Source organism: Typopeltis vanoorti, chromosome 7 (genome assembly GCF_054136105.1).
Source record: "Typopeltis vanoorti isolate ZY-2024b chromosome 7, IOZ_Tvanoo_1.0, whole genome shotgun sequence".
Taxonomy (NCBI): domain Eukaryota; kingdom Metazoa; phylum Arthropoda; class Arachnida; order Uropygi; family Thelyphonidae; genus Typopeltis; species Typopeltis vanoorti.
Genome location: NC_143555.1, coordinates 39,658,844 through 39,803,022, shown reverse-complemented (window position 1 = coordinate 39,803,022; position 144,179 = coordinate 39,658,844). Strand labels below are relative to the sequence as shown.

Genomic DNA, 144,179 nt, shown 5'->3' with positions numbered 1-144,179 from the left:
GTTAGGTGATTTTGTGTCCTTGTTCTGCACTTAAACTACCAAATGCTTTAATCAGTAGTTTCCTAAACCCCTCATTTTCTCCATAAATTATTTTATATGACAGCACGAATTGTGACCATTGCAACGTAGGTAAATGCAAAATATCAAGAAATAATAACTTGCCAAAGACACACTGTATGTAACACTTGCATGCACAGCATGTTCAAATGACCTTTGGTACCTGCCATGGTACAGGTTAGCATTTTATCATTGGCAACGTCATGTATTCAGAAGTTTCTGGGTGATATCTGATGGCAGTGCATGCACGTTCCTGGACTTCACACATTCCCTACTTGTAAACAGTATGATATTAATTTCAAACTGTCTTACAAATAAAAATCGATAGGATTTAGGTGACATGCAACTGGTTCACTTTAATCCAACTTTCAAAGACCTTTGATTTCTTCCAGCCTCTTGGCTGAAGTGTAGTAAAGCTCTGTAATGCATGAACCAAGCTTTCTTTTTTACAGAAATGTCATCAAGCGCATGATAGAGATGTTTTCTACCAGTTTTTACAAGTCACTCTACATAAGTCCAGTGTAGGCTGACCATACGTACCGTTTTGAACGAGACAGTACAGTTTTTTTCGTATTTCCCGGTCGTCCCATCGTTTTAATGAAAATGTTATCATTTTTGTCCCATTTTTAATAAAAACTATAAATATAATTTAATATTGGTCAGTCATATATATTATTATTCATAACTTATAATCATATATCAATATCATGCATGCCAGTAATTTGTATAACCATGGAGTCGCATTGTTCGATACAAAATAACGATATCTACAGTGATTTATTCAGGAAAAAAAAAACATGTTGGCAACACTTTGCACGTCTCAGACACGGCGTCTGTTCTGCTGTAGTGTCAATTTTTGTTTTGCCTGTATTCTAACCGGTGGCTTTGTTATTCAATACAGGTGGTTTAAATTTCATGTTTCTTAATATAAATTAAATCCAACATCATTTCAAAGCCGAATACAGAAACTATAAAAGTTTATAAACGATTATAGGTTGTGAATAATAATATATGACTGACCAATATTAAACTATTCAAGATACCAAGTAATTTTATATAAACTTGGTTTTTAATCCTATTTCCCAAGTGAGCAAACAGACAATATAAACTTGGTTTTTAATCCTATTATATTTAAAGCCAAGTTTATATAGTCTGTTTGCTCACTTGGGAAATAGGATTAAAAACCAAGTTTATATAAAATTACTTGGTATCTTGAATACATAATATACCCAAGTTAAAAAACTTTCTACAAAAATATTAAACTATATTTGTAGTTATTATTAAAAACGGGACAAAAATGACATTTTCATTAAAACGACGGGACGGCCGGGAAATATGAAGAAAACGGTACGTATGGTAAGCCTAGTTATCGCTCATAACATCGTCAAGTTTGCGAGCAGCGTGCAATGACGAGAGGGCAACATACGCAAACGAATAGGCGTCCATGCGTGATATTATTGCAATATAACCAGTGGTGAGCAATAAGGGGCTCGCCCGAGCCCTTTGTTAAATTTTTCTCAAATTTGCGAGCCCCTTGTTCTTCTTGTTTACTTTTTTCAAAAAAAAATTGAAATATGTTAAACGACAAGCTCATACGGTAACCTATATATAACAAAGCGATTTTATTAAATGAAATATCATAGTTACTGTTACTACCATTTTACAAATAAGAATTCACTTTTGGTAATCGCATATAAATAAATAAGACTATAAAATAATTCCTCTTGATTGGTACCGTTGATTATCACTTGAAGTATAAACACAAGAGAAATATAACGTACTTCAATATTATTGTGTTTAGCTAATATTTATTTATTATTTATAGATTGTTTGTCATAAAAACGTCTATCGCAAACAAAATAAATTTATTTTGTTTATAAAAAATGCGGACTATTTCATATGTGCGATTATAAAAGATTTTATTTTTATTATATTTTGATAGTTAAAAAATGTTTTTCTTATGTAAGATAAATTAACACAGATGATTGTGTGCCAATATTTCATGTTTAGATCATGAAACATTTGTTTAAAAATGATAGCATTTACAGGTTGATTGTCCTGTCATACTTTTTGATTGGCATTAATACACAAGCTGTATTAATAAAAGTATTTGTGTGAAATACGGCTTTTTTTTTTGCTCGACGATGCGAGCCCTTTGTTAAAATTTCCATAGCTCACCACTGAATATTAAGGTGACCAATCGTCCTCCTTTAGGGAGGACAGTCCTTCTTTTGTAGGTTCTGTTCTTTCTCGAAAGGTGTCCTCCTTTTCGATATTTTAAAACTAATCTGTTAATCTCTGTATTCAGAGAAGCCGCGCCGAACTGTTACGCGTCATGTGACGGTACAGTTCGAAAAGACGCGATTATGAAACGCATGCGCAGGGCATAGGAGAACTTCACGTGTCTCGCACCATTGCGCACTTCACTTTGTTTACTTTATCTCTATATTATACTTCGTGTTTATTTCTAACGGAAATACGAAATTATTTCTTTCTCAGTGAATATTATACTCAGGTAAGTACAATTCACGTTTTATTAATTCATTAATTCAATTTTATACAACCCTGTTTTCAACACAAGTGTAAAATAATTTAAATATAGATTTAGTAAAGTTTTATCGCTTTTGTTATTAAAGTTTTAGTTTTAATTATTAATATTATTTATTCATAATGTGCTTGCATCGTTCGTGTGGCTCTATATTTTATTTTTAATTTCATTTAAGGGATGGAAAAATCAAGAAAGAGGAAATGTCATTTCAACGATCAATTGAAAAAGGAATTTCCACTCCTCATATCAAAGAGAGACAACATTGTTTTCTGCAATATTTGCAGAAGAGAATTTTGTATTGCAGTTGGAGGCAGAGCAGCTATAACGAAACACTTGAATACCAACAAACATAAGCAATCATTAGATGCATCAGCTTCCAGTAGTAAAGTAACCTATTTTTTTAAAACTTCTAATTATTCTGAAGATGAAAAACAGTTAGCTGTAATGGAGCGAATATTTGCATTTCATACCATAATTCACAATCAAAGTTTTCGGAGTATGGATTGTACAACTAAATTATTGAAAAACTTTCACAATGCTAAATTTTCATGTGCCAGGACAAAATGTGAGGCTATTATTAAATCAGTATTTAAAAATTACTGTGATAAAATACTTGCAGAAGACTTGAAAAATGCAGCATTTGTAACGGTTTTATCTGATGCATCAAATCATAATGAAACCAAATTGTATCCAATACTAGTAAGGTATTATAATGTTACCAAGAGTATTCAAGTAAAAATTTTAAATTTAAGAATCCATTGAGGGCGAAACTGCTGAAATTTTGTCAAACCACCTATGCCGAGTAATAAATGAAAACAATTTTAAATCTAAAGTTATTGCACTAACAGCTGATAATACAAACACAAATTTTGGTGGGCGAAGACGCAAAGGGGTGAATAATATCTATGTAAAATTACAAGATTTACTCCAAAAGAAAATACTATGAATAGGTTGTAATGCACATATTTTGTCAAATGCAATCAACACAGCGTCATGTACCATGCCAATTGATGTAGAAATAATAATAATAATATTTAGTCTTTTTACTGTTCGTGTGGCTACTTTAAAACAATTTTGTGAAGACGCAAATGTTGAATACAAAAAACTTTTAGGATATTCAAAAGTTAGATGGCTCACTCTAACACCTGCTATAGGGCGTGTTTTACAATTATTTGAGCCTCCCCGTTCATATTTTTTAAGTTTAGACAAATGTCCAAAAATTCTGGAATCTTTTTTCAATTATGAATTATCGGAGATATTAATGTATTTTGTACATAATCAGGTATCTATTTTCCACAAAACGATTCAAAAGATTGAAGGTGAACATATTTCAGCTACAGAAGTTAGTCTTATTTTGAACGATTTTGTCCTTCAATATAAATCACGATTTGAAGAAAAATTTATTCCTTTAATAATAAAAAGAAAATTGTCAAACTTAGAGGAATCAAATCCGGGCATAACGGAAAAGTTTACCAAAGAAGTGCAGAATTTTTACCAAACATGTTTCCAATATGTCGAAGAATGGTCTGAAACAAATATCACAGGAAATAACAGTTTTCAATGGTGTTTTTTGACTTCATCGCAAGTAAATTGGGCAGATATTGAAAATTGTGTTGAGTTTTTATCGAAAGAAATGCCTGATATTAAAATCGATGACAATTGTCTGTTTGAAGAAATTAGAAGACTGAATGTATATTTAAATTCTGATAAATTAGAACAATGGGAAAATCAACATGTTGAAATTGATAAAAGATGGGTGGAAATATTTAACCATTTCAAAAATGAACACATTCCATATGAAAATTTAGTTATTCTTGCTGAATTTACGTTGTGCTGCCCTGGAACTAATGCAGCAGTTGAAAGAGTTTTTTCAATTGGTAATGATTTTTGGACAAGTGAGAAATCAAGATTGAATGTTGATACTCTAGCTGCAGCACTTACCGTAAAATTCAGTATGAAGGATATTTCTCGCTCCGAAATTTCCAATATATTGTTAGAAAATGATATATGGACAAAAAATATTCATTCAATGGAAAAATACTCGTTTAATTAAATAATTAAAAGGGATGTAAGCATAATTAGTTTTTAAATTTTAAATTAATAAAATGTTTCATTTATTTACGTTGTACTTTTTTCTTAAATTTTTTCGTCCTCCTTTTTATTGTAAAAAAAATTGGTCACGTTATGAATATAACACCATTGTATTGATGCCAAAACAATACAGTGACAGAATTCCATGACAGTTCTGTCATGGAATTCATTTAACTACCATCCTAAGTTAGCAGTCGTATAATAACAGGCTGAGTGCCGGATCCGACCCGTAGTTTTTGCCGAACTCTCATCTATAGTGTAATAACTTGCCTAAAATATGCACATATGGGTTCTGTACTGATAATAACGAACGCTCAGCTGACACCAAAATATACATTATCTCGTGTAGTTTAGTCAGTATCCCTTCATTAAAAACAAATATTCCAATTTCTTCGCCTGTGAAAAAAACATTCTATTATCAGCTAGCAATTTCACACTCATACTTGTTATTGTAAGTCATTCAAGACACAAATATGCAAAATATTCTAGTTGAGAAACTTATGAGAAGCAGTGCGTGTATGTGTGTGTGTGTGGGGGGGGGGGATTTACATCTGTAATAATTCCGAGTACGAAACTGCAAGTTAGGATCGGAAATTTAATGTCTGCCGTTTTGAGCTTCGTATATTGAAATATCACGCACGTCTCGAAGAACTTGCAAGTTGCGCGGTCGCGGATTTCGAAGGACAGAATTCTAAAGTGGATCATGTTCTGTTAGCAAATAAGAACTAAATTGCAGTGTTTGTTGAATTATTTATGCCAAACCTGAGTAATTTTAAGTAATTTTTCTTGAACCAACAAAGACTAGCTTATCACGATAACTAATAATGATTTTCAAAATGGCGATTAAAAAAGTTACAATTTAAGACCGCGATAACTTTTTAAACTTACGAGGATATTAAATGTAAAATTTTCCTGTTACTACGATCTAACTAACATTAAATGAATACCTTAATCAGGGATGCCTGCAACTAATTTTACAATAATAATACTTTCACTGGAAAACGGGTTTATTTCTTATTATATATGGCTGCTTATCTCTCAAAAACAGATAGAAGAAATGACAAAAAAGGAAAGAGTACCAACTAGGAATCAAAGCAACTGGTTTTGTTCTTTTACAATGACTAACACTGAGCTCTCGTACTAAATCAGATGTGCACCCCCCCGCCTCAACTTGTGAGAATATATACACTAGTTGTTGTTGTTGTTTTTTTAATAAAGAATGCTTTATGACAAATAAAAATATTTTCTTAGCTGATTTAGTAACTTCAAAACTGAGATAGTCCACGAAGTGGATGAAACAAGAAAATATCTTCGAACCTGAAACTGTTCTGGACCAAATTAACATTTGTATAGCATATTATAACCGATAATTGACTAGAAAGATAGAACTTGTTCCAAAAATCAAATAACAAAACACATAAATACTACTGTTTGATTTAATTTAATGTTGTGAGGATGTTCACTGTATATTGTGTTCTGCATAGACAACATTTAGTTGCAAAAACACAAACTCCGTGATATTCTTTGCGAATGTGTATTCAGTCTGTATCTATAAATAGCCAAGGCTAAACCTTGCTTCAACGTTCGTCTGTTTGTAATGAAATCCGCGATGAGTCTTATGACTCCATGGAGGCACCTTACATAATAATCTACAACCAGGCTGCTTTTTACAAAATACGTTGGCTGTCAAAAGGAAATTGTTCGCAACGGTTGATTGGACGTTTTAATTCTGCAATAGAATTCCATCTTCAAATAAAACCGTTAGCAACAAATTTAAACATGGTTTACTTGGCTGATTATATATATATATATATATATATATATATATATATATATGTATTGTATTATTCGAAATTGAATTATTTCTGCCTTATAAGCACGTGGTATTGGATTCTCAGACTTCGCGGAACTACCCGCACGAATTGAATTATTTTTGCCTTTTGAACTTCATTAAACTTCAGATAATTATTTTGGGATTTCAGTGCTATATTTACTTGCCAATTTGACACGCCTATTAGTTATGGAGAACGATATAATTTTAAACGATGAGTTGCTATTAAAAAAAAAAACGACAGAAGACATTTATTTTCAAGATATTCTGAAGATTATACGAGCCCTCGTACAACCCTTTGATTGCGATATATCTAAAACTGAATTATTTTAGACGAAGAGTTGGAGGCTAAAAATGTATTTCTAACTAAATATATTTATTGTGCAATAAGGGAGGAATATTTTTATGAAGAGATCGGTAGCTAACCACCCACCGCGCGGTTAGCCTAGTGGCTTTGCGCTTCGCAACCATATGCCTGGGGAAGGAGTGTCCCAGGTTCGATTCCCGTTGTAGACGTGAGGAATTTGAGGATCTTCCTTAGGCATAGCCAAGTTAGCCGGTCTTGGGCGCGGTCAGTAGGGTTTTTTCCGCCAGTTTATCTGGCGTTTTTCATCCCGCAAACAGGCAAACCGACCCCGTGAACATACACCTCTACAGTCAAAAATATATCCCCCCCAGCGGCAGACCAGGCGACCGGTCGGTTGGGAGTAGTACTAACAAGTAGTCGCATCTAAGTAACACGCGGACCCTGCATAGGAAGCGGGAATAACGCGAAGCAGAAGAAGATCGGTAGCTAACCACCCCCTGCTAGACAAAATTTCTTTCTTCTCCCCCCCCCCCCCCCCCGGCTGGTGTTTGCAAATGTTTCACTTCCCTTATATATGCCAACGATGAAAGCGTAGCGCTCTCATTACAGTAATCTTTCCATATTAACATCATTACTAATAACTCATGAGTCTTTTTAAAAATAAAATAAAAAATCATAATCTGAAGGCATATGTCGACAAACTTGAAGTATTCAAATTACGCATGTAATTTGATAACTGATTATCAGGGACCAACCATACGGTAGCTGGAGTATTTATGCATAACATACATTATAAGTGCAGGACAGTGTTTCTCAACATTTTTTAGATCATGCCCTACCTCGACGTCTCAAAAGATCTTGATGTCCCCCCCCCCCCTCCCTCTAGTATAATAGTCAGCCAAGTTCTGAAAAAGTATAATATAAATAAATATGTACATTTTCTAATTGTCCCCCAAAATATTCAAATTTCCCCACGTTGAGAAACACTGGTGCAGGGTATGAGTACTATATAGTGAGTGATGAGGAAGGAACTACCCTCTCCCGCGCGCGGGTAGTTCCGTGAGGTCTTTGAGAATCCAACACCCTGAAAAACGGGGGAGTTGAATTTTCAAAGAGATTGTACTCTGTGTGTTCTGGGGTCGATTTGCTTGCTGGTGAGGGGAAACCGGAGGAAACCCTAACGTCCACTGCCTGAGATCGACTAATTCAGCACCGAGTGAAAGAGCGGAGGAAGAATTTCCTGTAAAACCTTTGGCTGGAATCGAACGGAGAAACTCCCACTCGGCGAACAAGCACGTGAATACAGTCATCCCTCGACTTACGTCCGTGATCCCATAAGGGAATAAATAACATTTTCGACTATACTTTCGAACAAGACGCAAGCGAGCGTAAAGTAAAAAAAGGTTTTTATTCGGCAAAAATGCAGTGGCAAAACAGCGCATTCAGCGACAACCTCAGTCGGCGCTTGGCTTGAACAGTTCCTCTGTTGATTTTGTACTTTGAAAAATATGTTATATTCAATGTGTATTTACCGTTAATTATTTCGCGATATTTTGTGCAACATGGTCCCTACACGCCTAATTAAAAAACCTAGTGAAGAATCACAGAAAAAGAGACGAGCAATCGATCCTGAAACGAAGTTGCAAGTTATAAAGCAACATGAAGCTGGTAAGCCAGTCAATGTGATCGCACATGACTTCGGAGGGTCTCATTCTACAGTGACTACCATTTTGAAAAATAAGGATAAAATCGTAGAAGCTGTGAAAGGATCTGCTTCCATTAAATCGGCGATAGTGACGAAGCAACGACAAGGTCCTATCTGTGATATGGAAAAGCTACTTGCATCATGGATAGAGGACCTGAACCAAAAGCGCATACCCCTTAGCACTGTGACCATAACCGCTAAGGCATGAAGTTTCTTCAACATGTTGAAGGAGAAAGCAGAACCAGAATATGACTACAAATCCAATTCTTCTTCCTGTTGGTTCATGAGATTCGAGCAGTGTTTTGCGCTGCGTAATGTGGAAATGTATGGGAAACTGCAAGTGCTGAGAAGGCTGCCAAGGAGTTTGTGAAAAATTGGATAAAATTATTTGCCACAGCAAATAATTAATATGGATGAGACGTCCTTGTTTCGGAAAAAATGCCCGAGCGGACATTCATCCACAAAAAGCTAAAATCTATGCCCGGTTTCAAAGATCTTAAAGACCATATTACGATTTTACGATTCTGTTAGGGGGTAATGTCATATGTATCTCTGGGATATATTATATTTTTATTTTGAACAAGCCCCATTTCAATTAAAACAACTCGTAATTTTTCATCAAAATTTCCCCATTTACCTAGATCTTCTAAATTTACAGACACTAACAATGTGTTAGTTTCGTGGTCAACTACAACTAAATCGTAACTATTTTTCACTTAAATCATGTTCAATTATCTTCTTCAATAGTTGCAATAGTACGTTCATGAAAACTGGATGATGTGCACGGTTCTTCGACTCTGATGTATCGAGTTGGTTACAATCTGCATCAGAATATTTTAATATTTTAACACATTTATTAAGAGCCCTAGTTTGTTTCTTAATATCTGCTTCTTTCGCATCATGACGCTTACGATTTTGTGCACCCGAATAACTTTTTTTTAATTTTTGATTCCATTTCTATTTTATACCCACAAGAAGTTATTACACAACACGACACAGAGACGAAATAATAGTCGGCATTGCGCTACTGTCAGTAGCCTACTGAGATGTGTACCATATGACTGGTTAACTAGCAACAAATGTTTTGTACGAAAATTCGTTTCTGCGCATGAAAACCGTTCACCGTTTCACTTTAGATAGATTGCAGTAGACACAACATTCTGCAGGCAAGCATTTAGCCTGCTCTAGCTGCAAAATTGTAAACAGCTGGCTGATCAAAGAGGCGGCAATATACTTTTTTTTTTTTTAATTTTTATTCGGCGTATCCGTTCTGATTTATTTTAATATTGATCATTCTAAGAATTTTTTGTTTTTATGATAAAAATTTTGTTTCTTAAAAATTAACTTATTAACCGTTCCCTGGTGGCGGCGTCCCCATGCATCGCATGTCCGCTTCCACCGGCCCTGTCTGTTTCTTCCAAAAATTTGCTGAATTGACTTTGCCCAAGAAACTGAATGACACACGACAGATTTCTAAGTTTCGTAATGTCGATATATACTGCATTCTTTTAGCAAAACCATAGCATAATAACTACACTGTTCATTAAAAATGTGCCATTCGGGGTCAACTTTTCTGTTCGTCACTGTTGTGACGTGATGGGTACCTACCGATATTTACAAAGAAAATAAAAATACTTTTGATTAAAAATGATCGTCCAGAAAATCTCACCTACTGAATTCTAATCTAAACAAGTCTGTGCCAATATTCGCCTACGCATACGCATGATAAGTGGGAACTAAGAAATCCGTTTTCACTCAAAACACCGTGAAGTTGGCAATGTGTCTACGAGCAGCGTGCGATGACGAGAGTGCAACATACGTAAACGAATGGCCGTCCATGCGTGACATTAAAATCATTGTATGGATGTAAAGACAACAATTCCACAGTTCTGTCATGAAATTCCTTTAACCACCATACTTGGTTCGCAGTCGTATAATAACTGGATCCGGCCCGTAGTTTGCCGAACTCTCATCTATAGTGTCTTGCCTAAAATATGCACAGATAGGTTCTGTACTGCTAATAATGAATACTCGGCTGACATCAAAAAATATCTCGTGTAGTTTAGTCAGCATCCTTCGTTAAAAGCAACTATTTCATTTTCTTCACCTGTGAAAAGACATTCTATTATCAGCTAGCAATTTCACACTCACGCTTGTTATTGTAAGTCATTCAAGACACAAATATGCAAAATATTCTAGTTTAGAAACAAGATTTTATTTTAGGATATCCTCATAAGCCTCTGAATGGGATACTACTTTTTTATTTTCCTCTGGGGTCATTAAGAGTCTCTTAAAAGATAACGAAGTTTAGTTATGATTTAATTAATAAGTGATAAGAACTATAATGCAAAAGATTTCGATTTTTAAATCCTCATATTTTAGCGCATATAAACTATATGTATCTGCTTCTCTCCTTTATATTTAGGAAAGAGACCAAGTTGTTTTGTTGGGTGAATAGCCACGTCTAGTCTGTTTATTGCCGTATTGAGTAGTCACTGAACACGTATAAGAAGAAAGGGGGGGAACTCAAATCCAAGCTGCTGTAATTCCAGATTTACCTTGAATATTAGTGATCATGTACTACATACAACGAATGAAATGCCTCCTCCATACATTTAAGTGTGTGTGTGTGGGGGGGGGAGGTTTATATTTGTAATAATTCCGAGTGCGAAACTGCAAGTTGGGATCGGAAATTTAATGTCTGCCGTCTTGATAATAACGTATAGTGAAATATCACGCACGTTTCCGAGAACTTGCAAGTAGCATGGCCGCGGATTTCAAAGGACAGATTTTTAAAGTGCTAAACTGCAGTGTTTGTTGAATTATTTATGCCAACCCTGAGCAACTTTATGGAATTTTTCTTGAACCAACAAAGACTAGCTTATCACGATAACTAATAATGATTTTCAAAATGGCGATTAAAAAAGTTACAATTTAAGACCGCGATAACTTTTTAAACTTACGAGGATATTAAATGTAAAATTTTCCTGTTACTACGATCTAACTAACATTAAATGAATACCTTAATCAGGGATGCCTGCAATTAATTTTAAAATAATAATACTTGCACTGGAAAACAGCTTTATTTCATATTATATATGTCTGCTTATCTCTCAAAAACAGATAGAAGAAATGCAAAAATTAAAAAAAAAATAGGAAAGATACCAACTAGTAGTCAAAGCAATTAGTTTTGTTTTTTTACAATGACCAACTTGACCTGTCGTACTAAATCAGATGTGCAACCCCCCCCCCCTCATTCGAGAATATATACACATAGTTTTTTATTTATTTTATTTTTTTTATAACGAATGCTTTATGCCAGATAAATAAAAAATCTTTTCTTAGCTGATTTAGTAACTTGAAAACTGAGATAGTCCGCCAAGTGGATGAAACAAGAAAATATCTTCGAACCTGAGATTGTTCTGTACCAAATTAACACGTGATCTAAAACATCTTTCAAGGACATAACTATACACTGTTCGATTTTTAATTTAGAGTTGCAAAAACACAAACTCCGTGATATTCTTTGCGAATGTGCATTCAGTCTGTATCTATAAATAGCCAATAACCTTGCTTAACGTTCGTCTGTTTGTAATGAAATCTACAAGCAGGCTGCTTTTTACTAAATACGTTTGCTGTCAAAACGAAATTGTTCGCAACGGCTGATTGGATAACAGAATTCCTTCTTCAAATAAAACCGTTGGCAACAAATTTAGTGGAATCAAAATTGGATGTGGTTTACTTGGCTGATTATAATATTAGTGTAAGTTGAATTATTGTTGTCTTTCGAACATCATTAAAGTTCAGATAATTATTCTGGGATTTCAGTCCTACATTTATATTCCAATTTGACACGCTTATTAGTTATGGAAAAAAATATAATTTTAAACGAGGATTTGCTAAAAAATAAAATAAAAAACGAGAAGACATTTTCAAGATATTCTGAAGATTAACATTCCTTTGATTGCGATATATCTAAACTTGAATTTATTTTAGACGGAGAATTGAAGGCTAATTCTGTATTCCAAATTAAATATATTCATTGTTGAATAAGGTAGAAATGTTTTTATTAAGGGATCGGTAGCTAACCATTCCCCCTCCCCTCTAGACAAATTTTCCTCTTCTTCCCCCAGCTGGTGTTTGCAAATGTTTTACTTTCCTTATATATGGTAGAAACGATCAAAGCTCTCGTTATAGCAATCTTGCCATATTAACATCATCCATCATTACTAATAACTCCTGGATATATAAGTATTTTTTTTAATGAAAAAAAAAAACACAGAATTGGAGTAAATACCTTACATTTCAGAAAAAGTGGGTAGTGAAGTAAAAAAACCGGTCCCAGCAAAAGGATTATGAATTGTGGGTGGGTTTGATCAGTATTCGACTATTTCAGTTTTTTGGAGTTTGTGTGGCGCATAGAATGATTGAGGTAGTGTTGTTCTGGATAATCTATGTAAGTACTTTACTTCAGAAAACTGTAGTTGTCACAAAAGCGATTTACTAAGCCTAATTTTTACTTCCCTTCACATACCATCGTTAGAGTCGCCATAGTTGGCTTATATATATTATAAATAACAGATTATTAACTATTGTAATGCCGTCATCACCATGAGCGAGGAGGAAGATGATGCTTATATTGAATCGCTCAACACAGGTGGGGGGGGGCGCCCAGCATTCTCAAAAAGATTGTAAGAAAGTTCGAACACGAGTGGCCCAGCATCCATACTTTCTACTCTTTGCTAGGAGAAGATGAGGTGGGCGAAGACACTGCCCAGATGGAGGAGAAGCTGGATTTGGTGATTTCCACTCCCCCCAGACTTTGAAGTGGTCCTTGCGCAAAACCACCGACGCAGAACCTCCCATGGATTCCGGTATGAAAAATTACACTCCCAGTTCCGATTCCTCGGCCTCCCCCCAAAGAGGGGATGCCACCGATCGTCCTCCGGGAAAAGAAAAAATGAACACCCTGAAAGTCCACCATGACAAACCTACAAATACAATACATACATGTCAGCTAACTAAGAACATGGATGATGGCATCTAAATCCATCCTGCTACCGTGATGGATTATAGAAAACTGACCGAAGCGTTAGATCCAAGTAATACTCAATACCACACTCTCTCGGCTAGGAGAGGAATCTGAAGGTGGCCCTCCGAGGTGTTACAGAGGACGTAACTACAGATAAAATAGAGGCCGACCTCCGCCAACAGGACCTGCCACCTATTAAGGTCAGTAGGATGACTAGAGCTGACAAAAACCCTATGCCTCTGGTTTTAGTGGAGATCCATAAAGCTTACAAAAATATTTATGACCTAAGATCAGTCTCTGGGCCTCTGAGGAAGAAAGCTTCAACTGGACAGTGGTGACAAAGATTTGGCCATGCTCAGAGACTCTGCAAATGTGCCAAGAGCCACCCCCCACTAACACCTGCACAAAGCCAAAAACCATCCTGGCTAGTTGTGCAAACTGTGGTGGCCCCTCACCCAGCTAACTATAAAGGATGTATTAAACACCCGAATAACAGATGTTCCGAAACAAACACAGAATCCTCCTCCTCTATCAGCTGACGAACATCTATAGCACCACAGTGTTAAACAATATGTGTCAGAAGTTCCACTGCCGAAGTTTGAGGCCCCCTAAGCGAACAAACTAGCAACGGCAAGCAAGGACCTATGCGAATGTGGCCAGTGCCATGTTCCCAGAATCAATGCTCACCCTAGTCAAACCTGACAACTGTCATTACTGCCTCCCTGGCAAATATGCTACATGATTTCAGCAGGTCCAATCCTTCACCACCTACTAAAAAAAATTCCTAGATGGAACACGATCAGTCCTCTCAGCACTTATTGATGAACACGAATAAACTAACTCCAGATTCTCTACAGATTGTGGTGTGGAATGCTAATGGCGTTCACAAGATTATGGAGCACCAAGAGTTCACTCAGAGACATCAGCCATACGTTGTTTTGATTTTTATAACGAAACACACCTGAGGCCATTGGACAGCCCCAAAATTGATGGATATCACCTCTACAGAACTGATAGGCTAAATTACAGATGTGGTGGTACTGCAATCTTCAATACCATACAGTAAACAACACCCCAACCACTAATCTCGAAGTTACTGGCGTGGAGGTTCTTACTAGCTCGGTTGCCATAGTGAAAATTTACGCTGCATACAACCCACCGCAAAAAACACTGCTGCACGCGGATCTGGATGCCATCCTAGATGTTAGAGAGCCATTATTATTGTTGGAGACTTAAACTCCAAACACCCGGCATGGAATTGTAGAACCACAAATAACAATGGACGCATCCTCGCCAACTACACAGGATTCAATTGAGCTGTCGTCGCAGGCCCTACTGAACCTACTCATCACTATATGAGTATAGTTAGATATAGTCATCCTACAAAATGTTAAATTTCAATATAATTTAAGAACATTAAATGAGCTGTCATCAGACCATGATCCAGTGCTATTACAGCCGGGAATGCAACACAACCTGTCTCTCCCCTCACACTCATTCATATCCTCGGAAATTAGCAAAAGCACTCTCAGAGTTCATTGGCCTTGTTCCTCCTATAAGGTCAAAGCAAGAAATTGAAACAGCAGTCAAAAATTTTACTCACCAAATTAATGCAGCCATAACGGCAGCTACCTCTTATACAACTCGCTCCACGACCAATCGGTTACCGGAGGATATTATGAACTTGATCAGAGATAAAAATAAAGCTAGAAAAAGCTTTCACAATACTCGCGCGCTACAAAACAAAAGAATCCTTAACAGATTAAATGGAGTTGTGAGAGATGCCCTGAAACCCACAGGGATCGGCTGTGGTAGGATAAGTTGGCTTCCTTCTCACCTGCGGATCACTCTATTTGGGAACTCTTGAGGAATCTCAGAAACAAAAACAAATCTCTTCTCCCTGTACAATCGGACCTGAGCCTTGTGCACAAGGATGCAGAGAAGGCAGAAACCATTGCAAAAAATTTAGAAGGGCAGCGTCAACCTGCTTATGAAAACTTCAATTTTAACCACTTGTATAAAATTCATCGTCATGTCAGATACGTACTAAAACTTCCTGATGCCTGTACTATCAAATCGTTCCTACTTCACCAGCAGAGATCTACGAGATCATTAAGAACGTTAACAACAAAAAAAGCTCCTGGTCCAGATGGTATCACCAATGAAGTTATTAAACTATTACCCTGCAGAGCCATTGTGCACCTTAACGCGATCATTAGATTCCGATATTTCCCTTCCCAGTGGAAAACTGCTTATAACCTGATTCATAAACTAGACAAAGACCCACATCTACCGCATAATTATCGTCCCATTAGCATGATTTCAAACCTGGGAAAGATTACCGAAAGGGTCATCCTCACCAGGCTCCAATCCACAGTAAATAAACTGAATATCCTTCCAAATGAACAATTCGATTCCGTCAACATCACAGCACCACTCAATAGATCCATAGACTAACTGAATATATTACCACAGGATAAAATTGGCATCAACTTACCAGAGCTGTCTTTCTGGACCAAGGCCTTCGATAATGTGTGGCGTTATGGTCTACTCCACAAGCTCATCTCCTTTCACATGCCGCTACAGTTGATCCAATCATACCCTAGCAACAGATTTATGCAGGTTTCTGGCTGGAGTTCCGCAAGGATCTTTACTGGCCCCAATTCTGTTTTCGATATTTATGGCAGATATTCTGCACAACCCAATGTCATCAATCTTGGCCCTCTACACTGATGACACAGCGATACTAACCAGATTTCTTTGCCCAAACCTAGTCACAAAAACTCCAAGAAAACCTACAAATATTAGAAAAACGGTTCTCCAATTGCAGATTACCAGTAAACCCCTTGAAGAGAATAGCCGTGATCTTCTCCAAAAGAACAATATCTCCTACAAGGGACATCTTCCTGTTTAACACCAAAATTCCTTGGAAAACAGAAGTCAGATACCTTGGTGTACTGCTGGACAAAAGACTAACCTTCAACCACCATATCAAGGACTCGTGTGTAAAAGCATCAAAAGCCATCGCCCAACTCTATCCCCTAATTAACAGAAATAGTAAATTACACACCAGAATCAAACTGCTCCTCTACAAACCCGTGATTCGTCCTATAATCGCATATGCTTCGCCAGCATGGAGGCATACCGCCGATCCTCAAACTACAGCAAGTGCAAAACAAGTGCCTTCGTATGATTCTGAACGTCCCATGGTTTGTCAGATGTTCAACTTCATCGGGACACTGACATCCCTTATATCTACTCTTTCCTTCAGTCTCTTGCAGCAAATTGACATTTATGACTTAAGGGGTGAAGCAAAAAGCTTTTCATATTCCCCGTTGTCTGTTACCGTCACAGTGAGGGAAAATATTATGAGCAGTTTGCTCGCCCAGAATGGGCATGGAGATTATACATCACTGAAGGAAAGTAAAATGACTTTTGGTCTTTTGTGTTTGAATGTATCCGTATGCTCGTTGGCTACAGCTTGCTGACCTAGATCATTGGAATGAGTGGACGTCTTTAGGAAGAACTTTGCAGCTAAAGTTTGTAGGAAGGAGAAGATATAAGGAATATTTGTATCTCGGTGATGATTTCTGATGAACCATGGGGCGTTTAGAATCATTCTCAAGCATTTGTTCTGAACCCGCTGCAATTTGATAATATTTGTAGTGGAGGTGTGGCTCCAGGCTGGAGAAGCATAAGTAACTATAGGACGAATCGTCAACTGGTATAAAAGCAGTTTGATTCTGATGTTTAGCTTGCTGCTTCTGTTTATTAGGGGGTAGATCTGAGCGATGGCTTTAGATGCCTTTGTATACATGTAGCCTTGATGTGTTGGTTGAAAGTTAATTTTTTGTCGAAGACGACACCTAAGTAACTTGTTTCCGTCTGCAAGGGAATTTTGGTGTTGAATAATAAGATGTTTCCTACAGGAGATATCGACCTTTTTGTGAAGAGAATAGCTGAACGTTTTAGGGGATTTACTTGCAGTCTCCATTTGGAGAACCAACTTTCTAATTTTAGAAGGTTTTCTTGAAGTTTTCTAGTAACGAAATCTGGTCGGAGAGATCTGACTAATAATGCTGTATCATCTGCATACAGGGCCATGGTGGATGTGAGGGATATCAGACATGTATACAGAGAACAGCAATGGAGCCAGTAGTGATCCCGGTGGCACTCCGGCCAAGATGGGTCGCTGAGACGAGGTGGTGCCTTTAATCGTGACTTGCATGGTTCTGTTTTGCAGATATGAACTAACTAAATGAGTCAATTTCATTGAGATACCAGCTGAGATAAATTTATGTAGCAATCCAAAGTGCCATATTTTGTCAAATGCTTTGGATAGGTCAAGGAAAACAGCTCCCGTGTATTGACGCCAGTTGTAGCTGGTAATAATGTATTCCACTATTCTGTGGATTTGGTGAGTAGTACTGTGGTATTGCCGAAAACCGAACTGCTCTTTAGGGAGGATGTTTAGATCATTTACTGAGGTTTGGAGTCGCGAGAGAATGACCTTCTCCGCAACTTTACCCAGTTTGGAGATAAGACTGCTTGGACGATAATTTTGCGGTAGGTCTGGGTCCTTGCCTGGCTTATGTATAGGGATTACATCGGCCAGTTTCCAGTGGGAAGGAAAATAGTGAAGACTTAGGATTGCATTTATAATTGTGGTCAGGTGCACTACTGCTTTTCGGGGAAGAAGTTTGATCACCCGATTAGTAATGCCGTCTAGCCCAGAAGCTTTTTTGTTCTTTAATTTTTTTAATAATATCATATATCTCATCAGTTGATGTTGGTGCAATATGGTCAGTGCTGGTGTTAGGAAGTTCGAGTGAGTGTCTGACCTTGCTGTGAATCTTATATATGTGGTCAAAGTCAAGTTTTTCATACGAAGGCCTGCATTGCTCCTCCAAATTGTTTGCTATAATTTCTGCTTTGTCTACATCTGTGTGAGCAAGGCCCTGGTCAGAGAATATTGAGGGAAGGGATCTGTCTTTCTTTCTGATATGAATGATCAATAGGTGAAATGGAGGCTAACTTTTCTTCCCATACTTGGTCTCTATGAGTTTTGAGTGCATCTCTTACGGCCCCATTTAATCTATTTAGAGCTGTTTTATCTTGTGGTGCACACGTGTTACGGAATCTTTTCCTAGCTCTGTTTTTGTCTCTGATCAAGTTCATGCTGTCTTCAGGCAGATTTGTAGGAGGTAGCTACCGTTATAGCAGAATTAATTTTGTGTGAGATTTGTAACTGCAGTTTCTACTTCTTCTTTTGTGCATATGTGAGGAACAGGTCCAATATAATCCTTGAGTGCTGTTGACAGTCTTTCCCATGCTATGTAGGAGTGAGGAGGAGACAGGTATTCTTGTTTTCCCAGGTGTAGTAGAAATGGGTTGTGATCGGATGATAGTTCATCCATAGATATGATGCTGTACATGATAGCTATATCCAGGATGTCAGCAGTGCCAAACGTACTGAGATGAGTTGGTTCGGTGGGGCCTGTCCCAACAGCATTGCTTGATCCTAAGTAATTAGAAAGGATGCAACCATTCTTGTTGGTGGTTGTGCAATTCCCCGACTATAATGGTGGGCTCTCTGATGCTTAAGATAGCATTTAGGTCAGAGTGTAGTAGAGATTTTTGGGGAGGGTTGTAAACCGAGTAGATTTCCAATCTGCCAGAGGAGCTGGTGACTATTTCCACGCCTGTGATCTCAAGGTTAGTTGCCGTCTTCATTAATTTTTAATGAAGATGGCAGTGCCACCGCCTCTGTAGAGTAATCTATCATTTCTGTATAGGCGATAACCCCTTATTTTAGGATTGTCTGAGGGTCTTAAATGAGTTTCACTGATTAATATAACATCTGGTTGATACCTATATATGAAATCTCGGAGTTCCAGAATTTTGTTTTTGAGGCCATTTGCATTCCAAGCAACGATCTGAAGAGATGCTGGAATGAGTTTGTTACTATTCATTTATGAGAGCTGTGAGGATGACCTGCGTTTCACGAAGAAATATTTTAGTGGAAGTTGTAGTAGGGTTTGACAGGCTGAAATCTTGTATCATGTTTGCTAGTGAGGCAGTAATAACAGCTGTTAGATTTTTAGGTGCTATTGGTTGATTTTGTTCTGGTATTGGTCTATTTGTACGGGTCACATCGGCATAACTTCTTGTTTGCTTTTGGGTGTCTCTATTTTTGAAGATCTCCGACTGTGGTCGCTGAGTCTCCGGTTTTGATGCCGGGGCCTCTGGTGTTCTTATACTGTAGGAGGAGGGCTGATTGACTGCCTCCATCCGTCTGTTCTTTGGGTGCTGAGTACATCCTTTGTAGTTCGCAGGATGAGGGCCACCGCAGTTGGTACACTTGGCCGAGGTGGTCCTCGACTTTGTGCAGGTATTGGTTGGGTGACTGTCCCCACATTTCAAACATCTACTGTATATTCTGCTGTACATAGATTCTGGGCATGGTCAAACTTCTGGCACCTGTGGCACTGCCCAGAAGATGATCTTTTCCGGAGTGGTTCTGGTGTGACGATGAGTCCACAGACTGTTTTTAAGTTGTAGATATTTTTGTACATTTTATGAATCTCTACTAGGACTAATGGCATGGGAGGCTTGTCTGTTGTGTACATTCTGCTGACCTTGACTGGAGGCAGATCCTGAGAATTAAGGTCAACAGCTATTTCTGCAGTGTCAATTTCTTCACAGACACCACGAAGGACCACTTTAAGTTTTTTTCCGAGCTGAGCTCAAAGGGATGATACTGGATGCCTCTGTCGTCCAGTTCTTTGGTCAACCTTCTATAATCTGTCACTGTTGCTGGCTGGATCTTTATGCCTTCATCCATGTTTTTGGCCTTAATGAAGCCAATGTGCAGATTGGACATTGTGGATCTTAAAGCTGCCCATTTCTGCTTTTCTCTAAGGATGATCGGAGGCACCTTTTTTAATAGCGGCGTCCGAACCCTGAGCATCCTGTTCCATTTCGTTGTCTTTGTGCGGTTCTTCTGTTGTTCTTCGCTTTTTGCGTTCGCTCACTTCTGCAAAGTCTGAAGGAGTAGAAGGCACCGATTCTAACTGATCTGCTGCGACAACGTCTGTGACACTTTCCGGGGGAAACGTGTCGTAAAGTTTCACTTTTCCCGGCCAGTTGTTGTTAAGTAGTTCACCTAGTCTTATAAATTCTTTATATACCTCCTCGAATATTGTCTCATTTAGTTGTTTTTCCATGACTATCAATGTGAAGTATCTAAAGTTGAAGGAAAAAGAAAAAAAAAAAAACCGCTTACCGTGACGTTGAAGCCTTACCGGCACTTATGCAGGACTCAGAATGTTTTTGGTAGGAGCACTGATATATAATGGCGTGGTGTTCAGGACACATTTACAACAAATATCACTTGCCGGTCATTCCACACAATCATCACAATTCATGACCACTCAGAATCCGCGTACAGGTCCTCTTGCAGCAACGTACACTCGGGTCTCTTTTTATGCGGTGTACGCCCACAGATACTAGACCTATCGACACTTCCGCGCATATCAACAGGAGAATCCATTCCGACAATAAATTTTGCAATTTATTGTCGGAATGGATTTATTAAATATTCCAGCGTTTCCCAAACATTTCCTACGACGGAAACACTTCACAAATATACTGAAATTTTCATAGAACACCTTGGTTATTTTGTAATGTATTCATTAATAATTAATTGTTAATTTAGGTGGTTTTTTATTATTAATTAAATTTGGTCTAATGGAGGAAAAAAAGCACCAAAGAAATTGCTTTTCTTCGGAAAAGAAAATTGCAATTTTAGATCGCTTAGCAAAAGAAGAGGGATCTACGGCATTGGTAAACGTTTTAATTTAGGCGAATCTACTATAAGAGCAATTAAAAAGAATGAAGTTGCAATAAGAAAATCTGTCATTTCTGCACAAAACAATGTGCCAAATTATCATTCTACTCAAGAAATGCTTTATTAGAAAACACGGAACGAGCGCTGGTAATTTGGATTGAAGAATTAACTCAAAGACGAGTTATTTAATTAAACAAAAATCTCTTCGGTTTTATGAACAGATGAAGCAATTGGAGCCGTCTACTTCCGCTTCCCAGGCTGATAAATAATTTTCGGCTAGCAAAGGATGGTAAACCGGGTTTTTAAAAAGGAATGAACCTCGTAACGTGAAGATTACAGGCGAGGTTGCAGCAGCCAAAAATTTCCAAGAGAAGTTAGCCAAAATTATTGAAGTTGGCGGATATGGTCCCGATCAAGTGTTTAACGCTGACGAAACAGGATAGTTTTGGAAGAAAATGCCTAGTCGAAGAACTTGCATCGCAAAGTCTGAGAAGAAAGCAAGGGGTTTAAAGCATAGGTTCACAAACTTTTTCGGGCTACCGCCCACTTTGCAAGACATAAATTTTGTAACGTCCCCATTATATAGAATTGGGTTTATTTTTGTACAAATCAATTAGAAAAGTGATTTTCTATATTTTATTTATATTTTGAAATGAAATATAACGAATATATTTGCTACTGTAAACATAACCTATTATACACACATAATACATGCTCTATTTTCTCATTGACATAGAAAATTGACATCTATTTCTATCTGACATGGTAAATTTTCAAATGATTAAATAATTGAAATAGAAAATTGATCGTGTAAGACGGCCATAAGATGAATTAAAATGCAATATTTAAATTTAAAATGATTATATAATCGCAAAATCACGAAAATAATCAATTTTTAAATATATATTATTAATTTCTTCTATAAAGAGCCACCGTCCCCCTAGACCGCTCCCAAATGCTTCTGATCCCACTATAGCCCCCCCCCCCCCCCCCCAGAAGGCTTCAACGCCCACTTTGGGAACCTATGGTTTAAAGCAAGCAAAGATCGAGTAACGTTGTTACTTTGTAGCAATGCATCAGGAGATCGAATGTTGAAACCCCTCCTAGTAAATCGATTTCTAAGACCACGTGCTCTAAAAGGCAAAGATCTAAAACAGCTGCCATTGGATGGCTAATACAAAGGCCTGGGTAACAACTGCTGTATTTACTGAATGGTTCAATAATTGCTTTGTACCAGAGGTGGAAACATACATGAAGCAAAAAGCTCTCGATTTTTAAATTTTATTAATTGTTGACAATGCACCAAGTCATCCGCATTTAGAACATCCAAATGTGCAGGTAGTGTTTTTTCCACCCAATACAACCAGCATTATTCAGCCATTACATCAAGGCAGAACTGCTACTTTTAAAAAAATATTACGTTAAGCACACTTTTCAATTTATATTGGATAAACTAGAAAATGAATCATTAACAGTAACTGACGTTTGGAAAAAAAATTATCTTTTTGGACTGCTTAAATCATGTTGCATCTGCTACGCTGAAATAAGACCACAAACTTTAAATGCTTGCTGGAAAGCAGCTTGGTCTGGATGTATTGCAAACAGTGCAACCATGCAAACATGTACATTATCAGCTGAAATCATTACTTTGGCATATGAAATTGGTGGAGAAGGTTTTGATACATTTAGCCAGAACGATGTAGACGAATTGCTTCGGATAATGCCTTAATCGATGATATTGGATATCGTCGAAGATCCAGAAAACAATAGTGAAGCGGGAAAAAAACCTGTCCTCCTCACTGCAAATAAAATTCAAAAAGGTCTTGAACTGTGCAAAAAATTGGAATATCATTTTCTTGTTAATGACACAAATTCTGAACGAGCCTTGAAATATCAACGTGAGCTGAAGAACTGTATGTCTGTATATCGCGAGCTGAATAAAAATTAGTGAAATCATCCTCGCAAAGTTTAATCACTGATTACATTGTCAGAAGCAAAAAATCATCACAGAACGAGGGTGAAGTTAATTTTCTTTGCGAAGAACCATTGTCTTTACCATACAGATCTGATGCACTGACTATCTCTTCTGTGATGAAAGTGCTTTTGCACCACTTCGCAAACGTTGCCGAATATTGTCTAATAGCGACGATAATTCTGATGACAAAATGTTACTTTTCAATAAAATTAAATGAATAAAGCTTTAAAACAAACTTAGGCAATCTTATTTTCCTGAATTTTCATAAACATTTTTTATGCGATTTTAGGTTTATTTTAATTCATTGCTTCGGTTTTAGAAAATTATTGAACGTAAGTTAGGCCTTCTTTGTGCGATTTTTTATATGCGGTTTTCTGTGGAACGTATCTATCGCATAAAAAGAGACCCGACTGTATTTCCTAAAAACGTCTACACATCCCAATCTAATGGTGCAACAAGCTGCTGACTATGATGAAACGGATCTCTACAAACACAAAAGACCCAAAACTGTTCTAATTTCAAGAAATCATCTATAATCCCCTTGCCCTCTCAGGGCGGGCATATTGCTCATAAACGTTTTCCTTCACTGTATCCATTTCAGACAGCGATGAATATGAAAAGCATCTTGCTTCATCCTTGGAGTCAGTAATAGTTGAAAAAAAAAAAAATCACAATCTGAAATCATTTGTGGACAAACTTGCAGTATTCAAATTACCCATGTAATTGTGGGTAACTGATTATCAGGGACCAACCATACAGTAGCTGGAGTATTTATGCATAACATACACTCTAAGTGTAGGGTAGTTCCTTCCTCGTCAGTGAGTGGCGAGGAAGGAACTACCCTCTCTCGCGCGCGGGTAGTTCCGCGAGGTCTTTGAGAATCCAACACCCCGAAAAACGGGGTGTTGAATTTTCAAAGAGTGTGCACCTGTCTGTATTTCGTGTGTTCTAGCGGTCGATTTGCCTGCTTGTGAGGGGAAACCGGAGCTCCCGGAGGAAACCCTCACGTCCACAGCCTGAGATCGACTAACTCAGCACCGAGTGAAATAGCGGAGGAAGAATTTCCTGAAAAACCTTCGCTGGAATCGAACGGAGATCCTCTCACTCGGCGAACAAGCACGTTACCATCGCGCTACTGTGGACCGGTGGCAGTAAACGTCTTTGTCAGGTTATGTATTACGCAACGTTACGGGAAACACATGCTCCCTAGCTCATGGAAGGATTAATACTTGGGGGGGGGGGGAATCCAGATATTACTTTCAACTGTACAATAATCCCAAACACATTTCCTGCCTTTTTAATAAAGAAATATTTGGAATTTCTAAAAATAAATAAGAAACAGATAATTTTAATACTTTACCCTTTTAATATTAGAATTGCACCATCCATAGCTATGACAGAGAGAATAAGTTTTGTGAAGTAAAAAAAAGCGCACTTTAAGTACTTAGCTTCCACTAAAAAAAAAAAAGGGCCTTATTAATAATTTAAAGGGAGGCAAATTGCATCGTTTTGATAGTGTACTGTTTGTAAAAAAATATCCTGTAAAATATTTCGCACGAAGGGCTAACCTCTCATAGGAATAATAGAAATCTGCATTGCCAAAAATTATTCTCTTTAAGTAACGGAAGAAATAAATGGTTGAGTCATGGATTTTAACGCTTAATAGATAAACTTTTGTTTGCATTAAATAGGAAAACATACTAATCATAATGATTGGAAGCTTGTTTGTTTTTGGAAATCTGTAGCCGAGCTTGATAACATAGTTGTCAGTATGATGGAAATTAACTCTCTTCCAATTGTGGCGCCATCTATGGACAAATCAGTTAACTTCTAAGAATTTTCTATATATTTATATTTATAGAAATGACATGTTCAAAACCAGCAGCGTTAAGCACTCTTCGTACTATATTTAAAATGTTCTCTATTCGAGTCCAACTTACACACATATTATATTTTTTAAAATACAAAAATGTGATATTTCAGCACTGGCAAAGGAGTAGTTGCAAATTCTATACTACTTGTACAAATAATAGGAATTTCAAAATACATCATAATAGATTCGTGTTGAATAAAACTAATTTGATCGATTTTGTATAATTTTATTTAGTGGCGCACTTCTTGCAGTGTTTTTATATAGACTTCAACGAAACAGAAAATGGATCTATTTTAGATCCATTTTCTGTGTTTTTATGTGGCAAAGGATACACACACACACACACACACACACACATATATACATATATATATATTAGTTATTGGGATTATTTAATGAGCACCTTGTCAGCATGCATCATGCTGTACAACAGAACAGCATTTTTTTCTGGTAAGAGTTAGATTTTTCTCTCAGAGAGCAGTGAGTGAGGGGTAGTCTGCTTGTTGAAGTAGCGAGTGCATCTAGTGTGACTGAGTCGAAGAGAAGGCATGACAGCTGGGTTGGGTAATGTATAGCTTCCCTCGATGGTTCCTGAGATTATAATAATAATAGTGAAAAAAATATGCGACTGTACAATTTTTTTTAAAATTATCGCTCCCTTAATCAGCATGTCCTATTTATTAAAACAGAAAAGAAGGCCCATCTTAATAACATGAGTCGGCTAGTGATGAAAATTTTCTCTTCTTGAAATAGCTATAAGGCAAAGGGTGAAATATGGTTCGCATACACACATCATGGACGAATGGCATCCCCAGGTGGGTTTCTGTTTCTTCCGAAAATTGGCAGAATTGACTTTGGTTTAAGACAACGAAATCGACACACGACAGATTTGCTAGGCTTCGTAATGTCGACGTACACTGTATTATTTAAATTTAGGGGCTATTAAATCCCACATTATTTAAAAGCCGAATAAGAAGCTCAAAGATAGAAATCAAAGAGTTTCATGCCGAATATAGCAAACTATAAAAGTTTTGGCGAATTGTAGCGTAAGCTAAAGCACATAGTTCAACACTAGGGCAACTCGTTGCAAAGGTGGGGAAAGTTCTGATCACTATTCTTAGTATTTCCCATAATGTAAAACACATCTCCTAGGAGATGTATGATGTCATATATTATGGTGGAAGGTCACTACCCAGACCAGTTTCGACCTTTATTGAGGTCTCATCAGTGAGTGGTAGACCAGGTAATACTGAGGTTATAGCGAAAAGAACTTATATACTTTGCTATACGACTTGGCAAAAAGGTGCACCCAAAATTACTTAAAATAAAGAGCCAATAGGCTTGCTACAATTCGCCGAAACTTTTATAGTTTACTATATTCGGCATGAAACTCTCTGATTCCGATCTTTGAGTTTCTTATTCGGCTTTGAAATAATGTGGGATTTAATATCCCCTTAATTTAAATAATGTTACATCGCCGAAGAGAAGCCTATTGGCTCTTTACTTTAAATACACTGTATTGTTTTAGCCCCGCCATAGCATAATTAAGCACGATGCTTTGCTTTTTAACTCAATAATAAAATAACTGCTCTGTTCATTAAAAATCCGCCATTCAGAGTCAACTTTTCTATTCTTCACTGTTGTGATGTGAAGGGTACCTACAGATATTTACAAAGAAAATAAAAAAAAATTTAGTTTAAAATGATCGCTCCCTTCTCGAAGAAAATCCCAACAACTGAATATAAACAAATACCTGTATGTGCAAATATTCACCAACGCATATATACACTCATACGTGCGAACGAAGAAATCCGTTTTCACTCAAAACACAGTCAAGTTTGCACTGTGATGAAGAGAGTGCAACGTACACAAATGGACGCCGATGCGTGATACTGTATGGATGCCAAAACAATTCCACAGTTCTGCCATGAAATTCCTTTAACCACCATACTTAGTTCGCAGTCGTATAATATCCGGCCCGTAGTTTGCCGAACTCTCATCTATAGTGTAACTTGCCTAAAATATGCACAGATGAGTACTGTACTGATAATAACGAACACTCGGCTGACATCAAAAAATATCTCGTGTAGTTTAGTCAGCATCCTTCGTTAAAAGCAACTATTTCATTTTCTTCACCTGTGAAAAGACATTCTATTATCAGCTAGCAATTTCACACTCACGCTTGTTATTGTAAGTCATTCAAGACACAAATATGCAAAATATTTTAGTTTAGAAACAAGATTTTATTTTAGGATATCCTCATAAGCCTCTGAATGGGATACTACCTTTTTTTTTATTTTCCTCTGAGTCATTAAGAGTCTCTTAAAAGATAACGGACTTTAGTTATGACTTAATTAATAAGTGATAAGAACTAAAATGAACTACAATGCAAAAGATTTCGATTTTTAAATCCTCATATTTTAGCGCATGCTTCTCTCCTTTATGTTTAAGAGAGAGACCAAGTTGTTTTGTTGGGTGAATAGCCAAGTCTAGTCTGTTTATTGCCGTATTGAGTAGTCACTGAACACGTATAAGAAGAAAGGGTGGGGGGGGGGGGGGGGGGGTGGACTGAAATCCGAGCTGCTGTAATTCCAGATTTACCTTGAATATTAGTGATCATGTACTACATACAGCAAATGAAATGCCTCCTCCATACATTTAAGGGTGTGTGTGTGTGGGGGGGGTTATTTGTAATAATTCCGAGTGCGAAACTGCAAGTTGGGATCGGAAATTTAATGTCTGCCGTCTTGATAATAACGTATAGTGAAATATCACGCACGTTTCCGAGAACTTGCAAGTAGCATGGCCGCGGATTTCGAAGGACAGAATTTTAAAGTGCTAAACTGCAGTGTTTGTTGAATTATTTATGCCAACCCTGAGCAACTTTATGGAATTTTTCTTGAACCAACAGAGACTAGCTTATCACGATAACTAATAATGATTTTCAAAATGGCGATTAAAAAAGTTACAATTTAAGACCCCGATAACTTTTTAAACTTACGAGGATATTAAATGTAAAATTTTCCTGTTACTACGATCTAACTAACATTAAATGAATACCTTAATCAGGGATGCCTGCAATTAATTTTAAAATAATAATACTTGCACCGAAAAACAGCTTTATTTCATATTATATATGTCTGCTTATCTCTCAAAAACAGATAGAAGAAATGCAAAAATTAAAAAAATAAAAAATTGGAAAGATACCAACTAGGAGTCAAAGCAATTAGTTTTGTGTTTTTACAATGACCAACTTGACCTGTCGTACTAAATCAGATGTGCAACCCCACCCCCTCATTCGAGAATATATACACATAGTTTTTTTATTTTATTTTATTTTTTTTATAACGAATGCTTTATGAAAGATAAATAACAAATCTTTTCTTAGCTGATTTAGTAACTTGAAAACTGAGATAGTCCGCCAAGTGGATGAAACAAGAAAATATCTTCGAACCTGAGATTGTTCTGTACCAAATTAACACGTGATCTGTGATCTAAAACATCTTTCAAGGACGTAGCTATACACTGTGCGATTTTTAATTTAATGTTGTGTTACTAAGTTAAGCACTGTGAAGATGTTAACTGTATATTGTGTTCTGCATAGACAACATTTAGTTGCAAAAACACAAACTCCGTGATATTCTTTGCGAATGTGTGATAACTTCTGTGGCTTGATGGATATCAATCCCATGGATTCTGATCCCTTCATCGCTATGAAATAGACTTATATTAGAGGTTAGCGAGCACTTGGCTCACCCTGTTTAGGGCAATGCGGAAGCGCCTGAGCCGAAAGGCAGTGCAGCTTTCGGGCGCTTAGAAAACTCCTGAATGAGTTGCTTGGAATGAAAAGCTGCTTAGGTGAAAAAGTAGCGGTAGTGTTACGAAGCAATGTGGTAATATCTGGGATATCAGCATCGAGATGCAGGAGAGCATGTCATTTGTTGATCATGGAGAAGATGACTTGAGTATTCCTGAGGAATTTCTTAGTGTCGGCTTGGCTGGGGTTCATCTTGCTAAAGGCAATTAGCATCTCCCCTAGTGAGGCAGCAAGAATTAGTGTAGAGTTTTCGCTGTAAGCTGTCGAGGCTACGGGTAAAATCCGCGGAGAGACCGCAGAAGCGTATGTTTTATCGGCGGGAACACTCCGCACTGTGACTTCCGGCGAAGGTTTCGTGGCTTGAATCTGAATGGGCGGAGCCAATGCCGCTCTTGTCTTCCGTAGGTTAGAAGGGTGAATTGAGCAGCCTTTATAATTGGATGGATGGGGGCCGCCACAATTCGCACATTTAGCAGGTGTAGACCGTGATTTTGTGAAAGTGTGCGAGGGATGGCTGTCACCACACTTTGCGCACTTGTAATCTGCTTTACATAACTTTTGTGCATGCCCAAATTTTTGGCAGCGGTGGCACTGACCGGCGGATGCCTTTCTTCTGAGTGGTTCGGTCTTGATGACTAAGTTGCAGACTATAGTAAGGTCGTAAATTTCTCTCTGATCTTTACTGATCTCCACTAAGACCAGAGGCATGGGGCGCGCTTGTCTGCGCGGTACATGCGCGAGATCGGTTCAAGACCTTGTGATCTGAGGTCAGTAGCTATTTCATCAGCTGTTATGGTTTCTGCCAGACCTCTGATGACTACCTTAAGGTTTTTTTCACTTTTCAGTTGATATGTGTGATATGGGACATTCTGTTCATCCATAAGTCTGGTGAGCTGGCGGTAGTCCGTTGTTCCTTGAGGCTGTATGCGGACTCCATCGTCGGTGTTTTTAGCTGATGAGAACTCGATGTTATTGTTCTTCATCTCTGCAAGTGACGATCAGTTTTCTTTAGCTCTCAAGATTGCTGGTGGAATCTTCTCTTTGGGCTGTGTCAATGTATCTGTCTCTGTTCTTTCATCAGCTAGTGCTGATGTGTCCATTGCAGCTGTAGATTCCAACATCTGAGGTATTATTTCAGGATCTGCTGCATGGGATTTTTTCTTTCTCTTCTTCCGTCTGACCTCCTGAAAGCCACTGGAGTTTGAAAGAGAGATGTCTTCAGTTGTTATTGCTGGCTCGCTGGCGTTGTTATGTGATGGGTGAGGAAGTTCAGAGGGATGGGTATCCTCTGTCTCCACTTCAAGGATCTGGTGTGCTCCGATTTTATCTGGCCATTTTTTTATGTAGCAAATTGACTAAATCCCTGAATAGCGTCAAAAGTTCCTGAAAATTGAGATCGTCGAAAGATTTGTGCATGGCTAGGCTTACGAAAACGAAACAGAAACTAAAAAGTCTTACCTGCTCTGCTGATCGAGCACGAACGCCTTATAGAGAGTCTCGATCTCTAATCATCAGTATTAAATTTCAAAACTTTATGTAATAACTAGAGCGCTGAGAAACACATCTGTACTCAAAGATCTCTCCGGAATCTCCAATCAGATCTGCGAATGTGTGACCTGATAACTTGATATGGCTTGATGGATTACAGTCCCGTGGACTTCGATCCCTTAATCTGTTTGAAATGGTCGTGTATGAAATGTTAGCGAGCACCTGGCTCACCCTATTTAGGGTTGTACGGTGGTACCAGGATCGATAAGCAAAGCAGCTTTCGGGCGCTTATGTTTCCACCTATCGTGTTCGTCATAATTAGATGACTCTCTAATGAGTTGATTTGGATGAACAGCTGCTTTGGCAAAATAAGCAGCGGCACTGTTATGGAGGAAAGTGGGAATATCTGGAATATCGGCATCTCGATGTAAGAGAGTATTTCTTACAAACCACGGAGCGTTGAAGATCATACGGAGGCACTTGTTTTGTATAACTTGTAGCTTTTTGATGTTAGTGGCGGAAGTGTGACCCCAGGCTGGCGATCCGTAAGTTAACGATGGTCTGATAATTGTTTTGTAGATCCGTAGTTTGTTATCAGTGCTGACTTGACTTCTTCTATTGAGGAGAGAATAGAGTTGTACAATTGCAGAGTTTGCTTTTTTGCATGCATAAACTATGTGGGAGTTAAAGTTTAAACGGTTGTCAAGTTGAATGCCTAGATATTTGGTACTAGATCTCCATGGGATGGCTGTGTTAAAAAGTTTAACTTCTCCAAGGTGAGATGCATGTCTTCTTGTGAATAGAATGGCAGTGCTTTTATCGGCATTTACAGATATTCTCCATTTTTTGAACCAGTCCTCTAAATTTGTTGCTGCAGTTTGTAATCGCTGAGTAGCTATATTAGGCCTGAGAGATCTGCTAAGAATAGCCATATCATCCGCATAACTAGCTATAATTGTTAGTGATGTGCTAGGAACATCAGAAACAAAGATGTTAAAAAGCAGCGGTGAGAGCAGCGAGCCTTGAGGGACACCAGCAGTGATTTTTTTCAGTGAGGATCTAATTCCACGCAACTTAACCTGGATTTTACGGTCTTGTAGAAAGGAGTTAATAATTTTGGTAAGATAAAGAGGGATGTTGGCTGCAATTAATTTGTAGATGAGACCTTTGTGCCAGACCGTATCGAAAGCTTTTGCAACATCTAGAAAGATAGCTCCTGTGTGCTGTTTCCAGTTAAAGCCTGTAGTGATGAACTCAGTCAGTCTGTGAATTTGCTGTGTAGTGCTATGTCCAGTACGGAAACCAAATTGTTCTTTCGGAATTATGTTATTTTTATTCACCTCCTCATTAAGTCGGTTGAGAATGACTCTTTCTGCTATTTTTCCTAGGCATGATAGAAGACTGATGGGTCTATAGCTTTGTGGCATCTGAGGTGCTTTACCAGGCTTGAGAATAAGGAAAATATCGGCTTGTTTCCATCTTGAGGGGAAATAATTAATTCTCAGAATTGCATTGATAATGGCTACCAAATGCATGACAGCTTTGTGTGGGAGGGCTTTAATTGTTTTGTTGGTAATTTCGTGTGGACCAGAGGCTTTTTTGTTTTTAAGCTTCTTAATGATTGAATAGACCTCTTTGGGTGAGGTGGGGCAGATATTTTCACAGCTACAAGGTCGCCGAAGCACAGAGCGTACCCTACGATGTATTTTTTCTATGAAGACTAGATCCGCTTGTGCATAATTAGGACGGCACTGAAGTTGCAGGGCGTGAACGAGAGCTTCCGCTTTTTCGTTATCTCTGTAAACAAGACCTCTTTCTCCGTGAATAGGCTGGATGTTAGAGCGATCTGTACGGAGGGCTTTAGTCAACTTCCACAGAGAATTATCTTCAGTTTTGAGAGAACAGAGTTTTCTTTCCCATTGCTGGTTTCTGTGATCTTTTAAAGCGTAACGGACTAGGTTGGACGCTCTGTTTAGTTCTCGACGGTCTTGCGGAGATAGCGTGTTGTGATAGCGGCGTCTGAGCCTATTTTTGTTCCTTATCAGAGCAAGGATTTCTGCAGGAAGTAAGTTAACTTGAGCTGGGGTAGAAGTAGAGCAAGCTGCGGATAAGCCAGCCTGTATTTTACATTCAAGATTGTTGACTGCCGCGTCAATTTCTTCACGGGTGGAAATAGTCGGTACTGAGTCTATGATAGTGTTCATTTTAGTCTTGAATTTTGCAAAGTTTGTGTGGGATTGGCTGGGAATGAGCTCAGGCTCCTCCCCTAAACTTAAGAGTACTGGATTGTGATCTGAGCTTAGCTCGTCAACCACTTGAAGTCGGAATTGATGAGAAATATTGTTAAATATAGCAATATCTAAAACATCAGGTCTGCCGATCGCTCCGTAATGTGTTGGCTCAATCGGGCCTGCAATAACGATATTTCTCTTCAAGGCAAAGTTGTAGAGGATCATTCCGTTGTTGTTAAAGCTTTTGCTGTTCCATAAAGGATGCTTGGAATTGAGGTCTCCTGCTACAATTCTGCTTCATTTGTATCTAGTAGCTGAGAGAGATCAGAGGGGAGTAGAGGTTTGCCAGGGGGGTTATTTACAGAATAAATTTTTAAGCTGCCTGCATTGCTGGTAAGAATTTCAATGCCTGTCTCCTCGAGGTTAGATGTATTAATCTTCTTAGTCTCATTACAGCGAATGTTTCTTCTGACAAAGATGGCAGTGCCTCCACCTCTGGCATTAAGTCTGTCATTTCTAAGTAACGAGTAGTTTCTGAGTTTGGGATTATCGCAGGGACGTAGGTGTGTTTCGTTAATGAGGAGAATATCAATTTGTAAATGATCTGTAAGCTCCTGTAATTCCAAAATTTTGCTGTTGAGACCGTTTGCGTTCCAGAATATTATCTGCATAGAATTTGATGTTAAAGCCGGATTAGTCATTAATCATGGAGAAGATGACTTGAGTATTCCTAAGGAATTTGTTGGTGTCGGCCTGGCTTGGATTTGTTTTGCTGAAGGCCATTAGCATCTCCCCAAGTGAGGCAGCGAGTATTGCTGAAGAATTTTGACTGCTAGTTGCAGGGAGTACCTTAGTGTTACTCGAGGAAACCACGGAAGCATAGGATTTATCTGGTGTAACTTTTCGCGCTTTGAATTCAGGCACAGATCTCACAATATTTTTCTGAGTGGGCTGGGTTAATTCCTGTCTAGGCTTTTGAAGGTTGGATGGGTGGAGAGAGCAACCCTTGTAGTTTGCAGGGTGTGGGCCACTGCAGTTCGCACATTTAGCAGGTGTGGTCTTTGGCTTGACACAAGTGTGCGAGGGATGGTTGCCACCGCACTTCACACACTTGTAGTCTGCTCTGCATAGCATTTGCGCATCCCCAAATTTTTGGCAGCGATGGCATTGACCAGCCGATGCTTTTCTTCGTAGTGGTTCGGTCTTGATGACCAAGTTGCAGACTATTTTAAGATCATAAATTTCCCTCTGGTCTTTACTGATCTCTACTAAGACCAGAGGCATGGGGCGCTTGTCTGCTCGATACATTCGTGAAATCTTGATCGGCTCCAAGCCTTGTAATCTGAGGTCAGTAGCTATTTCTTCTGTTGTTATGTTTTCTACCAATCCTCTGATCACTACCTTGAGGTTCTTTTCACTTTTAAGTTGGTAAGTATGGTATGGAAATTTATGATCGTCCATAAGTCTGGTGAGCTGGCGGTAGTCCGTTGTTCCTTCAGGCTGTATGCGTACTCCGTCATCTGTGTTTTTGGCTGACGAGAACTTGATGTTACTTTTCTTCATCGTCTCTGCAAGCAACGACCATTTTTCCTTAGATCGCATGACTACTGGTGGGATCCTCTCTTTGGGCTGTATCGGTATATTTGTCTCAGTGCTTGCACTAGATTGTGCTGATGTGTCAATTTGAGGTGCAAATTCCTGTTCTGCAGCAAGACTCTTTCTTTCTCTTCTTTCTGTTGACTTCCTGGTAATCAGTGGAGTTTATGTCGGTTGTAGCGGAGGAGATGACGCTGTCATGTGTAGGGCAAGGGGAAAGTTCGGAGGTTTGAGGGTCTTCTTTCTCGACCTCCATAATCTGGTGAACTTCTACCTTTCCTGGCCATTTTGTGTGTAAGATGTTACCAATTTGCCGAAAGATAGCTAGAAGTTCTTTGAAGGAGAGATCTTCATATGGTGAATCCATAATCTAGACTTGAAGTGGGGGAAGGACCTGCCTTGTCCCTTCAACCACCGAGTGTTGTACTGGGCGGGAAACAGGAGAGAATCTGGAAAATGTTTTTGAAGGGTGAAAATAAAAAGTCTTACCTGCTCTGATGATCGAGCACGCTGTTGACGTATCAAATAATCACTATTTAATTTAATGGTGAAGGTGACTCTGAATTAAGCATTAAAAAACAAAACTTAACTCACTGCTGTAATACTACAAGGAGCGCTGGTAAACACGTCTGCACTCACTGATAAACATACACAACTCCATCTGCGAATGTGTATTCAGTTTGTATCTATAAATAGCCAAGGCTAAACCTTGCTTAACGTTCGTCTGTTTGTAATAAAATCTACAACCAGGCTGCTTTTTACTAAAACGTTAGCTGTCAAAACGAAATTGTTCGCAACGGCTGATTGGACGTTTTAATTCTGTAACAGAATTCCTTCTTCAAATAAAACCGTTGGCAACAAATTTAGTGGAATCAAAATTGGATGTGGTTTACTTGGCTGATTATAATATTAGTGTAAGTTGAATTATTTTTGCCTTTCGAACATCATTAAAGTTCAGATAATTATTCTGGGATTTCAGTCCTATATTTATATTCCAATTTGACACGCTTATTAGTTATGGAAAAATATATAATTTTAAACGGGGATTTGCTAAAAAAAATAAAATAAAAAAACGAGAAGACATTTTCAAGATATTCTGAAGATTATACCACAATGGATTATCAGTGGTGTAGCTAGAGGTTTTACCGCCCCTCTCAATTCACACCAAAAAATACTACGAAAAGTCAAAACGACGTATAGGGAAATCAATTAAAACACTGTTTAATTTTGAAGTAAAACTTTAATTTCAACATCCTAAAATGTTATTTTTCTTGCTTTTCTGTTAGCAAAATCGTCGATGATATTGGCGAAGTCTATTTCATAGTAATGTAGGTAATTCTTAATCAATTTTATTTAGAAAAACTCCTCCCACAACCAGCAACACTTAGAGCAATTGTGAGGAAAATTCGCAGTAGGATTACAATATTTGGAAATGAGTTCTCGAGACTGTATTTTAGAATTAACTGCAAAAGTTCAAAAATGTTAAAAGTGCCGCCCGAGGCGTACCGTCCCCTTCGCTCCTCCCTAGCTATGCCTCTCTGGATTATACATCCCTGTGATTGATATATATATAAACTTGAATTTATTTCAGACGAAGAGTTGAAGGCTAATTGTGTATTCGAAACTAAATATATTCATTGAATAAGGGAGAAATGTTTTTATGAAGGGATCGGTTTCACTTTTCTTATATATTATTATTATTATTACGGACAACTCAAAGGAGTTATTAGACTCATCGAGTGAGGCCCTAACATCATGTCAAGAACAACTATTCAACATTCACACAGTATCTATCATACGTCGTCTTGAACTCATTCACAGTCATGGCACCAACAACAGACTCTGGTAGCTTATTCCATTCATTCACCACTCTCCAAGTAAAAAAACCTAGCTCTAACACCCTTGCTAAGTTTCCATGGATGGCCCTAGTCCTCCCACCCCCAGTCCTGTTCTCAAAAATATCTTCTGAATTAATCTTATAGAAACCCTTCAGTAATTTGAATGTCTCAATCATATCCCCCCTTCCTTCCCCTTGGTCACTCGTCTCTGGATCCTCTCCATCAAGAAGAAACCCTTCGCCCATATCTGGGCACAATAGTCTACATGGAATCTTATCAAGATTCGGTAAAGAGGAACAATAACTTGCTTGTCTCTGCTCATCAAAGTATTCTTCAGTAACCAAGTGATTTGATGGGCTAATTTAGCCACTTTTGCAATGTGCCCCCTAAACGTCAACTCCCTATCCACCAACACTCCCAAATCCCTGGCCTCGTCAATCTCCTGGAGTACAGTTCCACCAATGTGGTATACTGCTGCTAATCTTTTCACCCCAAAATGCATAACCTTACATTTTGCCACATTAAATTGACATCCATTCTCCTTAGCCCAGTCCTCCAAACTATCCAAAATCATCCTGCAAAATTTTGACATGCTGTGCATTCACTATTGCTCTATCCAACTTTGCATCATCAGCAAAAAAAAAAAAAAAAAATGAACAGTTCCCCTCAGATCCTTTCCTACATCGTTAATGAACAAATTAAACAGTAGTGGTCCAAGAACAGAGTTCTGCGGCAGACCACTAGCCACAGGCCGTCTGTTGGACAATACTCCTGAATAAACTACTCTCTGATATTTCTCCATCAACCACCCTCCTATCCATCTCACCAACCCTATATCCGTCCCCATATGCTGCAGTTTACTGATTAGAATTCCGTGTGGTATCCTGTCAAAGGCCTTAGCAAGGTCCAGCAGAATTACTGTAAACCCATTACTCTTATCCAGTTCAGCCGTCACTGTGTTATAAAACGTGAGCAAGTTACTGAGCCATTATCTACCCTTCAAAAAAACCATGCTGTCCCCCCATACAGTATCCAATTTTCATCTATCCATTCCTGTATTTTCCTCTTGAATACTTTCTCCAAGATCTTGGCAACGACTCCTGATATACTGATCGGTCGGTCATTTTCAACAGCAGTCTTGGAACCTCCTTTATGCAGTGGAACTATTTTCCCCCTCTTTCCAGATCCTCGGAACTAACCCAGCCCCGAGACTCAAATTAAAAAAAATGGTCAAGGGCACTGATTATTCTTTAGCCGCTTCACGTACGATACGAGCTGGTATACCATCCAATCCCACAGATGCATTCACATTGAGGTTTTTTAATAGACTATTCACCTCCACTTCATTCTCCACAATTCCCATATAAGGTGTTGGTTCCTTCATTCCTGCAATATCATCACCTGGATGATATACTCTTGAAAGTGCTCACTCAGCAATTCCACTATATCAACTGATTCGGTTACCTCCCTACCTTCGGCATTCTTCAAAATCATTCTGCCGCATACATTTTTTTCTTTTATTTGCAGCATATTGAAAAAACTGTTTGAAAATTATGAAACTTTTCTTTCATAATCCGGTTTTGCTTTTCTTACCTCTTCTGAGCTGCGCTTTATACCGTTTATGTGCCTGCAGGTCACCTTCTCCTTAAATTCTCTCCACAGTTGTTTCTTTTTCAGCAGCTCAAGCTTAATGGTGTTATTTATCCATTTAACCCCTACTTCATTTGCTATTAGGACTCTGGGTATACGGTTAGCCATTGCCTCCTGCAAACACTCCTTAACCACCTCCCATGCACTATCAACATCCAGCCCTCAGTTGTACATGCCATGGCACTGAACCAAGCAATCTCCTAAGCTTGTCATACTTACCAGCCCGGTAATTCCACATCTTCCCTGTCTTAATTGAAAATTCCACACATTTTGCCACCTCCCAGGTCAAGGCCCTATGATCACTCTCACCAATTGGTGGCAACGTGGTCATATTCATTACAGCCAAATTCTCGGATGGAATTACTAGGTCAAGCACTCTCTGATCCCTAGTATTTTCCATTACATGCTGTCGCAGATCCCTTAATAACTGCATAAAATCCAATTCCTTCCTCCCCTCTTTCCAATCAATGTTACCATAGTCGAAATCCCCCTTAATAATTATCCTCCTTCCACTTATGCATACTATTTGCATAACCTGCAGATAGTAGGCATAAGCAAATAAAAGCATTGCTTCTATTTGCTTATGCATACTATCTCCACCATCTATTCCATCAGCTGGTCTATAGCAGCACCAAACTGTATATTTTGTTCTGCTAGTCACAATCTCACAGCAAATAGCCTCAAATGTGCTCTTTTCTCTATCCTGCAGTTCTATTTCTATTCTCATTAGTTGCAGTTCATCTGCTATCATCAATAACACTCCTCTCCCCATTTTATTCTCTCTGTCCCTCCTGAACACACTATATCCCCCACATTCTACCCCACTAGCTATATCATCTTCTGTCAGCTATGTTTCACTAATGCCAATAACCTGTGGCCTGGAAGAGCCAACCAAGTCAAAAAATTCTCCCTTCTTGTTCCTAATACTTCTGGCATTAGTATACATGAAATGCAGAAGCCCGTTAGTCCCACCCCCTATCCTGATTATCTACCCTACCCTAACTATCCCATTCTGATTTGTTGTCCATCGTACTTGCTCGGGTATATTATACACATTCATAAACTCAACTGCCTCCCTAAAGTATGCACATCCACTCCCCCCCCCCCCCTTAATAACTCTAGTTTCCCTGATTATGCACATCCACTTCATTCAACAACACTTTTTCCAGTCTCCGCACACCAAATCCATTCAGGTGCAAACCATTCATCTTCTATAAATCCTTTCGCCCATCAAACTCACTCCACACGTCCACAAACTCCACACCACTCCTCTTTCATAACCTGCGCATAGTCATTTGCAATTATGGCCCTCCTCCTCAACTCTTCTCTGTCATATCGTGGCAACAGACTCACTATCTTAACTATCTCACTCTTTTCTTTTGCTACCTCTAGTAATTCCTTCAGGTCCTCTCTCATAGCAAATTTATCACCTTTTAAATAATTTGTTCCTGCCAATACTATCGTTTCTTTTACCCTCTGCTTTTGCACTCTGATAGACTCTCACTTATATCCTTAATTTTCGTCCCCGGTAAGTACGATTTTAACAAACTCTCATCTGTTACACCTCTTACTAAAGAATCACCGTACAACACTCGCTTCTTCATTTTTCTTACACTCCCGAATAGAAAAAGACTTATGTATTTATATTTACTGACTCCAAGGCTTCATTCTTGGAGTCAGTAAAGTTGAAAGGAAAAAAATCATAATCTGAAGGCATTTGTCGATAAACTTGCGGTATTCAAATTACGCATGTAATTGTTGGTAACTGATTTGCATTTGGTGTAGTATTTATGCAGAACATACATTATAAGTAAGTGGAAGGAACTATCCTCTCCTGCTCGCGGGTAGTTCCGCGAGGTATTTGAAAAATCCAACACCCTGAAAAAGTGGGTGTGGAATTTTCAGAGTGTGTACCGCATGTGTTAGAGGGGTCGATTTGCCTGCTTGTGAAGGGGAAACCGGCTCCCGGAGGAAACCCCCACGTCCACGGCCTGAGTTCGACTAACTCAGCACCGAGTGAAAGAGAGGAGGAAGAATTTCCTGAAAAACCTTCGGCTGGAATCGAACGGAGATCCTCTCACTTGGCGAACAAGCACGTTTCCTTCGTGCTACTGTGGAAATAAACTCCTTTGTTAGTTCATGTGTTACTCAACGTTACGGCAAATACATGCTCTCGCTCATGGAAGGAATACTTAGGAAAAAAATCCAGACTTGATTTTTTTCCTAATTGATAATTAGGAAAAAAATTATTTGATTATTGATAATACAATAATCCCTCGATTAATGCTCCCCCGATTAGTGTGTCATTTTTTTTTCAATACCCAAATTCGATTAGTGCGCCTATATACATCTTAAAAATAAATGTTACAGATTTTAAAAATTTTCTATACATTTTTATGGCTAACTATTTTAAAAAATCACTCACCAGAATGAAATGATTTCGTTACCGATTTAAAACATTTTATCAAGTTATTTTTAATGGCATACTACACTACTTCCATGTACACTATGTATACCATGTTCCAAATTTTTACCTCCAAAATTTGTCGTCTGCTATAGTACGCCCGCCCACAGATTCGAGACCCTTCGATACTTCTTCGCATGTCACAAAAAGGAGAATCCATTCCGATAATAGGGTAATCAATCCGTCTTCTGGGATGAGTTGTTTATTATTACACGTCGGAAAATTAACTTTTCTTTTATGATCCTTGTAGTTTTTAAAGTGGTAACTATTTACTCAGCCTCTAATGCTTAGAGGCTGACCTTGATGAAGCTGTAAAATTTGCAGAAGAGGAATAGAGCCATACCATCAGTTGTATGAAAAAAAGAATCAGAATGCCCGCCACTACGTTAGCTCAATTCTTTGTTAAGAAGCAGAATAATAAATTTATATTCTGAATATGTTTTATCGTCTTTCAACTTCATGGTTTTCCTTTAACTAGGCCCTGAGACATACCTTAATTCTTTTATAAAAAAATTAAGGGTCAAAAAAGAAATTTGAGGAACGAATTATACTTTTTCACATAGGTTCTTATATCCGATTAGTGCGTTTTCGATTAATGCGCCTGTTTTAAAGAACGCACTAGGCGCATTAATCGAGGGATTACTGTACTTTACATTAGTAACCATTTTTAATATTGGAAATTGCACCTTCAGTTTGCTACAGGTTTTTTGAAGTAAAGTTCATTATAAATACTTCGTTTCCATTTAAAAAAAAAGCCTTATTAATAATTTAAAGGAGAGGAAAATCGCATTGTTTTGATAGAGATTAGGAAAAGCTTAATAACTGTTTTTTAAAAATGTCTTCTCAAAGATTTCGCATAAAATTTACCTAAAAGAAGACTGTCATGGACTTAAAGAGTTGAACGGCTCCGATATATATATGTTAAAGATACCAAACTATTTTAAACCTGGTTTTACTCCATTTCCAAAGTAAGCAAACAGATAAGTAAGTCAAGTTTGCGCCTGCAAGTAGTGCAAGTCTGGTTGACCCCGCACGTAGTGCAAGTCTAGGCAACTTGTGGTAAAGATGGAATAAGTTCTGATCACTATTCTTAATATTTACCCTTAATGCAAAGCACATCTCCTGGAGGAGATGTATGATACTATGTATTAAAGGCAAGGGGCCACTACCCAGACCGGTTTTTTTTTTTTTTTATTTAATAAGGTCAAAGCCTTATGGTAACTTGTTTTGGTAAAATACTTATAAGCTCTGTATTACCTAAATCTTAGTATTTCTAGTCCTGGCTCCCACTGATGAGACCTCAATAAAGGTCGAAACCGGCCTGGGTAGTGGCCCCTTGCCTTTAATGCATAGCATCATACATCTCCTCCAGGAGATGTGCATTGCATTAAGGGTAAATATATTAAGAATAGTGATCAGAGCTTATTCCACCTTTACCACGAGTTGCCTAGACTTGTACTACGTGCGGGGTCACCCAGACTTGCACTACTTGCAGGCGCAAACTTGACTTGTTTGTCTGTTTGCTTACTTGGGAAATGGAGTAAAACCAGATTTAAAATAGCTTGGTATCTTTAACGTATATTATACCCAAGGTAAAAAACTTGCTACACACACACACACATATATATATATATATATATATATATATATATATATATATTTGGCATTAAACGTAGAAAAAACACACTGATCATTGGGTAGCCTATAGCCGAGCTTGATGTTCGTCTGTAAGACAGAAAAACAATTTAGCAATTTAGTGAAAAATATAAAAAAAACTTCTTCCCAAACCGTGGCGCCATCTATCTTCTATTTTGTGAACCTCCACGTAATCTCTCTATATATACTTACAGAAATAGAAATTACGTTTCATAAAAACAGCAGGTTTCGCTTTCAGCAGCAGTACGCACCAGTCCAGTCTTTAAAATGTTCTATATTGGAGTCTAACTTGCGCTATGTATATTTTAGTGTTTCTAATGAATATTGAAATGTGATATTTTAGCACCGACCAAGGACTAGTATAAATAAATACAGAAAAGTTGGCGTGTGTGTGCGTGCGTGAGGGGGAAGGAAATTGCCATTACAGTTTCTGTATTACTTGCGCAAATGTTAGGAATTCCAACACACTAATAATAAAGACTTCAAATAAACGAAAATAGATATATTTTATTCAGAAATGTTTCCAGCACAAACTCATGAAAGCATTCGCACGTAGAATATGAAGATATCCAATCTTATTTTTAAAGACTAAAATACTGTATACACTTGCTATGTTTTTAATTCCTTCACTTTCGATTCAGGTTCTCAATTTAAATCGACCGAAACCACTTATAGCCTTACATGCATCGGCATAATTTTTTGTCAATTTTAAAACAAAAAGTGATGACAACACTGGTTGCTTAGTACAATCATACATCAGGAAAAACCACGTTTAGCTCCATTTGCTCAATATTGGACTGGTGTAAGAAAGACCGGATAGTAAATTCCAGGATTATTGTATTGTATTGTATTCTTTTAGCACCGCTATAGTGTCTTAGCGGTGCTAAGACACTAAAGAAAATAAATATTTCTGAATAAAATTGCTTGGCCACTTCCCCAGAATTTCCGACCTGCCAAATTCGAATATAAACAAATATTTCTCAATATTCATCGATGCATAACTCGTGATTTGTGTGCAACTAAGAAATCCGTTATGACTCAAAACGCTCATCAAGTTTACAATGTGATTGCGAGCGGTATTGGTGCGCCCATGGGTCACATTAAAAGTACTCTATGGATGCTGAAACAACAGTTGCATAGTTCTGTCACGAAATTCATTTAACAACCATACTTATTAGCCCACGAATCGATCTAACTATGGTTGCCTGATACATGCACAGACGTGTTCTGTTCTGATCATAACGAACGCTATGCGACATCAAAATGTATAATTCAAACATATCTCGTATAGTTTAGTCAGTACGTTCATTAATAACAAATATTCAATTTTCTTTACCTGTCAAAAGAAATTCTAGTTACGTTGATTAGAGAAAGAGTAGTTAATAAGTGATAAAAATTTTTATTAAACGCCAACTGCGAAAGTTTTCGATTTTTTAAACCCGCATACTTTAGCGCATAAAAACCATATTGATTTTCTTTTCTGTTCTTTAAGTTTTCTTACAATGGCCACAAATGGATTTAGTTTTTATCGGCGTGTGAACAAAGCGCAACTTGACCAGAAAATAAATCCGTTAAAGATTTCTGCTCTGATGAACAGAAGTTCTCACTATCCTTTAATAGCCACACTCTTATTTATTGAACAGAACGCTCAACTAGACAATGACATGTTTCTATCACATTCAGGCTTTGAGATAATCGGTTGGCACTGGATTTCCCCACGACCTTCACCATCTGAAATGGGCGTGGGAAGCTTGGAAGATAAAACACGTACAGAGCGCTGGTGCTGTCCACTTTTATTTCAAATCACACAATACCTTCTGATCAGCCCCTTCTTCAAGCGTAGAGTTAGATAACATTGCAACGAATGTACCGTACCTTCTTTCTAGGTCAATAAAATTCGGTGATCGCTTCTCTAAATGTAATAAAATATGACAGTTTTTTTTTTTTAAAGCAGTTCAATGATTAACTTTTACACACAAAGGAAACTGTTTGTGCATCACTAAAGGCAACTATGAGCATCAAGACAGTCTACCACTAAGTGGTTTTAGATTTGCAGAAGAACAAGTAGGCGATGACAAACATAATAACAGTAACCTAGATAAATAACCGTGGTTATTATTGCTGTTCAAGTTGATCTTTAAACAATAAGGTTTGCTTCCTCACTTGAGACTTGGCAGGTATGAAGTTAATTCAATTTACTCGACGTTCGCTTTCGTTAATTTTTGACTCCCAATTACAACCCGACTGTAACCGAGGAATTTCCTCCGCTGCTTTTCTGTTTGCCTTCAAGTGTATTCTCGAAGTCAAGTGTGTAAACGTCTGGCAGAAGACATTCCGCACAACAATGTCGGTACTTTCTACACTCGGCAAACACGCCTTTGTTTTTATTCGCTGCTTGGACCATCTTTCCTAATGTCAACCTTCGTCTTTCCGTGTCCTCTCGGGGCATCGCTTTCTACCTCTTCAGAGCGTGTTTCACTAAGACAACCATTAGAGCTTCTCTAGCCTAATTACACTCTGCCAGAAACCGTCAGCAGTGAGCGTTACGTAAGAAAGGCAAGCAGGCGGTTGTTATTCCGTGTTATTTCGTAAGAATAAGAAATCAATTGCTGGCTTTCTTTTTCTCTCTATGCACGAACCTGTGCTTATTTTAAAAATAAATAAATAAATAAAAAGAGTTATCTACTTTTCTGACACTTCGCTTGACCTCGTGTAATTTTAAGTTTATGGAGGCAAGCAATTGAAAATAAATAAAGAACATAAAATGCTGTGGTGGTTGGTCTGTTTGTTCGACCTGTAAAACACTTCTCATTTATTGTTTTCAAACACACACAAGTTATTGTCCAGAGAGAGAGAGTTATAGAAATGTTCTGATTTTCGAGCATTTTATATGGAAATTCTATACCGCAGGGGCCATCCTTAAATGATCTTGCATTCTGGGGGTGGGAGGTGAAAATGTCACTGAGGAAGAGCAGTGGATGGTCAGATTATTCCGAATTTTGTGCATTAGAATCACAGGAAAAAAAAAAAAAATCTAAAACGACTTCAATTTGACGTTGAAAGGTCTATAAGTAGAAACCAAAAGTAATAATAAAAATATTATGTACGGTCTCGTGAGCAGTGTTCGGGTCTTTTATGTAGTACCATAACAACGCAACTACGATGGCGATAGTTATTATGTCGTAAATTTTCCGACTCATTTGGAAACGTTTTAAGCATTTCAGTGATTTGGCTATGAAATGATGATAAATTTATAATATGCTCTCTTTCTTAGGGAAAAAAAAAAGTAGTTATCAATTCTTGTAGCACTGCGAATGAAGCAGAATAAAATGGAATTAGTTCATTAATTAGAGGGGGGGGGATATTAAACTAAACGACCCTACTTAAAAGTGCGACTAGTGAAGCGGGATTCCACTTCTAAACTTCTCTAGTGGCGTTCAGGATACTAACAGACGGATTCAAGTATTCCTCCGTAACATATTCCACTTACTCTTTCGCTATCTGTGCTCAACTTCCAGGAATGACCCAGTATTCTTTCTCCCACTGGAAAATCTCGCTCTCGGTATGTGTTCTACACACACTAAAATCCCTTCCCGAACTTATACACTGCCCGCCAAAAGGTGCAGGACACTCCGTCGATTACGAAAACATCGACGGAGGAATGATATTCAACTTTTGTGGTCTCAGCAGAAGTCATGATCCTGTAATGCCCCAACAAGGAGTTCACGGAAATAGTTATTTAACCCTTAGACTGCCGACGGTAATAAATGTACTGTAGATTTCCAAGACCGGATTTTATGGTACGGGGTCCATCCAACACTACATAACACTTCGTATCACAAAGCAATGGCTGTAAGCATTGCAGCAAACAGCCGAGATCAGAAATCCAAATAGATGAACTGGAACGAAGAAGAGTACTCGCAAATCTTCTCCGACTCAATGAAACAGTTGCTGTGGCCAAAGTCTGGACTTCACTTATTAGGTTTTATTTAGTTTATATCTGCATGTTCCCAATTACTTTTGGTAAGACAGCGTATTTCTCAATCATTTCCCATCTGTTTATCAAACTTTGTCTTAATCTGTAATCATCCATTCAAATTTAACCATTAATATTCAGCAGCGAACAAATAATAAAACCACTCTTAACGTCTTCCTATTTCACAGAGGGAACAGGTGGCGCTCTATTGGCTCTAACGTTTCTCTTTTTTTTTTTTTGGAAATCGACAGATCTTGTCTCTGTCCTTCCTCATAGCTTCAGGGTTAAAGGTACTTTCTGCGACGCGAATACAACTGATAATAGCAGCTGCCATCTAGTGATCTTAATAGTAACTAGGGTTGTATATGTATATATTCGTGATGTATGTTGTATAGTAAAATTTTTTGAGTCGCGAGGATAAGACTCTTACAGAATGAAAAAGAATTTCTACTCATAACATCAAAGAGCAACTAACTCTCTCCATGGAAGCAAAAAACGAATTCTAATATTCCTCTAACTCGCCGAATACATTAAAACTCGTGTCTTCCTGTGATCCAGCGTGACAGATGCTACTCAGGAGGCATCCCCAGCAGGATAATGAATGTAACATCGAGACACCCCCAGGAGGACCAAACGTCCTCGAATATTACGTTACAAAGTCGAGGCATTTATTCGAATATTCCGGATATTTTAGACGAGTAAGACAAGCTGCGATTTAACAGCTGCTAAATACAGGCATGATTTAACTACTTGATTTATCTTATAAGATTTCAAAATTTAAGGATGAAATCACTAGGGTGACATTTTTAAATATAATCTAGGGACGAACCCCCCCCCCCTTGTTATTTTTAATATTTGGGAGAATCGTATTATTGTTTTTAGTTTGGACATTTCATCGTTGAGCACTAATCCAGTTTACACGAAACATTTCTCGAATATCTCCACTACCAGTTTGTAATTATACTTCATTTACCTAAAAAAAAAAGCTTTGTAAGGAGATACACTATTCGGTAGTTTTTTTAATTCAAAGTTGTTTCTTTACATCTTATCAGAATTGGAAGCATCAAATTACTCTAAATTAGAAGCATCGTCCAAGAAAATTGCAGGCTTTCTTCTTTTAATAATTATACTTAGCGACCCATCGTTAAATTACTCATAAGTTAGGTTGACATTGTTAGGGTTCATTTCGAAAATGCATTTGACAGAGAACTTTTTTTTTTTAATTATCTTCGTAAGTTTAATTACTTGAAACAATTTTATTCTAACAAGCAAACAAGAACGATAAACAATTTTTGTTTTTTTAAGCTTCCAGATCTTTTTCTGTCGCTTCAATACACTGCCACATATAAAAAAGCGACCTCTTGTTGTAACTTCATGCACTATTCCATTGTTTTTTAGTTTAGTACTCAAAGATGAAATGTCAAAACTAAAAACAATAATACGATTCTCCCAAATATTAAAAATAACAAAAAAAAGGGGGGGGGGTTTCGTCCTTAGATTATATATATTTAAAAATGTCTAGTGATTTCATCCTTAAATTTTGAAATCTTATAAGATAAATCAAGCAGTTAAATCATGCTTGAATTTAGCAGCTGTTATTATCTTAGTGAAACCTGCTCGAGAGATAACAGACGCTGAGCGATATTCAAGGGCCATGAAAGGAAATATATCTATTAGGATTTATTATTATAAGGATTATTGCCAGTGGTGAGCTATAAGGGGCTCGCGCGAACCCTTTGTTAAATTTTTCTCAAATTTGCGAGCCCCTTGTTCTTCTTGTTTACTTTGTTCTTTTTTCAAAAAAAAAAAAAAAAAAAAAAAAAAAAAAAAAAAAAAAAATTGAAACATATTAAGCGACAAACTCATAGGTAATCTAACAAAAACCAGTCTATTCGACAGTGTATAGATTATTTGTAATTATTGTTTCAACTCCTCTATAACGAATGCGCTCAAGTTTGAAAATAAAATAAGCGCATGCGCTATCTTTATCCTTCTCCCTTCTGGTAGCCAGTCAATTAATAAAACTTTTTGTGTGAAATATGGCTTTTTTTTTTTTCCCCCTCGACGATGCGAGTCCTTTGTTAAAATTTCCAAAGCTCACCACTATTGCTATTATTAATGTAAATTCTTTAACATCACACTACATGTATAAAATCCATGTAATGTTTAAAAAATACAATAGAAGTTTATTGTAAAAAATTACATAATTTGAAAATACTTAAATTCCCCCCCCACTCCAGATTTTTTGCATTCATTTGTATCAGGTTCACTCTCTGGCAACTGTTCTGCTGTATAGATAAACTAAGCATACCCCCCCTCCCCAAATAACTGCGGACTGAACAGAGCTTCCGCTTCGAGTATAATCACGTTTTTTTTTTTTGGCCTATATTTTAAAATTTCTGTAACATTAAAACGATTGCCAATAAACACGGCCTGATGGAAGCAGACGATTGACTGTTTTCAGATCGCTTAATTATATCCAATTTAGTTTATTTGAAATCAATCGAATTTTTTTGCCACTTTTAGCACTTTCACAATTACTACCTTTCCGTTTGTTTTTCATATTGCAAGCATCTTCAATGTTCAACTTCAGTATGTTCATAAGTACTGGATTCTGATTTCGTAAATTGAATTGGGAGTCGCAATTTATTAATTTTAATAATGTTCTTAGTTTCGTAAGTAGAATTTCGCCTGTACAGTATATAAAAGTCGAGTTTTAGCAATTAATTACAATTTCTGTCCTTAGATGGCACCACATTAGATCAGAGGCAATAATAGTGGACTCTGTTAACCGTGTCAGAATTGAACAAAATTTTTAATGATAATATATCTCATCTTTTAATTAAAAAAAGTGGACAGTCGGATATTTTAGCTGCATTTCCTGACACTAATAACTTTCACAAATCGTCTTTAACTAAAAGTTTAAGGATAACTTTAATTTTTGACACTTGCTAGACAAAAGATGGACCGTCTGTCTACGTGATATACAGTACTTTTAAATGTTTGATTATCCCAGCGATGCTTTTGTTTTTATAAAAGAATTAATTTTTTTTTTCGATTTTTTCCTTCAAACTTAAAAATTGTTGATTTTATTACACAATTTTAGTGCTTTTCTGCGCTAACATTTTAATCGAAGCTTGATGAGATTGCGGAGGCTTTACTGTACAACACCTCTTATCAAGGACATAACGTAAAAATTGTATTCAGTTTGTTCCTGTCTCTAAGATTAGCCACGGAATAACCTTTTGTTTTAAATCTTTGTTCGAGCCAGTACTGGGATGGAGATTAAAAAAAAGAAAAAAAAGGGAATGCAACGGGCCAATGTAATGAAGGTTTACAGTAACTCTTAAAAGTTCATACTGCAGAAAATCAAACCATGGAGTGTTTTTAATAAAAACTTCTGCCAGCGACAACACAAAGTTATTTGTTCCTGTAGAGCAATCATCTGCTGTGTCACGCTACACCCAGCGCTTTACGCTTCCCCGAATTCCCAGTCTGCTGGAATTCGGAGGATAGTACTCCGCTGAAATCGGATGTGTGGCAGGTTTGCCCAAAGAGGCATTCGGCATAATATGACATCAGTTTTCCGAGTTTCTTTTGTCATAGATCCGCAGTGCTAATTCATTCAAACCAAGCGACAACTCTGAGACAATGTCGCTTCGAAATTACTGCCTTCGACATTTAAGCAGCCACAATACCAGGCGAATGTCATTTGCACGCTTTTAGACACCGCTTCGCTGTTTCGAATTGGAAAGGCGCGTTCCTAATCTTTCATAATACTGCGATCGACAACAGAAAACAGTTCATATTCCGGTAATTGGACCACATTTTCTTTTTATTAAGCTAAAAGCACAATAAAGAAATAAAACCCGACAAGTTTTGCAAGTCGTTTGACTTGCATCTTCAGGGGTAAAAGGTAACTTAGAGTTAAAACAATAAAAAAGAGAAATTAATAATTACCTTTTACCCCTGAAGACGTAAGTCAACGACTTACGAAACTTGTCGGGTTTTATTTCTTTATTGTGCTTTTAGCTTAATAAAAAAAATGTGGTCCAATTACCGGAATATGCTTTATGAACTTCTAAACCAGAAACCTCCACTTACAAAGAAAACAGTTTCTTTTAGGGCGCGCAGCTTTTTGTTGTTTATCTTGCGTAGAGGAATAGCAACAACTTTTGTTTAGTAAATAAACATCCCATATGGAGCGTTAGCAGTATTTTTTTTAGCCGGCCTGAGGATTGTTTTGCAAAACGGAACTTGCTTAAATATAATTTTGGTTGTGCATTTCAGCTTTCAGATGATACCGTATTATCAACGACATTAAGCGCGTTCTGGTAAAACGAAGTTGACTATGCCGAATGCACTGTCTGATACTTACAGAATATGATTTGAAGGAGAACGTGCGATGAGTTCTATTATTTTCAAAAATAATATCTTTTAAAAAACAAAAAAGTCACACATTTAATTTGATATATCATAATTTTCTTTGCAATATTACACTCTACGCCGAACGATGCCCAAAACAGCTTTCTCCCAGGGAGCGCCAATATTTCTAAACTGTCACGGACCATCATTTCACAATTTTTGCTTTTCTACAGCTGATGAATGATTCAACTGCATCTGAATACACTTGGGAAAACTGCTGGTCGGACATTGCGCAACGTAGAAAATGGTAGCCGTTTCCCAAAACTTGTTGGTCGATATGTTGTTGCCGTAGGGGAAACTTTTGAGCTGTTTTGTTGGTTTACAGGATTAGCAGCTGTCAAGTTGTATCAAGTCGCGATCTCCTTTACGAGGGGAGTTCATGAACCGTTTGTAGTATTCTTATTTTGTTTGCAGTTTGGGGAGAAAACGGTTTTCTTATGATGCCGGTGTTCATTATAGTTTTCTCTCTCTCACACACACGGAGAAAACAGACCCTGGCAAACGGCCAGAAAAACTTTGCCTGACGAGCACAGCAAAGTGTGCGACGTTGTTTTGTGGAGGTATACGACACACGAAGCGCGAGGAATTACATGCATTTCGGTGCGCCTCCAAACCCAGTTGGAATTCTATTAACTCAAACCAGAAATTCAAACTACAAGTCATTTAACACGAAATTTTTTTCGTTGCACTACTATACCTCCGAGAGAGAGAGAGAGAGAGAGAGAGTTAAGAAAATTGGTAAGTTACTCTACCACAATAAGAATAATATATTTCTAAAATTTTGACATCAACAACAATTTCACAGACGTATTCGATATTAATATAAGTTATATAAATTAAAATATAAATCCTTATTTCTGCTGTCGTCTGCCAAAAGATAATTTCGAATCAATTGCTTCGATTTTGTTAATATTTTTTTTATTTCTTTATAAGCGGTTTATATTATTCCCTTTTCCTTTTAACAAGACTTGGTTCTTCCAAAAAAGCGCGGATATTTAATTAACGTACAACACGATAAAGATCATTGATGTCTTTTGCTTTTGGCTCTCATTTTGAAAAGGAAGGCAAAAGTAAAAGTAACTCCCCCCCCTCCTTTTTGTATATTTTTGTAGCGTAAGCAATTTTAATTAATCGCAGGGCATTTCTGGAGTATCTTCAACAGCAATTGTTCTCTCGTGTATTCCCCACATCTTCGAGCACGCAATTCTCCTTTATTTAACATTGTCATGAGTTCATAAACCATCTTTGGCAAATCCAGAAGTCGACAAATAGTATGAAGGACTGCGAGCCGATTTGGTGTTGACTTGATGATTCCCAGGGAAATATTAAACGTGCAGCTATTATATCTCCCTATTTGGCATTCATTTTTCCCAATTTGCAAATCTTTGCGTTTAACCAAAACTCTTTAAATATGGCTCGAAGGATTAAATATTTGAAGTTGCAGTCAGTGATTGAAGATTTAAGTGAAAAGGCTCCCTGCGTGCATTTCCATAAATCACCTCTCAAGGAGAAAACAGAGAGAGCCTTTCCGTCCGCCCTTTCTGTGTTGTGGGTCAGCAACACTCAGCGTTATCAAAATTCAAGCAGAGCAAGCCGCCTGTCGAATACATTAACGTCAATCACCGGAGTCTCCACAAACCAGCGGCATCTTTTGACGCACAAGAAAAACCAGATTCATCAGTATAACGGGTGTTATGGAGAGAACATTTAATAAGTTCCAACATTCATCTTACCGTTTACTGAAGTAAAGGCAAGAAAAATACGAAGCGCTTATGATATCCTAGAATGTTTCCGCTTCTGCCTATCGATGAATGTTCGGGGGAAAAAAAGTTCTATTCACTGGTGACAACTCTGCTTTCCAATCGAATAACAGCAAGATGTTAATGGCGACCCCACGATTGCTGTTGTTTCTCGGATAGACTAACTTTTATTATTTATTTGACTGTTGGAAGTTTGTTCGTCCTCGGTTATTGATGAGGTTAGGAAAACTAGTTCGAGTATTTTAAAAGCACCTTTAACAGTAACATTTATTTCTGCCTGCCTTATTATTAAATTTAGGCTTCTGCCTTTTAGATAATTTAGGAAGCAAGTTATAAGAAACTAGACTATTTTGTTTAGGTTATTTGTTAATGATTTAAATTTAATTTTTCAAGGCACTGAAAAATTCCACAAAAATTATTCATATTTTGTGAAATTTTTAACTGTTATCGGCCGGTTGTTTGCCTATTACAGAGATTTTCTCCCCTAAATTTCGGGGAGAAAATCTCTGTAAATTCCATCAGTTTAACTGAGAAAACCTGGTAGAAGGTACTTAATAAATATAACAATTTTCATTAAAGTAGAATTCGCAAATTTTGCACTTAAAAAATCGAAACTGAAAACAATTGCAAGTATTTGGGATAATTAACAATGGTTAAGTTATTTATCCATTTATATTAATTCGCCAACGTCTTTTCCCTCTAGAGTGTCTTTCATTCCTGAAACAGCGGGTACTCAGAGGTTTCGACAACAGCCCCATAATTTCCTTGACCTTTTCAAACGACCTTTCAAAAATATGTTTCGAAATGTCACTTTCGGCTGTGTTAGATAAACACAAAACTTCCCTCACTTTTATTTTCTTTCAACGCAGAGTAATTTTCCTGTCTGTAAAATTTAAAAAAATAAAGCGAAATGAGATTTAGAGAGCTTGAATTTAAAATATTTTCCGGGTTGGATAAAATTTCAACAGAATGCATATGCAAAAATGAAGAAAGCATACGTATATTCCTAGTACTTATAATAACCGTTTTTTTTTTAACTTAAATTAATTACGAATTCGTTTTGAAAGTTATCTCCTCAGAGGGAAAATCGCGTAGAGAATTAAGTAACACAGAATGGATAATCCGACTTATTCTGTTTAGATGTGAATGGTAACGTGTGTAACTCTCATTTAATTTTATTATTTTTATGTGAATGCCATCCACGAAGGTCGTTAACCTAGTATCATGGACATTAATACCTTGGAATAGCTAATGGGTAGAATAATCGGGAGCATCCCGCCTTCTTACAATTCCCAACTTAAAGAGAAAAAAAAATTGGAAAATAAAATTAAAAATAAAATAAAATGAAATGAATGTGTTACTTCAACTCAAGAAGATTCGATATTTCGAATTTTTCATGTCGGTAGCACATAATGCTTTCCATCTAGTGTCAAAAAAGCGAAAGGTATCGCAAGCGCATTACTTTATGCCTTAATGCTAAAGGAATAAAAATAATAAAAAAAAAAAAAACGGGGGTTTAAAATATTATGTTCCTCTACTAATAGGAAGGCCATTCCATTCAAAATTTTATGGTGATAGGTTAGGTCTAATGGTTCATAGAGAAGAGAGAAAACCCTTACTGAAAAAAATATAAATAAATACAGTTAATTCTTAGGCTCTTTATTTAAAATAAGATATTATTTAGCCTTACCTATCTCGGAGTAGTGATTTCCTTGATGTATGACGGCACGTAACGAGTTGCGTGTGTGTGGATGGCGTTGTAAAATCTCAATGTAGCTTAAAAATACCAAAGCGCTTTACATCGATTTTTACATAAGTCAAGTCCCATGAGAATGTTGTAAAAATAACTTGTTTGTCTCTGTATATTTTGTAGTAGATATTTTTGTAAATAACCCTTTGGAAGTTAACTGTATTTACTCCTTTAATAAAAATATTTCAGAGTGTTAAAAAACAAGGCAATGTTTTGCCGCCGGAACTGTTTGTAATAGATCTACATGGCGGCATAAGAAAGGTTGTTTATGAAATTTTTGTGTGCATGTGAAAGGCTTACAAGCTCTGCACGTAAACACCTCCGAAGTCAGTCAGAAAGGTTCGAACAACTTTCCGATGGGATGGCCGCAACTTACAATCAAAAGAAAGCGGGCTGAACTTGAAAGAAGATGATAGAGTCATGCTGAGTTCTTCGGGGGTTATAACTTCGTGCGAGGTCTCAAAGAGGGCATAATAAAAAGGGACAGAGTCAAGCACAAGGGGTTCTCGGTTCCATTCGTAGCCAGAAAGAGGGCTTCCAGACGTTGCCGAAGAAGGAAAGGCTTCCCGGATTCCAGTCATCGCCAGAGAGAGGGAACAGATTCGTGAGTCCATAAGAGCGTCAGTTGGCGGCAATTATGGAGGCGGCAGTTAGAGCTATTGGAAACGGCAGATAGAAAAGCCAGTCGTTCAGGCATTTTCGGAGAGCCAAAGCAGAGGAGAAAAGGCGATGTAAATTACCCGAAGCAACTTCGCTCGGAAGATTTTCTTTTTTCGCCGTGGGAGAACAACCTTTTGCCGGTCGCAGTCCACAGCTCACTACTTTCCCGTTGAGATATATTACTGAAGCCAGACATTCCCGAGGAAGCTCAAGATGTGAATTGAAAGAAATGCCATAAGACTGTAGTGAAAGACTTTTGACTGAATGTGCGATGCTGAGTCTTTTGTAAGTTAAAAAACCTTTTGTATATTCCCTCTCATAGTAGGTTGTAGATGGACTTTTAAGAGATTGTTCAACAGTAGTAAGAAGTGTCATTAAGAGAATCGATTGGCATATTGGAAGTTGATATAAAAATTGTAAAGATAACTTAACAGAGAGTTAGCTAACCTGTTTGCAAGTAAACTAGAAATTTAATAAGTTGAATTTGTAAGCGGAGAGTAAATAAGATTGTGAGTTAAAGAAGTTAATTAGTTAGATATATATGAAGAGCCAAAGGCTTCAATTCGGCGACATATGATTTGTTTAAGTTAAGGGATATTACATACCATATCGTTTCTTAGCGAATAAGAAACTCAAAGAGTTTCATGCCGAATATAGTAGAAACTATATAAAGTTCGGCGATTCCAAGCGTAAGCAAATACCTGGATACTGCAGCAACTGACCCTAAAGGTAGTGCAAACTGAGGCAACTCATGTCAAAGGTGGAGCAAGATCCGATCACTATTCTTGATATATTTACAAATAATGTGAACTTAGCTCCTAGGAGCTGTATTACTGTTCTACATTATGAGAGAAGGTCACTACCCAGACCGGTTTCGACCTTTATTGAGGTCTCATCAGTGAGTAGGTAGACCTAGTTAATATCAAGTTTGTAGCGAACAGAACTTACAACCCTTCTATGAGTATTGCCGAGAGGTGTCCTAATAAATTATTAGATATATGAAGAGCCAAAGGCTTCAATTCGGCGACATATGACTTGTTTAAGTTAAGGGATATTATATCCCATATTGTTTCTTAGCCGAATATAAAAAAAGAAGTTAATTAGTGTTAAAGTAAATAGGTTATAATTTATGCTAAAGATTTTATAAATGGATAGAGAAAGCAATCTTCCTATTGTTTAATTCATGTATAATTTGTAAATAAATGTGTTTTAATTACATGTTAAATGAGTACTGATTCGTAAAAATAAAAATCTTTTATTTTACAACAGCACTGTTCCTAAATAAATCGGAATTGTGAGCGGGAAACTAAGCGAGATAACCGAAGCGTCAAGTTAAGTAAAAGAATAGACCACGACTTTTTGTGTCAAGTTTATTGAAGGAATTTGTGTTAGAGAGAGAAATCTGTCGGCCGTATTATTGAGTTTTATGCTAATTAAATGATATTAGTGGCGGAGTCTAAATTAAATAAATTTTCTAATATCTTAGGCATGAGATTCATAGTGCGAAGGGTAGATAAACATAGTATGCCGTAGAGTAAGTGAGAAAGGATAAGAGAGAAAAGGCACATTAGAGTAAAGTTATAAACAATTAGCTATTAAGAATAATGGTATATTAGGTATAAAGAATTAAGAATCAAGATAAAAAGATATTACATAAGAAAATAAACCAAGAGATAATACAAATAATATTGGAAAACAACATCTTTCGTTTACAGCGTGCTATGCCTTGAAGGAAAATAAATTATCACTGAAAAAAGAGAGCCAAAAGGCTTCACTTCGGCGATGCAAAATTATACAAATTAAGTGGATATTGAATCCAACATTATTTCACAGCCGAATATATAGAAACTAGAAGAGTTTCGTGCCGAATATTGAAACTATAAAGTATCGGCGGATCCCAGCGTAAGCAACCTTTTAGGACAGGGGCAATTCGTGGTAAAGGTGGAGTAAGTTAATTACAAAACAGCCATCATAATCAGTTAGGATGATGTTCGCCTGAAAATTTTGCAGTTTTCCATCGGCTTGGGGATTCTCTCTTCTGTCCTAACTAAAAAATAAAGATCAAAAGCAGAAGACGTTAAAAATTCTTAACCATTAAAGGGAGCAGAGCTGCAGATGCCAATGCTAAATTGATGGGACATTGATGAATGGTCTGCATAGCTGGGTTGGATCGAATTGGATGCCATCTTCTTTGCTGAATTACCATTTGCTGGCTATTTGTTTTTTACACGTAAAACTTGATCGCGTTACACAACATCGGTGAAAGAGTCGTTTTTAACTTTTTTTCGATTTTTACGCTATCGGGAAACATTTTACAACACTTGGATGAAATGGGGGCGAGCAAAGAGAAATTGGAGTTTTTAAGATTTCTGCTGGTGACTTGCACAGATGAAATGAAAACAAAAAAGAACTCATGGAGATATTTACTGGAAGTTTCTGAAAGTGTCCATTTTTACAAGTTCAAGACATCAAACAAAACTCTTTTGTGGGCTATTAATTTATCGCTTTCTTTAAAAACTCAATACTTTGGGGTGAACTTTGAACGTTTCCTTGCGAGTGATGCATCGATTGCCACTATTCACATCTAAACAGAATAAGTCGGTCATCTCTCTCTCTGTGTTACTCAATTCTGTACGCGAGGGTTTCGTAATGCATTAAAACAGCAATGAGACTCTGCTTTAAATCCTGAACTAGTTTAATGTATTTCACCCTTGATCTTCCTTAAAGGATGTTATTGGTTTGAATTGTGTCCGAGTGTTGCTGGTTAGAATTATTGCGTGTGTGTGTGTTTTTCTGGCAAGTTTGAATAAATCCTTTCACCCCGTTTGAGATCGGCAAACTAGTTAATGGCATACTCAGATCACAAAAATTAAAAAAAAAAAAACGATCATATAAATGTATGCATAAATATATTTCGACTGATAATTGTATTAAACTTAAGTTCAGCTTCTTCTCCTGACAGAAAACAGTAGCGTAACGAATCTAGAACTCGATCTATCAACTCTGGGTCCTCAGGCATGTACTGAAATTGGTGCATACTCTTGATTTTTCCATTAGATTTCTCGCATTTGAAGGGGCTTTCCGAGTTTTATGGATAGAAACATATTTAATTTTAGGACCACAAAAACAAATTAAATAGAAGTCATAATAATAATAATAAGCGGTGTAAAAATATACTGGAAAATTAAGTTAATATTATGAGCTTCAGATGGCGCTGCGATACTCCCACTCATTAAATGGGACAAACACTAACGAGTTCGATAATTATCGCTGGACGTGTGTTGACTGAAAGACAGCTGTGCCACTCGCTACCTTCGCATTCCTCGTTAGTACTCGCAAACGGCAGCTTGACCAGGTTTCGGCGTTCTTAATCACTTGCGCCTGCCTTGTCTGGAAATATTTGACTACGTACAGCAGCAGTAGGTATCATGTCATCCAAGATCCAGGTTACTAATCCAGCTTTTCCACACATAGCAACACAATACTAAACTTAATGAAGGCGTTCGTTCAGGTGTAGATTTAAGTAAAATTTCCCTCCCATCGGAGAGACTTTTTTTTACGTAAGTAAAAAGGGATCCATCTGACACTCTCAAGGCGTTCACTTAAAGCGCGTTGTTGGGGAGGGAGTACAAAATCTTAGTTACGCTGCTGAATATTCTGACATGAAATGAATATTAAGGGTGAACGCCTTATGTACATTACTCAGCTTTACCTTGGTAATCTGAGATGAAAACCACAAGCTTTGTCTCGAGTTTCTGAACTATCCAGTGAATTTCTGAACTATTCAGTGGCGATTACTGCTTCTTGTTTCCTCTAGGCGGTCCCATCACGTTAACTTTTATCTATTCCGGCATGATGGATTGATTAGAATCTAATCAATCCATTACACTGATTAGATTCTAATTGATCATCATCATGCATATCAAGGATTTAGGCCTAGCGTGGCCTATTCCGGCCTTAGAAGTCATCGTTGAATCTCTTAAGATGACGTCCTGTTTTCTAAACTGTTCCCGATAAAGAAGTCAATTATGGCAGTATGTGCCATCCCCCACCATGTTCCATAATAATCTTGTACCCCCCCCCCATTTTTACATTCCTTCTCACCCACTGGTAAATAAGGGAAGAGATTAGATCTGTGGTCATTTATCCCTTTGTCGGAATTACAACGAAATTTCTGGATTAAGGAATATTATTGAGCACTTGGCTCATCCGTTGGGGGTTATTGATTACCACCGAGTCTTTTTTCTTTTCTTTTTTTTTTATAAAGGAAAAAACCTACTTGTTTGGTATGGTTTTTGGGATGTTTGTCCTGAGATATTTGTTTTAGTCTACCGCTATGTGGTAAACAGGAACGGACTTGAATATTTCTGAGTCTTTGGCTTGCCCATTTTAGTCTTCTGGTAGCGGATTAAAAAGAACACCGCATTTCCTTTGTACGCGGCTGGAGGGAAGGATTTTTTGTTTGGTATGGTTTTTGGGATGTTTGTGGCAGGTGTAAACACATACACCTGCCACAAAAAAAAAAAAAAAGGATTTTTTTTTTGTGGCAGGTGTATGTGTTTATTGAGAAATTTCGTGGTCCTTTCCTTGCATAATCGAATAGAAATGGTGGTATTAACCTGACTTCCTCTTTGGTCTCGCCAATAATCCTACCCTCCCCCTTTTTTTTTTTTCAACTTAATTCTCCTACTCATGAAAGAATTAAGAGATTTATGATTCCGTAAGCTGCTGGAGATGTTTATTACTTTCCGTGTCACAGACGGCTGAGCAAGTAAGAGCAGCTTCTCATCTTCCCCTCCCCCCCTTCCACTTGAGTAGAAGTCAGCGGAAATGGGTGAAGATCGACTGACCAACCGAAGTGCTACTAATGCTGGAGATACGAAAGAAATATTGTATCCGTTATTGCCTCATTCTTCGCACTCAAAGCGTAAAGGCTGTTTGCTCGTGGCCATACGTCCATCTGCTACACAAAGAAGATATAACAGTTTGACACACAAGAAACAGACGACGCCGTATTCATCCTATTTTTAAGGCGTCGTGGAAATGACGCCGTAAAAATAGGATGAATACGGCAACAGAAACTCACTTTGTTCCCTATAGGGGGAAGAAAATTGCTGCGGAAACGGATCAGCAAAATGGTCGTTCTCGGTTTTAGTGTCAAAAGAAAAATATTATTGGGGTGTTCATTAGCCTTGTGAAAGATTTCTGCTTAGTTTCTTAAGATCCCAGAAGAGTAATTTGCAGCAAGCGGTTGCAAATCTCCCTGAAGAGAATGCATATCATATTTTGTACTCCATTAATTATTCGGTCGATTATTGTACTAAAAGTGCTTATGGTAATCAAACATTTTCTTTGAAAAACAATTTTTTATTTTATTTCCAATGAATTTATATGGTTTTACTTTCGATAATTTGTCACAGCCTCCTTTTAAACATAAAACTGCTTACTTAGAACTTTAATCATGGGAATAGTAGCGCCCAAAAGAGCAGCACAAAAATCCAGCTGAGAATATTCCTCATACTGGTAATGAATTGTAAATAGCAGATTTTGATGCGTCGTATTTCTGATGTTAAATTATAGTGAGCATGTCACAGCACGCGAATAATACAGGCAGACTCATTTCAGTATTATTATTATCATTTATTGCGATATACATAACGTAATGACTATCGACATTCAGCATAGAATACAGAACAAACTCCTACAATACCTGATATATATATACCATACTTTTTTTTTTTTTTTCAGTTGTCAAAATAGATTTTGACAACTGAAAAAAATTCAGTTGTCAAAATCTATTCGGATATTCAGTTGTCAAAATAGATTTTGACAACTGAATATCCGCTGTTAAATTTATGGACAGAGTGCATTTACAATAAACGAAAGATCACACTGCAAATGAGTCAATCAATAGAGCAACATGGTAGAAAAGTAACGCATCAAAGATTTTTATTTCTCTATTTAATAAAAATGTAAGGCGATTTTGTCCTTTCTACAGAAGATAAAGTTTTTGGTAAACATTGTTGTGTGCAAAATAAAATTGTAAGACGACGCTTTCATCTTCTGGAGAAAGCGCAATAAATAAAGCTTAGATAAACAGTTCTCAAATTTTCATAAACTTGGGAATTCCCCAAACCCGCGTCCCCTCCCACAAGGAGCGCTCGTCATAATTTGGTATCCTTCTAAAAGTAATTTATCTAGTGGTATACAATCTGGATCGGGATCTTATATGTTTACTTTTCTTTGGTGGTTTGTCATTTAAAAAGAGAAGCAGATAAAAATAAATCATTTATTTTTCATAATGTAATATAATTGGTGTTCGTAAGTATTTTTAAAACTCACAAAATAACCATGTTTTAATGTGCTTCAGTCATAAGAGCTTAAGATTGAAGACTGATTGGTTTAATCTCATACATAAAAATCAAGTCATTTATTCTTATCGTAGGTGATAAGAATAAATGAAAAAAAAATAATTTCGAAAAGAAATAAACATGATCGTGAAAGCATGGCGAATTCTCCTAGAATAATAACATTAAGGATGTATTCAGTTTTAGTCGCAGTTGACTTCTTAATCCCTTCAATGTATCGGAAGAAGGGATTCTAAACAACCACAAAGTCATCATAAAAATATTCGAATGTGTTACAATTATTTCACTAACCATGTGTCAGGTCATTTAGGTTATTTTTTAGCAGCCTAACTGCAGAGTTGACACATGGTTAATCTCGAACTTTATTTTTGGGTGCTCTTAATGTCTTTATTTACTAAGTCATGAAGTTTCTAGAGTGCCACTAAAGTCTTCCCCTCTTTCGGACCAGTTACTCCTAAACGACTGCGTTGATTACCCAAATCTTTATCAATTATAGCCTAACAAGATTAGCGGAAGTGCTTTGGATATTCTGCAACTGCGGCCGATTTCCTGACTTCCACCACCTTTCTCCGTGTGTTTTCCCACATCACTGCTGAACAGTTACTTGCACGATAATGGTTGAAATTATGTTTTTTCTTTCTCTGTAACCAACGTAATATTTGAACAAATAACCACGTTCTTTTCTTCTGCTGCATCGTCTGAGATACTTCGAAAAGTGGTATCGTGCACTTTTTCAGTTATTAAGATACCTTTCCCACCTCACTTAAATATTATCACATTCCTTGACTCTTAGTTGCTCTCGTGATCTACAGGTGGAGCTGTGATTATTCTTTCAAGTTTTCGCTTTTGTCCATGTAAAGGTAATCATGTTGTAGAATCGCAAAACAACTTATATTGTAACTGTAACTTGTTAATTCTCCCAGATAATTGTGGAAATTTAAACTGATTACTACTCAACAATCCCGCGAATGATGCCTGGAAGGAGCAAAACTAATTAAATATAAATTAGTGGGAGGAAAACTGCAACTTCCTCTGAAGTAAAATGAAGAAATTTAAATGATTACTTCCTCTGAAGTAATCATTTAAATTGTACTTATTATTTACATAAGAGAAATCACAAGCGATGGGAGATGTCAGAGTGTGAGTAATCATATTGAGATATGCAATTAAGAATACTGCTAATTTCGAACAAAATTATCAGAATTCATTCAATGGGATTTGAGTACGAAATATATTTCCAATTCTCTCAACTACTATGAAAGTACTGGTAGTAGTCGAATTTCATTCAGCTAGCAAAGTACATGTACGCGTTCATTGCCTTGCTTAACTGGAGGACTGAATTGGCTCGAAAAAATCCGATAGTGTTCTAGAGCAGAGTTTCCGGTTTATCTAACCGTTAGCTCACCTACGATACTAAATGTATGATAGGTTTGCAATTTCCAACCTCTCTTGGGTCGTATTCGCATTAAATAAATATAGGTTTCCAGAGAGATGTTTAGAAATTAGTTATAAACACACAAAAGTGACGATATTATGTTGCAATGTTGTTTTTCTGTTTCCCCACCGTCAGAATATTTATAATTTAATTACCGCACATCTTATAAAATCACTTCTTTGGGCAACTACGAATCTCCTAGAGATCTTAAGTATAGATTACATTCTCAAGAAAGGCGGAAGTTCATCAAGTATGAAGTAAAAAATGGCTTAATTTGCTCATGTAAATAAAGAGTCCGAAGAAATGATTACCCAAAACCACATTGCGAATATCTTTGGGCTATGTAGCGTCAAATTATTTTCTTAGAATTACTTGTAAATAATTCTCTTTCTTCTCTGACTTGTTATACTTGAAATGATGACAGATGTCGGACGGAGACTGTCAGAAGTGAATTGAAAACAAAATGTCTCTTCGGATGGAGTCTTTCAAGATAAAATTGTCATTTTAAGTGTTCATCAGATGAGGAGCAGAATGTGAAGAGCAGGCTGAGGAGTGGATATACTGACTGCCTCTTAAGAGAAGGGGGGGGGGGGAGACGTAAAGCGTGTACGGAGAAATATCAGATGGCGCTATTGGGTAGCTGCCATCTGCAAATAAAAGTCTCGTCTCTAGCTCCTTACTCTTTTCGTGCATTATTTTGTCATTAAACACAGAATGGTGAATATGGCGGACTTTCCTAATTTATAAACTATGCAGGTTCGATGGTATATCAACAGTTAAAAAAAAAAAAATTAAAAATTCAGTTCAAAAACTTCATAATTTTAATATTTTGAAGCTTACTGGCTCCGATTAACGTAAAAGCCTTATCAGACTTTTACATTAAGAGACCTCTTATTAAATATGTTACCATGCCAACTCATTCCCATGCAGTCTCTAAAAAACTGAACATGATTGCCTTTGCCTTTTTCCGAGTCAGATGCCACATTTGTGTATATTCTTTCATTGAAGATAGCAAACACGAGCAGCAGTATGCTCAGGTTTTTTTTTTTTTTTTTGCTAACAGTTAATTATGCATTTATTTATAAGCCATTTTGTGCAGCGTGGAAAAGATGAATATAAAGTTATTACCATAGCAACAGGGTCCATGAGAAAATCTAATTAATTAGGCCTTTATAATTTATATGGATACCGTTTCATTTATTATTTTCATCTTCCACATTTTGCTCATAATTATTAATGGAAAAACTTAATTACTTCTTTTTCACATTTAAAAATGTTTATTTTTATAATTCATAATACGGAAGCCAAATAGAATTAATAGATAGCGAATGAACTCTTTTTTTTTCTTTTATTAGTTTTCATTGAACATCTATATATAATTCACGGTGCCTGTGTGTGTGTATCGTACATATGCACCTTTTATATCGATAATTCTATCCATTAATGCTTGGATATCTAGAAATCAACGTCACTTGGGTTAAGCTGTGGGTAAGAAACCTACTATACTCGTACTATACAGCATAATCGCTATGTAGCAGATGAATTTCATCGCCCAGTATATCAGCTGCAGTTGCCAGGAGATTATTAAGAGAACAGAAACAAACTTTTTTTTTTGGAGAGAAAGGCTGTTTCAGAGTAAGGAGGAAGATCAACAGAGAAAAGTTAGTTTGATTGCTCTGAAATTAAACCGCGATATTATAGGATTGCAAAAAAGTGCAGGAATGGTGTAAATACTTATGAGACATAATACATGAACGGGATGTTTATGAGAAAGTGTTTTTCTGGAACTTATGAACAAGGTGTCGCGCTTTTCTGGAGAGTATACAAAATTTTACTACGGTTTTTAATGCATCATCCACAAATATGAGGAAGGTTTGCAGTTCTATAATTTAGTAACTCCTTGAGCGAAAAGTACACGAAAATGTTTTGGTGTCTTTTTTTTTTTTTTGGTCACGACACTACATATTTTAAAACTTTATAAGATAAATATAAATGATTAATCTGCTTGCATTTGGCCTTGTCGTGTTATAGCAAATCTTCAGAGCATATTTTTACTGTGATTTAACAATCGTTATCCTTTTCATTTTGCCATTTCCTGAGCGAAGGTTCCTTCTCAAGTTGCCTTGAACTGTACCTCTTCATTCAGTTATCCCGGATATTGCACTACATTAAAAAGAAGTTATCACTCTTAAAAAACGCCAAATATGTTTTTTAGTGAGTTCTTCCTTTCAACAACGTACAGTGGCAGATCCGACGTTGTTTTATAGAAGCTTCATTCAGTTACAGACACTTCCATGCAAACTTTTAGCGCCCAATAATGCGAACCTAATTAACTACCACTTCAAAAAAGTCAACGCAAGTTTCTGTTTTCTATGTGCTTTGAAGTTGCGACCACATAAGTGATTGCAATTTCGTCTGCGACATAGCGTGAAGAGTGTGGGGGGGGGGGTATTGCATACATCAAATGTAGAGGCACAAGGACAAGATAAAGAATTAACACAAAAGCCTGTACTGTATTGTTTACTAAAGATCACAATCTAATCATCACTATGTCATTCTTCTCCAGAGATTTTCGGCCCTGTAGCCGAAGATTTTTCGCTAAAATCTTCAGATATATAGCATTATTAAAGAACCATTTTACAACAACAACAGTTGTAAAATGTCGGTATGTAATTTTCCAGAATTTCTGGAAAACAGAGAAAACAGTTTTCTGGATTATCTCACTCGTGGTACTCAAGGTGATCTTTTGTGAATCCCACCTATGAAAGGTTTGCTAATCTATCACCAGTGGGATTCACACAGAATGGCACTAGACATGTCTTTTTTTAATTTTTTTAAACTATTGCGAGATCATACACGCGTCCTGTTATTTAAACATTAAATCTTATCGAGCGCGTTAACGTATGTGATTAAAACTTAGTTAAGAAAGAATTAAATTGCCCGTATTTATAACAGGTCCAAAAATAACGTAGCAAAACATCGCTCGTGGTGTACTGCTACGTTCTCGTGTCTGTGTGTGTCGGGGGGGGGGTCAAAATAACTAAGTATAAAAGAGTGTATATCGCGTTTCCTCATAAGACCGCCAGTCTGGTCGTTGTAACCATCGGTAGAATGATAGGAAGACCAAAGAAATTCATATTTGGAAATTGCAGAAGTTTGTGGAAAACCGTGTTACGGGAAAAGGGTTCCGGATAATAATTTTGCAAAGCAGGAGTGATGACCTCGCTTAAGGACGCTTACGATCTCGCTGAGTAGTGTGTGCAGCATCATTTATGAATTACTTAAACGTTTGTGGGCCCACACTGGTTGTCAAAGTAACTCTCTTTCTTTCAGCATTTGATGCTTCATATGACAACCATATGCCATGAACACGCACGTGCGAGTGGTTACGACGACCAGCGACACAGTCCTGATCTGGAACCCAATGATTTTTTATTGAGTTCCAGATCGGGGATACAACACACTGTCGTGTGTCTGCTGTTAAAGATACCCGACGCCGATCCATTCACGCAGGGCCTCGATTTTATGGTGTCCTGATTTTTCAGAGATTTTGTCTAGTAGTTCCATGATGGCGCCAAACACTTGGATTTGTGATCAATCTCTGCATTTGTACAGAGTTCAGTATATCCTAAATCATAAAAAATTGAGCACTCTGAATTTATCCTAAAACTTTAACTTTACATTCTCTATTAACTTATTTACTGGATTGACCTTAATATCAAAAAATTGGCAGACTGGTGTTTCTTTTGTGAAAAATAAAAAAGTTTCGTAAATAATAAAGTTTATTTTTTGTTAATTTGAACGTTATTTAAACAACTTTTAATGCTAAATGTTAATAATAGGATTTCATCTACCACTCGACAGCGAAACTACATAATTTTCATGTAATCTGAGGAGAACCAACTAAGCCTGAAACAGTTGTTTAGATAGTGGGATCCTAAAACAATAAAAAACTTTCTGGAGATCGTTTTTTAAGCCGTGGAATACCGAAGTAAATCATTCTGAATGTTACGTTAGTTCTCTACATTATTAATTAGCTTTCTAAACTTTTTTTTTATTAATAACTTGGCAAACTAATATGTGCATCATCTGGATAAGAGTATGGATAATTTCAATATTTTATTTTAAATAATTAAATAGCAGACTGCAAATGTTCTCAATTTAATAATGTTTAACAGTGCAATTAGCTTTTGATAATTTCAGTTAATTGCTCTCATATAGAAATGGACAGGTTTTTTCCTCTCCCTGAAAAAAAAAAAAAAAAACCGTTTAGTTTCTTCTCACTGACAGAAAACAGATAAATCGGAATAAATCGGAAGAAACGCACACGCAATTAACAGACTGATTAGCTTCGTGACCTTAGTTGCCTCAACATTATTATAGCCAATCCAAAGAAAGTACCACGAAGCTGGCGAAGAAAGAACCCTAGAAAAACAGCGCTGTTTTCGCACTGAAGGCAGTTTAAAAGAAATACAAACACGAGCAAATATTTACAGGATGCGTGTAAGTCAGTAAAGAGTCTATGGATACATAAAGATGCTGCAGTGCTATTGCAATAGGTTCTTAATGATCTCAAGAGTTTTAAAGATAAAAACCCATCAGGTGATTTCTCGCTTCCAATGTTACTCGATGGAGTCTCCACCTATCACCACTCTTTTAACGAGTGTTGTTTCTACACGGCATTAACTGTAGAGCTGCTTTATTCCATTTCCATTGTAGTATCTGATAAAACGAGAGCATTTCTTTCCACGGGATCATTTGCAAGCACGATCCATTCTTTATCATTTAGACTTTAATCCGATGCATTACATGTGCTGTCGGGGAAGTTTTATGAATGAATGTCGTTAGCCAGAGTGTAATGTGAATGTTAAATATGTGAGCAGAAAGGATGCGTTTATCTGTTTGATATTACTTTCTATCTAACACTTCCTCCATTCCGTTGCCAATACCTGAATCAAGGTTCACACGTTTCTTTTTGAAAGTTTTGCTGAAAATGCGCTTCTTTGTGACAAACTTCACTATCACCATTTCTCTACATTTCTGTGGTTGAAGAGTTCGAAAATTAATGCTGACTGAACGAGTGCGTTTTTATTTGATAAATCACGCATTTATCACTTAAACTACATTTCTACTATTGGTTATATATTAGCACAACATACCTCAACTTCAGAAGACGAGTTTGGTGTTACTGCGTTAACGATTGAAACCGAACAAGAAATTTCACTTATCTGTTCCAGAGAAAATTTCATAAATTGCATAAATCTTCCTGCTTGAGAAACGTATCCTAATTAAATAATGTTGTTTATAATTAAGAAATTTTTAGGATAATTTACACATTGCAATCAATTCATCCATCAGGAGGAATTAGATTTCGTTAAGCAATTCGTAGATAAAAGTATCAAAATTAAATCAAACTTCCTCTTTCTTCCTCCCCCGCTTTTATTTATCTCATGTGAATTAATTTATCAATTTCCTTATGAAAGAGTAACCTTGTCAACACTCCTGCCAAATTTCTGAAAGATTTTAATGCATCAAAATCGTTCAGAAGCATTAATTTATTATATGAATATTTAATATGATATTGTACTGAGATATTTGGCTATATTCTGCTGTCTTCCATATATATGGAAGCCAGCAGAAGTGAACATCCTGTTTCCGGACAAATATCGCGAGAATATTTTCTATAGAAGGAAGAAGTTTATTTTTTTGTCTTTGTCGATTTGTTCCAGTGAATCTTTTGAGTCGAAATGTTATTAACTGATCGACCTGATATTGCTCAGCACAAATTTATATATAAAAGAAATGCAAGGGTAGGGAGCTGAAAATATTGGTAATTATCGATATTTTCAGTCTCCTACCCTTACACTTCCCAGATGTGTTAGGCTCGGTTTTCTCATAGGACTGTTGGGTAAGAGATGCAAGAGAAGTAATTTGTCTGGACTCAGGTTGTTTTAAATTACGGCTGCAGTAACTGTTATCTGGTCATTTTGTCCGTTTTGATTGGTGATAAAAACGAGTTTTCTGGAGGAAGAGTCCTATAAAATAAGACAGGCTAACTCATCTTCAGTTGAAACGCCCTAGAAAGAGGGCTTTTCAACAGAACTCAAATATTTCTCTTCTAAAGACAACCATGCCTGAAATTTATTCGCAAAGGGTGTAACAGAAAAAAAAAAAAAATGCAGCTAAAGGTAGTTCTAATTATTAACTGCGTTGTGATTGCATTTCGGGTGTTGTCGATTCTCTCAATAAACAAAGCACTAAATGACTTAACAGCCATAGTTAAAAGGGGGGGGGGGGAACTATACTGGGCTTGAAATGGAAGACATCAATTCAAACTATGCTGTCTATTAAAGCTAATACGATTTCTACTTTATTATTGTATATTGTTATTATTTCACCGAGAAGGTAGTCTTCGGTTTCATTCTCTTTGCGTGTGCATTCCTGTATTCCGGGGGAAAAATCCTTTCTCCCTCCGTAAGAAACCTTCGATTAAAACAGGTCAGATCTTTTTTTCAGCAAAAAAGGCACGTGCCTCACCTTTTCAACTGCACTACGAGGCAAAGTCAAAAATAATAATAATAATAAAAAAATAAATTAAATAAAGTTGATAAAATTCGGACGAGTATTACTATTTATTACAAACTTGTACTCTTATGCTGTCATTCTATTTCAATGTCTAAAATGATAACATCATGACTAACGGGGCATGGCATGGTATAGTAAGACTGCGTACATAGTTATATAGTCGAGTGGCTGGGAGGCCTCCCTATTAGCTTTTCACGTGTCCGGAAAAAAAAAAAAAAAAAGCGTGAGACTAAAGTATCGAATTTTGTCCAAGGCTTTTATTTATATCAAAAGGAAACAAATGAATGAATTAAAAGGCATTCTTATGCCCTGATCATATAATCAATGTATTTATTTTCTGTAATATGTCCTGATGTACACTGCTACCATTTATGCTTTTAATATTTCTGAACTTAAAGCGCTACCTAAAAAGAATGCATAGTTTTAAGTTCATGTTTGATTCGGATTCGATTTCAGGTGTGAACTCCTCTCCCTGCACCCTCTTGATTACTGACCCAAGAATACGTTTTAATTATTAAATTAAAAATTTTGTTTTTATTTCCTATTTAAGTAGAAAATAAAAATAAGATAACGGATAAAAATGACTACTTAATAAAAAATAATCCATTTAAAAGTCATTGCTTGTTAATTAGTTTTTCATCCACGTAATAAGAGAGATGTGAGAGCGATTTATTTCAACATTATCCGAGGCATCAACATTTTGTACTCCACCAAGAAAGAAATTTCAATATTCGTAATAAATCTGGCAAACAAAGAAATCTGACAAAGCAGCAATATTAGATGTGTGGTTACTGCTGTGTGTAAAACATCTTTTGACAATGGGTGCAAGTCTTTTCTGTTGCTTATTCCAGTGTGTGTGTGCAAGGCTTGCGATAAAGCCGGTCTTCCTTATTAAATCGGCGATCCGATACACAATAAAGCAATTCGTACCTTAATAACAGTATCATGCTCCGTACACTACACCGTAACCTTGGGGTAAAAGACCCATTCTTCAAGTGGGGAGAAATATTCGCAGAACAAACAACTGTCTGTTTATTGCATGCTGAATCTTATTATTGCAACAAATGATAAATTTTATCTTTCGAATTTATAAACCCGTCCTTGAAGTGCACGCGCGTTTAAAGGAGACTTTTAAACATATTATGTATTCAAAAGATATCGTGGAGTGCTTTCAAAGTTCTCTTCGAGTATGAATATTTATGGTATTTTAAAGCATGGCTACGAACACACTAAGCAGGTATATTCCTCTGAAGGTCTTTCACCTTTTTCATATTTTAAAGAAGTCATTCTGGTGATGAGAGAAGAAGGAGGTTAAAAATAAATTCTGTCCAATAAACAGATTCGACAGAATTTCTGGCCAATGGACATGTCACTTCGATAACGACATTGCCGAAATAATATACAAATATATGCAAATATACATTTGTATATTCGTTTTAGGAACACGAGTAATTGTTGATTAAAAAGTGCTCGAGTAAATTTAATAATACACGTTGTAACACTACTCTGATCTGTTTCCACATTTTTTGCTCTACATTAACAATGGCTTATTTTGAAACTGGTGCTGTAACAATACGAAGCCAATCAGATACTGTTTTAACGTCTTGGAATCCGCATATGTCATCAAAAATTCCGTGTTAACTGTTTTTAGTAACTAGAGCGGGCTACAGACGTTTAAAAGAACACGGGACCAAGTAAGTAAGAAGCACAGAATGTCACCAGAAGTGCTCTTTGTATTTGAAAATTCCGCATTGAGTTTTAATTTTCTTGTAACATTATGTCGTATTTTTTTTTTTTTTTTTCAATAGATCAATGGAATCGGCCCAAAATGCAAATGGTGAGCAAATATCTGCCAACAACAACGACACAGAGCAAGGAGCAACAGAAAACATCGAAACTAGTCTACACGTTCAGGTAGGATATTTGAATTACGTATTATCAGAAATGGAACGCTTAATGAGGTCAACGAAGAATGTTTCAATGCATTTTAATTGTACTGTTGTACAATTAACATTCGCAGTCGTTTATTTCAGCACAAACCCCTGAGCGAACCTTTCATCATTGTAAGAGACATCGCGCATTCTTCACGTAGTTCCCATAATTAAACTCGTTTTTCCTTTAAGCATCTGAGTTCGTTCTTTTAAAATCATAAGTTCGGAAATTCATAACTGTCCCAGGTCATTAAATATGGGACCGACGTGCAGGGAATGCCGTGAAAGCACAGTCCAAATAATCTTTGCGCATGCGTGCGAACATCAGTAATCAAGCATATAATCTACAGATATGAGGAATGCTGCCAGGTTAGTAGAGTTAAAATTAATTATTAAAAGAGGTGCGTAGTAAAGGCCCCAATGCGGAGGATTTTAGCCCTTTTAATTGACAGTCGTTAACGCAGCCGTTCGTTACATGCAAATTGCAGAGCAAAAGCTAAGAGGCTTTCATGTCAAAGATTATTGTAATGGAGATATTTAAGTTCGGGAAATTCCAGGAATTTTATAATTTTGCAATGAAGTATTCCCGGATTGGTTTGCTAATACCTGAATATTTTTTACGAATGTCTGATATTTCAGAGAAGGTTGACATCGAATTCACTGCTAATTTCAGTTCCCTTGTAATTGAATTATTCTTTAAAAACCAAATAAAATCAAGATATTATCATGAATCCTGAAATATTTCCCCATCTTATTTTTTCCAATTTTCATAGAAATCCTTTGCATAGCTCTATGAAGGTTATATACATGCTTACAAATACGCTACTTGGGCAGTTAATCAAAAGTAACAATTAAGCTCGAGCTGCATTCTCACAGTGTCTCGCTATGTGATGCTTACGTTTTTGAGTTATTTTGTTCAAATATTACTTCGATGTTGAAAATGAATGATGAAATAAACGATGTCTTTTTTTTATATAATTTAGTGCGGTAAAACTCTTAAATATTATTTGCATGGTATTGTTTTTTTAAAAATATATTTATCCTACACACGAAAGGCGGAAAAGTCTACAGCAAAGAAATGCCGTGTGTGGGTAAAATATTTTTCCTGTTTTATGTTTAGAAATTTTAAACTGTCAAATACCTAGATGACTTTCTCTAATTATAGATGCCATCTGGACATGATTCACTGTCCGCGAACGAAACTACAGAATTCGATGACAAAAAACCTGCAGTGGAAAAGAAGTGGGTGCAAAAATTCGAAAATTGGGAACAGGAAAACGTTCAATGTCCTCCTCATAGCTCTGTTGAAGACAATTCTAAATTTTGGCTGGCAGGGGAGTTTTATCCTGTAAAAATTCAGACCGTCATTGAGCCATGTTCACCAACGTGCCGTCCACATCCCTTATTAGAACTCTGCGGCAACTTACAGCAGTTGATTAATCATTCACTTCTTGGAAAGACGGTGGTAGGTCAAATATTTTCCTTACCTACTAAGACTATGAATAATTATAAGATAACTATTTAAGCCTGTTGTCGCAACTGAGACTATGTTTATTTTGAAGCTCTCGAACGATACATTAGTTACAAAAAATCGTAATCTACCCTACGGTTAACCGAGCGCTTGATAACAAGTAATAATACCTAAAATTCTCTGAGTATAGCGAGGGATACTCGAGTTTCATCTCTCTCTCAAACTACACTGCTTGGAAAGAAGTCAACGGACACCATACTGTGAGGAACAAACAATCATGGCGCCCACCTTAATAAGGTGTAGGACCTCCCTTCGCTGCGATGATGGCAGTGATCCTACGGGGTATACTTTCCACAAGCGTACAATATCCATCAATGGGAATTTTGGACCATTTTTCTTGTAGGCTTTTGATGAGGTATTGGCCTGTTGTAGTGCGGATATTTCTCGACCTTACTATACGTCCACTTCATCCAACGGTTGTTCAAATACGGTTTAGATCAGGGCTGTCTGAAGGCTAGACAGGTGAAAGAGACAATGATCAGTTCCGTAGACATGTCACAAAGTAGGAAGCATTGCATTGTCCAGAATGTTCAGATATCTCTTGGAGTTCAAAATTTGAGTTTTTATAATAGTGAAAAAAAAAAAAAATCTGTTTAAAATATTTTTGTGTGCGCGCAGTACCGTCGACAGGGTGTGGCATAGAGGCAACCTGCCTCACGTCGCGGCTTAATAAGGGGGCTCGTTCAGCCATATTGGCGCCGTCGCTACGCTAACAATTCCTGTTAGCATGGCAAGTGCGGAAAGAAGTTTTTCAAGCTTAAACTGATTAAAAATTATTTGTGAACAGCAATGGCCCAAGAAAGATTGGTTGGTCTAGCAACTATATCGATAGAGGCGGACATAGCTTGTAATTTAAATTTAGAAGAGCTTAAAAACAGTTTTATTATGCGATATCCCTGTAGAGCAAACATTTAATTAATATTATTATGTAATCGTTTTGCATTAATGTTTCCCTTGTAATAAAAACAAAATAGCAATTGGAGATTTTCTTATATTTTTTGTCTTATAATCCATCAGGGGCGATATTTAATTGTTTGTACCAGGGCGCGATCTAATATGGCGACGGCCTGTGTGTGCGTGCATGCGTTATTTTTCAGGTCACTTGACTACACCGCTAAGGCACCTCATTCAGCCACTTTCATCCATTCGACTCTGCTTCATCTAAACCAGTAGTTCCTAAACTTATTTGGCTTACCGCTGCCTTTCCCAAAAAAATTAATTCAGCCTCCCCCCCCCCCCTGGAAACTACTTTCTAAGACCTGACCAGCTCTACCTTATACATATCAAAGAATATCATATGAAAATCGGATCAACAGTTCTCGAGTTTTAAGCGAACAAACAGATAGATACAGAAACCAACTTGCGTTTTATTGTGCATCTAGTAGAGATTTTTGAAGTTTGGAAATAAGACACCTTGGAACCGAAAATTTAAAACTGTTTATTGAAATCAGCAAAAGAAACGTAAGTTGCACGTAAACATAGGACAAGTTGGAGCTGAAAATTTAATAACACTATTAAAATTAAGAAAACAAACATAAATTGCACATATGTAAAAATCGCACCTAAAATAGTAGATAACGACCAGCAATATTAAAAACAATCCTAATGAGAAGGATGAGTCTGGTGTGCTACTACCAATTTATTGATATTTGGCTCTATATTTGTCAGTAGCCCCGTGTGGGGGCATCTGTAACCCCCATCGGGCGCGTCCCCTGGTGGCGGATCGGAGAATGCTCGTCATAGGTTACTATGAAGGGTAGGAGGGAAATAAAATACCTCCCGCCGACCAACAGGATAGCACTTCCCTCATAGGCCGGTCTGGGGGCCTCGAAGGTGGCAGCCCCACCACCAGACTCGGGTGCTGAAGGCTAATCCCCTGCACACCTTAAAATTTCACTCATTAAAAGAAATAACAAAGAGATAGCCGAACTGCCTAAATGGTTAACGACAAGGCGAGGAAAAAGATACATGAAATATGGAACATGGAACATTAAAAGTCTACATGGAAAAGAAAACGAATTAATTGATGAATTTAAAAAATCAAGATTGGATTTGCTGGCAGTCACAGAAACAAAAAAGAAAGGTCAAGATTGCCAGAAAATGAAAGATGGGTATATACATTTTCAGGGGTAAACCCAAGAGAATGGGGAAAACAAGGCGTAGCTTGCATAATTAAACCAGATCTCAAAGAATATATTACTAAATGGCAACTAATAAACGAAAGGGTGTTGACAATCACTATAGATTTTAAATCAGACAACCAAGTATTCACTGTAATTGTTGCATATGGCCCAAACGATAATGCCAATAAAGAAATTAAAGATGAATTCTTCGAACTCTTACAAAAAACAATTGAAGAAGTTCAAGGGCATATCATACTACTAGGAGACCTTAATGGCCGGGTAGGGAATCAAGTAGATGAAGAAACGAAACAAGTGTTGGGATCACAAGGAGAAATAACCCGGAATAATAATGGAGAAAGAATAATAAATCTTTGCCTTACAAATAATTTAGTGATAGCGAATACTATGTTCAAGCATAAAGAAATCCATAAGTTTACCAGGGAAGAGCCCAATAGAAACAAAAAATCTATAATCGACTACGCCATCATAAGCAGATCGTACTGGAAGTATACAAAAAATACAAGAGTCTACAGAGGTCCTGAAATAGGCGGTGACCGCTACTTATTAGTATTGGAAACACTCCGTAAATAAAAGTTGAAAAATGTAGAAAAAGTAGCAAGGAAATAATGGTTAAGATAAAGAACTACAAACTAAAGAAAGAAGAAACAGCCATTGAGTATAAAAGTAAAATAGAAGAGAAGATGAAAGAAGTAAAAAAAGAGATATATGAAGACCAAGATGTAGAAAACCTATGGTACAGGTTCAAAACACTTCTTCTAGAAACAAGCAAAGAAATTTTTGGTGTATCATTAAATAATAAACAGAAGAAACATAAAACACCCTGGTGGACTGAAGAACTAAAAGAAGAAATTAAAATGAAAAAGCAATTATGGAAGAGATATATAACATCAAAGCTGAAGGTTGATAGAGAACTATACAACAACCAAAGAAATAAAGTTAAAACCTTAGTGAAAGCAGGGAAAAGAAAATGCTGGGAAGACTTCGGACATACTTTAGAACAAAATTTTAAAGGAAACCAAAAACTCTTCTCTAATGTTTTAAGAAGAATGAGGTCAGAGAAAGAATGCCCCATAAAGTTTATCAAAATTAAGGATGGAAAGTTACTCACAAATTCCGAAGACATCATGGAAAGATGGAAACAGTACTTTCAAGAATTATTGGAAGATGCAGGACATGGAAAAAATAGAACCCTAAGAGCAAACACACAAGCAAAATAGAAGATCAGAGTGAAGAAATTCATGCAAATGAATTTCTTCACTCTGATTTTATTGTTAGCAGCAATAAATAAAATAAAACTGGGCAAATTTATTGTTAGCAGCAATAAATAAAATAAAACTGGGCAAATCAGCAGGCCATGACCAAATAACACCAGAAATGGTAAAGAATTTAGGAACGAAAGCCATAAAATTTCTTTTACACCTATTCAATGTTGTATGGAAAAAAAAATTATTCCCAAAGACTGGGAAGTAGCTATAATAATCCCCATATTTAAGAAAGGAGACAACCGCAAATGTGAAAACTATAGAGGAATTTCGCTTTTAAAGCGTTCCAGGAAAATTATATACCCGCATTTTAGAAGCGAGGCTTAGGAATCAAATAGAGGACACGCTGGATGAAATGCAATATGGCTTTCGAAAAAATAGAAGCACACAGGATCTTATCTTCAGTCTTAGACAAATATCAGAAAAAACATTGGAATATGGAAAAGAACTACATTCATGTTTTATAGATTTTGAAAAGGCCTTTGAGCGAGCTCCCAGACACTTAATATGGCAAACATTAAAGAAAAACAAGATACAAGATAACTTAATAGCAGCCATACAAAGCCTCTACAAAAGTAATAGAAATTATGTAAGAACCTGTAATAATAGATCAAAAGAATTTGAAACAAATGTAGGAGTGAGGCAAGGCTGTATCCTCAGCCCTCTTCTCTTCATCGTAGTAATGGATGAAATTTTAAAGGCATGCCAAACAAAAACAAAAAAGTTCCACTTAGGATACAGGAAACTGAAAGAAACTAGGATTTCACACATGGCTTTTGCAGATGATGTAGTGATTCTAGCAAATACAGCTGAAGATCTGCAGTACAACATCAACATTTGGTGTGAAGAAACAAAGAAAAGGAATATGACCATAAATATAAATAAAACTAAAACAATGATCATATCTAGAAATCAACAAAAACACACAATAAAAATAGAGAATCACCAACTGGATCAAGTCCACTCCTTTAAATACTTGGGATCATATATACAAGAAGATGGTAGACTAGACACAGAAATTAACAACAGGATAAGAGGGGGAACAAAGCTATTCTATGCAATGAAAGGCCCACTCCTAGATAAGAAAGAAGTCACCCAGAATACCAGAATGGCAGTGTACCGTTCAGTGTTTCTACCAACATTAACATACAGTTGTGAGTCTTGGTGTTTAGCAACAGGAAACACAAATAAACTACAAACAATTGAAATGAAATATCTCAGGAAAGTGGCACAAAAAAACAAGACTAGACCGAATAAGAAATCAAACCATAAGAGACAGCCTTCAAGTTGCACCTCTGAACCAATTCATAACACAAGCCCAAATGAGATGGTTTGGACATCTCAATCGAATGGAAGGAGGAAGAATAGCAAAAACTGTATACGAAAGCCAGAAAATAGGAAAAAGAAACATAGGCAGACCCAGGAAAGGTTGGCAAAAGGAAATTAAAGAAAAATTGGAAAAGAAGGGAATTAATTGGAAAGAAGCAAAACAACAAACCTTGGACAGGACGGCATGGAAATCTCTTTGGCAAAATCTCGACGCTTAAAAGCATAAGAGATCATAGACGAAGAAGAAGATTTGTCAGTAGCATTTTAAAATCATCGCGATCAGCTATTTGTAGTCAGTTTCTTTTTTTAGTTAAAAGATTTGTGATCGCACTGAACCCACGTTCCACTAAATATGATGGAAATACGATTAAATACGTTTTTACTACAGACCACAATCCAAAATAAAGTATGGGCATCTGCTTTTGCAACCAGAACTGTTGGTATCTGTTTTTGAATTTTAATTTCCATTCCTCATTTGCTGTTACTTCTATCAGTTCTTCTTGCAATTATAAAGATTGTTCTGTATTTGTACTTGAAAACGGGTCCAAAACCGAATCGGTATTTTCATTTCAAGAATATCTTTAAATCGTTGGTTGAAATCACAATGGAGAGCCTCCAAGTGTTGACAATAGCTGAACACGTGTGCATCACATTTTTCCATTGTTGATAGATTTGGAAAGTGGCTGAATTATCCTCGTCCTACGTTTCATTTGTACAGGACAAGTTCTGACATAAACGCAGAAATAATAGCTTTTGTTTTTATTAAATTCAGCTCATCTCCTTGTTAATTTTGTTAAGTACGTCGTCAAAAAAGCTGTTTGCTTTTGAAATTAATCTACTTAGCTCGTAAAGAATCATCTCTGTTTTTTAAAACTGTAGAACTGAGTCAAAAGATTTATAAAATCGATTCAACCAGGCACCCTTTGATAGCCAACGAACTTCTGTATGGAGCAGCGAGCGATTGAATTTTTCATCGTTTTCAATACAATGTTGACCAAACAATCTGTCATTCAATGAGTGACTTGATTTTGTTGACTACTGTAATTACATAATGTAATGACCTGTGTAGGCGATCACTCAGATATTTGGCAACTAAATGTTGACGATGAATCACACAGTGTAAGAATAATCATAATTTATAATTATGAATATTTTTACAAATTGTTTATGTCAGTATATTATTTGTTTTGGTTTCGTAACACATATATAGGCACTTGCGATGTACCGTTTTTTTTTATATTATTCTAAATTGAAATTTACGTTTCATTTTGAGAATAATAGAATCTGATAATTTGTAATAATTTTAGGTTTTTTTTATTTTTTTATTGTAATTTAAAATTATGAAATGTCGAGATATTTGTAGCGGTTTGTGAAGATATTCTGTTTACGCTAACAACGTGTCGGCCATTACATATACGTAGCTTCTTTCTTGCTATTTACACTAAGTGCGCATGCTCGTCGAGGAATTTTATGGGTGATTGACAGCTGGTAGAGAAAGGGTCCGGTATCTGGGTAACGAGGAAAACAAGAGAGCTAATGGAAGTTAAAGAACGCAGACCGGAGAAATTTTGCTCTTAGGAAGTCTTAAAGTTTACGTGACAGTCAGAAGAATATTAATAGAAGATTCCAAAAAGGAGTCGTAGAACTGAGTCTTTAAACTGGAGGAGTTGAGACTTTCAACAAGTATTTAGTAAATAAAAGATATTCCAATCGACGTTCTAATTAATGTTCGAGAAAACGCTGATTGGAAAGTTTCATCTGGCTTAAGGAGACCGGATCTATTTGTTATTTCTGGTGGAAAAGGAGACGGAATTAGCTGAACATAGAAATGTTGTTTATGAAGTAGTAGAAGAAACTCCCCCTGGTACAGAAAGTTGTGCGTCAAATAGAACTGTAGAACTGCATGAGGTGAGAAACATTTATATTATACTTCAGTGCGACAAGAGGAATAATATTGTGTGCTATATAAGGGAAGAAAAAGGATCCTTTGGAAAAGAAGAAGAAAATTTTATATTTTGGGAAAAAGGTCCTAAGAAGGAAACTGACTATCAATATTTTGTTGTTGTGAAAACAAGGTGTTTAGTCTGGTAGACGTAATTAAGTATATGTTACATAATCCAGTAAGAAGTAAGAGAATGTGTGATTTTAATATTTTTGGATAAGAAAATCTCTAAAGTGTAGATTTATTTTAGAAGGCGTTGGATCCAGTATTTCGTAGTTATATAATTTTATTTAAACTGTATATATTGCTTTAGTTTTGTTAAATGTATATATTTTTTGTATTTGGTCTTGAGTCAGTGATTTTCCAGATTCTAAAAGAAACAGTTAAAAGTCATTGCACCAATCGGAATTGAACCCTCGGGTAAATAATAAACACCTGGAGTATAAGAACAATCTCTTCAACAAAATAAAACAAATGGTGAAGTCGCCTAACAAGGTTGGGTTGTTACTTAACTTTATTTTAGACTCCAGAAAGTAATTTTGAGTCGAGTAAAATGGCTACAGGAAATAGTAATTCTAGTAGTGAAGTGTCTTCAATTAAATATGAGGAATTTTTTAAGTTAGTTTATGCGAACTTTGTAATACCTTCATTCTCAGGTGATAGTCGTGAAAGCATAGACAGATTTTTTAAATATGCAGAAAAAATTAGAGATTTTGGAAAATATTCAAATTTCCATTTGTTAATAATACTTCGCAATAATTATTGGGCAAAGCCAAATCGTTCTTAAACGCAACTTTACTGAGAGACTGTGACATTTAAGCAAAATTTAAAAGTTTACTGATATCAGAATTTTCAAAGCGGGAGAATAATACCAAACATTTGGAAAATTGATCAATGCATTCAATGTAATAGGGAGTCTGTTTTAGAATATTACCACAGACTTGGGAGCATTGCTTATAAATTGAATGTTTCATCTGAAGAGAGATCCTCTTCAGAATGGTTACTGTTTCATCAGTTTAGGCATGGCCTTAAAGATAACCTGAGAGAAATAACATGCAAGAAAAGGGTTAAAAATCTTGAGCAATGTTTTGAGCTTGTTAGGGAAAAGGAAAAGAGACTTAGAGATATATTTCATTTCAAAAACACTAACATAGTGGCTGCAGATAAAGTAAGAGAAGGGAAGTTTCAAAAATTAAATGGTGCTAAGAAAAAGAAACAGTCTAATGAAAGGTTTGCGAATTTAACTGAAGATGTCCCAGAATTTGAGTCCAAAATATAATCACATGTTTTGGGAAAAACGGAGAAACTAAAAACATTTCTTAGTGAAGAAATAGAAAGACAGCAGAGACTAATAGTGAAGGGACAGACACTTTTGTTTAAGATGATATCTGATTTCAAAATATCCAAGAATCCTACAGATAATCAATCTTCCTGTTGTAAATCTAATGGTCTTGACAGGAATAAAACATCTGAAAAGAGATATGTTCTAAGATGTTTTAGATGCAATAAACCTGGCCATTTTGCTACAGACTGTTATTATGTTAGGGCTAAACTTTGTTCTCAACATAAGAAATCTGAGAATGAAGGAAAATTTGGAAATAACTATTATTCCAGTATCATATTGGCAAGGACAGAAATGTCAAACTACTCATTAGACATGGGTAAAGTTAAGGCAGCTCCACCCTGAAAGAGAGTTTGATGTAGCATTAGCTCCTTATGCTAATAGAGATAATTCTTTGACAGTTGTATAAGGATTTATTGAAAATGTGCCTTATGTAATCTTACTTAACACAGATGCACACATTTCACTCATTTCTTATAGTTTGTTTAACAAAATTAAAACTTTGATTCCAAATGACATTTGAGTTTTAAGTTATCCAATTAAGCTAAAGAGCATATTTAAATCAGAAATTTCAGCTGATAAGCAAATAAATGCTTTTATTTCAATTCCTTGTTTATCTTTGAAAGTCCATCACCCATTAATAGTTCTTCAGGAATCCTCTAATTCAAATGTACAAGTAATATTTGGAATTAGTTTTCTGGAAGTCATGTAATTTTGTTGATGGAACAGTGTCCTAATGTGGACTAGAATACTGTTTGGACAGGACATCAGGTGACAAAGAAAAATTAGAGCATTGTCCTGAAGTTTTAAAGACAGTAATGATAATGATTAAGTGTTTATTATTAAGACTCTAAAGAAAGATGAGAGGGAATTTTGGCATTGAGGAAATAACAGAGAACCTCCTGCAGAATTCAGTGAAATTAGCAAACACTAGTGAAGAAAGGAATAGAATTCTAAAATTCTTTAAATCTGCATTTGAATTTTTTTTCTGGTGTTTTCACAGAGGATATTGTTTCAGTGTCTTGCACTAATGCAGTGGAACACTCAGTGCAGATGTATACTCCATCTCCTATTTGAATTAGGAAATGTCAGACTCCATTAAAATATATGGAGCATTTTCAGAAACTACTGCAGGAATAATTAAGAAGTCAAATTCTCGGTGGAATAGCCCATTCATTTTAATTGAAAAACCAAATCGAAGCCTAAGGTTTGTCTTAGACTTGAGAGCCATAAATAAGGTTACAAAGCCTATGGATTTTCCTCTGTGTAAGATTGAGGAATTATTGATCTGTTTGGAATGAGCACAATATTTTACAAAACTGGATTTAAATTTTGGGTACTTTCAGATCCCTTTAAAAAAAGAAGATACAAAATACTTTGCATTCACTACTAAATGGCAGAAATATCACCTATATAGATTACCACAAGGCGCAAGAAATTCTGCCTTGTCATTCCAGTCTTTAATGAATTCTGTGTTATCTGATATGTTAGGAAATGGGGTCATCTGTTTCAGGATGAGGATCTAGATAGCCATTGTAAAATCCTGTGGAATGTTTTAAAGAAATTAGATGAAGCTAACTTATGTTTAAACTGCTCTAAATATCAATTTTTCTTAAACAAAGTTGAATATTTATGTCATAAAATCAGCAACAAAGGAATTATGCCTCCAAATACAGTTAGGCAAGCTAGTAGATTCATCGGTATGTTAAATTTCTATAGAAAATTTATTCCTAATTGTTCACAACTACTGAGACCCATGTGTACTTGACAAGGAAAGATTTTAGATTTAATTGGAGTAAAGCTCAACCAGAAGCATTTAACAATCAAAAACTGGCATTAACTAAATCTTCAGTTCTCATTTATCCTAAATTTGGTGAAATTTATCTTTCTGCTGATGCAGAAAGATAAATTTTTTTTTTATCTTTGCTGCTGTATTAAAAGAGAAAGAAGGAGAAAATTTTAAGCCAGTAAGCTTTTATTAGTAGGAAATTATCAGGTCCAGAATTGAACTATTCAACCTTAGAAAAGGAAGCATTAGCAGTAATTTTTCCCTCGAGAAAATTTAGATACTTGTTGTTAGGACAACCTTTTGAAATAAAATCTGATCACCTCTGTCATTTCTCTAATACTATGAAGGATAAAAATCAATGTACAATTAGGTCGGCACTGGAACTGCAGGAATATAATATTGATATGGCTTATATTCCAGAAAAGAGAAATATAGTAGCACATTACTTATCTAGATCTCTAGGATCTGATGATAATAAATCATCTAGGGATAACCATTTGAATCAAGATAAAGAGAAATCTAAAATTCATGTAATTCATAAGATGAATAAGGAACCTAGTTCACAAATCTTGGAAAAGGATGAGATTTTCCAAGCTCCAAAAGATGATCCCATACTCAAAACTGTTTATGAAGCAGTATTGTGGGGGGAAACTCAATTGGATACATTTTTAAATCTGGAAAACTTATATTTAGATAAGGATGGATTTCATCTACACAAATGGAAGAAAGGTTGAAAGTGACAATATTGGCACCAAATCAAATGATTCCTTGGATTATGTACACTTTCTATGATTTTGATTTGGCAGGATGCCAAGAATTTTCTAGAATTTGGAAAAGAATAAAGAATCATTACATTTGGAAAGGTATGAAGAGTGACATACTAACATATGTCAAATCATGCCAATTATTATGTCTTTCAGAGGAAAAGCTCCACTACAACCATTTCGAATCCCAACGAGACCTTTTCAGGCTGTTGCTATTGATATAGTAGGTCCACTGCCAACTACTAAAAAAGGCAATAAGTATATTCTAGTAGCCATAAATATGCTAACTAGATTTCCTGAAGCAGTCTCAATGAAGGATCAAACTGCAAAGACTACTGTTGTTGTAATTCTGTAAATTACTAAATGTTAGGAAGAATTTTACTACACCTTGCCACCCACAGTGTAATGGTATGTGCAAAATATAAAGTTGAATAAAAATATAAAGCAAATACTTTCCAATCTGGCATACACTAAAATGAATGATTGGGACACATATCTTTCTCAAGCATTATTTGCATGCATATCTGCTTTTCATTCTGCTATCAAAGAAAAACCATCTTTTGCTTTATATGGTTTTGATCCAACCTTTCCTAATGAACTTGTTTCAGTCATTCTTAATACAGGATACAGTGACATAAATGAGCACCTAGAAACAGTAGTAGATAAATTTTCCACTGCTCATAGGACAATACTAAATTTACTTATTTCACCTTAGTAGGTGAAATAAGTAAATTCAGTTCACAGAAAACCAGACAGTATATTAATCATTTCAGAAGGTATAAGTCTCTTGCACTAGGAGATTTAGTATTGTTAGATGATAATTCTAGTATACAAAGGGTAGGGAAATTAGGAAGGGAAGTTTCATATCCATATAGAATTCTAGTCCAATTTTCTCCTGTGAATTTTAGGATTCAAGATGTCAGAAATCTCACTAAGATTGTAAATGTACATTCTTATAGGCTGAAAAGTACTTTTTAGGAAGTAGAAATTTAATTATGTTAGGAGACAATATTGAATGATGATGATTGTTTTCCTGATATTAATTGTGTATCTCATCCATAATGAGATTGTAGGAAAGGGAATGGTTTCAAACATCATAATTCAAATATACAGCAAAGGAGAAAATTAAATTCTGGTAAAACGAAACCTAATTAGGCAAGAAATTCTAGAAACCCCAGGTTACATAATTCAGATATTGTACAACATAAGAGTGATGATAATCAAAAAAGACCCTAATATGGATGAAATAATAGCAGAGTATCATAGGTTAGTTAACTTAGAGTTAAATAAACTAGAGGAATGTGAAAATACCTCCATTTTAGTTAGTGAGGATAAAGAATCTCAGAAACCTGTAGAATTTATTATTATTTAACACCTCCAGGGAGTCCAAAGGCTCATCAAGGGAGGGCACCTGCTCTACAACTCTGTCTCCACTGTTCCACCAACTGACCGCGACTACACCATCGCCATCTACCGTCGACACCACCACTACTATTTCCACAGACAATCACAAACATCCATGCCCACGGCGGGATTCGAACCTGCAGTCTTTTGGCTGGAGAGCGGATTCTCTAATCACTCGGCCAGCCAGGCTGATTTGATTCTGATAGTGATGATTCTATAAATTTAAAATATAATCCAAGTAATTTAAGCGAAATATTTGAAAAGTACAGAAATGAAATTTGTAAATATAATGAATTGGAAGATGTAAATTCCCAGTTATCTCTGGCATTAGATGATTATGAAAGTAGTACCCATTCAAAGATTGTAAATAATGATCAGCAAGAACCTCATTATTTAAGATCTAGGCATAAGAATTAAAAGAATTGCAAGTTTTGTTATATATAAGTTAAATATTTAGAAATTTAAAAAAATTGAAAGAAAGAATTAAACTTGAAATTGATTAAATTAAAAAAATCATAATTTATAATTCTGAATAATTTCACAATTTTTTATGTTAGTATATTATTAGGTTTGGTTTCGTAACGCGTATATCGGCACTTGCGATGTACTGTTTTTGATATTATTGTCAAAATGAAATGCTGACCATTTGAAATTGATGTTCTTACTAGAATCTGATAATTTTAGCTTTTTGTTTTTTTTTTAATTGTAATTTAAAATTGTGAAGTGTTGAGATATTTGTTGTGGTTTGTGAAGATATCCTGTTTATGCTAACAACTTTGAACTTCTATGGAAGATGGAACGAGTCCTTGACTCTTTATCCCTTCATCTGATTTTGGCTTGTATGTAAGAGGATTATTGTGGTTAATTTACTAGCTCATTGCGACCATTGTAAGCTGTATTAGCTGTCTCTTGAGATGGCAGATTTTGGTTTTTTGTGTTTGAATCGATCTGAGGGTTTGTAGTCCGCTGCCTGTCGAATTAGCTGATTTGGGTGATTGTCTGTGAGTGTGAAGAATTTTTCTGTTATACCTGTCATGTAGATCTTGATATCTGGAAGGTTAGCTTCTTGGTGTAACTGGAGGTTTCTCATGAACCAAGGGGCATTAAATGCCATTCTGAGGGATTTTGATGGGTGATTGACAGCTGATAGAGAAAGCGTCCGGTATCGAGGAAAAGAAGAGAGCTAATGGAAGTTTAAGAAGGCATTTGTTCTGGATCGTCTGTAATCTGTTGATCTTGCTTTGAGTTGTGTGTGTGCTCAGATTGGCGAGGCGTAAGTTAGCTGGGAGGTCTTATGACTGATTTATAGAGAAGAATTTTGTTGTGTTTATTTAGGAAGCTGTTCCTATTCAAAAGTGGATATAGCTGTGGTATTGTCTGACTTGCTTTAGTGGAGATAGTATTTATTTGTGTCTTGAAGTTTAGGCGTTTATCAAGATGAACTCCTAGATACTTGGCAGAGTTGTGCCAAGGGATGATTTTTCCAAACATTTGTACGCTTGTGTTCGGTTCTGCTTTACGTCTGGTAAAAAGTACTGCCGAGCTCTTTCCTGGATTGATGGCAATGTGCCATTTGGTGCACCACTCCTCCAGTTCATCGACTGCCCTTTGTAGCTTGTTTACAATGTGGACGGAGGGATCTGGCTATGATAATTGTGTCATCGGCATAGATACGCTAACAACGTGTCAGCCATTACATACACGTAGCTTCTTCCTTGCCATTTACACGGAGTGTGCGCATGCTCGTCGAGGATTTTGATGGGTGATTGACAGCTGATAGAAAAAGTGTCCGGTATCGAGGAAAAGAAGAGAGCTAATGGCAGTTTAAGAACGCAGACCGGAGAAATTTTGCTCTTAGGAAGTTTTAAAGTTTACGTGACAGTCAGAAGAATAATAATAGAAGATTCCAAAAAGGATACGTAGAACTGTGAGTCTTTAAACTGGAGGAATTGAGACTGTCAACAAGTATTTAGTAAATAAAAGATATTACAATCGGCGTTCTAATCGAATATTCGAGGGAATGCTGATTGGAAAGTTTCATCTGTCTTAAGGAGACCGGATTTATTTGTTATTTCTGCTGGAAAAGGAGATGGAATTAGCTAAACTTAGAAATGATGTTTATGAAGTAGTAGAAGAAATTTTTTTTTTTCCCCTATCTAGTACAGTAAATTGTGCGTCAAATAGAACTGCAAGAGGTAAGAAACATTTATACTTTAGTGAGACAAGAGGAATAATATTGTGTGCTATATAAGGAATAATATTGTGTGCTATATAAGGGAGGAAGAAAAGGATCCTACGGAAAAGAAGAAGAAAATTTTATATTTTTGGAAAAGGCCCTAACAAAGAGATTGTTTTCACAATAACAAAATGTTCATAGTCAAAGTGCTTATATAAATATTAAGTTGATATTAAACCAGCATTATTTCAAAGCTGAATACAGAAACTATAAAAGTTTCGTATGAAATTTGACCAGAGAGTTTACGGGAATGCATTCGCCGGTGTTTACGAGTTGGCATAGACTGACCTAATTTTGCATAGCCGAACTGAAGCCTTTTGGCTCTTTATTTTAGTAAATACTTTCATGCACCGACCTAGAGTTCGCTTACGGAAAATACACCTCTCTGACGTTTCAAGTTCCTTAGTATTGCAAGGGAGTTTTCGCTTTCTTTAAGGTTTCTGCCTGGTCTCTTATGATGAAGTTCGAAACAGCTGTATGGCTAGTGAAACCTTATCAAAATGGACCAATAGGAGGCGAATATACGGACGCTTGGACATAGCGGTCGTGCTTCTTATAAGGTCCGGCTAGGGCAACTCGTAAATGCCAGCGAGTGTATTCTCGTAAGCTTTCTGGTCAAATTTCATACGAAACTTTTATAGTTTCTGTATTCGACTTTGAAATAATGCTGGTTTAATATCCACTTGATTTTTATAATTTTGACATTGCCGAACTGAAGCTTTTTGACTATTTTAGTAAACAAAAAACTAAACACTAAGTGTTTAGTCTGGTAGACGTGATTAACACTCGGGAGGTCGTTGTGGTAATTTTGCAGAGTAGGAAGCGGTATTTCTGAAATATACATTCATTACTAGTATGTGCTAAAATGCAAAAAAAAAAATAAAAAATAAAATAAATAAAAATAAAGAACAAACACTGCAAATATAATTCATGATGGTACAAATTAAGTGAATATTGAATCCAACATTATTTCATAGCTTTTAGTTTCTCTCTCTCTCTCTCTCTCTATATATATATAAACTAAACGTTTTGGCGGAACAAGCATAAGTAGTTCAACGTTGGGCAACTCGTAGCAAAGGTGGCGCAAGCTACAGATCACTTTCCTTAGTATTTTCCATAAATGTAAAGCACAACTCCTAGAGGATATGTATGATAAAAATAAGCTTTTGGCTCTCTATTTCAATAATACATGATGGTTTATTTATTTTAAGTTACAATCTAGAAATTATTGAACAAAGAATAAAAAAAAAAAAACAGAACTAAACTATACTATACTGACATCGGAGGTTGCGGTATCTCTCAGATAACGTTTAATGTCAAACATCATAACCCTTTACATAACATGTGTTAAACCAAACTGACAGCAAAAAAAAAAAGTGCGGAATATCACTCGTAACATATGAATGCAAGTAGTATGGGTGCCACTTCTGACCAGATCAAGATCAAGCTAAGATCAGGAATCATGATGATTGGTTGATAAGATGATGCCATTGTATGTGTGACATCATGTGTTTGGAATTTCCCTGGGGGCATATGTGCAATGGCTTCAGTTCTTGTGTTTTGGTTCGCGTATGGAATTATGGGTGATGGTAGAGATAAGGATTCATGTGATTGGTGGAACACTTCTGACCAGATCAAGATAGGATAAGGAATCGTGTCATGGGTGTGTGTTGTTTTCAGATGTAGATATGTGTTAATTTGTTAGTTGTAAATAAGTGACGTTATTGTTTTGAATGGAAAAGGAAGATATTAGTGAATAAGGATTCGTGTCGTGATTGATGGGATACTATGAACAAAATAGTGGTAGGGTGAATGGAGAAGCGACCTCAGTGTCTTGGATGTGTATTGTTATGAGTTGTAGATAAGTAAATGGTTTGCATATGGCATTATGGGTGATGGATAGTGATAAGATAAATTTTGGAATTTCGCTGGGGGCCCACCTTCTCTTAGTGACATCATGTGGTGTGTTGGGTTCACGTGTAACATTGTGAGTAATATTTAGAGATAAGAAATCATAACGTTGTTTGGAAATTTCTGGGGAACATATGTTTCTGTGAAATCACATAGTGTTTTGGTTTGCCTATGGAATTGTCTGCGATGTTTTTGCGATTAAATATCTTGGAATTTTCTAGGGTGACACACGCATCCATCATTGTTGTCAGGTTTTGTCTTTGATTGCCTATAGATGGCTGTACTAATTTTCCAGTATAGTTTGGGGTATTTCTTTCCTGTTAAAAGACTATGGGAATTCTTAGAGTATAGTAGAGTGTAGTGGTGGCAGCATTTAGACTTTTCTGAATAATTTAATTATATAGTGAAGTCCCTCAAGCTGATTTTAAACATATATTCACAGCACAAAATACACAAACACAAGATCTGAAATGCAGTCGACTCATTTTTCATTATAGGGTACTGGGACATTTCATTTTTCATTCACTCATGGCTATGTTTTTTTTTCCAGATACGTCTGGAGTTTTTTGCTTACCGAGAACTTTTGTATGCAGTCTAGAAATTCCAATGATAATTTAAATTTACTTACAGTCTTTCCAGAATCACTCTTCTTAATGTGAATAGATATTTCAAAATTAGTTAAATTAAAGCATATATCCACACCACAACACAACACACACAAGCTTGAAAGAACGAAATTTCTGTAAATAAACTGAAAAGCTATTTGACTTTTGTTCCCTTTGATTTTCTATCTGTTTGGTAGTCTGTTAATTCCTTCACATTGGAGTCATACTATGTTTTTATTCCCACAGTGGTGAGTGTAAGCTGAACCTGTCTTGTCCTGACAAATATATCTGCCAGCAATCGGTAATTTCACATCTCTCAACACGGATTTTTTTTTTGATATGGTTCTTTTTTTTTTTTCTTTTCAAATGACTGGTTGTTTTTACTTCTAAAATTCAGTTAACTACATATTATAACCAAAATAACCAAGTAAAATAAATAAATAAATAAATAAACTGTGTGTGTATTATTTTCCCACACTGTTAATTTCATTAGTCTTGTTTGTAGATAACTGAGTGACTCATATCCAGTCATTTGTTTTCGGTCCTCGTTCTGAGTGTGGGAACATTAGTTCATTTAAAACTTTACACTATATATGTTTAGGTAAGCGTACAAGATGTCTTTTCATGACTCAATTTCCTCCCTTTTGATGTTTTGTGCAGTCTTTCTGTGTTCTTATGACACAAACATTTTATTAGAGATTAGTAGTTCAGGGTTTTCGAACATGTGAACAAAATGTTTACAGATATCTCAAACAATGTCAATTTTCTGTCAATTGTCAATGACAATTGACTTGTCATTGAAATCTCATTGTCATTGAAATTGAAATGTCAATTGTCATTAGACAATTTTCTAAAATATTAATTACAGGATATCAGTTTCCCCACTTTTTTTTCTTTCATTTACCCTAATGGAATATTGTGTGTTAAGTTTTGAAAAAAAAAGTTTCGACTGCCTTCACATGTTTTTAAACTTTTATTGGAAAAAGCAACAACAACAGCACACACGTTTGTTCATTAAGTTACAAATGTATATTTTATATTGCTCAAATATTAAATCAAATGCTTACAGTCGCATTTTAATTCCAAAGCTCATAACTTACTTATGTAACTGAAATTTATTTATTTTTCATTCTTTAGCATTAGGATTTTTTACATTACAAGGATTTTTCGCATTCCTAACTAAACAAAAATGAAGACATTAAACTTAACATGTGTCTGAAAGCAGGGTTACCATATATCTTGAAAACAATATGCAACAATGTCAACAATAAAAAATATAAAATAAAAAAAAAATTATAAAGAAAAATAAAATGTTTACCTTCAAATAAATATTTATGATCACAGCAAGCAAGAAATTCATCAGCTTTTCAAAGTTTTGAAATTCATACCCATATTGTTTTCATCATTTGGTATCATTTAAAAGAAGAACGGGTCTGGCTATAAAGTTCGTTAATGTTTTGATTTTTTTCTTCCAATGGTGAACATTATTTGATATATGCATGTTGATTCCTTGTTATCTGCATGCTAAGATACATTTTTATTTTCTACAGCAATCGTTTAAACAGTTTTAGTAATGTGATGGGCTAAAATATCTGCTGTCTCTCTGAAATATTTGCTGTCTCTCTGTAAAGTAATCAAATTCTAACAGTCGTATTGTTCGAATTTGGTACGACTGTTTTTCTAGTCTGGTGAAGTTATCTACAGATATAGGAACAAAATTGTCATTTTTGAGTTCATTTGTACTTTATTCAAAATTACAATTCCATTATTTGCTATGGTCTCTGTTTTTAATTCCCCCATCACTAGAATGTATGGGTGGTAAAGTTGTGAAATAAGTTTTGACTCAAAATCAATGACTTGAGTGTAACTTTTATCATCTACAGTGTGTGAAAAGAAAAAAAAATACCCTTTATTTTTGGAAACAGCGTAAATGTTTTCTGTGTTTCTTCTTTATCCTATACTCAAATATATACTTGATCTGTTATTTGCTATGACCTGTTTTTAATTTTCCTATACTAAAATAGTATGGGTGGTAGTTGTGAAAAAAGTTTCGACTCGCAGTCACTTGATTTTAAAGTTTTATCATGTACAGATGTTTGAAAAGAAAATGTACCCTCTCTTTATTTTGAAAACACCATAAAAGTTTTCTGTCTATTTCTTCTTGTTACCTTCTATGAACATTAATTTATCCTGTCTTCTTAATTCCCAAAATTTGTATTTGTTATCTGGCACAGTGCGATTGTGCCACAATCATACACAATTGTTATCTGGCACAATTTTATAAAAAGAACTGTGTTAAGGTATATAGTTATGGATTTTTTTTTATCAAATTCTAAACAGAATAAACGTGTAAAAATTTCATTGTGGAAAACACAACATCACACATCCTTGCTCATTTAAATTTATAAATGCATATTTTAATTTCCTGAAATATTATTATTTACAGAGAAAAAAAATAGAAACGTAATTACCTAAAAATATTCAAAGACTTTTATGGTTCACTCATTATTTTACTTTACTGGACACAAAACATCACAACACAATATCATAGCTGCACTGGAAGAACAAATTGAAGTAACCAAAAAGCCACTTGACTTGATTGTTTTCCTTGTAGTACTGTTTACCTGACCCTTAACCCTGACCGTTCCTTCCAAAATGAAACTTTCGCACAGATGACTCACAGACATGTTTCCGTATGCTGTTGATGTGAGATTATCTTACTTTGTGACATAATTGGACAAACCTTATCTCTGTGGCTTGAAGCGAATTCTATATTATTTGTCCTTATTATGTTAAGTATTTTATCCTCAAACAGCATTTTTGATGTTAGAGAATGGGACTAGGTCCCTCACTCATATGATCGAAATTGTTGGGATAGAGAAAAAAATAGCATTAGGTGGTGGAGGTGAAAGGGTGACAGTGGTCTTCCCTGCAATGCTACCCACCCATCCCCTAATCCTACTCTCCTCCAAAATGTCTGCTCAGGATGTAAGACCATGTAACTAGTTCTCACACATATGTCCGAAATTGTTGGGATGGAAAAAAATAAATAGCATTAGGTGGTGGAGATGAAAGGGTAGTGAGAGGGTGACAGTGGTCTTCCCTGCAATGCTACCCCACCCCATGCTCTAACCCCCCCTCGTCCCTCTCTCCTCCAGATGTCTGCTCAGCCTACTGGAGATGAGCGAGCTCCTCGTTTGTGGATATCTTTTAGTGATGGCATCTCCAACTGATACTGATGACTGCAGAGCGAAAAATAAAAGAAAAAAAAATGCTTCCCTGCAATGCTCCCCCACCCATACTCATGCAATGCTCCCCACTCTAACCCCCCATCCCTCTCTCCTCCAGAAAATGTCTGCTCAGATTAGTGGAGATGAGAGGGCTCATCATTTGCAGATATCTTTTAGTGATGTCACCTCCAACTAATACTGATAACTTTGGAGGAAAAAAAAGCGTTCCCCCCTCTTGCCTAAACATATCAAAAAGTGTAAAGTTATAAATGAACTAATGTTTCCACACTCAGAACGAGGACTGAAAACAAATGACCAGATGAGTCACTCAGTTATCTAGAAACAAGACTAATAAATTAACAGTGTGGGAAAATAATATACACACACACACAGTTTATTTATTTTACTCAGTTATTCTGGTTATATGTAGTTAACTGAATTTTAGAAGTAAAAACAACCAATCATTTGAAAAGGGAAAAATAAGAACCATATAAAAAAAAAACAAATATCTGCATTACGAGATGGGAAATTACCGATCGCTGGCGGATATATTAGCATGATAAGACAGTTTGAGCTTACACTCAGCACTGTGGGAATAAAAACATAGTATTACCCCAATGTGAAGGAATTTATGGACTACCAAACAGACAAAATCTAACGGAACATAAGTCAAATAGCTTTTCAGGTTATTTACAGAAATTTCGTTCTTTCAAGCTTGTCTGTTGTGGTGTGGATATATGCTTTAATTCAACTAATTTTGGAATATCTAGTCGATTAAGAAGAGTGATTCTGGAAAGACTGTAAGTAAATTTAAATTATCATTGGAATTTCTAGACTACATACAAAAGTTCTCGGTAAGCAAAGAAACTCCAGACGTGTGTGAAAAAAAAAAAGCCATGAGTGAATGAAAAAAGAAATGCCCTAGTACCCTATAATAAAAAATGAGTCAACTGTACTTTAGATCTTATGTTTGTGTATTTTGTGCTGTGAATATATGTTTAAAATCAGCAATTTGGAATATTCAGAAAACCTCGATATTTCCAAGATGTCCCATTCTGGAAAGAAATGTAAGTAATATCTGTGAAATAAATGTGTAAACTTAAAAGAACAAACAGTGTCATTGATGTGTTATGCATATTTAATTAAGATCACTTTTGAAATCACAGTAAATTCACAGACGATTTGTTTGTTTATTTATTTATTTATTTATTGAACTTTAAGATCTTAATTTTACACAAATCAAAATATTCTGATTAATTATGAATAAAATATGAATATAGAATAAATAAACATTTTATTCATACTCTAAACACTATGAGCTATGGAAAAAAAAAGGTATGTGTTTGAGGAACACCGGCATATAATTAAATTATTCAGAAAAGCCTAAACGCTGCCGCCACTAGATTCTAAGAATTCCCATAGTGTTTAGAGTATGAATAAAATATGTATGAGCTATGGAAAAAAAGTGTGTGCTTGAGGGACACCACCATATAATTAAATTAATCAGAAAAGTCTAAACGCTGCCACCACTACACTCTACTATACTCTAAGAATTCCCATAGTCTTTTAAGAGGAAAGAAATACGCTGGAAAATTAGTACAGCCATCTATACACAATCAAAGACAAAACATGACGACAATGACTGATGTGTGTGTGTGTCACCCTGGGAAAATTCCAAGATATCTTGTCTCAAAAACATCGCCCACAATTCCATAGGCAAACAGTGAAATTAAATAGGCAAAACACGACGTGATTTCACAGAGACATGTTCCCCAGAAATTTCCAAACACAAAACGTCACGATTGCTTATCCCTAAAGACTCTCCCAATGTTATACGCGAACCCAACACACCACACGATGTCCCTGACAGGAGGGTCCCAGCGAAATTTCAAACATTCCAAAATTTATGTTATCACTATCCATTACCCATAATGCCATACGCAAACCATTTACTTATCTACAACTCATAACAATACACATCCAAGACACTGACGTCGCTTCTTCCATTCACCCTACCACTATTTTGTTCATTTATCCCACCAATCATGACACGAATCCTTATCCACTAATATCTTCCTTTTCCATTCAAAACAATAACCTCACTTATTTATTTACAACTAGCAAATTAAGTCACTTATCTACATCTGATAATAACAAGCATTCACGTCTCGATTCCTTATCTTATCTTATCTTGATCTGGTCAGAAGTGTCCCACCAATCACGACACGAATCCTTATCTCTACCATCACCCATAATTTCATACGCGAACCAAAACACAAGAACTGAAGCCATTGACACATATGCCCCAGGGAAATTCCAAACACGAGTCATGCACACAATGACGCCATCTTCTTATCAACCAATCACGTCACGATTCCTTATCTTATCTTGATCTCAGAAGTGGCTCCCATACTACTAATGCACAGCTTCTCATGATCTTCAACCTATACAATAGATAGGTTAAAGAATATTCATGTTAACAATTAGCATGTATCTGTCAGATCAGATGTGACCTCCCGAGTGTTAAGTACAGGTAACCCTCGTATAACGCCGTACTTATACAATGCGGTTTCATATAAGACGGTCTACAAACTGTAGTAACCCTTTATCTTTTCATATATATATTTTTCAACGCGACTTAAAAATCAAATTTTATCTTCGTTAAATTTGTGTCTGCCAGTATCACATAAGTAGCGAATTTATATCAGGGGAAATACCCTTTAGAACGAATGAACGTCAATTGCTTACCGTATAAAGTATTTGTTGAAAATTGTCTTCGTTTTCTGCCAGGAAAGCGCATTAAAAATCATAAGTGTGTTAATCTCACAAGCTGATCACTTTATTTTTTAGTGAGTTACATATAATATGTAATGCTTTTTTTATGTAAAAAACATTATTTTTATAGTAATGGTCACTTAGAGCGCTTTTGCGATATTAGCGTTTGTAAATAGGGATAAACCCACCCACTGTGAACTGCCAAGGTAACAATTGAACAAGATTGAATATACATTCGGCTTCGATCAGCACATGAGACTCAACCTTCGCGAACTTCATCAGTGCTCCAATCTCTTCAATAGTGAATTAATTGATGGGGAAATGTGTAGCTCAGTGGATGTGGCGTTTGCACACCACCGCGCTAGGCCGCACGAAGGAAGTCTTGGTTTCGAGTCTAGTCGGCGACTAGAGGAAATTTTTCCAAGCCTTTTTTCGACCGGTTCCCGAGTTAGTCGATCTCTGGCACGGGCAAGCAGGTTTTTCCTCCCGGAAACTCGGGTTTTTCGTCCTGTAAATTCAAGAAAATCGACCGTAGAACCCACATTATTTCAGACATTAAATATATTGTGTTAGGGTTAGAGACCACGAGATGGCGGCACATTTGAGCCGTCTCTCTTCACTGCGTACCGCTTAATTAGTGATAGCCTTGGGCCATCTGTCTCTGATTGGGTACCAGTGGAGATTGAACTGCCCACTCAGTCTCCAAAAGTTAGATAGGGCTAAATGGCCTCGCCTACTCCCGTATATACGGGAATAAAAAGGCGTTAGCTGATTTTTTTTTTTTTTTTGATGGGGAAATAGATTTAAATGAGGAAGAACAGATACAATTAATAGATGACGTCGAACCAAATGTCGGGGAAAGTTTTGCCGAAGATTCTGATGAATCCGTTAAAGAATTCAGTTTAAAGAAATTAGCAGAAAGTTAGTTTATGGATAATGATCCCTGAATGGAGCGCTCGGGAAAATTCACGAGACAATTGGGTTTGTTTAGCTCCGTATTATGAACTTAATAAAAAATGGCAGCATAGTGGTAACCAAAGTCTTATTACTGACTTCTTGATAACTAAACCTGCCGAAGTTTGCAATGAGAATTATACAAACGACGTCCAAGAGATTTCAAGTGATGACGAGGTCCTGCCACTCGTAAATAAAGAACATCTTCGAAATATAGTTTTGAAGAGAATGATGACGATTAAAATATACACTTTATTTTATTATGTGCAATGAAGTTTACGTACAATTTGTAATTTTATACTATGTATTTGTTTCATAGTTTATGTTTTCTTAACTTACATGAATTACCTGAATTAAATAAAAATATATTTTTGTTGGATGTCATTGTTTATATAATCTTAAAAAAAAACGATTTTGGAACCTAACCCTACTTTTTCTATGTGATCTGAATCTCGCATAACGCGATTTATATAACGCAGCATTTTTGTGGAACCTGACATCCGCGTTATACGAAGGTTACCTGTATATGTTAAACAATCCAGTAATAGAATGAGTCAGAGAGTGGGTGATTTTAATATTTTTGGATAAGAAAATCTCTTTAGCGTAGATTTATTTTAGAAGTCCTTGGATCCAGTATTTCGTAGTTATATAATTTTATTTATAGTGTTTATATTGCTTTAGTTTTGTTAATTGTGTATATTTTTTGTGCAGCATTTGGTTTTTGTATTGATTTTCCGGATTCTAAAAGGAACAGTTAAAAGTCATTGCACCAATCGGAATTGAACCCTTGTGTAAATCATAAACATTCGAAGTATAAGAACAATCTCCTCAACAGAAATAAAACAACAGTGGACAGCGAATACATGTTGAACCATCTTTTTGAAATATGCAATAAAACCGCGACAGCGCGCTATAATATCTGGAGCACCATCGGTAGAAACTGACAAGATATTCAGAGGGATTTCTTTTTTTTTTTAAAAAAAAGAAAAGAAATAACTCTTCCAATGCATGAAATATCGATTCTTCTTTAGTGTCATTTAGCAAATTTGTAGTAAATAATAATTCTTGGCAATTTTTTTCTTCTTTTATGTATCGTACGTATGCTAAAAGTAAGACTTCATTTCCTGGTGAAGTAGACTGATCAAGTTAGAGATCAAGTTAGTATAGAGAGACGGATTGTTTTTAAATACTCACAAAATGAGTCTTCAACATTTTGGGCCATTTCATCAATTCTTCGTTTCACTGTATTATTGTTTAAGGAATTTTCTTGCTAATATCAGAGGCGAGCTTGTGCAGTACAGCGCGTATGACCTCACTAACAGCTGGTAGGATTAGTTTCTACACCAACATTATGCGGTTATCCCGATTTATCTATCAGTAAAAATATATTGCAAGAGGCGCGGAACGCATCATCATCTAGTTTGAATGCTGCTGAAACATACCTACCAATGTTGATTGTTTCAATTTTTTTTTTTTTTTTTTAAGTGCTTGAAAATACGATAAATCCTTATCTTTTTTATTAGCATGAACTTTTGTGAAATGTTCTAGTCTTCATAGAATCATTTGAAAATCATTTTTGGCAAATCAGGCACATTGGTAACGTTTTGTTTGTTGGGGACTGAATAAAGCCGTATTTCAAATATTCGTTATTATATTGTCTACATTTCTTCTTGGGTTCAGCCATCTGTAAAAACAAGTTCATCATCATCATCATCAAATTCCTGCCATGTACCCTCAAGGGGTGTACAGGATATGACAGTACTACATGAAAAAATTACATCATTACTAACTTCCTATCTACAATTTTCCTCCAAATCAGTCTGTTACTTGTCAAGACTCCAACATTATCAGATCTTATATTTCTATCGTCTAAGGCACTTTGTACCGTATCAATCCACCTATATCTTGGTCTTCCTCTGGGTCGTTTTCCTACCAACCTGGCAGAGAACACTTGTTTTGCTAATCTATCCTCTCCCATTCTATTTAAGTGACCATACCATCTGAGATTAGCTCTGCTAACGCATTCCTGGATGCTGACAATGTCAAGTTCTTTCCTAATATCCTCATTTTTAATATGATATTGCCATTGATGTCATCTGTTCACGCCTCTAATCTTTCTCAGGACTCTCCTATCTGCGGTCTCTAGTCTTTGGTCAAGTGTTTTACTTCTGACCCAGCTCTCAGATCCATAAGTTAAAATTGGTTTGAACATAGTCTTGTATACAGCTAATTTAGTGTTCCGACTAATTTCTTTCTTATTCCATATGAATTTATTCAATTGACTTCCCACGATACCAGCTTTGCTGATTCTGTTGTCTATTTCTATATTTAGTTTACCATCTTCAGTAAAAATTGTGCCTAAGTAGCTGAAATGTTTTACTTGTTCCACAGGTTCTCCATTCACAACACAGTTGACATTTTCAATGATTCTGCCTATTTTCATTGTCTTTGTCTTTTTATTGCTGACCTTCATACCATATCTATTACAACAGCTATTCAATTTAGTCAGAAAATCTTGCAGACTTGTAGCGGATTTATTTAGAAGTATAACATCATCCGCATAAAGCAAAGAGCTGACATTAACATCTCCAATTTTGATATCAGGTTTAATACCACATTCCTTCATAATGTGATCCATATAGATAATGAATAACAGAGGGGATAATGTACATCCTTGTCTCACACCAGATTTAACATTAAACCATCTTCCTGTACTTCCTTCAATTCTAACTGCTGACTCACAACTCAAATAAAGACTAAGTATTGCTTGATATAATGCCCCATTGACACCATATAACTGCAGCGTATTGAATAGCTTCTCTCTTGGCACCTTGTCATATGCCTTTTCCAAATCGACAAAACTTAAATACAGATCTTTGTTATATTCCCATGCTTTCTCGACTATTTGTCGTAAAGTGAAGATCTGATCCTGACAGCCTCTATTTGGCCTGAATCCAGCTTGTTCTTCACCAAGCTTTTCTTCCACAATTCGTCTCAACCGTTTCTCAAGTATACTTGCATAGATCTTGCCAGGAACACTCAGTAGGGAAATACCTCTGTAATTCTCACATTCAGTTTTATTTCCCTTTTTTATATATGGGTACTATGAGAGCTCTACTCCAATCATCGGGAATTCGTCCCTCTGTCCAGACTTTCTGAACTATGCAGTGCAGCCACTGTAAGACTCTTATACCACCATACTTCAGCATTTCTGGTCGAATATCATCTATTCCTGCTGCCTTTCCACATTTCAAGCCTTTGATGGCTTTTTCTACTTCAAGTATGGATATGTATTCCTGACTGCATGCCTGGTAAGTGTTTTTTTATCACTGTGCTGTCATCACTGCTTGTTTCATTTAGCAGTTTTTCAAAGTAATTACTCCATACTTCAAGGATATCTTTTTCTCCTGTTTTCATTTCACATTTATCATCTCTAATTCCTTTTACAGCACTCTTTCCTCCATTCCTAAGCTTCTTCAACAACCTCCAGAATATTTTGCCACCTTCTTGATATTTATTTTCTATATTCTTGCCAAAGTCCTCCCATGACTTTTGTTTAGCTAGTTTTACACACTGTTTAGCTTTCTGACATTTGTCTCTGTATTCTGTAAGAGTAAAAGCTGACTTATTTGCCAGGAACTTTTGATATGCTTTCTTCTTTTCCTTCACTGCCTCTTTAACTTCCTGTGTCCACCAGGGAGTTCTGATTTTTTTATCTTTGCACACAACCTCACCACATGCCTCTCTGGCAGAATCAATCAATGTTTCCTTCAGAGTTTGCCACTGAATCTCCAAGGTTTGATTCCTGTTCTCAAACTCTTTCATTTTCTTTTCAATAATATTTCTGTATTTTAGTCTACAGTTTACATCTGAGAGCTGCTCAACTTTTATTCGCTTTAAAACTTTCTTACATGTTATTCTTTTCAATATGAAATTCAATTTTATCCTGCTCAAGACTAAATAGTGATCACTTCCAATTTCAAATCCTCTGTACACTCTGGTGTCCTGCACCAGGGAGAAAACATCACTATCAACAATAACATAGTCAATGAGACTTTTCTTATTCCTAGCCTCTTCTCTCCATGTGAATTTGTGCACATTTTTATGTTGGAACATGGTGTTAGTAATAACCAGTCCATGTCCTGAGCAGAAATCCAACAGATATTTGCCATTATTATTAGCTTTGCTCTTTTCTCCAAATTTTCCCAAAATATTTTTGTATGTCTCACAATCATTTCCTACTCTACTATTTAGATCCCCAACAAGGACCAACTTTTCCTTTTTCATTGTGTCAGTTGCTTTTTCTAAAGCCTCAAAAAATTCCTCCACTTCTACCTTAGTAGAACCTTTTGTGCGACCATAGGCACAAATAAGTCTCATTGTCCAGTTCCCCATTCTCATATTTGCCCACATTACTCTACTTGAGACTGACTGCCATTCAAGAAGATTAGCCTCGTATTTTGTATTTTGTTAAAAACAAGTTAAATTTACAAAATTTGCTGGAATGCAATTCTCACGTACCCACACCAAATTATTTTTACAAAAAAAGGTATAAAAATACTCACGTGAAACCTGCTGTTTTATTGGAAGAACAATATTGTAATTTGCTTTGTGTGTAATACGTGTAAGGTACCGAATATGCACTAAAATTTTTATGCGCTGTATTGCTAACTGCTTGTCACACAATTCAGAAACAATCTAAAACTGATTTCATCCGTCTCACGTATTATAGTATTATATTGTGAACAAGTTATAACATGCACATGTTCCTGGACTTGTAAAATCTCGATCACTACAAAGTGCGTGCCCGCCACAATTTGCTTGTTAAGACCTGTCGTCAGACGCCGATTGGCTTTATTTCCCACCTTCGGAAATAAAGCAACCATTACGATCTTTACTTACGTTACACAACAGTTAGATCATCAAAATTTTTGAAGATAAATTTTTTTCAGCACCTAATTTTTTGTCCTTTATGCTTTCACCGTCCCCTTTTGCTCATGAGGCCACTACCGGCCGCTGGATTGTTCCAGCTTCCCCCCCCCCCCCAAGGTTGGGTAACGCGCACTTTGGGATTTACTGATCAAAACAAACAAGCGATATCTTGCCAGAAGCATTCTCTATGTAAATATATGTCAGATTTGACAAGAACGGAGAAGGAATGAGTTGCTGCAATGTAGAAGTGGCTAACTGGCTGATTTTTTTTATTTTTTTTTTATTTTGAATTGTCGAGAAAGTAAACTACCTTCTGATATTGAACAATACCATAGTAAGTAGCCGCTTTTAAACTGTCATTTTTTTCGTCAGTTCGCTCAGGTTTTTATATATTAAGATAAAAAGAAAACAAATGGAGGAAAAATATCGCAGCATTATTTCAAAAATGCGTTTCTCGCCTGAATCTGCGATAATACACGTACAGTAGTTGATAATCTTGAAACTTTGACATAAATATAGTGGAACATTATTATCCACAGTTAATCCAGCTCAGCAGCCAATAATGTGCCGCTATCACAATTAAGCCAATAGTATTTGTTATTAACGGCATCGTTTATTTATTTATTATTTTTTTTTGTAACTTATAATTCTCTACAATTTTGAGTCATTTTACTGAAATATTGGGAGTACGCTTTTTTTTTTTTTTTTTTTTTAATGTGACGTCTACTGCGAAAGGTTGTAAACCTATATTGCATTAGCACCAGGGGTGGGGTAAAGATTTCTTTCTGTATTTTACTAATTTTTCGTGTACTGTCTATTCTAAACAAAAACTGAGTTATACTCTACAACTTTAACCGATCCTAAAATTAATTTAGGATCACTGTTCTGTTATTAGAAAGAAGTATTGTAATATTTTCGCCAAGTCTGCTTAACATACAGAATTCAAATTTTTGTCGTATTTTCACTCAGAGCGCGTGTTACTTCTACATAATTTAATATGACATCGTGCGCTTTCAGACTTACGTTAAAATTTTAGGCGTTTTTTTTTTTTTTGTCTCGAAAAGATTACAATGCTGAAGTTGCGCTTTCACGATGTTTAGTTACTTTATGCGAATGAGTTGACAATCTTTAGAAAAATGTGTGCGATCTTAGACCTGTTTTGTACGATGTGGTTAGGCTCGGAAGGCTTGCTCCTGTATGAAGCGAATCTCTTTGCTACTCAGAAGGTCAGTTTTTGACCTTTTTGGCTTACGGATGGAGAATGCTAAATAGACAATTAAGAAATATATCAACCCTGGAAGCAACAGCCATTTGTGAGACTCGCCTCCTCCTCTACCTCCCGCATAACATTTTAGGAACATGTTTTAAACAATATTTATACGATACTTTGTATATATTTTTTAAAAATAATATTTAATGTCTTCACATGCTTTTATATTAGAATATATTTGATTTCGTGCAATTAATCCATATGCATCAACTGGTCAGTTAATTAGACATCATGCTATCATCCATGTAAGCTTCATACATATAGCAATCCCTCGATTAATACGCCTAATGCGTTCTTTAAAACAGGCGCATTAATCGAAAACGCATTGATTGAATATAATAACCTATGGAGGAAAGTATAATTCGTTCCTCAATTTAATTTTTTTACCCTTGATTTTTTTATTAAAGAATTAGGGTATGTCTCAGGGCCTAGTTAAAGGAAAAACTATATAGCTGAAAGACAATAAAACATATTCAAAATATAAAGCTATTATTCTGGCGGGCATACTGTCTTAAATGAAAGCGATGATGAGGTGGTCTCGATGGGGGGGGGGGAGGATCTATTGAATTGGGTTAATCACTGGCATGATGTAATCTTCATGGGTCCGCTTCGTTGTACACAGCTGTCGCCGCCACTAGAGTCCATGATCCGATGAATTTGAGTGTATTGAAAGCTGAGGGAGAGGGCGAAGCATCTCGGCAAGGTGGATGTACGTAATTAACTGACTACCTAAGTGTATATTTCTCTCACATATAAATGTTACCATGTGTTGAAACTAGTTCGATGTTTTTTTTTTTTCAGAATAATCATTCATTCCCACACGGTATTTGTCTGTGTGATCTCGATGTGTTGGATTGTATTCACAGATCAGGAGGAAGGAACATCTTGTTAGTGAAGGATTTCTGCACCGAGAACAAGTACGCCCTGAAGATATTTTACAAATATAATTACAACACGGATGAGGTAATTATAGCTTCTGAATTTATTTAAATTGAGGTAGGAATTTTATAATCATGAGCAATTATAAAATAGCAACAGTTCTACAACTACGAATGCTAATACCATGACAGTCTGTAAAACTGCAACAATTCTAAAAGCAAGTAGGTTTTTGCGAGCGATTAAGCTTGAGAACTCAATATGTGTCTAATGCGAGAATCTGATCTGAGAAGAATTTATTATTTTTATCAACTCATCTAAGCCATTTCGATTAGTTTTTTCTTAAATGAATAGAGATATTATGATGTAAAATATTTACATGTGTAGCCAACATTTTTAGAATTTTAAACAGGTTTCAATATATTCAAAATATATGTTTAATTATCATTTATAAATCTATCTTATTTCTCATCCTTCAGATGACGGGTTGATTCCCACCTATGAACAAATGTTTGCCATCTGGTTCTATCTCTGGCCATTTCTGTCAGCTCCCTCTCTGGAGCGCAAGAATTGTGACCTTTTCTTCAGAAACTGTTGCCTATTTTTTTTGGTCTACCTCTTTATCGTCTTCCTCGAATGCTTCTATTCAAGACTACATTTGGTAATCTTTGAAAGGACATTTTCTGGAGGTGTGCACACCATCTCAGTTGCTGTTTAAGAATTACAGCTATGATATCTGCGTTACCAAAAGTGTTTTTCACTATAGTTTCATTCGTGTTCTACTTCCTCATTTGTTTTGTGTTTTGACCAGTGAGTCTTATTTATTTTTCCTTAAGCATTTCATTTCAAAATTCTGATTTTCTGTATTTCTTTCTAAATTTGATTATTATATCTAAGGAAAATAAAATAAATTAAGCTGCTCAGTCATGTTAAAGAATGCCTTTTTATATTATTGGAATAAGAATTCTGTCATGGTAAATATTTTCATTTCATTCTCTTCTGGTGCCCGTTGTCACACTCAGTAATTTCCTCTGATCTCCCGTTGCTCGGTTTGCTCGTGCGTGATGGTCGCAGTGGGACTGAGGCTTAGCCGCCTTGCTCTCATCTTTTGAATAAATGCGTCTTCATGTTTTCGATTTGTTTACAGACATTAGGAGCTTGTTATCCATTAACGGGTGCATGCCGAATGTATTTTTCATTTTAAGTTTACAAATAAATGTTGCCACAAGTTTGCCACTACTGCTAGTTTGCGCTAGATAAAAATGATGGTTTTAGATGAGCAAAATATTCCAGGTTTAGACGGATATACAATCGACGCTTCTTAGTAAAGGATGCAGTTCTATGTTTTCTTTCTAAAGAATATATGAAAAAAATAGTGTTACATATAGAAAAAGCGCATTTATTTACACACAAAATGAGTAGTCTTTGCCATTCTCAATGTAAGCAGAAGTAATCGGAAACTGATTACGTTTGCTTTCATAACTTATAACAATACACTCGACGGTATTTTTATAAAATCATTATGCAAATATAAAGGTTTCAAGTATGTCGCATTTTTCTAATTTAGCTTCTCGCTTTTTTTCGCCTTTTAGAAATTCATTGATCTTAGAAATGAAAAGAAAGTCATGGAAGCCGTGAGAGATCATCTTTTATTCATGCATTTGTATGCCACGTTTGAAACGGAAAGAAGGTACGACCAAAGTATTGTTTCAGACTATTTTCAGATAGCTTTTTTGATAGTGTTAAGTGTGAATATGAATAAGTGCATTAAGTAAACTCATCGCAACAGAATTTCATGTCACATCAACTGACAATCATATCGTAAATTTAAACGTCACTTCCAGTAATTAAGTATTTCTTAAATTGTACAGAATTTTATTTCTTACTGGAAATCATATCTTGGAAATGGAAATGGGGGGGGGGTATGTTATCCGTAGAACACATAATCTTTAACATATTCTCCCCAACCAAATAAAAAAAAAAGGAACATAATAAGGTCTGGAACGTGGATCACTGCATAGATCCACCACGGAGAGTGCGCTACCAAAAGTGCTTTTCAAGTTAATCGTGACCAAGTACAATTTCTAGTTATTTTGTTAGAAAAATGTAAGTTTATAGCGGAGGGTGACCTGCTCACTTTAATGCGGAGTTTGATTTCTTGAAAATACTCTGTCATCAACATTTTCATAACGTCATCCATGCATTTGTCAACTGCATGGGTGACGTTATGAAACACTTGCAGTTCTCTATTTCGAGCACATTAACTTTTTTGGGAATGACGAACGGTCTCCCCACGCCCCGAATCTGTAAATGAGAGCCATGGTTTTCAGTTTTGCTTAGTTAACCATTTAATCAACTCATGGAATGTTCGTCCCGTGGTTTTACCGTTCATCTCTCTTCGAAACCGTCTCTGGACAAAAGGGAAGGTTTCAGAAAACCAACACAACTTCCTACTTCTGAATCACTGCTCACATTGCATTTTTTTATATAGAGAAACCTGTGGAGTATTCATAACTCTAAATCCACACGTATGCCACAGTAATTAACTTTTTGATAATATGTAAATATTTCCTCTTAAGTATCATAAAATATCATCAGTACAATTATAAACAACAATATGAATTAGTGCGCATGCATACATTGGAATCCCTCTATGTATACCGTAACGTGTTTAAGGACTAAATACTACTGCGTTGAATTTCAATTAAATTAAAACTGATAAATTTATTTTATACAGTTGAGGATAACAATTTCCCAAACTTGTAATCTTCACTGCATACCACTTTAAAACCATGTTCGCGGAGCATAATTCTCGCTGTCCTTCCTCCACAAGTCTACTTTCCTACAACAGTGCTTACATGTTCAGCTCATGGTGATGTCTCGCGAATTTTTAGGCATAATCATTTCATTTTTTCCCCAATAATTGTGACGAATCCTCAATATTTTGTCTTGATGAATTTATAGCTATGCTTGCAACAGATAAAACAGATCAACATCAGTGCATGCATCAGATAAACAGTTTATCTGTAAATGTGTCTCTGTATATGTAAATTCAACTTTATGGAAAAATAAAGATCTAACAAAATAATCATAAGTAGGAATGCATAAATTAGTAGTCCAACCAATATTGACGCATGCATGTGAAACAAGTATAGGAAAATGAAAAATACAGCAGATGACTACAACTTGCGAAATGAAAATATTAAGAAAAACGTTAATGAAACAAAATTTTAGCGACAATTGAAACGATTTATGACAAATGTCAACCACGTGGATAAAATAGAAAAGATCGGGATGGAATCAAGATGTTAATCGAACGGACCCAAAGAGAAGAGTTGAACTACCATGTGACTGGAAACTAAATATGAAAAGACCACTTAGTAGACCAAAACTGCCTGCAACTGAAGCATTGGAAACGCAACTAGCTCAAGTTTAAAGCAAAAAGATTTCATAAGATGTTCTACAGGGTGTTCGGGATAAATTTGACAGTTTCGTAAGGAAAAAGAAAATCTTCTTTGTATCTATTAAATTTAATGAATTGACAAAAAAACATTACAGGCAGAGTTAATTACAATACTATCAACAAGATTTACTCAAAATAACCACCATTAGCATCGATCACAGCTTCAATTCTGCTTCGGAACCTCGAACAAGCTGATGCTACAGTCTCCCTGGGAAGGGCCGCAAAAACTGTTTTAATTTTATCCATTAACTGGGCTTTTGTATTACTGGAAGTGCGATTGGTGTCTTTTTCAACTGCGCCCCATACAAAATAATCCATGGGGTTAAGGTCTGGGGAGTTTGGAGGCCAAACATTTGGACTGGTGAAGTCGTAGAAATTTTCAGACAACCATTTTTGACTTTTCCCAGAGGTGTGGCAAGGGGCCGAATCCTGCTGCCATACATACGGCCTACCATTGGCTACCCTTGTTATCCAGGGCTTGACTACAGTTAGCAACTCCACGAACAAAGCCCGAATTCCAATGCCAGGGTTCTTCAACACCTGTTCCTGCAGATTTGCGAGGAATTCTGCTGTACGAACGCAATCAGATCGTCTGCTAGGGATCTTTCTTCTTGCTACATCCTCGTAGTCACCATTGCAAGTCTCTAGTTCATGCCTGATTGTTTTTACTGTATTCAGGGAGCATTGGGCAGCAGTCGTAATATCCTTATTTTGATGGCGGGCACAAATCATCATGATACAAGTTATTCTCTTCCATGATTCAGGTGGGTTCCAGCTATCCATCCTTTCTGACATCTTGTATATGAATGAAGAAGGGTCCAAACTTTTAAATGAAGAGAAGTGTGTGTTAATACATGTAACTTACGGAAAAATATAATTAATTATAAATATGTCAAATTTATCCCGAACACCCTGTATACATCGATTTGTTTATTTATTTATGTAGCTACCACCAACAAAAGACTTCTGTAAAACGTAAAAAAAAAACTGTGCTCGAGAGCAAACAAGAAAATTTCTTCAAGACAGACATCTATGCCCACGGCAGGTTTCGAACCAACAAACCTGTTTGAGAGCGAAAACAACTATTCGACCAACCTGAATAGCATCTATATATATATATATATATATATATATATATATATATTATTCTATTTAAAAAAAAAAAAATTTTTCCCCCTAAATAATGCAAATTTTATTTCTTGTAAAGAAAAAAATAAGTCTCGCTCTCCCGCTCCCCTCATATTTTAGCTAAGATACCTGCACGTTGTATCTGTTAACAATACACGAGGGAAAGTGATTCAGAAACACTTCACTTACTGTAGTGCGATATTTATTGGAAGCCAATTAATTTTCTATATTTCACGGTTTCCTATTAATTCCAATTATTTCCAACTGCTCACCTATGTAAGCAACAATTTTATTGTTTCTTAGATAGGTGTGCATTTACATCTATAGCTGCGATTGAATATAATAATTTGCGTTATGCTTTTCTTTCCCTCCCTTTCTATAAATATTTACCTTATAAACATTAAAAAAAAAACACAACGCAAAAATACGTTTGTTTGTTTGTTTTTAACCATAAAGAAATCCTTACGATATTCACGACATTTTTCCGGTAATATAATTCGTGAATATGGCACTTCAGGTGTGCTTAGTTAATTATTTCGGATATATTTTCATTTATAATTTTTTAAAATATTTTTTGCGATAAATTTAGTGGAACTGTATACAAATTAAAAAAAATGTACTATACTATCAAATACTTTGTCGTATTATTAAAATAAGAACTGCTTTGAGTAATTTAATTGAATTCTTTATTATCAACTGTAATTTTACTTAATTTTTTATTTCATTTAAATTTTGATATCCTTTTTATTTTTCATAATTCTTTTTACTTAAAATCACAAGAAGATTTTAATATATATCGATATGTTATAATGTATATATAAATGCTAAGATACAGCAGGATGTTGTTAATGAGTATCATTTTAAGCATGTCTTCTTCTTAACATCTTTTAACATTTGAATTATGCCTACGCTAATTTTCTTATTAATCAATCTTGCTGTGTTCGAGTGACTCGAAGTTTAATTACCCCCCTCCCCCCTTAAAATATAGTTTCAATGTTTGCAATAGATAGGGATAGCTTAGTCTGTAAGCGTGGATTTTACCTTGAAACCCATAAGGTGTTTGAGTTTTGTAGTTATCTTCACTCAAGTGACCAGTGACCCCCCCACCCCACAAAAAAAAGTATAGCAGTTTCTAATCGCCTCCAAGGGGAACTGTGTCTAAAACATTCTTATTGGTCATTCTTGCAGTCCATGGGATTCTTAGTCTTTTCACGTCAATGATTCAAATGAATCAATTCGCTTTCCATCTTTTTTCTTAATAATCCAGCTTTCACATCCATATTTGACTAATGAAAATGCCATTGTTTTGACAATTCTAACTTTCGTGGCTTTACTCAGATCTCTATCTTTCATAATTTTTGTCAGGTTTAACATAGCTTTTTAAATCAGACAAAAAAATTTACTACAGTAACAAATTATTGGATAAGATTGAAATTAGCCTCGGTCCTGTTAATAATTAAATAGTTCTTTTAGAGTCCTTGTATTTAATAATGCTTTTAACAGTTGCAAATAAATAAATCCATGTATTTATTTTCTAATGTTTTGTAATTAAGAGCGCTGAAGTAGAGAAGACTAAGCAGTGTACAGTAAATATAAATTATTTTCGACACCGCTTTATTAGCTTGTTTTTGTTCACCGATTTCACCTTTAAAAGTAATTTCCAAATATCCACTGTTCGCAAATATCCACTCATGCTCTTAACAGATAGCGCTTAATCAAGTGCTGAACTGTTGCTCCTAAAAGGAAACATACGCACTTATTTTCATTCTTACTTGTCACTCACTCCGAATAAGGCCGATATCCTACAGACGAGCAAAAACAGATTAAGAAATTGATCTCTTTATTCGGGATTGAAGTCGACGAATTCACACTAATTATATTCTCGACATCTAGTTTTTATCTGATATCCGAATTCTCATTCTGTTGTTCCACTTTTACTTCAATCGAAAAACAGAGCTTTACCTTTACTCGAAAAATATTCATCCCTCCCCAGCAAAGAATAGGATTTACGAGTAATGCTCTTTTTTTTATGCTTTCAAGATTATCTCTGTTGTGAGTGTGTGTGTGTGCGGGAAGAATATTGAAAACTCGAATGCTTAATGCACACGAACACCAAAAGCTGACTGAAACGTTGTATAAGTCACTGAGAAATTCATAAATAATGATAATTTATTGTATGAATTTTCATTCTTAATTTTGTTTTCAGTTAGTAAATTTCCTAATTAATCGTTTATAAACACTTTTTACAGTTTTGGATTCTTGATGGAGTACGTGGATGTAATCAAGTTTGAGAGGATTAATTTGCACCTTTTAAGCGAAACTAACATAAAAGTTTGGCTGGCACAGCTTTGTGAGGCTGTCAGTTATTTGCACGATAAAGGTAAGCGGAACTAAATATTATTATTATTTGACACCTCCAGGGAGTCAAAAGACTCACCGAGGGAGAGTGTGCCAACAGCATCGAACGATTAGTCCCCTTCCAACTACTAATCGCGCTCAAAAACTGAGCCATTAGTAGCAGAGGCTCTACCAATCGACCAACCTTTACCGGCGATCAACAGAATTTTCAGAAAGTACTTGAAAGGCATATACAGTCCTGTCTATTTCCATTGCAGGTATCATACATCGGGATGTCTGTCTGGATAATATCCTCGTTTCCGCCCAAGGATGTATCAAGTTGGTGGGCCTTCGACAAGCATTTGTGAGTATTTGCGATTTTTTAATTTTATTTATTTCGTTTATTTTGCTATGGTATATTTGCGTTTTCTTCTGTGTTTCGTTGATGTTCCTTCCAGAAAACAAAAGTGTAATTAATTAATTTAAATATTATTATTATTTAACAAGATAGGAACTATTGCAAAAGGTTTGGTAGGAACACGTCATTACATCGCACCGGAAATACTTCAAGGAGAGTCATACGGTAAGACTTCTGGCTCTCTGGTTATTAAGTTTCTGTCGAATTGGACTTCGTTCAACCAAAGTTAGTGATTCTGGTTTTGAGTGAATTTCTGTTTGTTTCATTGCAGGTAAAAGTGCTGACTGGTGGTCCGTAGGGGTTGTGGCTTGCATCTTATTGCATAAAAAAGCCGAAATAAGTCAAGACGAAGACATTCCTGGAATTTGTCTGAGTGCGTTGGATTTTGGTCCGTCCAGAAAGAAGCGATCATTTTTCAGATGTAATTACTAATTTCTATATACTTATTTTGATTGTATACTGTACACTTTAATGTGTGTCAAGGCCCTCTGAATACGTTAAACCTCAATGAGAGGAAACAACTTTTTATGCCAGAAGGTTTTCATGTGGTTCATGAAAAGGCGCCGACAATTTTTTGTATAGAACTGTTTTGCATTATTACAAAAGTAAAACGAAGGACAACTCTACCCCAACTCAAACCAATACATTTTAAGGAGCATGCACGTACGATCGAAACTAAAGTTAAAGCAACCCGAAATATAAGAAAACGGTTAAATTCAGGTTACAGATTATTTTCCAATTAATTATTTTTAATTTTTTCCCCGATTATTTTAGTTTTCTTCAAACAATCGCATATCGTATCCCAGATGAGGGAAATCCTGCTGACTCTGCTTGAATTCTTAACAACAGTCCACTACTTCGAATTTTTTAAAATTTATTTCAAAGGTTCCTTTGCTCACTTTTCGAGAAAAATCTACACGGAGTGATAAAATCCCTCTCATTCACCAAAGATATGTGGAAACGATACGACGAAAACACATGCGAAGTTCATTTCCATTCTCCTACCTGACTTTTCTCTTCTTTATTCGAAATCCAGCATTCAGCTCCCCTTCTTTATTTTCTCTTTTACTCACTTCTCCGACGATGTATGGGCGTTGTAGGCCCGACTGTTCCAGGGTCGAACGGGGAGTGATGCATTCAATACGCAGTATCCTCCGAACAGAATTAAAAGAGTTGTTAGTTTCGACGATCCCTCACTGATTGTTTGATCTTGCTTATGAACCAAAGTTAAATCCAAAGATTAAATCCATTCATGCTATGCGTTCAATTCTTCGAGTTCAGTGGTCTTATGGCATCGCACCACTCTTTGGCCTACTCAAATTGAGGAATATTAAGAACATTTAAGTGTCAATGGAACCCATTGGTCATGGTACAGCCACACCAAGACGAATGGTTTTTCTCTTGTGATCTCAATTCACTTTGAATGGTTTTCTTTTTGTTTACAAGTTAATAAATCCTGTTCTGCTGTCGTTCGTTTTACGTCTTTTCCATCTGTTGGCGCACTTTATCAAGGCGTTTAACAGCTTTGTTTACTGCGAGTCTTGCTAATCAATCTTGAACTTTCTTTCTAATCACTTTTCGCCCATCGTTTCGCTTTTTTTTTTCATTGAGTTTTTTTCTTCCAATAATGAATTATTTTGGTAAGAAACCGTGGAAAATGAGTGTTCTCATTCGCTACTGGCTTTCGATTTATTGAACAGCTTATTTTCATTCCATTCCCCTTTTTAGATTACAGTACTTGTTTTTAAATTAAATTATCTTCTTTGATTTCATTCCTTAAAAGGCTATATTATTTTATTTTACAGATATTAATTAATTTTATTAACCAGAAATTTCCTGATTTGCAGTTGCTGTGGATCTTTCAGCCACAGAATAAACAAAAGAACGTCACCATGTCTTTGGTTTAGTTTGTGGTAGAAGGAAATGAGTAATGGCTCAAGGAAAGAAAAATTCATAAATATTTAAAACGTAAACTAGTCAAGGGTTATGAATGCAAAAATATGTTTTTTATAAGAAATTAAAATAATAAATGCACCTGCTTGAAAATATAAATTATTCGGTTTCATTGGTTTATTTATAGTTATAGAGCGAGGCGTGGTCATCATCCCCCATTTGGATAAGAAGGCCCAGTTTGACTTCATTGAAGAAATGCTTCAACTGGTAAGTCTATTCTCTGATTTTATTTAAATTCTGTTATCAAAACCTGCTTGAAATCTGTTCTGTAATCACGGTTGAATCAAATACGGTCCTGTTGTGTCAAGTGTGATCTCCATCCAGGAGAATTATGCACATTATGAATCTCTGGTAGAGATCCATAATGTAGAAAGACAGAATGGAGAGGCTCTAATTTCTTCCAGCTCGCAGTTACTATCCCATTTCTGTTGATGTATGTGTATGTTCACGGGGCCGGTTTGACTGTTCTGAGGGACGGAAAATAACAGTTTCCGGAAGGAAAACCCCTCCGCTTGATTGAAAACACTTGATATAGGTTTCTCTGATCATCATAGACGGGATTCTAACCCTGGTCTTTCGATTATATGCAGACAATTCGTAGGCAAGAATGAGACTACTGAAATTTAGAAGAAAGGAAATATACATAAAAACAAATGACTTAGTTATGAGATACAAAATATCGTAGCAGGAAATCCCCCCCCCCCCACCTTATAATCTCATTCTCTGTATTAAGAATACTCCTAAAGATTTTTTTTTTGTATTTTTTCCTGCGTAGATTTGCCATAATCATAATTAGTTGTTCTTGATATCAATATGATTGATCTGAGACATCTGATTTATGCGTCATTGAATAATAATAATAATGATGGAAGGATGTTACTTCAGGAGAACGAGAGGTGGGAGATAAAAGAAAATGAACAAAAGTTGATTTCGGAGTCGTACTACGATACGGAGTTGCAAGAGAAGGAAGTTTTTGAATTTCAAATTATTCCAGGAATGCCTATGAGGTATCTATTGGCTTTTTTTTGCTAATCGGAGTCAGTAAATTGCGAGAGTTCGCGTCAGAAAATGTGTAGCATATTAATATTGCGAGTATTCTTACACATTCATTCTACAGCGGCCAATTCTCATTAGCCAAACTCGGAGATTTTATACACTCAGCCGTCAAAAATGAATTCATTAAACCAGCGATCGTGATTAATGGTCTCGATTTGGACCGATCACAGCTCAATATTTCTTTCCCCAATCTTGGGAGATGTTTTTTCTTATTTAAAAATAAGCGAATAAAAAAAGACACAGAAAAAATTAGTAATCGCCGAGTTTTATTTGCGTGATAGGGGAAAAAAAGCATTCCTCTCACCGCTCCGCTTTCACATTTGATTGAAAGAAACTGCACCATGAAGATTGAAGATCAAAAATTAAAAGTAAAGAATTAAATTTAACGTTTAAAGACGTTTTGACAACGCTAGCCGACAAGATGTCATCTTCGCTCGCCAACCTATAGACTGCAAATTCGAATTCTGTATTGGGAACAGATGTTTGTGAGAATATCTTGGAGATGATGATCACCGTCCACTGTAAAACCTTCATGCTTCTGGAAAGCATCAATTGGCTTGAAAATGCGGAAATGCTCATATTAAAGGTTACTTAAAAGTCGCGTTTACATACTTTAGAAGATGATACAGTCACTGAACATCCCCAGAGATAGTTCGTGATTCGATTCGTCGAACAATTAACATGAAGAGAAATAGCGTGGTGTTTGTAAAAGAGGAACACTAGTCTTTTTTTATATACACCGAGTAAACTGTTTCGTGTCTGCTAAAAATTGGAGCTTACTGATAACCTCTTGGGAAAATAAGCATCAGCATTCTAGAAGAGGAGAAATGGATGTTTTTCTTTATGCAAGAAGTCAAACAAAATGCTATTTATTAATGAATTAATCTATTTATGCCTTGTTCGAAAGTGACGGAGATTAGCATTTAAGATATTAAAAATATGCACGCTGTTGTACGTGAACTACAGGATTATTACAGAAATCGATATCGCGTTCCATTACTGGTTCAATTCCTACCGGAGTCCTAATACCTTTGGAACCCCACAAACATTAACGTGTACGGAATGTACTCACTTCTGTATGTATAATAAATAACTTCATAATCCCACCCGTATGAAAAAAATAGATAAAGTTTTAAAAGAAGTGGGAAAAACATAGTTCAATCGAATTTGAAAGTTAAGGTGTGTGTGTGGGGGGGGGGCTTGAACAGCTTACAATTTCGAAAGCTTTCACGTCTTGGTTGTTTTAGTAATACCTATCAAGATCAATAAGGTGAGATGAGTTCATATCCGAGTACGTCAGTAATGTGTGTTCTCTGGCCGGCCGGTTTGTTTGTTCTATGAGACATATAAGTATAAATTTTCAGTAGGGGAAAAACCTCTTCCACCTCCGTTTAAGACTGGTTTACTTTATCCTCAGTCGGAAATTCAAGTTAACTTAACAAGACACTTAGACCTGACGTTGACAAAAGGAGGAAGAGGATAAGTTATAAAAGTATAAAATCAAATGCATCTTAATAAGTTCCATTTCTATAGTACTTCATTATTATTCTGTATACGCATTATATCTCCTGGTATTTAGTTGTGCTTTTCTCCAGCGAGATCAGATATTATTATTATTAGAACCTCCGCAGCTCAGTCTATACCAACAATAGACCTGGGTTCGATTCCCGTCAGCGACGTGAGGAACCTTTATGTGGTCTCTTTCGACTAAAGGTGAGTGGAGGGTTTTTTCATCCCTCAAAACAGGCAAACCGTCCTCGTGAACACACACGGCTGTAGTAATAAATACATACGGCAATGAAGGCAACGAGAAACCACTTGCGTCATTATCTCCGTGGTAATCAGCTGCAACCCTCTCAAGAGAGGAAGCCACAGGTTTAGGATTATTATTATTATTATCAAATGATAATAAGTAATAGCATAAATTCACAAAGAGTTCCAGTGAAAGAGAAATTGAAATGGGGAAATCTACTTTTTGATTTGAAACAAACGAAATATAATTAAGTGAACACAAATTTGTGTGCATTAATATTGTATTGCATTTATACTTAGGATATATTTCGGTTATGGAAATAAAAAAAAACAAAAGGTTTATCTCTCTCTCCTTTTGAGACCTACTTCTCAAATGTGACTTGGTTTTTCATTTCGCTTAATTAACCTCTGCATGCAGATAGTTACAGAGCCGATATTTAACGGGTATTTGCTTCGTCCCATTTTGAGTGAGTTTCGAAATAAGTGTAGTGAACAATGAAGGTAATTTTTAAATTAAATTCAAAATTTAAAGAAGTTAAATAAAATGCGTTATTTGGCGAAAGAATCTTTCCTTAAATATGCTGTTTTGCAGTCAGGTGGGCATTAGTTTGGCTTTTCGTTGTTTCGTGCGAATTTTGTTTAAAATTGGAAAGAGAATTCCATGAAAACATGCCTACTTTTAATTAAAATTTTCTCTTTTAAGGATCCAGCTCTCAGACCGGATATAAAAGATATACGAAGACACAAATATTTTAACAAAGTGTCATGGAAGAAGGTGAGTTATCTTTTTAAAGTTTTTTTCGTATTTTGAATATTTCATTTACTGTATTATCCAATAATGTGTATTAACATCAGGTTTCAGGCATTTGCTTACCGGTATGAGATCTTTCTGGTTTCGAGTATAATTATTATCGGAAAATTTTCAATACATTTCCCAGAAAATTAAACTGATTTAAACGAAATGATTCGAATGAATAAAATGTTTGGTGCTATCTAGAATCATCCATTATACAATTGAATAATAATTGATTAAATAAAATTCTTTGGCCTTACATGCACTTGCTTGCGATTTAATATAACAAGTGTAAAAAATTCCATAAATTAAATGTTGTCGAACTTTAAGTATGTTAGGCTGTATAATAACTTAACCATGTGTGGACGAGAAACAAAGAAGACTTCTATTGATGTTCTTCAACAGCGGAAGGCTGTATTTCTTAGAGATAACTGCGTAAGACCCTTCAAAAGAGTTAGTGAGAAAGAAAGGGTCTTCCTCTTTAAAATTAAAATTAGATTAGGTCGAATCCCATCAATAAATCTCCTGTGCATTTAGTATCGTCTGACAGTCAATAATCCACAAACTCAGCTACAGGACCAAAAAAACTGAATATTTCCAGGCCATTTCTGGTGTCCAATAAACAAGGTTGTGATCTTAAAACAGGTGAAACATTTCCTCGCACACGTGTAGACAATCACAAACATCCATTTCAACGGCAGATTCGATCCCTTTGCCTCTTGGTTGAAGAGCTGGTACTTTATCCACTCCTTCACAACCAGATCGGCGATAGCTGAAGCCTATGTTTCATTCTTATGTCTAGTAGAACTTAAAAGAATTTTATATTTAAGCAGTTAAATGCAAGCAACTTATTCTTTAAAACCTTTCCTTGGCTTTCATCATTTTCAACAAGTATTATGTCTCGCAGACGTGCGCACAAATCGAAATATTCTCGTAGGAGTCGCTTTCACCTTTCCCACTTTTTTTTAATTAAAAAAATTAACAATGACATCATCTGAATGAGTCTAATGGACTTTATACGACCACTACAATTGTCAGAAAAAACCCGTTTTTGTTTTCCTAATGTAAGGAAGAGCTTACATTAAGTTGTTACACAACTGAGAGCGTATAACTGTCAACCTCCTTTGAAAAATTTGTTTCAAATCAAGTTGACTTTTCCAGCGAATCTAACAAATGGCAAGCAGACAAACAGTATGATGAAAGGGAAAACTCCATTCCTCTCTCACGCAGGCGCACATCTTTCTAATATTATTGAGAGGCTATCCTTGCTATACAATGCACTTCCGAGCAAACTTCCTGCAGATTACTTTCAGATGCTTATTGGATTGGTTTCTAAGGAATAAACTGTCCTGTTTTACGTGTTGGCGCATAATACTAAATGACTCGATTACTGCACGGTGAACCTTGACGAAATAGCAAAAAGTGGAGACTATAATAAAAAGAAACTTTTACGGTTCTGTATTCGTCTACAACACTGAAAGTACTCAGTCAGGGAAGGCCAACTGTGACGAGTAGAACATTTCCAGTTTCTCACTCACAGAACCAATACTAAGGAAGTGAACACGAAGCAGTATTCATATCTTGTGTTATTTTATGGAGAATGGATAGTTCGCTCTCCGTTATTCAGAAAAGATAATCATTGACATATTGTATACTTTTTCCCAGACTCATTTAATATTTCGGTCGGTTTGTCTGGTCTGCGAGAGGAATCTCCACCAATCACCGGATAAAAACTATCAACTCGCATTCAACTGAAATGTCTTATGTCTCATTCCTAAATATTTTCAGAGCTGCAGCACTCAAGTGATCAAGCAGACATTTTTCATATACTTTACTCCTCTCCCCCCCCCCCCACCCAGAGATATTCTAGTATTTGCAGTCCTTTATTTTGAGACACTGGTCATAACGAGGATCTCCCTTGTGATCGGTGACATTACACGAAATCGCATTAAGTGGTGACGAGTGTGTCCTTTCCTCGAGTGTGAGCCATTCTAATTATTCAGCAATGAACGAAAAAAACGTGAAACACGCATTCTAGTGCGTTAGTTTCACGATTATGATCGACAAATTTCCATTCCCAATGTAGTCGGAAGTCCTTCGCCTCTCAGTTTTACCCCTTTTCCCACATGTAATAAACAATCTTCGACGAAAGGATTGAAAGTAATTTCTGAGTGAACCGATGAGGCCATTAGATAAAGACCGTTTGGGAATTTATCCAAACGAGAGAGAGTTTCGGAACCTTAATAAAGTTTCGTTACCTCTTAAGAAGATGGAAGAAATTTATCTTTCTGAATGAAATATTTAGGTAAAAGATGCCATTCAAGAAAGACTCTGTTGTTCGTAGGTAATGATTTAAGCCGCAAAGAAATTGACGCATTGAGCTGTCCACTGTTGGCAAAACAATCACCAGAGTAACAATGGAAAATTTATTATTGCTTATAATGAATAATTCGAAACTGATAATCGATTTGCTTAGAAATGAATTTTCAGACTTCAGCAGTAATTTTGCTTTTGCAACAGTTAGTGCTATTAATAATCAAATGTGCTTATTTTAATCGCATACTTAAGTAGTATGCGATTAAGAAAAACACAGTGTGCTTGATCAACAAAATGACAATTCTTTTGTTTTCTTTGGATAGGTGATGAGAGGCAAATATCCGCGAGACTTTCAAACTCCCTCCCAGCTCGTCATGGCGGAATAATCTGGTACGTTGCACATTCTTGTAACGATAATATTTAAATAAAACGATCAAAAACTGCAATCAATCTGAATTTCACTCATTCACATCTTGTAGTTACTGTTTTCCAAATTTCGTATTTTAATGGCTTCGTTTCCCAAACCTACCCTTTTTAAATGCAGCCCCCCCCCTCCCCGAAATATTTCCTCTTTGGAAGATATTGCTTTGTTTCGTAACACGGCTCAGTCAAGACGTACTGTACCCTTTTTGTGATGAGTTGCCTCAGTATTGAACCGTATCGAAAGACCATCCCATCGCAATTCTCCTCGTAATTGTGGTTGTATTACGGGGAAAGAAACTAAAGCCACGAGCCAGTGATTTCGTTTCTTCGGTTTGTGGATGAATGTTTTGTTACCCCCCTCCCCAAATGAGACCGGCTAACTCATACTTGAGCTGAAAAGGATTCTACGAAGGTAATGCGCATCCCAGAAATTATGCAATAGTATTATGCTACCGAAAACTGATTTCTTACAGCTGACGTTCCTTTAGGCTTTTATCCCTTACTAAATCATAGTTACATTTTGGCTGAAGCTTCTTCACGCCCAAAATCCTTCGAGTTGCAATTTCTGAAGCGCTTCTTTCATTATTCTCCGATCATATTTCTACTTATAAAATCTCTGTTCTTCTCCCCTCTCCTAAAAATTTCGGTCATTCTGGCGCAATCCCCCTTAACATTTCTGCAGATCATTCGCGTCCAACCTTTTAACGGCTTACAGAAACAAACCGTTCTTCGCAGATGCTGTTCTTCCTTCGGAGACAATTCCAAATGGGGTTTATAGAATAGCGAGAGGATAACGACTGCTTTGGATATTCTATTACAATTCTTTCAGTATGCGTTACTAAACCGATTTATGTGCTCATAGGTCCAAAGCATGTTATTTGAATACCACTCGCATTTGAACGTTGTTTGGTTTGTTGTCTTAAAGAACGGCTTCGGATCTTTTTTGCGGTCTGTGCATGCCGCGCCCTTTTCACTTTCTTATGATTTGTATTTTCTGTTTATCATCTAAGTCACATTTCTCCAGTTTAGTAAATTTCACAACTGGGTGAAAATCTCACATAATCATGATTTTGTTTATTATGCTTGCATAATTATATGTACCTGAGTGTAAAGTTCCATAAATTAGTTTTGTTATGAGATAAAGCAATAACTTGCATACATATATTTGTTCGCATTTATTAATGCAGTTGAATACGTTAGCTTTACCGGACACCGCAATGTGATTAAGCGGTGGTGATAGTAAAGATTTAATTAATCCGTTTGCTTACTAAATGTTGTAATCCTTCGAGATTTACATGAAAATAATTGCATGTATGTTATTGAATGTTTGTGTTTCTAATCCAAACATTTGTACCTTGCAATTGCTGTATTAACAGCAGCCATGTTGTCACTTGAATCTCGGTAACGGGTATGCGCGTTAGTTATGAGTTTTTAGAATAAATATCTCTAGGTAAAAGAACGCCAGCAAATAAGCAAGAAGGACAGCTGGAAAGGGAAAAAAATGAGCTAAGTAAGTTCTGTGATTTGACAAAAGTTTTTTATGCATCTTTATCCACTCTCAAACGAGGAACTTAATATCGAAGGAAGTTTTGAAGCCTTCGTATATCAGTCCGAATGTTATGTGCTTGATGGAAGCGAGTGGAATATGTTATCAGGAGCATGATGGAGTCTACAGTGAAGTTCTTTTTATTGGCGTTTCCTTTATAATCTTCAGTTAAATGAATTGCAATTGCTAGAGTGATTACCTTCATGCCTACTTTGTGCATATTATTTTTCGTTTCCATCCTTCTTCCAGTTCTTTTCCCCATGATGATTGCGGATTCCATACCTTCTCACTAGCTGTCAGCAACTTTCTCTCTCGCTGTGCGATTACTCCAGTCAGAATTCAGTTTCCGTGAGAGTAAGTCGGGTTATAAGAGTTTCTTTTCTACTATAAATAAAACGTATTTGTTAAATAGTGGGCATCACAGACCAGCAAGCCTGCCTATCGTTTGGTCAGTGGTTCTTATTCCAGTATGGCAAAACTTTTACCTCCGAAGTCCACGATCCGACTAATTAGCCTTTGAAAGTAAACCCATAAACGCAATAAAGAAATCATTTAACTAATCAGCTTTTCCTGCAGATGTCTTCAGATCAATTTTAACTAAAATGCTTATATTTATCAGAGCATTCTCTTCTTTTTTCTGATTCCAATAATCTTAACTTATACTCGAATAACATTTGATTAGAGAATAATTTTTATTGAAAATATTAGTCCAAAGACTTTAATATTAAACTTTATTTTCATATAGTATTTAATTTCAGGCCTCGTGCGACGACTTCAAAAGAAGAGTGGGTATTGGGGGGGGGGGATAAAAAGTTCACAATTATTCATTCCGCTCCAGAATTAGTGAAATAAAATTATGTAAATTATTTGATATTAGATTTTCCTGTAATCACAGTTATTCAGTTGTTCTAGTTTTTGAAAAATAAAGCTGAAAGTACAGTCGTTAAAGTATTACGGTGTCGATTTATTTCCTGTTCTTCCTGCTGGGAACTCTTACACTCACTTGGAAGCTGAATAAATCATTCAGTTTCCAAATTTTGTGGAAAATGCAGATGCTGCGCTTGGTTACATCATGCCGACGTTTTAAACTCATTTGATTCTTATCGGTGTTTAAATAATCAGCTCCTGAGTGTCTGAATATATTCCACATGAATTAGAATGGCGACTAGAGTGAAACTGTTTCCGATCAATGACGACGACATTCGATCAAACACTTCATAAAGTATCGTTCAAAAGGCTCGAATAGGAAGTGGAATAAGAGATATAGTAATGAGTCATTCGATAACAGAACAAATGAAAGAATAAAGCACTAGAGAGTCAGAATAAAATAAAAGCAGATAAAGGGATAAAATAATGTGCTACTTCAGTAACATAACGTACAACAGAATGAAGTAGCAAATCGTATACTAACAATAAGTCTTACGATCACAGAAAAATGAGAATAAAACGAATCATGAAAAAAGAAAGAGCATGCGATCAACTAAACGCCTCAAATTTAATGTTTTTTTTTTGTGTGAGATAACATTTAATGTATGCAAATTAATTTGCATACATTAAATGTTATCTTGACCCACTTACATTGCTTATGTGAGTAAGGAAAAAAAAATCTCGCATTATTTCAGGACAATAATACGAAATTCCTCTTCAATGCAAAGGGTTTATGCGATGTAGAAGCACACGTTTGGAGGATAGAGGGGCCCAGTATTCCACACAATCCTGAAATCTCATCTCAATTTTCTTTTACCCTCTTTTACCTTGCGGTGTCGAGGGTTTATTAATCATCGGACCTCAAACAGTTCACAGGATAAGGTGATCAGCCCTAGGCCCCGGTATACCCTATGTCCGTAGTGGTGTTGAGTTCTCAAGGCCGGTTTGCCTGCTTTGCGGGATGAAAACCCCCAGGATAAACTGCGGAAAAACTACTGTCCACGCCCAAGGCCGGCTAACTTGGCTATGGCTCAGGAAGATCCTGCAGCTCCTTATGTCGCCGACAGGAATCGAACCAAGGAGGACACTAATTCCCCAGGCAGGGTTTGCGAGGCGTACAGCCACTATGCTAACCGCGCGGACACAATCCTTAAATTCCAAGAATAATCAGAATTATGTTATCATAGTCTAATAGCAGAAAATTCAATACAAATACTAGATTCTAACCCACCCTTTTCCAATTCCCCTAAAAGTGAAAATTCTAGATATGCCGCTGCCATTTAATGTGCACATTTTGAAATTCAGATGTACTGGGAATATCTTCATTCCACTAGCTACTGTATCACACAGATTTCACTCCTGCGAAGTATTAAAATAAACTGGGGTTTCGCATGTAGATCAGAATTGAAAGTATTAGTGGTAAGAATTAATTGTAGCAGCAAGGATTACAACAAATGAAGAACGAAATATAATATTTGGTTCTCCATAAACTACAAAGAAAGTCTCAGTAGAAAAGACATTTTTTTTTTCGATGTTAACTTAGAGACAAGAATATTAAACTTGGAGGATTATGTCATTAAAGATAATGAATATAAATGTGAAAATATTTCTATATATATTAAAATAATTTATTATTATGTATTTTGTTGGCGGTTGATCATCATACTCTTGGTTATTCCAGCTGATTGTCTCACACAAATATTATCTCTGAATCGCTGAAAGTTTTTATTAAAGAGATGTATACGTCACAAATTTAAATGGAATACTCCAACCATAAGGGGGATTATTTTATGAATCGCATTGTTCTATTATGTAATCTAAGGAACATCAAAAATGTAGTTCTTGGTTTCTCGTATAATTCAATAAAATCAGTTTGAAACAGGCCTTTGTCAGCTTATCCAACACCGTGAATGATTTTATGTGAAAAAATGAAATAAATTTGATGTGTGCACAGCACCCTAGCGGAGCTCTTCACGTTGACCCTCACTATCATTCATCCGCATCTCCTAAACGAATTTCCACCGAAAGCAACACACACACACTTCATAGTTACATTTCCAATTTGGACTTGCAACAAGACTAACAAAAATAGACATCACGTGGATGTAAATGTAACGCATCTCGGACATGAAAATCATTCAATGGTTATTCAGTTTTCCAATACTTATCGATTGGTTTTTCCAGGACAGCGAATAGCTTTAGATACGGATTCGCTATCTGTACTGCCGTAGAATGTTTTTAATGTCCCGAGGCGAAACAAAGTTAGTCAACCCCCACTTGTACCTCGATTGATTTATTTACGTAGTCCCGATGGATTCAACCTGAAGAGAGTGAACCATTGCTTTTCACTTGTAGCCTTGGTTGGCTACATATTTCTTTTGTTTCTCATTGGAAATAAAATCACGTACTTGCGTATTTTAATTGCTTATAGTTTATTAGTGGCCAGAGAAAATTAACGGACTTTCGTTTATGCACTCGAAACAAATAAGCATAATATAATAAATATACTGTTAGGCGCTATAATGAATGCGGTCATACATTCGGATCTATTATAATCTTTGAAATCAATTAATATTTTTAATCGGTTGTATAGAAATTGAAAAAAAAAATACTTTAAAACATTCGGAAAAATGGAAACTATTCTTTTTTTTTTTAAACAGCTTCTCTTTTAAAAAAAAAGATAGGTCCTCTTTGCATATCAAAGAAAAGTATTATAATACAATTGAATACTGTTCTCCCATCAACAATAAATCATAACCGCAGGTATGAATTCAGCAAACATTAGTGAGCGCTACTTCAACACACTGATACTAACAGTTAAAAGGTGAAACTTGAAAAACGCACCCGAACATCTTTCAAACGATGTTCAGGATAACAGTTTTCTCTGAAACGTGTGCATAATTTATGTTTTTTAACCATATTGTAGAGATTATAAATATACTGTTTATAATCTCTAAAAATGCACACAAATTACATCACAAAACTGATTAGCAGAATTCAGTAAGTCCTACTGACCCTTCATAAGGGAAATTTCCGATGCAATTAAGTTTCTCTGGAATGTTTGATAAACATTCAGTTACTTATAGCTACTTGTAGCTGGTTTACGATTGGCTTTACTGCAGTAAAGGCAGCAAAAGCTAATTCTAAAACTACACTCATCATGGATTCTCTCTCTATCCGAATATTGAGCAGTTCATATTTGGATAAGCGAAATCTTACAGGGAATATTTTATTAAGTTATGTTTCCATATGTTCATAATTGATTTAATTTGACAGATTCACCATCATGGTAAAGTGAACAAGGGCACAAACATGTGAATATTGTCCTGAGCAATCTATCATAGTAACAGTTAATTAACCTTAATCGAAAGGGGTGCTAACGTGTGTGCGTGGTTTCAAAGTCAGTTTGTCTAAAATAAATGTTACAGAGTAGATGAAGAAAAACCTTAATACTCTGTAGGTAAATTCCTAACAAAATTTTATTTACTTTGATCCTGCTTAACTAATTCTCTTTTAACTTTATCTCACCATAAAACGCTAATAATATAAAAAAAAATATCTTTTTTAAAAATATCTTGACCCACACACGAAAGGCCACAAGATGCATAGTACATTAGTACCATGCAAGGGCAAGAGGAATAGAAGAAAGAAGAAATCTGTTAACATATTGCTTGAACAGCTGAGGGTTGCAACCTTTGAGGAAGAGCACAGAGCAGCTGTTCCAATGAAGGAGGAGACAGTGAAGTTGGTTCGGTGAGTTTCAAGATGGACTATAAAAAGTTATTGGTGAGCAGTGGCTCTTATTCTAATGATTTTGGATGCGAGTGGAGGAATAATAGGAGCAAGTTCAGCAGAGCACTGTCCGTGGGCTTTGTACTGAGTGAAGGTGTGAAGTAGCTTGTGCAAAAAAGTACAAGAGGATGTTTGGCGGATATAGAAACTGTAGTTGGCATGTGGCCGTGCCAGGAAAGATCAGAGGTTCAGGTTAGTCCAAGAAGAGAAATCTGATCGTGTTTGGATAACCCAGTGTTACTTTAGGTAAAGGTTGCGAGCTCAAATAATTACTTGATTAGAAATAACAAACAGGTAATACAAATAAGTTACTACATATTTGATATGCTTCACCCAGTTCGAATGACACTGAAGTTTACAACGTTTTCCTTACCCCATTGCGATATAGCTAGGAGATCTGAGTTCAAATCCCTGGCAGTGGTAGTTCTTGAGTATTCTAATAATTGAGCACTAACACACGTGTAGAATCAAAACGAAGAGTGAAGTGTACTGTCATTGACAAAGTTATGGATTTGGCGTTTGGAAGAACGAGAGGCGAAAGCAGGTCATTAATGTATATGAGGAAGAGGTGAAAGGTGAAAGGAGAGAACTCTGAGGTACTCTTGCATCGGTGGGGAAATCTGTACACCGTCCACTATGACACGTAGTTAGAGACCAGAAAAAGTTGGCGATTCAGTTGCAGAGTGTGGAAGGCAGACTAGGATGGAAGTTTGTTAGTCGGCCATGTGCGAAATCTGATCAAATGCATTTGAAATGTTGATGGCAACCATGCGAGTTTCTCCAAATAATCACTTGATAAGAAATATCAAGTAGAGCTCATATAAATAAGTGTTTTTGCATATTTGATGATATGCTTCACTTTCCCGTCTTAAGTGTCTCGTACATATGCCTTTATTTATTTAAAAGAAATTTCACTTCTTACTGATGAAAGCCAGAGGATAAAAGAAACAAGAAACTTATCCTATTAAGTGAGCTGCAAATTTCATCTCAGGAAGTGGACACAATACTTGATTTTTAATCATATTTCCCAAACTACGGGCATGAAACTTAACACCATGATTTCCTTTTTTTTTTTTTTTTGGTGTGTATGTCTTATCGAATCGTTATCCTTTATCTACTTGGACCGACAGGCACCGATTTCGAAGCAATCCTGAAATTTCTCTCCACCAATAACGTTGCGAGAAACTTTTTTATTTTTTTATTTTTTTTAAAGATGGAATCAGAAAATATTTCTACCCTCGCTATTACAGTCTTTTTTTTTTCTTACGATTCGACAGGTCTTTCATACTGGGAATATGGTGGCTATCGTGTACTGTATAATTAATGGACTGCGTATTCAAGTATGGTTTAGTAACGTGTGCGTTGCAGCAACTGACAAGGGGGGACTGACCATATTCGATGTCTAAATAACGTTTCACAAATTGAAGCTACTGTAGAAACTGATGCGATTGCGATACTTTCCCAGATGGATAAATCATTTACGCCTCCTCCTCTAATTTTCGATGTAAACGCAGTTGCTTACTACTTGTTATATTCGTAATGCAAATAGAATAAGATGAAATCAGAAAATATTCCTATCCTCGCACAACAGTAAAACCACTCACGTTTGCCTCGAAATAAAGTAAAGAAACATGCAAATTAAGACGTATTATGAATCACAATGTTCCGTGGTTTTCTGAATAACCGTGTTAACTTATCTGCGCAACCACCCTCATTGCAGAGTAGACTAGTGCAGATTTAAATTTCCATTGGGGATTACACAATATCAACTATGTTATTGTTGAGTAGTTTTTATTTCATGAGGGGTAAAAGTATCAAATATTCCACAAAAAATTACTTCTTTCGAAAGCATTAATATCTTATCGATGAAAGTAAAAAAAAAAAAAAAATCCATGGGTGGAATCTTAATGTAAAACCTCTTTTCCCAATCACTTGGTATAACATACCTCCTTGAGCAGCTGAGTTCTCTTACGTTTTCTTTCTCTTAAATGTGGTGAAAATCTGCGGGTATTTGGTATTTCAAACTTCTATTTTACAAAGTAAATATTATGTAATAATAAAAACACAATATTAATAATCACCTACCATACTAACGGGGAGTCGCTGACATGCAAGTAGAGTCACACGAAATAGACGAGTGTGGGAAGTGTCACAAAAGTAGCGAATATCAGCCAAATGTCTTTAATCAATTAACATGCTGATAACGTATTCCTTTGGTAGATTCACTGACAAACACTTGTGATTAAAATGCACAACACAGATAACATAATTACCACAACAAGCACACAACTATTCCACAGTCGACCAGCACGTGAAACTCGTGAGAAAAGAATGAACCTTAAACTGGCAAAACACGTGTCAGATTGAAGGCCAATCAAATTTGTCAAACCCTAACATACACAATAGTTTATTTTCTGTAAGCTTTTAAAAATAATTCTTGAAGAAAGTTAAAATATAAGTCGCTCTTATCCAAGTTTATTAAATTAAGCATTTTTCTTAAAAAATAAAATAAAATAAATTAAAATTGAAACAGGATGAGCATTATCACACAAGCGAGCTTGTTCCACCTTTGTCTCTGGTTGATGATTATTGCAATTTTAAACAATAGCAATAAACAATAAATAAAAACAAGGGGAGTATTTTTGCCTTAATTGGTTTGTCTTTGTTTGTTTTAAGAGTTTCGATGGCTTCGCTGCACTTTTTAGAATTAAGCCTAACGCACAAAATAAAATTGGAGTTTTCATTCTTCTTAGAAAGCAGCGCATTTTTATTTAGGGCTTCGTCTTTTTAATTTTATTTTTAATTTGTTATCTAATTTAATGTTCTCAGTTTCATAAATCATTCTTATATAGTCCACTAACTAAAGAAGGTGACCGTGCGTTTCTGATATTACAGACGTTAACAAAACAGAGTGTGCCCGGGGGGGGCGGGCTTCTGAATAATTTCTTACTACCGGTTGAAAAAATAGCTGAAAATTATTCTCACCCGAAAGAGCAGCCGGACAACAACAACAACAACAAAAAAAAAAAACACTCCACGCAAGAAAGGAAGCATTCAACAGACGAACTCGTAATGAAGAAATACACCACCTAGTGGTAGTAAGTTGTTTTGGGTCTCTTGAGTAGCACCTCGTATTTTAATACCAGTCAAACAACGAAAAAGGAGAGTAAAAGAATATTCTCAGGCAGTTTCGTCCTGAATTTTTAAACCGAATAATGTAGTATTAAGAGAATTTCTCTCTCTCTCTCACTATCCAGGAATGACCTCGCTGTTTTATGTCGGTGGAACAAAAATCATGACAAAATCAGATCACTTTGTGAGATCGTTATTGATCTGAAAAAAGGAAGTTATAAGCAGTACTAGGTTAAGTTATCACAAGAAATAGTTAGAGAAGAGCGGTATTTAATTAATGTCGTAATAATATTTAAATAATTTCGTAACGTTATAACGAAAGCAGGGTAAATGGACAGCTTTAAGTAGGAAGAGAGTATAATTCGCAATTGAGCTTTTACAGAAGCTGCGTATGTTCCTCAAGGATACACATAATTCCTTACTATTTTTTTAAAGATATTTGATGACATGCAAATATATAGTTGTGCAACAGACACGAAAAAATAAAACTAAAAGAAAAACTTATTATGAATCAGTTTAAAAATTCACCTTAACTTGAATGAGGTAACTATTAAAGAGTAATGTACCTTATCAAGGAAAAAAACTTGAACTGTAATAAGAAACATAAATGTTAAGGCATCTAACATTACAGAAAATACTTAAAACAGAAAGTATTAAATTTATGATTAGGAAAACAGAACGAGTGGCCACTTTTGATGAAGTCAATAGTTACTGATTTCCTTTATCATTCTAATGTATTATTTTCGTTTTTTAGATTGAATTGGCTCATGTACCAAACTTCCTATGATTCGAGTCACTCGAAGTTCTTCATTTTTTATTTTATGTGAGAAATTTCACGGTTGAATTTCAGTGTTTTCGTATTCCACCTGTTCATCTAAAATGCGCTATTTGCCTCCTTTTCATCTGAATTAGCAAATGCGCACGCGTGTTTATGATTTTCTCCCTTTCTTCATCTGACTGCTGTCTCATTGTTATTCTGAACCTGGAGAACAAATTAAATATCCTAACGTTTTAATTGCTTTCAGTATCGGTTTATTCTATCTTCACACGCATCTTTTCTTGAATTTGAAAATAAAAAGATTACTCTTTCTTTACCGTCATCAAATATGATGATCATACTTGATGATCATATTTGGTGATCATACATTACCAAAATAGAAGCTTAACACGTGACTCAACTGTTCTTCCGGCTAATCTGGAAATGATGTTTTGCTATTTGTTGAAAGTTTTTCACTTGGTTATATTATAAATTAAAGATACTAAAGAAATTATATACTTGGTTTAATCCTTTATCCAAGTGTAAGCAAACAAAGTTTGCGCCGAAGTATCTTTCAGGACTGGGGCAACTCGTGGCAAAGGTGGTATGACCGCATCACCTGCCTTGCATCCCATAATGCGAAGCACATCTCCTTGCGGATATATATAATGCTATGCATTATGGGAAGGGCCACTACCAAGACCGGTTTCGACCTTTATTGAGGTCTCATCAGTGGGAGTCAGACCAATAGGTGGGATATCAAGGTTGAAGTAATGCAGAAGTCATATTTCTACATACGAGTTGCCAAAAGGTGTCACACCTTATTATTAATACTCTGAATTAGAGATGGACAGTTGATGAAAGTTTTTCACTTGGTTATATATATATATATATACAGGGTGTTCGGGATAAATTTGACATATTTATAATTAATTATATTTTTCCGTAAGTTACATGTATTAACACACACTTCTCTTCATTTAAAAGTTTGGACCCATCTTCATTCATATACAAGATGTCAGAAACGATGGATAGCTGGAACCCACCTGAATCATGGAAGAGAATAACTTGTATCATGATGATTCGTGCCCGCCATCAAAATAAGGATATTACGACTGCTGCCCAATGCTCCCTGAATACAGTAAAAACAATCAGGCATGAACTAGAGACTTGCAATGGTGACTACGAGGATGTAGCAAGAAGAAAGATCCCTAGCAGACGATCTGATTGCGTTCGTACAGCAGAATTCCTCGCAAATCTGCAGGAACAGGTGTTGAAGAACCCTGGCATTGGAATTCGGGCTTTGTTCGTGGAGTTGCTAACTGTAGTCAAGCCCTGGATAACAAGGGTAGCCAATGGTAGGCCGTATGTATGGCAGCAGGATTCGGCCCCTTGCCACACCTCTGGGAAAAGTCAAAAATGGTTGTCTGAAAATTTCTACGACTTCACCAGTCCAAATGTTTGGCCTCCAAACTCCCCAGACCTTAACCCCATGGATTATTTTGTATGGGGCGCAGTTGAAAAAGACACCAATCGCACTTCCAGTAATACAAAAGCCCAGTTAATGGATAAAATTAAAACAGTTTTTGCGGCCCTTCCCAGGGAGACTGTAACATCAGCTTGTTCGAGGTTCCGAAGCAGAATTGAAGCTGTGATCGATGCTAATGGTGGTTATTTTGAGTAAATCTTGTTGATAGTATTGTAATTAACTCTGCCTGTAATGTTTTTTTGTCAATTCATTAAATTTAATAGATACAAAGAAGATTTTCTTTTTCCTTACGAAACTGTCAAATTTATCCCGAACACCCTGTATATATATATATATATATATATATATATATATATACAGGGTGTCCCAAAATTCACGCAAGATTTAAATTTAGCGCCATTTGTGCGGTAAAGTGTTGCCAACGAGAAAAAAAAGACAGCGTGACAGCTGACAGTTCAGGGTTATTAAAAATGACCACGCACAGCGAAGAGAGTTCGTTGAATGGATTATGGAACAACAAGTGGATGCTTATTTTTCGAACAAAATCATCTTCAGCGATGAGGCTCATTTTCATCTTGATGGCTTCGTTAATCGACAAAATTGTCGCATTTGGGGTTCAGAAAATCTAAGAGTGATTGTTGAGAAACAAATGCATCCACAACGTGTCACTGTTTGGTGCGGATTTTGGAAGAAATAAACAATGAATTCTTTTATTATAATAATTCACTTCATATATACAGAGTATTTAATAATACAGAGTAAATTTCAAATGCATAAAGAGAATTTAAGTTGTTCTATTACATCTGATTACTTAATGCATTTTTAATATTAAAACACTGGCAATAATTGAAACGTGAAATGCGTTGCAATCGCAAATCGGTATTAACTGTATAATTCTTCGCATAGTTGCTTATTTTCCTTTCCTAAACACTATACAATATGTATGTATCTATCCTTCCAACATACAGACCATGTATATTTGTATGTATGATTAAGCAATTCCAAGTAGGGTTTAAGGGATTAAGCAATTCCAATACAATTTTAGTAATAGGAGCTAAACATCCCTATAACTGAATTGTAACAAAAATCAAAATTTATGACGTAATCGTATTATAGAGCCCTCTATTATGTGATGGAAAAAATAAAATATAAACGAACAAAAGGAAATAACGTTAATGCCGTTTAGAGATGAAACAGTGTTGTCAATACCCCCGACTAATAAGTGATGATCTTTTTTGATACGTATTGACTTTCCTCAAGTGCTGATATTTGATAAGTTTAAAGCGAAAAAGGTCTCTGAAATGCTTACAAAGACTTCGCTATTAAGGAACACAGAATATAAGAGAACTACGGACCAGGAATAAAGTACCTTTTCTGAACATTTCAACTTTTCCAAAGTCAATTTGAGAAGAAAGAACAGGAATGTACGTACCTTGTGGAGGTAAGATAATAAAGTAAATATGCGAAGAAAGCTATGTTGAATGTTTATACATTCAACATAGCTTTCTTCGCATATAAATCTAAATGGATAGATACCAATTTTCGTCAATATAATTTATTAAACTATAGATATTTAGCTAATAAATTTCCCTTCACTGTTAAAAGGTTTGTTCTCACGGAATCTGCACCATATCTTATTCAGAATCTCACAAAAGAATAATAATCCTTTACACGATCATGAGGCGATCACTGTTCATTACCTTCTCGATCACTGTGAGAAGCTTTCACGGTTCTTAAATCGTAATAACACGAATTGAGTTTCATATGGTATAAATAAAAAGCGAAATTAGCAGGAGTGTCTGTTTTTGATTTAACGGTATGTCAGTACCGATAATGCTGCGCATCATCGGTACTGACAATTGAAAATATATTTAATAACTCATATGTACACGTGTAAACAATGCAGGTTAGTAATTACTTTAGTATTTTGTATTGGTTAATTTCTCTTTGTATAAATTGGTTTAATAACTTTTTATATTATTCTAAATAAGTTTTTAATATCTCTTATGTTCATGTTTCCCTTTCGAAAATATCCGTTGATGATATTTGGAGTTGTGTATTTTTTTTTTTTTTTTGCGGTTTACTTTATTTAGTGATAAAATATTTTAAGCCCGCTTTTTTGCGTAAGTATCTTTTCTAATACTTACTGGTTATCAGCCAAAGCATCGAAGAAGTCAAAGTAGCATCCTGTAAATCTAACTGAAAGGCTCGCACCTCGATAACAATGTTCACGGTAGTGAATGCTAATGTTATCCAGGCCAAATATTCCTAACATTTTAGAGTTAAGAATGTCTTTAAGATTGAAGATAGCATACTACTTTTTAATCCTAGGTAGGTGATATTTAATAGTCACATTAATATCTGATAACAGAAGTCCGATTTTGAGCTACTGCGCAGAAGTCCGATTTTTTGTGTTGAATGTTGAAAATAATTACGTAATTTGCAATTCTCCAATAAAATGTTGAGGTTCAGTTGCAGAAAGATTAAAGAAATATGTCGAATCTCATTTTGGGATACTGCGCATCATGGAAAAATTTTGAAAAATTAAAATATTTCTCTGTTCCGATATTGAGAGAGAGAGGGTGATTAGCAATTGATATTTGCATAAGTGAAAAAATAGGTTAGATGGTCTTGTGTGAAGTTATATGTTAATAAATGATTTAATTTGACAGATTCATCATTAAAGTAAAGTGAACATGGTCACAAACATTTGTATATCCTGAGCAATGCTACCCATATTAACAGTTAAGGTTAACTGTTAACAGTCTGCCTTCCTCGCGTAGCATATGGATCGCAATACATTCTCACTGGTTACTCACTACCTGTCATAGGGAGGTTTACAGATTTCCTCCAGAATGCAAGAGTACCGCAGGTTCTGATCTTTCACCCATTCTCTTTCTAATGCACGTTTGGTCTCTCAGTCTTCCATCCAATCCTATCCATAGCTCTGCCAACGACAACACTTCAATCCTCATTTTCATTCGACACCTGTTAGTGCTCAATTAATCAAATTGATCAATATCCAAACTTGAGAAAATGATATGTTTTGGACAATACCGCAATTTAAGGATGTGACTCATGTCATCTTCATGAAAGACCCTTTGAAGAAAACCGATCACTGGGGGATATTGCTCATGATGATAACATAGCATCTGCAATCTAAAGGAATAAGTACTCAACTATTTCAGGTTACAGTGTTTACAGAAAGTTCGTTCATTGTGGTTTTTTGTTTGTGTTGTGGTGTGTGTTTGAGTGACACCAGTGTAGAATTAATTATTCAGAAAAGCTCGAAAGACTGCGGCCACGACGAATTACTCTAAGTATTAATGTTAGGGTTTATGTTGTACTGACTTAGTATTTCAATGTATGTGTTAGTGGTTGAAGAAGGGTAGCCAAGGGTATTTATATTAATGTCTCCTATTAGGATGAGCCTATGTGTTGTACGAGGTTCGATGACGCTTAGCTATGCTTCTAACTCATGCAGAAAGATGAGAGGATTATTATCTGGTGTTCTGTATATTATGTTTATTGTGGTTTTGATACTAATTGTCGCAAATTAGTGATTTCCAAAATAACTGTTTCCGCATGTTCGAAATGAGTTTATTTTTAATACTACTACTGCTACTACTACAACTACCACTAATAGTAGTAATAATAATAATGGCACTATGTTTTCATCATTTTAGGAGGCAGCTTGTGTAGACCTGTACTGAAGATGCTTATAACACTTCGGGAAAATTTTACAATAAAAAGATTTTTACATGAGAGAATATTCTTCCGCTTTTATATTTATTAATATTTTTTTCTTTTCTTTTTCATTATTTGATTTAAGGCATGTAGATGATCTAATATTGAGAAGCGAATTCTAACCATCTCTCCGCGGTTAATCTATGCATGTCCGTCTTCGCAACCGTATTCCTGCGGAAGGAGTGTCCTAGCTTCGATTCCGATAGGTGACGTGAGGAGTTGAAGGATCTTCCTCAGTCACAGCCAATTTAACCAGTCTTGGACAAGAACAGTAGGGTTTTTCCGTAGTTTATCCTGTGATTTTTCATCCTGCAAAGCAGGCAACCTGGCATGGAGAACTCAACACTACGGAAATAGGATACACCGTGATCACAGGATACCGCTGACCACCGTATCCTGTGAACGGCTTGATGTCCGATAATTAATAAACCCTCGACTCTGCTTGATTAATTTCATTTCATTGTATAACAATGTCTTTTAATGAACTATAATCAAACATTTCGTCTTTACCTGGAGAAACAATATAACGATAATCTTGCCACGAGATGGCGGACTAGCCCATAAGGATCATAACAACGTTTAGATGTTTCGTTCATTTCTCATTTTGGGTGATTTAGGAAAAAATTCACGTGCAGTACCAAAAGTGCACAAGTATAATCACTTTTCTCCGTTGCTGGCCTAATATAAAAATATATATATTAAAATTAAAATTGTTTAATTAACTCTAAAGTCCATTAAGATCACATTTCCCGACACCGCTATAGGTTCACTACATATCATAATAAGAGCATCATAAAAATATAGATATGAAATCTCTGCTAATTAACATGTGCAATAAACTAAATCAGAAAAAAAACTGAAATATATCTATAAAACTGAAATACATAGGTTGCGTCAGACTACTAGTTAGATACTAAATATTAACATGTAGTCTCTCGCAACCTATACGTATCTACGTTTTAAGATTAAACCGAGGCAAACGGAAATAAACGGAGAGTTATATCCAGATATTAAAAGAGAGAGAGAGACTGGCGGTGTCATGTACATCCTTTTTCTGGGATGGTCATATCAACTCTGCACGTTTCTAGGCTAAACATTATTTATATGAGATGAAATCAATTTTATAGAGAACTGGTGAATGTTATTAACTTGAGTCAAATTTATAAAGCGAGAAATATGGTTGGTATCTCACTAGAGAGGGTGAGAGAGAGAGAAACTATCCATATTTCCTATCCGTCAATCGGGGAAATGATTATTATTACATTCCAAGTGTGATTTTCATTGAAATAATTACTGAATCTGCAGAAGTCACAAACGTAATGAGTATACAAATTTCCAAAGGCATAAAATTCATATTTTAAAAACAGTCATGTTTATTCATGTATCCCCACCCACTTCAACCCTGTCATCTTCAGTGTATAAACGCTGCTGCTATACTTCCTTCTTCCTTTCTGGAAGAATGAATAAAGATGTATATGTAGCAGCACCCGTCCGCACTGAGCCGCCTCGGCGATCAACATCGCGTGATCTATGAGAAATCCAATAAGCAGACCTTTAACTATCTTTGTCTGTTGAAAACAGTCTTCAACATTACAGCGATAAAAAATAAATCTGCCTATGCGCTCTAGTACGGATTGAAAGAATTCTTTCAATTATACCCAGTCACTTCTGAAATTGACTTTCTGAACTGATGCCCAAAACAAAGAACTTTTGAACAAAGACGCTCATTGCGTTACTGTCCTACTGGCTTATATACGGTTGTTCCACTGTGGCCATTGGTGACGTCAAGACATTCATTGAATTGTTGTCATTAGCTCTCCTTGCTGTCCACTCTTGATCGAAGTAAACAATAGTATGGGCCCCATTGTTATCCATTATAATGGTGTAGAAATTCAATCTCCATTTCGCACAAGTTCCATGCTTATTGTGCTGAATTTAATATTTCGAAGATTTTCCAAATAGCGGTTTTATTATTCCTCAAAACCGGGTGCTTATTCTCAATATATTCTGTAAATTTACTACTTTGTTCCCTTTTATTCAAAAACAAATTTGCATAAAAGGCGAAAGTAATCGCATTCGGTGGTATTATTTTGCATGTACAAAGTGCTGCTTATATTATTACTATTATTATTAAAATATCGGACGTTTCCGTGGAGTCGAGTAATTTGAAATGTACTCCTGAACCCCACTATGTTTTGACATTGCACGATTGTTACCCTGCGTAAATTCTCTGGGTGTTTTTCCGTGTGTTTCGCAAAGACAAATCCTGCTACTTGTTTCTGAGAGACCGGCCAGGTCACTTCATCTTAAATATACATAAAACCTTTGCCTAACTGCGTCCTTTATCGCGAGGCATAGACATAGACCCCACATACACACAACTACGGTACATGTATTTTATCTCTCGCTATACCGGAGAGATTCGATCGGATTTAAATCCGGGGTCCTTGGGAACCACTGAATGGTCCTAAATTCAAATGAATATTCTCTCCTAGAACAATGCCTAGGTGGAAGTAGCCCTGTGAAGCTGCTAATGTTCTGCTTAAACAGACCATCTATTGCATGATGCGAGAAAACCATGAAAGTGTGTAGGCGATCAGTCTGCTCATTCTGGGAGCTCGCGTTTTAAGGACCTCTCCAGACACGCATTATATAATCTGATATGTCACATAAGATGGCTCCTACAAACCATCACAGAACCTCTAGGTTCCTGAATAGAGTACACATGGCCCGACGGAGCCATGGCGTCATACTCTCAACGCCATACCGGCACACTGACCTCAGCTCGGTACAGCTGATAATGGATATTCATTAGACCACAGGACTCTGCTCCACTCTGTACACGTAAAGATTTCATGATCCCAACACCGGGAGAGGAGCAATGACCGATGAAGTACTTTCCATAGGGGTACACGATTAGTGCGTCGAATCCAGTAGCCTATAGCATGAAGGATAGATCGTAACGTTCGCTCGCTTACCTTGCTTGGACTTTCCACATGAAAACTGGATGTCATTTGTATCGCAATTCCCTGCAACTGATTTGTTCAAGCCTAAATATCGGCAAAGACCACGGAAATCAACGAATATACGAGCTCCCAGCGTTCATGTGGTAGGCGATGATACGTCCGTTGAAGATATACTCGTGGAAACACTTGCCTTCAAGACCCTTATGGTTTTACCACTTATGGGATAGAATGAGTCCATCTGTCTTGCACCGATAATACGTCCTTGATCAAAGTCGCTAAGATCCCACGTTTACCCATGTTCGTCGATTGCGATTAACTTTTGGAATTCCTGATGTTTGCCTATTTTCGGTCTGCGTTCTGTACGTTTCACTCTTTCCGGGTAATGCCAGTGACAACTTCTCATCACCCTATCTCTAAAGGCAGGGTGTTATTTATTTTTATATGCATACTGTATATATCAGTTGCATAACTGTATACATTAATTGGTTATTGGTTAATTTCTGACAACGGTTTCGTTTTTAGGAATTAATAGCAGCATTTATTCCATACTGTTGTTTATGCAAGAAAAAGTTTATTGAAATTGATTTAAACAGATGCAACATCTCTCATTAGAAAAATATATATGAAATAGTAAGTGATTTAGAAAAACACTGTTAAATTTATATCAAGGTTTAGTAAACCGTATGAGATGGAGAATCGGTGAATTCGAAAATTGTTTTGTTTTAATGACTCTAGTACTCGTTTGCTAGACGCCATTCATCCAAGCAACTAGAGATTGTCTGTGTGTGAGCGTGCGTGTCCGTGCGTGCGTGCGTGCGTACGTGTGCGTGTGTGCGAGTGTGTGACCTCTGGTTATATCGCCATCAACACAGATTAATAATTTTGCGAAACAGCAGCTCGGTTCCCAAGCCAAAACAAACAACTTAACCCTCTCAATTCTCGCTTTAAAAAATTGACCTGAAAATTTCCTTCTTTCGCATGCTCACGATAAGAACAAAGGAGAAATTATTGTGATGTTGCTAAACAATTTTCTCAAGAAGCATGAGAAAGAAGGACCTTGAGGAAAAGGCTGTTAGATTTGATAATAGACAACATAGAAAGTATGCTAGCTGATAAAGGGAATGGATATCTTATGAAAATCTTGGATTTTACTAACACATTTCATAGCTTTGGAATGTAAACTATTGGCTTGAAGAAGTGTGTGCTGACCGACTGCTATTAAAGAGTGGTATATTGGGGATGTGGTTCTCCTGAATGTTAGTTGATCAATAGTGTTCCCAAGAAACCTCTCCTTTAATCATTAATCTATAACGTAATGATCTACGGAAGGGCCTCGCAGACTTACCTCATTTTTTATTATAGTTGTTGTTGTAAAGATTGGCAATGCGATCACAGATGCCAATAACTACAGAATAACACATATTCCACAGTGAATAACTTTTTATTACATAATTATTTCTCTTTACGTGTTCAAGGATTATATTTAATGGCTGAGATTATAAATAATGAAATTAAATTAAAATATAACAGATAACGTTATTTAGTTCAATTGAGAATATCAATTTCTCAAGCTTTTGGAACAGTGAGAGAGCCGTTCCGATTAAGATTACGTATATTTCAATAATAAAAAGTGATTTTCTGTGGCATACGTATTACTCAGCAGTTACGGATACTCTGCAGGCTTTACTGGTATATATCAGTTCGAATGTTAGGTCTATATATGTGTCATCGACTCCTTTCTCCAGTCCTTTCCTTAAAGGCTATGAACTATTTTTATAAATAATCAAAAAGTTACATAATGAAGTTATTGTTATTGTGCAAGAAGTATCACCAAATGCGAGTTTTAATTTGCACTATTTTAAAAATAGTTCATAGCCTTTAAGGAAAGCGTCGAAGAAAGGAATAACTGATCATATATAGACCTAACATTTAGAAATCGGTGAGCATCTAACTCCGCTTATTCATATCAGCAACTCATTGTCGTTCGATTAATAAAATTTACCAGATCTTCGATGTCGACGTTCATTGCGTAAATACATAAATACAACAAGATCTGTACATGCAATTTTGAAATTCAAAATTACTAAAGACCAACTTGTATATTAAAATGACCAATTTTTATGTAAATAACAAGTCGTTGGATCTTTTCATTACGAAAAGGGGGCAGAAAGAATTTAGAACTAACTTCCCAAAAGTAAGTAATAACTTCTGGAAGCCAGAATCTCCTAAATCCTCACCCGTATTTGTGGTCCCTTACACACACGAATTCTAGACGTAGCCAGAGAATTGGGGACATTTCTTCCACTGGGATTCCTTACCTGAACTTAGATTATTGTGAGAAGAGCTGAAAGTTTTCTAATGTCTATTTTTCGAAGTTACAGGATTAAACTCCACTTCCCTACGACTACTTCAGAACTGAATGCAACATAAATAAATAAACTAATAAATTGTGAAGTTTTTCTAATTGTAGACACAAAGAAACCTATAACGGTCTGCTTCTGTTGAACTTAACAGAAGTTGGCACAAAGTAAGCTTCAATTTTTAATATAAATGATTTTATATGTTTATTTTAAACAAATGAACTATTAAATAATTATTAAATTAATATTACAATTACAATTCTTGATAACATTAATTTAATATATGAAGTAAATAGTTGACTACTGAATTGATTATGAATACAATCTATTCAACATTCAACTGAATCAATAAATAAATGGAAAACCAATTCGATTTTACACAAACGATGCCGAGTAGCAAAGTGCTAGGAAGTACTCAACACGTAAAGTATTTATTACCCTCTAATATATGCGCTTCTCAATTATACACTGCTGATATGATTTAAGAGATCGATAATTGTAAATATGTAAATAACTGCTTGATGAGATGCAATAGTTAACAATGCCACTGGCAGATCACATTTTCGTAGTAGGTTAACTGAAAAGAACGTGTACCGTTGTACGAAATACAATAAAACATGTATTTCGTAGTTTTCGTAGTGTTCTTCGACTAATCGAAACATTGCGTTGCAGCTTCAATAACTCACGTTCGAAACCCGGTCAACGCATTCACTCTAACATTTTGTTTTCTACACTTTTGTTTTAATGAAAAGGGTGGATTCATATCGTATGCATTTCCCTTAAATGTTTTGAAAGCAATATATCGAAATATTAAAAATAAATAAAAATAGTAAACTTGCTGAAATTTTTGCTGAAATAAAAAATTCAACAGTCGTTACCACAATTACATTCACCATCTACTTTTAAGAAAATAAATGCGATTGGCCGAGCGTAATTGCAAATTATTTATTTTCTCTTCTTAATTTACTTAAGAGGATGCAAAAATCATAATTGCAATAAACTTTCTGCATTCTCTTAACTGAATTAAGGTGAAAAATAATATATTAAATCAATTGCTGATTTAGTAATATTAGATCTGTTTAGAGAATTTAAATAAATGAAAGATACTGTATTGTTAGTTTGAGTCTCCAAAGATGAGTCCTAATTCTAGTCAGTAGAAGTTCGGTCACTTTGAACCACATCAAGATAAGATAAGGGATCGTGACGTGAATGTTTGTTGTTATCAGATGAAGATAAGTGACATCATTTGTTATTTGTAAATAAGGGACGTAATTTGTTAGTTGTACATAAGGAACGTTATTGTTTTGTATGGAAAGGAAGATATATTAATGGATAAGGAATCGTGTCATGATTGGTGGGGAACTTCTGACCACATCATGGTAAGATAATTAATCGTGCCGTGAATGTTTGTTGTTGTTTGGAATGTTTGGAATTTCGGTGGGGCCCTCGTCTGTCAGGTTCATCACGTGGTGCGTTTGGTTCATTTTTTAAATTGTGGGTAATATTTAGAGATAAAAATCGTGATGGTATGTACTGCGCATCGTGTGCAGATGATTTTGTTGTACTGCACGTCGTGTGCAAAAGACAGATTTTGGTCTACTGCGCATCGTGCGCAAAAGACAGATTTCTTCTAATGCGAGAAGGTATTTGTCCTGTGAATTGTTTTTGAGATAACTACAAATACTTTCTAATAGAAAGCATGCTTGTTGTGTTTTGGACTACTGCGGATCATGCACAGAAGAATACATCACATGTATTCTGTAATGACAAATAACTATATTTAAATGAAAAACAATGACACTCCTGCTAGAACAAAGTCGAATGTTGCAAAATGATTATGCAATTCGCATTTGAGCAATTTGGTCTACTGTATATCATGAAAATAAGACCGATTTTGGTCAACGGCGCATCGTGCGCAAAAGACTTATTTTGTTGTACGCGCATCGATTACGAAAGACCGACTTTCTTCTAATGCGCTTCGTGCGCAAAAGACCGATTTTGTTCTACTGCGCATCATTCCCAGTAGATCAAAGAATAGCTTCCATATGTATTTACATGAAAAATACTTCCGTTCCTGGTCGACCAAATTTGAATGTAGAAAATTGTTTTGTACTCCCCAATTCACCAATTAGTTTGGAAGTTTGTTTGAGAATGATTTAAAGAAATTTGCATTTTATTGATTTCTGGAATATTATGGGGCACATTTAATACTTTGTTTGAAAATTTATGTGAAAAATGTCTAGTGTCTTCTGTCCAATTTTATCTAAGAATTTTATTCTGGAAATAAACAAGATTAATGTTTGATGTTATACTGCCAATTGTATTTCTGTCTATGCAGAGTGTACCCGTAATTGTAATATCAGTATCTTTAATTCCATGAAAGTGAAACTTGTGTTTTAATTGTAAAACATGGTTGTTAAATAGAAATTTTATATTCTGCACTTGAATTAGGATGCACACTAGAGTGAAACTTTAACATTAACGACGAAAACACCCGATCAAAATCTCCGATCGCAAGTTAGTCTTAGGGTATGAATTAATAGATTAAGTAAGATTCATTCGATAGTACAACTAATGAAAGAACATAGCAGTAGTGAGTCAGAAAAAAATATGAATTTTTTTAATGTGTTAATCAGTAGGACCAGAAGTTTTCACCCAATGGAATTAATCATACAATAACAAAACGAAGTAACAATGAGTGATACCATCACAAAAAAAATGATAATAGTCATGCCATCAACTAAATCTCTAAATGCTGACTTTTGCTGAAATAATCGTTGTAGAATTTAAGAAAAAAAAAATACTAATTATCAGTATTAGGGAGACATTTTACTCTATCACAACAGAATAGAAACTTCAGCATTACAATGCCTGATTTGTTGGAAATTAGAATTGCTAGCAGCTAATGCTTTGCATCTTAAAACAACTTCCCTCCTGTTTATAACCATCAATAAAATGTACAACAGATTGCTGGATGAGTGCGTTCACCCCACCTTGACTCGAGTTATCTGATTTCTTCTATGTGAACTTTTAATAAGCATTTTTACCATGACACTGTACGATTTTACTGCATCAAGTTCTCTGCTGGGAGAATTTGATTTACACGTTTAACAACACAATTGCAATTGTACTTTATTTTGCTCTTCCTGTTTATAAGATTTTGTTGGGTTGTGGATATGTCAAAGAAAATTTACAACGAGAATAGGGGTATCGGATATGTTCAGTTTAATGACCGATGAATTTATTTTATTTATTTATAATTATTTTTTTGTTAAAATATCAACGCCAATTTTCGACTTTTTATTCTTTTAGAATAACGTTTGGTTTCCACGTCTTCATTCTTAACTGACAAAGATGTTCTCTGTTCATGAGAGAAGCAGTGAACTACAGTTTCAGAATTAAATTTTTTGATATTACTGAATATAGATTCATATTTATAAATTCTGACAATCTTGTAGCATTGTTTCAGCAGCTGAATTATTACGTCAGAACGATGTAAATCAACTTATGATTAATTGTTGAGTTCCGTGTAAAAAGTTGTATAAGCAGGACTAATCTGTAGGTAACATTATGCTGTAAAGAGGTTTTCATTTGTCTTTCATTTCCTGTTCGTTTTATTCACACTTGATTCCAAAAGACGTTTTTGGAAAGGAGCACACAAGAAAAATACTAGGCGGCTGGGCTGTCTATATGGTATATCTGTATCATATCATATAGTTGGTATAAGATGTACGCACATCTTATACCAACTATATGTTATTCAGAAGCCCAACGATGATCGTTGGGCTTCTGAATAACACTTAACTTATCAGAGAAGTCTAGTCCATCTTTCAAATTTCCATTGGGGATTACAGGATACCATGTACTTTATTGCTGCATAGTTCTTATATCATGAGGGGTGGAAGTGTGAGATATTTCACAAGAAATATTATTTCATTTGAAAGCATATATTAATCAAACAAAGTAGCGAAATAAATCCCATGGGAATTTACAATCTTAATGTAAAATCTGCTTCCAGTATCCTCAGGTATTACATATCTCCTTGTTGTCTTACACTCTGTTTCTCTGAAATGTGAGAATATGCAGGTATTTAACATTTCAAAGTTCTATTTTACATAAGATACATCAAGTAATAATAAAAATGCGTCATTTTTAATTACATACCATAGGTATCAGTCGTTGATATGTAAGTACATTATAGTCACAAAATAGACGGGTTGGGACGAAACACGTAACGAGCAGCAACATTAGCCAAATACCTTCAGTCAATTAATAGTTAGATAACGAATTGCCTTTGTAGAAACACTGGCAAATATTTCTGAAAAAAGTGCACAACACCGAAAATACATTTCACACAACACACACTGCAGTATGTAACAGTCCACAAGCACATGAAACGAAGGAATCGTAAACCGCCGCGACACGTCGGATTGCTGTGCAATCAAATTTGTCAAACCGTAACACATACAGTATTATTTTTTATAAACTTTTAGAAACATTTATGGAAGGAATTCAGAATATAAATACCTCTTAACCACTTTGATAAATTTAAGAATTATAAAAAAAATAATTCAAATAGAATCTGCATTATCATGAAAGTGGCTTTGTTCCATCTTACGATTATCACAGT

The 144,179-nt window shown here is 36.0% G+C and overlaps 1 protein-coding gene across 2 annotated transcripts; it reads left to right on the top strand.

Moving 5' to 3' along the window:
• Window positions 1-50,899: 50,899 nt before the first annotated feature.
• On the top strand, window positions 50,900-123,051 carry LOC150104601 (protein kinase C iota type-like). 2 transcript variants are annotated; one of them, XM_090395804.1, is made up of 14 exons: window positions 50,900-51,147; window positions 66,225-66,373; window positions 70,776-70,881; window positions 72,064-72,363; window positions 103,120-103,281; window positions 104,787-104,884; window positions 110,035-110,165; window positions 110,401-110,486; window positions 110,630-110,705; window positions 110,812-110,961; window positions 112,621-112,700; window positions 116,005-116,076; window positions 118,734-118,800; window positions 122,988-123,051. In XM_090395804.1, exons 3-13 carry the CDS (start codon window positions 70,780-70,782, stop codon window positions 118,794-118,796), a joined length of 1,320 nt encoding a protein of 439 aa, XP_090251930.1. In that variant the 5' UTR covers window positions 50,900-51,147; window positions 66,225-66,373; window positions 70,776-70,779; the 3' UTR covers window positions 118,797-118,800; window positions 122,988-123,051. The 2 variants fall into 2 exon arrangements, with proteins under 2 accessions (XP_090251930.1, XP_090251931.1); XM_090395805.1 differs by lacking the exon at window positions 122,988-123,051 and adding an exon at window positions 121,138-121,169.
• The last annotated feature ends 21,128 nt before the right edge of the window (window positions 123,052-144,179 follow it).

Excerpts from the sequence above, each read along its gene's own strand:
- LOC150104601 (XM_090395804.1), top strand. The coding sequence starts at position 70,780 with ATGGAATCGGCCCAAAATGCAAATGGTGAGCAAATATCTGCCAACAAC. Across the intron at positions 70,882-72,063 it reads AAACTAGTCTACACGTTCAG|ATGCCATCTGGACATGATTC; the intron begins GTAGGATATTTG and ends CTCTAATTATAG. Across the intron at positions 104,885-110,034 it reads ACGTTTGAAACGGAAAGAAG|TTTTGGATTCTTGATGGAGT; the intron begins GTACGACCAAAG and ends CACTTTTTACAG.